Here is a 116851-nt window from a genome sequence, read left to right on the forward strand (position 1 = left end):
TGATTTATATTGTTTTTAAACATTTGTTTTTTTTAATTATTCACTCATTGGTCTGAAATTTGTTAATAAATACTTGAATATTAGTGCTCAGTATGACAATTATCTTTAATGTAACTGAAAAATCCCATGAAATTCCAATGTTAAACATCAATGTATTTTTAATAAAGTATAATGATAATTCGAATAATAATGAATAATAATGAACGTAATATGTGTTTATCTTATAATTGTAAATGTGAATATTAATATTTTCATATGTGATCGATTGCTTTCTGAAATAAACTTTGAATAGTCATATTTGTTTGTTTTCCGTTTCATCTGATTTAATTAAAAGTGCGCCGTTACAATGGGTTTTCACACTTTTATGATTGCCAATTAAAGGTTGTCATTGTAATGTTTGTTTCTTTTGTAATATACCGCCGATAATTACGGGTACAATTATAACTAATTAAGGCAACAGAAATTGCCAGTTTTAAAAATCAGTTTGCAAGAATTGCAACAAACACACATCGACCACCCGACCACATCATGCGACTGCCAACAACAGACAGTGTTCTTGAGGGTAGCCAGATGTCCGCAGCCGCCAGTATCACCCACGTGTTCTTATATGTGCTCGATTTATTTTGGTAAATAAACTGTTTTGGAACATATATCTTCTGTTGCTTTTAACTGATTTAACTGCCGATCTATTCGAACTTCACGCGATTTTTCACAGTTTTATGGAAGATATAACGTCATACTGAGCACTCATATTCAAGTATTTATTAACAAATTAAAAACTAATGAGTGAATAATTAAAAAAAATATGTTTAAATCATGGTCCGTAAGATTCCGAACATGGTCCGTAATGTCCCTAAATCTGGTCCGTAGTGTCCCTAAATCTGGTCCGTAATGTCCATGGTCCGTAGTGTCCGTAATTCCTTTTAAAAACCGTTAGTAACGGATTAAGAAAATTGCATAAAACATCAGTTTTTGAACTTAAATATAAAAATCTGCGAATTTTTTTGATCAGCAGTCTTATATAACTGGTTTTCATGCTTTTTTTCAAAAAATGGCTCGTTCCAAGACGACAAATAAAAAGTTGTAAAAACGGTACATTTGTGAGAGTGCAGCTTTAAACTTCCGTTAAAACCACATTATATTGCTAAGGATAACACAAAAAAGAGATTAAAAATCCCTTATTTCCATTGTGGTCCTTTTTATATTAATTGGTTGACATAGGAAGACATTTTAGAGCATTATAAAATGAAATATTATACCATAAAATTTGCTTTATAATGAAAAACATAAGAGTATGTACTCTGATGTGTTTACTTGGTTGATAATATGCCAATTAGCAAAGCCCGAATGAGGGGCGATGCTATTTCCCGGTCCCGGTCTCATCCGGTCCCGGTCTCCTCCGGTCCCTGTTTTCCAAATTTATAGTAGCTATTAGCCAGTTTTATTACACACGCACGGCTACTGTTCGGTTCATACCCTAAAATTATTATTTTTTATTATAAAGGCAATTTTATAGAATAAATGATTGTTATGCAAAGGCTATAATAAAGTTTAGAAATAATACGATAACAACATATAACCAAATTCAAAAATAAATAAAATAATCAGCATCAGATTTCTTAAACAGCTAGAGATTTATTGCAAAGTTCAAGTTGACAAATAAAATATATTCTGCTAAAGTTGTGTAATAATGACGAAGGTATTCAAATTTAACACGAATTGCATAAACAGTTTAGACCTATAACAATTTAAGACATACTGTTTATATATTTTATTCCATTTTGTTACATATAAAAACAAACATCGGCAACACAATCCGTTGCCCGGGGCCATAAGTTATGAACCGGGAATTATGAGACCGGATGAGACCGGATTTTACGAGGAGAGACCGGGAAATAGTATCGCCCCCGAATAAGTGCAAAATAAATTTATATAAGTTCAACGAACATGTGTTAGTTATACAGATGGTACTACTTACTGCTACTACTACCACTTCCACTACCGTGATGATGACTTACATTTTTTTTTGTAATTCCACTTCAAATACTACTGCTGTTGCTACTCTTGCGATAATCAGCTATAATCATGTTGTTGTAAATTACTGAAAATTGTAAATTATGACCAAGGAGTTATCATTAATTCACTCGGGGCCACTTATTCTCTAAAGAATAATGACCGGTCGGGGTCTTAATGGAATGGGGGTGGAATTCAATACGTATAAAATCAGCGTGCTAGTCGGCAATTCCGGGGTTTGACGTGGTGTCTTTTATACCTACATAAAAGGTTCAAGTCCATACATTTTCTCTACATGAAGTGAAAAGACACAGGTCATATCATTATCCACTGCTTGTTCCCAGTTTTTTCAATAGGACTTGCTCCAAAAAAAAAACTGCACTAGGGGAAATAATTCACGTTCAAATTAAATACTGTTGCCATTTTTCCTTAAGGTTAAAATAAAACAAAATAGTTCTTAATATGTTATGATGTGTATGGCCTTATTTTGTTGATAAGTAATACAGTTATTGGTTCTAATGTGATGAAAACATTTAAAGCATTTCAATAGGGGATAAAACACTGAGTAAAATATTGCTTAAATGAAAATATTGTAAAATATCACTGCGCGCAATGATACTTTGCGCGGAGTAAATCGGCTTACTTCCTCTTTTATCACGTTGTGAAATTTTGCAGCCATGAGGTAAAGTTTGGGTTTCAATTTAGGCTTTTGAACACTATTTAAAGATTACCTGACGCCATATTTACATTTCCCTAATGAAAGAACACGTATTGCACCCGACTGTCTTTTCAAATTCGTGTTCATTCAAGTCTAAAACGACTAATTTTCCACTTATGCGACGGCTACAACGGGCAAGCAAAAACGATGGTTGTACGGAGGTGCACTACGCACGGCATTTATTGCAATGAGCGTAAACCATGATTGTATGTTCGCTGACACGTAGATCATAATTAAAAATTTATAACAAAAGCAAATAAAACCTACCGTTTCTCTTTTATTTATGTTCTAAACAATTTTTGGACCATGTTATGTCGCAAGGAGTTTTTTTTTGGTATTTGCAGACTGCATTGCATCCATAGTAATTTGTATTACGGTGCTTTCTAGCTTACTTGTATTGGCAAAATGGTAGGAGTTGTTGTGGGACAAGAGACCTTTTCTTAGGAATGAGCACAACCCCTTAAAACAGCCATGATGGAAGTTTCAAATGGCAATTTGGCTGCTTCGAACATTTGAGAAATGGTTGGTTACTTAACTAATTAATACGGTTCAGTCAAAGCTTATTTAGAACCCTGTCACTTCAGAAGTATGTGCCACTGCGGGTCTGCATTTGTGATATCTGAAGCCTTTTCAAAGTTGATACATTTAATTTGGATACTGACTATAAAAACATGCAGACTTGAATACTACCAAATGTTCTTTCATCTGTACAACTTGTACATTGAATAGAAAAAACATGTATATATCAAGTGAATATGTGCGTACAGGCAGTACTTTTTACTACTTTTAATAAACAGCATTATTGAGTTTTTAATGCCATGTGCACACATTTACCAGAAAGTGTTAATGTTGGTGCCTTAATCCTTGTGTACATTAAGTCACATAAAGTTACTTACCAGTGTTGAGTATATGTGTGTTAACCCCAAATAAGTAGTGTATTGGCTCTTTAATAATAAACATTGCGATAATTGCCAACATTTTGATGCAAGTCCAAACCATGACCTGGATGTATGCCCATGATCAGTTCAATATATGTATATATATAATATTTTGGTCATTAACTGTTGATATTTTTGGGAATATTCCACAGAAAATGGGGCAAGATAGTCTTCAACCATGTGCTTTGAACTTTGATTTTTTAAAATCTTAAATTAGTAAGTCTTTTCATGTGTTCTGCAATTATCAATATTTATACTATTATCTAAATAAAATGGCATTTTTAAGTAATCAGTGCTCTAGCTAGCCCGTTTTTCAATGGCGCAGCGCCCGTGCCCATTCTCTTACCGCCCTGTCCCCTTTTTGAGCAGTGCCCTTTTCACAAATGCTCCATTAGCGCCAATTATCCCGTTAGTGCCCTTTTTACTATTGAAATCATTATGAAAGATCAGCAGCCGCTGTCATAATTGAGACAAATTACATAATACTTACAATAATAGGTGTCTCCATGCCCCCATTGACTGCTTAAAATTTGCCCTTTCATCTATTTTTTCGGAACAAATTTCGGTGTTATGTCGTCAATCAATTATGTGTTCTATGTTTTATTAGTGATTTTTGTGTCGCCTGAAAAGACGACATATAGGGGTTACTTTTGTCGGCGGTGGCGGCGGCGTCCGCGTCCCATTTTCGCTTGTCCGGGGTATATCTCCTAAACTATTAGCGGTATCAACTTGAAACTTCATATGTAGATAGATCTAATTGAGGGCAAGTGCAGTGCACAAGAACTGTTACTCTTGCTTCCATATTTTTAAAGTAATTGCCCTTTGTTATTTTTCATGCTTGAAGTTTTGTCCGGGGCATATCTTGTAGAATCTAAGAGTTATCAACTTGAAACTTCATATGTAGATAGATCTCATTGAGGGCAAGTGCAGTGCACAATAACAGTAACTCCTGCTTTCTTAGTTTTAAAATTATTGCCCTTTGTTAATTTTCATGCTTAAAGTTTTGTCCGGGGCATATCTTGAAGAATATAAGAGGTATCAACTTGAAACTTCATAGCTAGATAGATCTCATTGAGGGCAAGTGCAGTGCACAATAACAGTAACTCTTGCTTTCTTAGTTTTAAAGTTATTGCCCTTTGTTAATTTTCATGCTTAAAGTTTTGTCCGGGGCATATCTTGAAGAATATAAGAGGTATCAACTTGAAACTCCATAGCTAGATAGATCTCATTGAGGGCAAGTGCAGTGCACAATAACAGTAACTCTTGCTTTCTTAGTTTTAAAGTTATTGCCCTTTGTTAATTTTCATGCTTAAAGTTTTGTCCGGGGCATATCTTGAAGAATATAAGAGGTATCAACTTGAAACTTCATAGCTAGATAGATCTCATTGAGGGCAAGTGCAGTGCACAATAACAGTAACTCTTGCTTTCTTAGTTTTAAAGTTATTGCCCTTTGTTAATTTTCATGCTTAAAGTTTTGTCCGGGGCATATCTGGAAGAATATAAGAGGTATCAACTTGAAACTTCATAGCTAGATAGATCTCATTGAGGGCAAGTGCAGTGCACAAGAACTGTTACTCTTGCTGCCATATTTTTAGAGTTATTGCCCTTTGTTAATTTTCTTGCTTAGGTTTTGTCCGTGGCATATCTCGTAAACTATAGGAGGTTTCAACCTGAAACTTATTCCGAAGGTATATCTGATTGAGGGTTCAAATGCCACCTACAATTGAAAGTTAAATGGCAACATCATTGTCTATAAATGAATAAAATGCCAATCTAACAGCTATAATGTCGACAGTAAATAATTCGTCAGGCGTCACATCCGACTCGCGGAGTTCTAGTTTTAAGCAAGGGCAGTGGTTTTTATTGTCACCTTTGTTAAAACGTCACCATATTAAACATTATTTTACCAAAGACAATTGAATAACAGCCAGGCTGAATGTAACATTCGTACCCAATGCTGATCGTACCAAACTAAGATTTGTCCCTACATATTTGTTTTTTGGGTATTTATTTATTTGATTGCTTCTAATGTTTAATGGTCTTGTGGTTTTTTTTCTTAATTTTACATGATTTTTATGAGAAATATGTGACATTGCACTAATGAAGACTCCAGACAAGTACAATCATACTACCACAGACAAAAATAAATTTTTTAATTTATATTATATTATTTGAGAACACCCCCCCCACCCAATTTTGTTTAAGTCTGAAAATCATGGGAAATGTTTTAAATCGAGTATGAAAACAAAACAAATTCTTGGTGAAGACCCCCAAAAGCCCCCCTTGTGACAGGGGTGGACCCCTCCCACAACCAACCCAAATCACCCCTACACGACTCGTGTAGCTTGCCCTTTTCAAATCCTGGTTGGAGCACTGGTCATGATACAATCGCTATTGTCAACAAGAGCAAAAATCACTGTAGCCATCGTATGGGATTTTGACTGTTATTCAAACAAAATTAGTTTAAACAGAGATTCTTATCAAGTTTCTCAGAGTTAACTACTTCAAGGAATGTTGCGATAGTTATTCTTCGGTCGACTAATAAGATACCAATGGCTGAAAATCCATAACCTGCGGAAATTGGGTAGGCAAAAAAATAAAAGTTTTGGGAGAGTTTGCCGAGGGAAAGGGAAAGTGGGTCTAACTCGAGCGTACTTTAACCCGAGGTTGAGCATTACTTAAACCACTTGCCATTTCTTGTAGAATTATTATTAAATAAAGAAGCTTTGTTATGACACCGTTGATGTCACAGAAAAATGTGTAAAACACGCTGTCTGCATGCTGGAACACAAAAGAACCCGAAGCAAAGCGACTGCTTGTGGGTGTATTAAAAGCTGCAACAGCTAATAATTTTCAAGCCGAGTCGGCTAAATAATAACTAAATGGGAATGTTATGAGTATTATTAGATTTATTTATCTTTTTTATGCCCCCGAAGGTGGGCATATTAAAATCGCACCGTCCGTCCGTCCGGCTCTGTAGCTTTCCCTTGTATGGACACTTGTAAGACGACGTGTCGCGTGCAAGACCCATGTCCCTACCTCAAAGGTCAAGGTCACACTTGAGTTTATTTACAATGGAGTGCTGCATATAACGACATAGAGTAAAGGTTGTCGTGTCCGGGCTGTAACTTTCCCTTGTATGGACAGATTTTAAAATAACTTGCCACATGCGTTCCAAATACCAAGACCACGTGTCGCGTGCAAGACCCGTGTCCCTTTCTCAAAGGTCAAGGTCACACTTAGTGTTTATTCACAATGGAGTGCCGCATATAAGGACATAGAGTATAGGTTGTCGTGTCCGGGCTGTAACTTTCTCTTGTATGGACAGATTTTAAAATAACTTGCCAAATGTGTTCCACATACCAAGACGACGTGTCGCGTGCAAGACCCGTGTCCCTACCTCAAAGGTCAAGGTCACACTTAGTGTTTATTTACAATGGAGTGCTGCATATAAGGACATAGAGTATAGGTTGTCGTGTCCGGGCTGTAACTTTCCCTTGTATGGACAGATTTTAAAATAACTTGCCAAATGTGTTCCATATACCAAGACGACGTGTCGCGTGCAAAACCCGTGTCCCTACCTCAAAGGTCAAGGTCACACTTAGAGTTTATTTACAATGGAGTGCTGCATATAACGACATAGAGTATAGGTTGTCGTGTCCGGGCTGTAACTTTCCCTTGTATGGACAGATTTTAAAATAACTTGCCACATGCGTTCCAAATACCAAGACCACGTGTCGCGTGCAAGACCCGTGTCCCTTTCTCAAAGGTCAAGGTCACACTTAGTGTTTATTCACAATGGAGTGCTGCATATAAGGACATAGAGTATAGGTTGTCGTGTCCGGGCTGTAACTTTCTCTTGTATGGACAGATTTTAAAATAACTTGCCAAATGTGTTCCACATACCAAGACGACGTGTCGCGTGCAAGACCCGTGTCCCTACCTCAAAGGTCAAGGTCACACTTAGTGTTTATTTACAATGGAGTGCTGCATATAAGGACATAGAGTATAGGTTGTCGTGTCTGGGCTGTTACTTTCCGTTGTATGGACAGATTTTAAATCACTTGCTACATGTGTTCCACATACGAAGACAACGTGTCGTGTGCAAGACCCATGTCCCTACCTCTAAGGTGAAAGATACACTAAGTGTTTATTCACAAGGGAATTCTGAATATAAGGACATAACAGTGTAGGTTGTCAAGTATGGGTGGTATTTTTTTATGTTCCGAGGCAATTTAAAATAACTTGCCATATGTATTTGACACGTAAAGGCAAGATAAACTTTTCATGTACTGACCTTGTTCGTAGGTCAATGTCACATTCGGGGGCATTCGTCACATACTGTGACAGCTCTTGTTTCTAAATAAATTAAAAGAACGATAAAATAATCAAAGTTTAATAATAAGAAACCAAAAATATAACTTTACACAAAACTAAAGACGGGAACGCGACTCAATTATATACGACGACATAGCATATAACCCTTGTTAACACAGATATCTTAACATGGTTCTCAATTAAAATTTAATAATTGGTAAACAAAAGGACAATTAACAAACGGACTCGGGATCAATAAACAAAATAAAACGACACATAATTTATGTTACCAAAATCAATTAACACTTATTGTTTACTTTGCATTCATAGGTGATTATAGGGATGAAGGTCGCAATTACGACAGTGGTGTGTTTCACACATTCTCATTTTGATAAAGAATAGAAGGAGTTTGGTTAATTGCACCGTCGATCCTCACCGACACGCCTTCATGCTGTTGTCAATCCTGAATGGCTGATACAAATGCCGTAATAGTCCCCGACACGCCTTCTGGCTGTCAGTCAACCGTTGCAATCGCAACAAAACTGTATATTGTCAAAACTGATGATTGTTTTGATAAGGATTGTCGCTGCGCGGATTAAAGCATGTGGGCATAATTAACGCGTGTCGGTAATTAGCCTTGCCAGCATCAGGTCGGGGCCGACAAGCCATAAAGGCCTGGCGGAAACCCTGGACTCATTTCTACTAGACAGCCATGAAAGATCGGAATGCCAAACTTGATCACTGAGCTAGCACACTTTATTTTTGTACCTTTTAGCTAGCCTGTTTATTGAAAACAAAGTTTATGTATTGTAATAGTCTTGATAACAGTGTCTGCTTGCAAATCTTTTAACGATAAGTACTTAAAAACTCTGATATCATTTGGTGGCGTTTTAAATTTCTTACCTGTTTTATTTTAGCACTCTGAGGTTGCAGAAACGGCTAGCTGCCAACGTACTGAAGTGTGGCAAAAACAAAGTTTGGTTGGATCCCAATGAGACAAACGAGATTGCTAATGCCAACTCCAGTGAGTTTATTTTTCACTTTAAATTTAAGATTACTAAAAATCATGATACGTAATTGGACCTTTTGGTGAACAAATAAAGTTTTGTGCTTGACATAAGCCCTGCAATATAAAATGCATTTTTTGATAGACAAGTAAGAATGTACATGTACACCCCCTCCACCCCCCCCCCCCCCCCCCCTCCTATGTACATTACCAAAATTATAATGTTTTAACCAGTATCTGTAGCAGAGTGATACATCTTGTACAACGTTTAATTTGGAAAATATTTTAATCAGACCATATTTATAATTTCAAATGTTATTACAGGACAGAACATCCGAAAGCTTATCAAGGATGGTCTCATCATCCGGAAGCCAATGGCGGTCCACTCACGAGCAAGAGTGCGCAAAAACATGATCGCCCGAAGGAAGGGTCGCCATATGGGATATGGTATTTATAATCATGAATGAATATTTGAATGCTGCATGGGTAAAATTTGGAAAGAGGAGAACTTTAATTGTTGTGGTTCTATTTGAAGTAGTTTTATCAGAATTTTTATGAGCTTGTGTTCAAAATATTTTGTCCTATTTCCTGAGGCAGATTTTTTATTTTGTGCAAAATTTAATTCCTCAAATTTTTAGAAGTTTCTTGGGTTTTTATTGTGTCAAGTCTGATATTATCCGAACCCTCAGTAAAATTGGAAATCAATCACCGACCAAAACAGTTTGTCATTTTCAAAAGCCGGCCATGAAGACCTTGTACCCCTTATCTAGAACACTCTCTTGACACTTATTCTATCCCTGGTTAAGCACTAGGAAAATAACTTTGACATTTTACTGAAAAAAAAACAGCAATGCCACTGGTACTCTCATGGTATTAATTAGGGCTGCCACGATACGCCAAGACCGAATCGCGGTATATCGCGATACAAGAGCAGCGTATCGCGATACGTACCGCGATATTTTTGTGTATTAGTAATATTGTTTCGAATTGGAACATTTTATTCAAAACAGCAAAGTGCTTAAACAATTCATAGATATGATGATATCATATGTTGACTAGAACATATCTTACTAAAAACAAATGAACCAAACACAACAATAAAACCATCACGGAGTTCAAAACTTCTGTATCATTTCAGTCTTTAACTTTGGACTAGAAAGATGTCAACAATTATGAAAAGACTGATAAACTTTGAAAATTGAATTTTAATGGAAAAAACCGGTACGCTAATGTACCGCGGTACGATTTTTTTTTGCTTCGTACCGCGATATACCAGTATATCATGGCAGTCCTAGTATTAATGAAACAATACTCAATGTACAATGTTAGAGGAACCCGTACAGACAATAGTAATATTGCCTACAAAACATTTTGTTGACCAGAGTGACTCGGAAATTGTAACGAAAATTACCAAATACTTGTGAGGAATAGTGCTGATCACATTTCTATCGATTGTAATGTTAAGGTTACAAAATGATTAATTCTAATTTTTTTTTAATAGAACTGCTAGTTTCATTTACAAAATGTCAACAAGCACTTGAAAGGAGTTATACAAGCCCGATGGAATTTGTACTAGTTGTTACATTTTGAGCTTGTGCCCATTTTGTACAAGGCTTAGTGCAATACTTAAAAAATGTTTGCCTTTCCTTAAGATACTGTTTGCTGTACTCAAAGAATCTTGGTACATAATTAGATGTTTAAATGAGATGTTTCACTGGCCAAGGTAGGGTCTTTACTTAGGATTTAATAACTATGCTCTTGTTTATTCCAACTATACCTAAGTTAACTATAGTATTTATCTTACGTGTTCAGGTAAGAGGAAGGGTACAGCCAATGCCCGTATGCCACAGAAGGTGATCTGGATGAGAAGGATGAGGGTTCTCCGCCGACTCTTGAAGCGCTACAGGGAGGCTAAGAAAATCGACAAGCATCTGTACGTACCTACCCACTTAGGATTATTTCATGAAAAAAGTCTAGTGTTGTCCTAGCCTAGAAGTCTGCTGAGTGTGAAAAATAATGACTATATTAATATGGTACTTGGTACACATGTTGATAAAGACCATACAGACATGCTTAGCAGGCATAAAACTCTAGCTTTAATAATAGTTCAGTTATTATGCCCCCCTTCGAAGAAGAGGGGTTTATTGCTTTGTATATGTTGGTCGGTCCGTCTGTCGGTAGACCAAAGCTTGTCTAAGTGATAACTTAACAATTCCTTGACGTATGGTCATCAAACTTGACATGAAGGTTGGGCCTGACCAGTAGAAGACCCCTATTGATTTTAGGGGTCATCGGGACACCTTTAATGGTAAAAGGATTTTAAAGCTTGTCTGAGTAATATCTCAAACAATGCCTAGACCTTTGACAATCAAACTTGACATGGAGGCTGGGCCTGACCAGTAGATGACCCTTATTGATTTTAGGGTTAATTGGGTCAAAGGTCAAGGTCACAGATAACTCACACACAATGCCTGCACCCATGGCCCTCAAACTTGATGTTTAGGTTGGGGTTGTACAGTTGATGACCCCTATGGATTTTGAGGCCATAGAGTCAAAGGTCATGGTCATAACTCATATTCATCATTAAAATTTCATTTTCATTTTTACTTATTCCCTGCTGCTTAGAGGATACATTTTTTTTTCTCCAAATATCAGTCATCTTATGAACATGATTTAAAACTGTACCTACTGTTTTCAGACTTTGAGTGGTCATGGTCTTAAAACTGCCTCAAAGGCATCCAATGTCAGTAACAAATCTGCTTCTATTTCGGGCGATGCATATTTCATTCAATTGTCCAAATAATCCTGACAACATGGCGCTTGGGTGGTGGGGTTTGGTGTCTGCTTTGGGTGCAGTTGGGTTATAACGGGTTGTGTCTTCTGGTCAAGTAACACATCTGCTTGGGATGCACTTCCATTTCAGGGTTCGAATTTAGACTCGCATACTCGCAAAATTCGAGCGGCATTTGCAAATTGCGAGTGACTTTTATTCAAGCTCGCAAAATTTTGCGAGTGGATTTTTTCTAGACCACAAAATGTTAAAAGGAAAGTAGAATAAACATTAACTTTGCTACAAAGTCGAGTGTAAACAATCTATAAGTGGCACCACTACCAGTTAAGAGACAACAATATGGAGTCACGCTCTAGTAAGGTTTCAAAAATAGAACAAATATGGAAAAGGCCGAGTTTTATCTCGAATCTTTCCGGGGATGCTCCGAGGTGTGCATAATACAAAGTGAAAACAAATGAGTTGACATGACGTAATCACCAAGCTCAATCATTGGCTAAAATTAGCGCTTTCGCGAACTCTCGTAAAACCCCATCAACCTTTTAATATATCCGCTCAACTGTCAAAGTGAATAACCTTCCGATATATTTTATAGTCCAAAGCATCCATGCTACATTTACTGTTGCTTTTATTTATTCTAAATTTATACTGTTATTGTTTTTAATACTTACAAACTTAATCAGTTAATGAAATCTGTAGCGTTCTCACCGAATGGGAATTACCCGATGGCGAGGGTAAATATACCCCCCTCAAAGTGAACAATGTCAAATTATTGGACAGCTTTGTTATCAAAAAGCGGCCAGCATCCGATGAGTCATCTGTACCCCCCTCCCCACCCCCCCCCCCCACCCCCCCAAAAAAAGAATAAGCCAACTACAATTTATAGTAGTTGAGTCACTCAAGATGGATCCTTTTAATATTCATAATATGTCTTAGTTGTAAATATCTACTTTAATTAGACAATATTATAAGGGAATAAAGAAAATAATAAAATTCCAAGTTGATTTTTCATTTTGCGAGTTGCCTCAAAAAGCACTCGCAAAATTTTGCGAGTGCTCCTCAAAGTTAAATTCGAACCCTGCATTTGTAAATATATTGAAACATTGAAAGGGTTAAGCTTTCTGAATGGGCAACTGGTTAAGTGTTCTGATCAAATATAACATGTTGTTGTAAAAGCAGTTACATGTACTTGACTCATGTATATTAAACATCAGACTTACAGTATATTGTGATTGAAAAATATGGCTTTTGGAAGCATGTTAGCTTCTTAAGATATGAAAGTCGATAAGTCTTTCACGTATTTATTTCCCGAAACTGTTCAATGATGTTTGAGGTTTACACAGGCTGTTTTAAGTGCCTTATCAGTCAGGGATAATTAAAAAGGAGTTTATTTTTGTGATTATTAAAGCAATGTCTCCAAAATCTGTATTATTTATCTCCCTTTCCCTATAAACCTGTATCAATCTAGGATAATTAAAAAGGAGTTTATTTTTGCAATTATGAATGCAATAGTGTCTGTATTTATCTCCCTTTCCCTATAAAACTGTAATTTTCAAATATTTGTAAATATTTTTGTGAAATCATACAATGGTATCAGTCATCAACAGTGAGATTTTCTTATTCAAGCCTGAATATAACATGTACATATTCTAATTCATATTATTGTAAGATTTTCCTGAACAAGCCCTAATCATTGGTATACCGTATGTCATATATAGAATCTTCTTCAAGCCCAGGGTTGATTCAGCTTGAGACTTGTGTTAATTTTGATTAATTCAAGTAAAAAATAATTGCTTGAAGGATCTGAACAAAAATCCATTTTGTGTTACAGTTATGTTAGCTGAATATAATTTAACCCAATCATTGATGTGTGTGAAACTTTTTGATGGTATGAAACTAAAGATTTTGATTTTTGCAGGTACCATGAGCTGTACCTGAAGTCCAAGGGTAATGGCTTCAAGAACAAGCGTGTACTCATGGAGCACATTCACAAGAGGAAAGCTGAAAAGGCCCGCTCCAAGCAGCTCAGGTACTTTATTGTGCTTCTTGTAAAGATTCTCTTTTCTTGGTCAATAGTTCAATTACAAGAAAAAGTTTAAAGAATGCAAGAGTACTTATTGCTTTCAGTGATAGCTAATCACTTTCAGTGATAGATACATTGTGAATAGTTTTTTATTTCACCTATCTTTCAACTTCAGTGACCTCGCTGACGCCAGGAGAACCAAGGTCAAAGAAGCCCGCAAACGCCGCGAAGAGAGGATTGCACAGAAACGAGCAGACCTCATCAAGTCATATGCTGATGATGACTCCAAAAAATAAACTATTGTTCTGTATTTGTGCGTTATTAAATGGGATCCGAAAGAGAGTTAATGTTGTGCTGCTTATAGATACAAGCGAAAAAAGCATCTTTGTAGATGGACTTTACTGAGCTTTACAAAATTTAAAAGGCTACTGTAAGCAAATATTTCAAATAAAACTTGATTGGTGTAATAGATTGTCATACAAAGTTAATTTGGCGAATGATTATTATGAAGTCAGAGAACAATTATTATCGAATATATTTTTAACCATTTTAGTAGGATTTCTTGCATGCACAGATGCTTATGTTCTGCTAGTAAAGAACTCCCATACAATATAACTGTTGACATGGCAGATAGAAAATTTTCCCCCATCTTCTAAATGGAATAGCTACATAGAAGAGCTCTCTGTAATCTGTCTTGTAAAAGATTTGTGTCAAATCCATAAACTGCGGTCACACCTAGATTATTTTCATCTGTAGCTACTGATGCTGCTGTGCTTCATCAAGGTCACATAAATTGTAAAAAAGGTTTACCTTAAAAGGGCCCAATATTACAGGTTGATGTATTATTATGAGGGACTTAATTAACTTGTGATCATAAAACATTAAAAGCAGATTATGTGTGTACAGATGAAACAAACAGTAACGCTAATTTGGCTCTTATGAAGTTTTTGTGGTACAGTCACTATTAATTAAAGAAAGAAGACATCTACTGTGATAGCTGTAATTGATTATCATTTGCCAAATGCATGGAATTGAAAAGGAGCATTTACATTCCTTGGACGGTATTATGGAATGATAAATACATCGGTACAGCTATTGAAATAACCCCTGTAAGGATCAAAAACGTTCATCGGTAGCTTTCCTTTGAGGTCGCAGTTCACATTTAAGGACCCCTCTGAGCAACACTTGAAGAGAATGATAAATCCACTGGCACCGGATTTTCAAACCAGTGGATGAATCCTGCTATATCTTACACTACATGTGTTGATGGTGCTCGCATTTAGGGTCGATATAACACCCAGCATGTATCGTTCATCACTTCAACCAAGGCCAAGTGTTTCATACACAGTATATCGTACGCTGCATTTAGTATACCTAGGCTAAGGAATGGATTGTGTGGTTGATGTCGTTTTTGTGTCACCTGACTAGGAGATATAGATGGGTTGATTTTGCCGGCAGCGACGGTGGCGTCCCGTTTTCACATGTTCGGGACATATCTCGTAAACTGTCATTGGTATCAACTTGAAATTTTATTTGTAGATATATCTCATTAAGGGCAAGTGCAGAGGACAAGAACTGTAACTCTTGCCTCCATATTTTGAGAGTTAGTGCCCTTTGTTAATTTTCATTTTTAAAGTTTTGTCCGGGGCATATTTTGTAGAATATAAGAGTTATCAACTTGAAACTTCATATGTAGATAGATATCATAGAGGGCAAGTGCAGTGCACGATAACCGTAACTCTTGCTTCCATATTTTTTAGAGTTATTGTGCTTTGTTAATTTCCGTTGTTAATTTTTGATCGTCTTACGGTTTTGACCTTCAGTTCAAATGTCACCTACACTTGAAAGTAAAATGGCAACATCATTGTCTATAAATGAATAAAATGCCAATCGAACAGCTTTAATGTCGACAGTAAATAATTCGTCAGGCGACACATCCGACTCGCGGAGTTTTAGTGTGCAATGTATTTTGGAGACTGTTTTTTGTACACTGTATGTTGTATAATCATCACCAAATTTGGTCAGAATGTGTATGGGTACAAACTCTTGGAACAACCCCGATAACCAGTTATCTCGAGAGTAAGCACCATTTCATCATAGAAATTACTTTAATTCACATTTTCCATTTATGACAAATTTAGAAAATGTTTTAGTGATACAGTTATATGTTTTTATGGGCAGAATATCCCCGTTAGATTCGATAACCAGCCATGTCGTCTTAGTCATTCCAGAGTTACGACCCTCGAATTGCAGTGTGCACTCTGTAAATTTGGCTTGCGTACAACAATTGAAAACAAACTTGGCGTTCTAAGAAAGGACTAGCGTATTTTGTAACAGTTAGCTTTATGGCATAAAAGTTGTTTGGAAATCGTTGGTCCAATTCAATACATGTAACTCGCAAAAAAAGAAATCTTTACTTCATAACATATTGTTTCTATGAATTGTATCTCGCCAGTCGAAAAAAAAAAGAATACTGTCAACGTTGAATAGCTTATTAATTCTCCCGAATGATTGCATTTAAATTATAGTCATAGAACTATCCGTTTGTGCGACAGTGAGTCCGCCCGTCTGCTGTAACCTGCTGTAACATTGTCTCGACTTCGTTGTTATTTAAAACTACAAAGACTTGCAGAACATCTTCGCTAGTAGTGTCATGCATAACATTCACGCTCAGATAAGGTGTGTCGTGTGTGGGATTTGTGCTATCATCTTAATGATCAAGGTTACATTTTGAGGTCAATTTGCACTAAATCAATTCTAAAGTGTTTCAGCCTTATCTACTATGGAAAATCACAGAGTCGTTGGTGTGTCGTGTATGACAATTGTCCCAACTTTGCACACTGTCTATTGTTTAGCAATAGTTTGTATCTCAGCTATAACGTTTACTATCCCCACATGTATTAGGCCAAAACTAAGTCAATGTTTAGCGTCATCGGAAGGGGGGAAGTTCAACTTTTAAGCTGCACTCTCACAGAATGATCATTTTTTGTCTCAAAATCAACTGATTTTGGCATTAATGCTTTCAATTCAGTCATTTAATTTACATCACAATTTAACAGATTGTTTGGAAAGCTGCCAAAAACTTTATTGTTCTTAAAGTGTTGGTAATGCTTTTAACCATAAAGCATCAATTTTCGAGAATAAATATTTAAAACTGCGATTTGGTCTTTGATCAGCTTGTCACAGGTCAGGAATAGCATAGAGAGGGGCAGTCCTAATTGTTATGAAGAAATTGACAAATGACAATACAAGTTTTAACAAATATATTATTTACATAAATTACAATAAATAAAGAGAGATCTTCTTATGTAATAATGGTTGAATGTCACTACTGCCACACTGTTACGCTGTTACCAGTCTACCACTCCACTATCTCAATCTCCCGCTAACGTAAACGTCACACAGACGTCACCCGGATGTCGACAACGGCGTCATACAGACACCACATAGACGCATCGACGCCGACCACAGGAAATACAGTCGTCACTTAGACGTCAACACTGACGTCACTCAGATGCCAATCCCAATACACGTCCCGCCTCTCGACGTCCACGATAGGATATATCAACGCCCACCTAGGCGTATCCGTCCTCAGCATCAGCCTGCGTTCCCGGTACAAACACGAGGTCCACTGACATCCCGCCCTGTTAGCGTCCGGAAGCCCAACTACGTTGAAAACGTCCTCTGACGTCATGAGCCCCAAAACGTCAATGTAACCGTAACGTGGCAACCATAGCAAACGATGTTCTGCTGTTTACGTATAACCTGACATTCAAAATTACGACATAAGTCATACTATTTACTATATCATTGCTTACCTAAATTATATTTAACAAGCATGATTATACACTTTTACTCTCAACAATTATGCAAAGCAAAACAATAAAATGTCGGTTCATTCCCCGTCAAGGCAAAACTGTGAGAATCTAAACAATTATAGTTTAACACGAATGAAAATAGTTCTCTAGATAATTATATGAGCAAATAATGTTTACAAAGCTTACTTGCAATATAAAAACCTGACAATTGCAAAGTACATGTACAAGAGACAATATTTAACTGTATTTACAAACCTAAATTGTAATGCAAGAATGTCTATAAAACAATTATAATGTAATGGCACTTACCCTGGTATCAGGTGTTAATAATACTTAGTATTAATGCACATTCATTCCCCAACAGCTTTTCGGCTGCATAACTGCAGACGTGGCAGTTCCGTCCGTCCACCCAGAGAATGTTACACGTCTGTCTTGGTCAAAAACCTGTTCCCAACTAACTAGAGAATTACACACCCAAAACATGTACAAATTATGATGACGTAAAAATGGTCAGAGCAGTGAAAATTGGTCAAGTGTTACCGTATCGTGTCGATACAATACTACCTAATGATTGATTTTAAATCAATGTTTAAACTAGTACAAGCAAATTGTATTAAATAATAATACCATAATATAAATGTAAAATGAGATTTGTGACACAGCTGCCTTAAATATCACCGGTTTTCAGACATTCACGTACAATTTGGCTCATTCCAAGACAAGAAAATAAAAAAGTTGTCGAAACGGTCAAACTGAAAGGGTGCAGCTTTAAGATTTAAAGAAACAGAAACTCTCACCAAAATATCGAAATAACGCAAACATACAATTTTTTCAAAATCTTAATAATAAAAATAATGACTCATTACGTCAACAAACATATTAAATTTAGGCAAGTTTAATGATTAAAAGGTTTTAAAGGTGTTTTTTGAACAAATGTGCTTTAAAGTCATTTGCAAGTGTATTGAATTTATGCAAAACTAATGATATTTTTTTATCGGCACTTTTTCCTTGCTTGATAGGTAGGTTATGAAATAGGGATCTGACGATAAATATTAATTCAATTTAGTACGGTCTCATTGGAATTTTTCAGAAAAAGGCCAAGTCGGGGGTATTTGTCAGTTTTCTGTGACAGCTCTTGTCCTTCTTAATTTAAACGTTTTCAAAAGGCCACAAAGCATGTTGCGCGGGATGTCTGAAACATTCTGACATATTCATATTGTCGACACACGTTTACGCTCGCATACAAACATATGAGTGGTAGCAGATTGTCATGATATCAATGATAGAATCGTCCTTTGTAAAATGTGCTCAACTCCTCAACTCAGCAAGCAGCAATTGAAAATACTGATATACCCATGCCAGAGAATTTACCTCGATTATGCAAAGAACGCTTTCCAAAGTTAACGGATTTATATCTTCTTTTAATTCTGTAACACATTTTTGCAAATTGGTTATATTACGTATCATGTATACGTTTGTTTGTTTCATTAGTTTGTGTTTCCAAACATTACATTAACTCTTGCAAGAAATGAGACCATCGATATCTAATAACTTTATTGCAGATAATGCATACATATTAAACCAATTCTCAATTTATTTTATGATATACAAAACTCTATATTAATTTCATGAAATGCAAAAAACTAGTTTCAACATATTTTACAATTATAGTTCCTTGAATGTATCTAAATATACAAACTAAACATACAGATTAAAGAGCGATCACGTATATTACTCTTTATGGTAACTGAAAATATTGTGCACACAAAACTTTAATGTAACACAAGAACATGCATGCGCAAGATTATCAACAGAACAAAGAACAGAACATTATTGTCTTCCAGTTTAAATATTCAACCTTATTAATACATTGAATTGGGTTAAAATGACCCTTGATCATTGACTAGAAATAATACATGCTCACAAAACATGGCGATTTCAGAGTACATGAAATGAAAGAACATTTAGCATTTGAGCATAAATTATGGCATATTGAAATGAAATCATACATATGGATCAATTAGGTTCTAAACAAAATACTTGTATGTAAAACAGACTTTCATATGTCAATAGTTATTGTATTTTTTCCCACTTACATGCATGACCTCTTTAGATTTGGGATGTATTTAACATTGTAACGAGTTATGTAATTCCAATAAAATGATTCTCAAAAATGTTTTAAGCAACATAGTAAATTGTTTTCTAATTTTAAAGTGACACTTTTATTAAATATTATTACATACACATGTGTAACAAACATAACATTTGGGTGCTAAACCTTTCAATACTTATTTAATAATGCATTCATGGAAAGTAATAATTACTGATAAAAAGATTGTAAACGTGTATTTAATAGCTGAAAACGCACAAATATTAAATGATTTGTGAGTGCTAAACGATCTACAGTGATCAGCTATCATTTCAAATAGTATAAATACCGTGTTTTCTGCATAGATCTGTCTTTCAAATTAAACACAGCATCCTTCATAAGAACTATTGTTCTCGATATTTATAAATGCTTTTGGGTAAATTAAAGCTATTGTTTTACTTGTAATACATCTTGTTTGGGAGTAAGAGTGCATCTTTAAAAGCTCTGTATACAACTGTATATGCTGAATACAGCGAGTTTATTTAACTATATTAACATATCTTGGCATAAATATTCAGTGGTTTTTAACATGTTGGATGTATAAAATAGTTAGTTTATAGCGTGTGTCTTTGTACAATTTCTGAATACATGTTTTATTAAAAAAGATGACTTAAAACACATTACAAGATTGACACGTACTATTAGCAATATCTATATATTATACGAGGGTGATCGGGAAGTTCGTAGACTATTGGTAGAATGTTTTTTTATACATTACTATATACATGTAAATACCCGGAGCAAGCCAAAGTACAACAAGCGACGTCATGATAACGTCAGAGATTCAGTCACACTTTTTCAACGTAATCAACGCGGATTTGAATGCATTTTCTATGTATCTGTCACCATATAGTGTAGGTATAGCTGAACCATTCACTGTCGTATGACGAAACAACATTTTGCGTATACATACGAAGCTCACTGGCGTCCTCGCACGCTCCGTAGCACTGCATTGGTTTCCGGCTGAACTCTGAAATCCATGGGGGCCGTAGGGTGGATGCTGAAGAATTTCAAAACCAAGCAAGTTGATTTCAAGGAGGCTTGAGTTTGCTCTGTGTCCTGGAATGTTATCTTGTTGGAATATTATGCGCTTGAGGTCGAGATTTGGGCGTTTCTTCTTAAAAGTTATAAAATTAAGTCAAATTTGGAATCTTGACAGTAACGCCAAAACACTGCATTTTGATAATTTTTGTTTACATTAAATTCTAATATTTTTTAATTTCTTTGTATATTTTAATTGTTAAAATAATTTTTAAAATGTTAATCTGCTTACCTTCGAATAGTAACTAGCGGCCACTGTCTGGCCATCGGGAACCTGGTGCTTTAGGAGCATGGGGAGGGGTCCCCTGGGTTTTCCATATACAGGAATGGGCTTTCGTCTTCGGGTCGAAGTTCCATAACCAAGTTTCGTCGGTTGTAACTATGCAGTCGAGAAATTCTTCGCCTTCATGCTCATACCGGCGGACGAACTCTTACGAACAGTGAACCCTTGTTGCCCGCTCATGATCCTTAAGGAGTCTCTGCATCCAGCGCGCGAACACTTCAGACATGCCTATTTCTGTTTTCAAAATTGCATGCACTGTAGAAGTGGAAACATCTATTTCAGAAGCTAAACTTCTCAAAGTGTTTCGCCTGTCACTGTACACATTTCACCTTAGACGGCCGGCCATATCGTTGATCGTCTTCTATAGAGCATCTTCCTTCCGGAAACCGTCGGTGCGACTTAAAGACAAGCGCCCTACTGCATTTATTGGTTGTACTGGAACTCTGTGACATCTTCAACGTTTTACTTGGTGTCTTGTCTGACCCCACGCAAAATTTAATGGCTGCCATTTACACGACGTCGCCCGTTGGCGTCATGGTTTTAAAATTCGGTTAGTGACAACGCCGTTAAAAATGCTTATATCTTTCAACAGGAAACAACGACAAACGTCACAATTTCAGGAAGTAACGTCATAAACGACGTTGGACAGCAGACGATTTCGCGAAGTCGTCCGCAAAAGAAAACGCATTAAAATGCGGAAGTAATAAATTTAATCAATGTTGGAAAGTGCATAATTTTTTAGGTGCCCGGGTATGCCGAAGCGGGTTGCTATGGACACTTATAATTCAGCGAATAATACAAAATGTTTTTGTATTTCAACTCTACGCTTATGAGATGATGTTAATCATAGTTTTTTTTTTAAATTTTCATAGTAATGACACAAATAATAAGGAAGTTATACGGACATTCTACGAACATTCTACGAACTTCCCGATCACCCCTCGTACAATCTAGCATTTTAAATAACACTCCTACTTTTTCAATATCAACACGTTTTAAATAAAACTGAGGGTCAACTGATGTAGCTACAAACTTGTGTTTATTTGAATGACTTACCTAATGTACGCGAATCCCGCAGAGCGATATATTTGAGATATATTTGTAAATTGTTCGTCACTCTGTAACGCTTCTATAATGTTTGGTATCAACTTCGAAATGTTATTGTTGACAAGCACCCATGATTTCTCGAGCTTGTCCGGGACGATGATCAAATGATGGAGGCCGAGGTTCTGTAGTGTTACCACCGCGAGGTCCGTGAATGAGAACAGACCAATGCTACTGTTGTCAGGAAGTAATAATGTGCCCAACCGCAGTTGCTGTAGTTTGTCATACTGCTGTATATGAAGTGTTTCATTTAAAGTAACATTATGCAGACGGAGCTCTCGTAATTTGTGTGCAAAATGTTTCCCGTGTGCGAATGTTTCCTCCATAGGCGGTGTGTTCTCTTGCATGATCATTTTGATGGATAACCAGAAATTCTCCCGCGGGACCGTGGCGATGGTCACACGCTGGAGGCGGTGGTTATGTAGTATAAGTAAAGAGAGGTCCGTAAAGGGGGACAGGTCCAGGTGAAAGTTATCAGAAAATGTTAACGTGTCCAACTGCAGTTTTTGTAGTTGATCACACTGCTGTATATTAAGTGTTTCATTTAAAGTAACGTTGACAAGACTGAGCTTCTTTAATGTGTTTGTAAACTGTCTCCCGTGTGATAATGTCACCTCCATAGGCGGTGTGTTCTCTCGTATGTTATCTGTGATAAAGACCCAGAACTTCTCTAGCTGGGTCGGGGCGATGGTGACATGCCGAAGGCGTAGGTTTTGAAGAAGTACCTCAGAAAGGTGTGTGAATGAGGACAGGTCCAGGTGGAAGTCGTCAGAAAACGTTAATGTGTCCAACTGCAGTTTTTGTAGTTGATCACACTGCTGTATATTAAGTGTTTCATTTAAAGTAACGTTGACAAGACTGAGCTCCTTTAAAGTGTTTGTAAACTGTCTCCCGTGTGATAATGTCACCTCCATAGGCGGTGTGTTCTCTCGTATGTTATCTGTGATCAAGACCCAGAACTTCTCTAGCTGGGTCGGGGCGATGGTGACATGCCGAAGGCGTAGGTTTTGAAGAAGTACCCCAGAAAGGTGTGTGAATGAGGACAGGTCCAGGTGGAAGTCGTCAGAAAATGTGAATGTGTCCAGCCATAGTTCTTGTAGTTGATCACACTGCTGTATATTAAGTGTTTCATTTAAAGTAACGTTGTCAAGACTGAGCTTCTTTAATGTGTTTGTAAACTGTCTCCCGTGTGCGAATGTCACCTCCATAGGCGGTATGTTCTCTCGTATGTTATCCTTGAAAGCGACCCAGAACTTCTCCAGCTGGGTCGGGTCTATGGTCACCTGCCTGAGGCGGAGGTTTCGAAGATCTACCTCAGAAAGGTGCGTGAATGAGGACAGGTCCAGGTGGAAGTCGTCAGAAAACGTTAATGTGTTCAGCCATAGTTCTTGTAGTTGATCACACTGCTGTATATTAAGTGTTTCATTTAAAGTAACGTTGTCAAGACAGAGCTTCTTTAATGTGTTTGTAAACTGTCTCCCGTGTGCGAATGTCACCTCCATAGGCGGTATGTTCTCTCGTATGTTATCCTTGAAAGCGACCCAGAACTTCTCCAGCTGGGTCGGGGCGATGGTCACATGCCTGAGGCGGAGGTTTCGAAGATCTACCTCAGAAAGGTGCGTGAATGAGGACAGGTCCAGGTGGAAGTCGTCAGAAAATGTTAATGTGTTTAGCCATAGTTTTTGTAGTTGATCACACTGCTGTATATTAAGTGTTTCATTTAAAGTAACGTTGACAAGACTGAGCTCCTTTAAAGTGTTTGTAAACTGTCTCCCGTGTGATAATGTCACCTCCATAGGCGGTGTGTTCTCTCGTATGTTATCTGTGATCAAGACCCAGAACTTCTCTAGCTGGGTCGGGGCGATGGTGACATGCCGAAGGCGTAGGTTTTGAAGAAGTACCTCAGAAAGGTGTGTGAATGAGGACAGGTCCAGGTGGAAGTCGTCAGAAAATGTGAATGTGTCCAGCCATAGTTCTTGTAGTTGATCACACTGCTGTATATTAAGTGTTTCATTTAAAGTAACGTTGTCAAGACTGAGCTTCTTTAATGTGTTTGTAAACTGTCTCCCGTGTGCGAATGTCACCTCCATAGGCGGTATGTTCTCTCGTATGTTATCCTTGAAAGCGACCCAGAACTTCTCCAGCTGGGTCGGGTCTATGGTCACCTGCCTGAGGCGGAGGTTTCGAAGATCTACCTCAGAAAGGTGCGTGAATGAGGACAGGTCCAGGTGGAAGTCGTCAGAAAACGTTAATGTGTTCAGCCATAGTTCTTGTAGTTGATCACACTGCTGTATATTAAGTGTTTCATTTAAAGTAACGTTGTCAAGACAGAGCTTCTTTAATGTGTTTGTAAACTGTCTCCCGTGTGCGAATGTCACCTCCATAGGCGGTATGTTCTCTCGTATGTTATCCTTGAAAGCGACCCAGAACTTCTCCAGCTGGGTCGGGGCGATGGTCACATGCCTGAGGCGGAGGTTTCGAAGATCTACCTCAGAAAGGTGCGTGAATGAGGACAGGTCCAGGTGGAAGTCGTCAGAAAATGTTAATGTGTTTAGCCATAGTTTTTGTAGTTGATCACACTGCTGTATATTAAGTGTTTCATTTAAAGTAACGTTGACAAGACAGAGCTCCTTTAATGTGTTTGTAAACTGTCTCCCGTGTGCGAATGTCACCTCCATAGGCGGTATGTTCTCTCGTATGTTATACTTGATAAAGACAACGAACTTTTCTAGCTGAGTCGGGGCGATGGTCACATGCCTGAGGCGGAGGTTTCGAAGATCTACCTCAGAAAGGTGCGTGAATGAGGACAGGTCCAGGTGGAAGTCGTCAGAAAACGTTAATGTGTCCAGCCATAGTTTTTGTAGTTGATCACACTGCTGTATATTAAGTGTTTCATTTAAAGTAACGTTGTCAAGACTGAGAATCTTTAATGTGGTTGTAAACCGTCTCCCGTGTGCGAATGTCACCTCCATAGGCGGTGTGTTCTCTCGCATGTTATCCTTGATATAGACCCAGAACTTCTCCAGCTGGGTAGGGTCGATGGTCACATGCCTGAGGTGGAGGTTTCCAAGTACTACCGCAGAAAGGTGCGTGAATGAGGACAGGTCCAGGCGGAAGTCGTCAGAAAATGTTAACGTGTCCAGCCGTAGTTTTTGCAGTTGATCACACTGCTGTATATTAAGTGTTTCATTTAAAGTAACATAGTGAAGACTGAGCTTCTTTAATGTGTTTGTAAACCGTCTCCCGTGTGCGAATGTCACCTCCATAGGCGGTATGTTCTCTCGTATGTTATCCTTGATAGAGACCCAGAACTTCTCTAGCTGGGTCGGGGCGATGGTCACATGCCTGAGGCGGAGGTTTCGAAGATCTACCTCAGAAAGGTGCGTGAATGAGGACAGGTCCAGGTGGAAGTCGTCAGAAAATGTTAACGTGTCCAGCCATAGTTCTTGTAGTTGATCACAATGCTGTATATTAAGTGTTTCATTTAAAGTAACGTTGTCAAGACAGAGCTTCTTTAATGTGTTTGTAAACTGTCTCCCGTGTGATAATGTCACCTCCATAGGCGGTATGTTCTCTCGTATGTTATCCTTGATAGAGACCCAGAACTTCTCTAGCTGGGTCGGGGCGATGGTCACATGCCTGAGGCGGAGGTTTTGAAGAACTACCTCAGAAAGGTGCGTGAATGAGGACAGGTCCAGGTGGAAGTCGTCAGAAAATGTGAATGTGTCCAGCCATAGTTCTTGTAGTTGATCACACTGATGTATATTAAGTGTTTCATTTAAAGTAACGTTGTCAAGACTGAGCTTCTTTAATGTGTTTGTAAACTGTCTCCCGTGTGCGAATGTCACCTCCATAGGCGGTATGTTCTCTCGTATGTTATCCTTGATAGAGACCCAGAACCTCTCTAGCTGGGTCGGGGCGATGGTCACATGCCTGAGGCGGAGGTTTCTAAGACCTACCTCAGAAAGGTGCGTGAATGAGGACAGGTCCAGGTGGAAGTCGTCAGAAAATGTTAACGTGTCCAGCCATAGTTCTTGTAGTTGATCACAATGCTGTATATTAAGTGTTTCATTTAAAGTAACGTTGTCAAGACTGAGCTTCTTTAATGTGTTTGTAAACTGTCTCCCGTGTGATAATGTCACCTCCATAGGCGGTATGTTCTCTCGTATGTTATCCTTGATAGCGACCCAGAACTTCTCTAGCTGGGTCGGGGCGATGGTCACATGCCTGAGGCGGAGGTTTTGAAGAACTACCTCAGAAAGGTGCGTGAATGAGGACAGGTCCAGGTGGAAGTCGTCAGAAAATGTTAACGTGTCCAGCCATAGTTCTTGTAGTTGATCACAATGCTGTATATTAAGTGTTTCATTTAAAGTAACGTTGTCAAGACTGAGCTTCTTTAATGTGTTTGTAAACTGTTTCCCGTGTGCGAATGTCACCTCCATAGGCGGTGTGTTCTCCCGTATGTTATCCTTGATAGAGACCAAGAACTTCTCTAGCTGGGTCGGGGCGATGGTAACATGCCGAAGGCGGAGGTTTAGAAGAAATACCACAGAAAGGTGCGTGAATGAGGACAGGTCCAGGTGGAAGTCGTCAGAAAATGTTATTGTTTTCAGCCATAGTTCTTGTAGTCGATCACAATGCTGTATATTAAGTGTTTCATTTAAAGTAACGTTGACAAGACGGAGCTTCTTTAATGTGTTTGTAAACTGTTTCCCGTGTGCGAATGTCACCTCCATAGGCGGTGTGTTCTCCCGTATGTTATCCTTGATAGAGACCAAGAACTTCTCTAGCTGGGTCGGGGCGATGGTAACATGCCGAAGGCGGAGGTTTAGAAGAAATACCACAGAAAGGTGCGTGAATGAGGACAGGTCCAGGTGGAAGTCGTCAGAAAATGTTATTGTTTTCAGCCATAGTTCTTGTAGTTGATCACAATGCTGTATATTAAGTGTTTCATTTAAAGTAACGTTGTCAAGACTGAGCTTCTTTAATGTGTTTGTAAACTGTCTCCCGTGTGATAATGTCACCTCCATAGGCGGTATGTTCTCTCGTATGTTATCCTTGATAGAGACCCAGAACGTCTCTAGCTGGGTCGGGGCGATGGTCACATGCCTAAGGCGGAGGTTTCTAAGATCTACCACAGAAAGGTGCGTGAATGAGGACAGGTCCAGGTGGAAGTCGTCAGAAAATGTTAACGTGTCCAGCCATAGTTCTTGTAGTTGATCACAATGCTGTATATTAAGTGTTTCATTTAAAGTAACGTTGTCAATACTGAGCTTCTTTAATGTGTTTGTAAACTGTCTCCCGTGTGATAATGTCTCCTCCATAGGCGGTATGTTCTCTCGTATGTTATCCTTGATAGAGACCCAGAACTTCTCTAGCTGGGTCGGGGCGATGGTCACATGCCTGAGGCGGAGGTTTCTAAGATCTACCACAGAAAGGTGCGTGAATGAGGACAGGTCCAGGTGGAAGTCGTCAGAAAATGTTAACGTGTCCAGCCATAGTTCTTGTAGTTGATCACAATGCTGTATATTAAGTGTTTCATTTAAAGTAACGTTGTCAAGACGGAGCTTCTTTAATTTGTTTGTAAACCGTCTCCCGTGTGCGAATGTCACCTCCATAGGCGGTATGTTCTCTCGTATGTTATCCTCGATAGCGACCAAGAACGTCTCTAGCTGAGTCGGGGCGATCGTCACATGCCGAAGGCGGAGGTTTAGCAGAATGATTACTTTGATATTTCCACAAGAGGCCAGGTTTAGATTATCCGTTTCTATGTTCAAATCGAATAGACAAAGAAATGTTAATTTGTTAGGAAACAATGTTGGAATACTTTGACGAGAAGCATTGCCCTCTTCTTTACTCGATATGCATAATGTGTGAAGTTGTTCCATGCTTGTAATGCTTGTATTAGCAGGGTATCCTTCGGAACATTCAATAACACACGAATAAAGTCCGCTAAGGTTTTGTTGCAAGAGTGGACCGATTGACGCAGCGTTTTCCCTATTCAACTCTACATGTCTTAACGTAAGTTGCGGCTCTGACACACCATTGTTCACACATTCGTTGTACGCCAGTTGCACGGTGTCTTGGTACTCGATTATCTCATTGGCATAAAATGCGTCTTCTCTGTAAAACTCCCGCTCTATGTTGCCGAATATTTCCGAACATCGCCGGCCCTGCTCGTAATTCATCACGCACAAGAATGACATTATGTCCGGTGAAAATACAGTATTGAAGTTGTCCTCCAGCGCAAGCCAGTCTTCGCTCTTGAAATTCAGTGACGAAATATATATTGCTGCAAACATTTCCTGGTAGGTTTTGTGTAGAAAATGGTACACTTTGTTTTCAATACTGCACTTGTGTGACATATAGGCTGAAATGATTCCTGAATCTAAAAGAAATTGCCCATCTAGTAACGAATGCATGGTTTCCTCATCAAACTCGATCTTCGAGTTAACTAACATCTTAAGAGCAATCTTGCCTGTTTCATAAATCAAACAGGATTTTGCTTTACACAACTTCCGTCCCTCAAAGCATTTAGGAAGAGGTCTTTGTGTGGAAATTTTATTTTGTTGACGTTCTGAAAAGTCTTTTGTCTTTTTCATTTCTAGACTGAACATCTTTTCTAATATGGCTGCATAGATGTGTGATCTTGTTGGTCCAAGCGTCATTCTTGTTTTGTTATTTTCTGATGTTTCGTCGTCCATACGTTGGTCATACCAGAGACAGTATAGTTGCAGACCCACGAGCGTGTTGGAGGAAAGTGGCTGCAGTTTCTTAGCCTCTAAAGTTGCTAAGAAGTTCTTAACTTCAAATGTGGTTGAATTATATGCGTTTAAGAGTTTATTCACGTGTTCAAACAGGTTTTTTTGTGAACTGTTACTGAGATCGTCAATATTTATATGCGTGTACTTCGGTAATTCCATATCTGCGAGTTTCCATGGGCGACATGTAATTATAATGCTGTACTTCCGTTTGGCCATTGCTGGGACAAGCGTTGACAAGGAAGACTCGTCCATTCCATCTAAGATGACCAAACAACGTTCGTTCATGAAAACTCTTCTTAACTTGTCTCGGTCTTGCTTAAGGTATCCAATCACATTTTCTAAATGATCAAATATAAGTTTTTCAATGGAATGGGTGCGGCCTTGTGGAATACTCCTCATCGGAATGTAGAGAAGATAGGGTATTTTTTCTAAAGACTCAAAAGGAATGTCAAACCTCTCTTTGAATGTGCTGATTGTATCCGTCTCGTGGCCATGTGACGCGCACCACAAAACAGCTATAAATTTACAAAACGATGTTTTACCAACACCAGCATTCGCGGTTATGATTGTAAATTGCTTCGTTGTATCAGCAGGTGTCAACAGTTGTTCAAGGGATGTAATAGGACGTGTTTTATGTTCCCTTGGTCCATTCTCCTTGCTTATCCGTTGTTGTAAAACCTCAGACAGCGTTGGAGGAACGTAAAAATCCTTCAGACGTGAATCATCCGAAGAAAAGAACGGTCCAAGCGAAAGGAACGAGTTGTGTTTTAAATGGTATTTACGTAGAGTTTCTTTTAGGTCTGGAACAAAGAAAACATTTATGTTATATTCCATATTTGCTATTGTACAAGTATTTAAGTGACACTGCAAGGAAACAAATTATCACACGACCACAAATGAGAATGACCACGGTGATATTAACATAACACAATGCATGTTGAAGTTTTCTTTGCAAATGGTAATCGAATTTAAAAAAGCCCAGCCTACGCCACTTCATGTCTGTGATTGATTTTGAGAACATAAATAATGATTTATTGATGGTGTGTTAACATGAAAAAATTAAAGTTAGGTGCAGTATCGTTCAAAACGTTCACAATACTACAAAGTTAACGGTCAGTAAACAAATAACGGTAAACAATTATTTGGCACCATGCACGAATTATTCGAAACCCCTTCAACATTGACCTAAAATGTGTGGTAGTTCGCATTGTTAGCTACACATAAGGGTATATATTAGGCTTTTATAAATGATTTTGGTAATGAACAGTTAATATTCGTTTGTTTTTTTCTCAAGTTCTACAAAGTCAGTGGGCTTTGCCACTTTCGAATTTGTTTTTGAATGTTTTATAGAAGTACAAATTAAGAATTACAGACAATTTACCACATTTAAGCAGAAATCAAGTGGAGTACGGTGGGCTGGGTCTTTATTTGAAATCGATTACCGATGAGAGTGAAGCTATTATAAACTACATATATACATTTGCATCAATTTCACCATGGTCATTTACATTTGTGATCACGTGATTTTCTTATCCCTCACAGTGAAGTGATAAAAGATAAGCACTGAAGCTTTAAGCCTCCCTATTTATTCTTCATCATATATTTAGGATTTACATAGAGCATAACGAATTCAAACCTAGAAACATGACTCTTAAAGCTGCATTCTCACAGATATAACGTTCTTACAACTTTGTTTTATTTTTCGTCTTGGAATGAGCACATTTTTGCGTAAATATCTGCAAACCAGTGATAAAAAACTGCAGCCAAAAGGTCAGATCGCAGGTTTTCATATTTCCGTTCCAAAATTGATGTTTAATGTCTAAAAGCGTTACTAACGATTTAAGAAAAATGCATAAAACATAAAAATAAAAATCGCCGATTATTTTTTGTCAGCAGTCTTATATGACTGGTTTACATGCATTTTCGCATAAATTGGCTCGTTCAAAGACTACTATTAAAACAGTTATCAAAAGGTTCAATCTGTGAGAGTGCAGCTGTAACATGTCAATACATTCCAGTTGTAAATCAGATTCCAATTATAACTTTAACTTGCTTATTTATAGTATGGTTGTTGTCATGTTGTCTTTTGAATACCAACGGTCCAAAAGAAATGTGCGAAACACTATTTGTACTTTAGAACTTCTTTAGACGTACCATGTCATCTAGGTGCGTGTACTTTGTAGAGGGTTAAAATTGCACTTACAATTGCAGGAGGATTAATGCAAGTATTTAATGCAATTTCAGTGAACATACTAGTACGAGTTGAATGATAAATTTCGCAAATTTTAAACTCAATTGCAACTTTTATCCGCATGTGTAGCTACGCGTTTGCGTTCTTGTACAATTTGTTGTTTGCCACTTATATTATTAAAGAAATCAAACACAATTGTTTTGTAAGTAATTGCCAAGACGTGTTTTCTGTAAAATATGTTTTGAATGTTCCAAAGAGAATCAAAATGTAAAAGGTGCAAATGGTTTGGGTGTCAAATGTGTTCTTTTTAATCATTATTTAATAAACTATATACAGTTTAGCGTCTGAGAGGTTCATAGGCTTTTGACTATCCATATTACTCAAGCAAAAAAATGAAAAATATGTCAATGTAACAAAATTTCTTGCTGTAGTTTCAGTATCGCAGACTGGGGAACCATGAATTTCAACGCTCAATGAGATACAATTACATATACGTTTTTCCAAGCTCAAGGAAATACAATTATAAGTGTTTCTAAGCTCAATGGGATACAATTATACGTGTTTCTAAGCTCAAAGAGATACAATTATATGTGTTTCGAAGCTCAAGGGGATACAATTATACGTGTTTCCAAGCTCAAGGGGATACAATTATATGTGTTTCGAAGCTCAAGGGGATACAATTATATGTGTTTCCAAGCTCAAGGGGATACAATTATACGTGTTTCTAAGCTCAAGGGGATACAATTATATGTGTTTCAAAGCTCAAGGGGATACAATTATACGTGTTTCTAAGCTCAATGGGATACAATTATACGTGTTTCTAAGCTCAAGGGGATACAATTATATGTGTTTCCAAGCTCAAGGGGATACAATTAAATGTGTTTCCAAGCTCAAGGGGATACAATTACATGTGTTTCCAAGACCATGGGGATACAATTACATTTGTTTCCAAGACCAAGGGGATACAATTATACGTGTTTCAAAGCTCAAGGGGATACAATTAAATGTGTTTGCAATACCAAGGGGATACAATTACATGTGTTTCCAAGCTCAAGGGGAAACACTTTTATGTATTTCCAAGCTCAAGGGGAAACAATTACATATGCTTTCGCGCTCCATGGGAAACAGTTAAAGGTGTTTTCGCGCTCAAAGGGATGCATAGTATGCGGATATATTCCATTCTTAGTTACAATTGCACTCCAATTGTCTTAATAAAATACCTAAATATTTAAACAATGAGTGTAGAAAAATCCTCATATGTTGACGATTTATATGTTAAAAGTAAAATATCAAATTTTGATATTTTCTTATGAAGATAGTGGGTTCAGATGTGTATGTATCTACTGGTGGGTTAAAAAATCATCGCAAAACGTTTGGATACCAGATTACATTGTTTTCTATACTGTAAACATTGAACCTACCCGTTCTGAAGGCTTCATCCACCTCCTGCTGCTGCTGTAAAAGCTCGGCCTTCCTCATATTTGCTAGTAGGTCAAAGTCTCGCTTGTGTGCTTCTACGTCCTCATCGATACATTCTATTCCTCGATCCGCAGCATCTTCAATGGCTGTTGTACACACAATTGTATGTTTCTCTATCTGCGCGTGGTGTTTACTCGTCGAGGCTATAAAGATAATTAAATATGAAAGGAACACACTTTTATCTACTTTCCCTTCTAGTACAAGTGTATGTCCTACTGGTGTGTGCAAAAACACCGAAAAAAGGTTAAATACAATATAGGATTGTTTTCAATACTGTTAACTACCAGCTCTGATGGCTTCATCCTCCTGCTGCCGTTGCTGCTGATGCTGTGAAATCTCGGCCTTCTTTCTAGTAGCTAGTGCCTCAATGTCTCGTTTGTGTGCTTCTGTGTCCTCATCAATACGCTCTATTCCTCGACCCGCAGCATCTTCAATGGCTGTTGTACACACAATTGTATGTTTCTCTATCTGCGCGTGGTGTTTACTCGTCGAGGCTATAAAGATAATTAAATGTGAAAGGTACACACTTTAATCTTCTGTTGCTGTGTAATCTGTACAGCGTCAATGTCTCGTTTGTGTGCTTCTGCGCCCTCATCAATGCGTTCTAATTCTCGATCCCCAGCAACTTCAATGGCTGTTGCTAACAAATTTGTATTTGTCTCTAACTGCGCTTTGTGTTTGTTCGTCGAGTCTTTAAGATAAATAAAACTTGGAGGTACATAAGTTTCGGTCCGAAATGTGTAATCATCAGTTTTTCTGAAACGACTAGAACAAAATATAATACACATATAAGAGGCTCATTGCCAGATGTATACGATATTAATTTAAATTGCTCTCGATGTGTAGTGATTACTTATTTTACTAATTAAACAATGATTGTTGTCAACTACTGAAATGTTAAAATGTTTACTATTGAAAATAAAATGATTCAAACTTTGACATTTCCTATGTTAACAGTGGATCCTATATTTTGGTTTGTATGTCAGACGTTGTGCTGCAAAAATCACCGGGAAACTTTTAAATACCAAATTACATTGTTTTCCATACTAAACATTAAACCTACCAGCTCTTAAAGCTTCATCTGCCTGTTGCTGGTGCTGTAAATTCTCGGCCTCTCCACTAGCAGCTAGCTCGTCAAAACGTTCTTTTTTTCCTCTCGTCCTTTTCAAGGAATTTCCCATAATTACTTTGTTTTTGTATCCCTTCTCTGCAAAGAAAAGTTTTATGAAACTTGCATTGTCGTTTTAATGTCCATCTGTATATTAATTTTCTATTGTTAAGTTATTGTTTTCACCAATTCAAATCGTTAATTTAAATGTCTATTGTGAAGTTAAAATTTAATGGTGTTGAGCGAGGGTATAAGTCGACGTTTTTGCGTTTTGAATTCCTTTGTTAAAAAGTAAACATATTGGATATTGTTTGTAATATAATAACGATTAGTATAATTTTAAGACATGCACATTCATTTTGATCTATTATAACATTAACGCAGTTTATTTAAAAATTAAAGCTCAAGGTCTACATGCTGATGCATATGTGACTGCCCCCTCCCCCGCACTGATTCATGTGTGAGCACCCCCACTCATATCTCCCACCCCCAGATATGTTTTAGAGCCATCCCCCAACCCGCAAGCACACCCAATCCCCTGATTCAAATGTGGGTGAATCCAATTCCCACTGATACATACGTGAGTGCCTCGATGATACATGTTTGAGTACTCCCCTTCCCCACTAATCCATGTATGAGGGCCCTTCTTCCCCACTGATTCATGTATGAGTGCTCCCCTTCCCCACTGATACATGTATGAGTGCCCTTCTTCCTCCCTGATAGATGTATGAGTGCTCCCCTTCCCAACTGATACATGTATGAGTGCCCCCCTTCCCCACTGATACATGTGTGGGGGGCCCCCTTCCCCAATGATACATTTGTGGATGCCCCCCTTTCCCACTGATACATGTATGATGCCCCCCTTCCCCACTGATACATGTATGAGTGCCCCCCTTCCCCAATGATAAATATGTGAGTCCCTCCCACTGACACATGTGTGAATGCCCCTTTTCCCCATTGGTACATGTGTGAGTGCCCCCCTTCCCCTCTGATACCTGTGTGAGTGCCGCTTTTCCTACTGATACATGTGTATGTGCCGCCTTTCCACTGATACATGTGTAAGTGCCCCTCTTCCCACTGATACATGTGTAAGTGACCCCCTTCCCACTGATACATGTATATGCGCCCCCTTCCCCACTGATACATGTAGGAGTGCTCCCCTTTCCCATTGATGCATGTGTGAGTGCCCCCCCCCCCCTTTCCCACTAATACATGTGTAAGTGCCCCTCTTCCCACTGATACATGTATGAGCACCCCCTTCCCCACTGATACATGTATGAGCGCCCCCTTCCCCACTGATACATGTAGGAGTGCTCCCCTTTCCCATTGATACATGTGTGAGTGACCCCCACACCCGTACATCCCCTCCCCGTTTCCCTGATACATGTGGGGGAGTGCCCTTTCCAGCATCCCGTCACACACCCACTGATACATTTGAGTGTCTCCCCCACCGTATTATATCACTCTGATACATGATACATGTACGAGAGTCCCCCACGACACATGTGTGCGCGCCCCCACACACATCTAAATATTTGAAAACGATTTCTAATAAAAACGAATGCCTTTTATATACTCTTTGGTTGTAACAGGGCTTTAAAGCTAACATACAATTGTGGCGTTCTTACTGATCTCATTCTGCTGTTCATTAATGCATACACACATACACATACAACGTTCCAACCCAACATATACAAGTTGCATCAAGTGGGCGTTTACCATTAATGTAAGGTTTACCAAGTTAAAACAGTTAGCTCACTGTTAGGAATTGGCAACTTGTATCTAAATATTGGCTACCAGACAAATCGGCCCCTTACCAAATCGGCCCCTAGCTCAAACGGTTACCTTTTCGGCCCCTTACCAAATCGTCCCCATCACGTAGACGTTTCGGCCCCTGATTACCGAGACGTTTCGGCCCTTATTTTTATTTTATTTTTTTATTTCTAAGTATAAGTAAAAATCATGTAATTTCATTTTTTTATTTTAATAGACTAAATATACTGTAAATATTATACACAACTATGTTGCTAATAATATGACATGTCCATTGTCTAACATCAGTCTTGACCAAACACCTATCGGCCGCCGTAGATGGCACCAACATTTTTCAGGAACTTCTTCACAGGTGACCTCATGGGAATCGTATGAGTCCCACTCATCCATGATCCTGGCGTCGATGTCTCTGTAGCGCTCTCGACGCTGACGGCCTAGGGCTGCCTCCGGCACCAGTTGATGTGTTACCTTCACCATTTTGGATTTCCTCAGCAGCAGACTAAGCAAAATGTAAAACTGCAGGGTTGACCGACCGGCAGAAATGTTCAAACGGCGATGCCATTCTGAAATTACAGTCATAACACAATTAAAATTAAAGCATACATGATTTTCTATTTTTAGTGAATGCTATTACCGGAAATGAATTAACAGTTTTGTAAAGTAGCACAACAACGCGTTTATAATATCCAATACAATACACGAAAATTAACAGTAGCACAGCAACACGTTTAAAACAAATGGTACCCACTTTTAGAAACAATTTAATATATATACTTACGTTTTTTATATTACTCAAATCTTCTTTAATCAACTGTAAATAACATTATCAAATTAAAGACAATTATTCATTCACACGTTTTTAAATGTCATTTTCACACCCACAACACTTACAGTTTGCCTTGCAAAGAACGCGTGGTTCAAAGACAATTTTTCTTTGAAGTCTTTAATGATCAATTAATAATTAACAGTTATAACAAATAAACTTTCTTAGATTTTCTAACATTTTATATTAAAAATCATTAAAAATAGTTATTTAGATTTTAATTATACTTTTAAGACGACCTACAATGTTTTACTCTATACTCAAGATAAAAAAATAAAACAAAATTAAGGGGCCGAAATGTCTCTGTTGAAAATCACTAAGGGGCCGAAACGTCTCGAGTCATTTTAATTAAGGGGACGAAATGGCAGGGCCGAAACGTCTTAGGGGCCGATTTGGTAGTAGGCCGATTTGGTATGGGGCCGATTTGTCTTGATCCCTAAATATTAAACACATCGTTATATCCCGGAACAACCTGTTTTCAACCGCCTAAGGATTATTTACATTTCAATCATAAATAAGTGATAATAAAAGATAAATGTTTGTGTATACCCCATTTAAAGCAATCATTCATCTTTCAAAAAACAAAAAATAAAATCTGTTTCAATCGTCTACTGTTTACATTTTGAATCCCAAATGGCGGCTGTCACATGTTGTATTTGACCTATATACAACCTGTTTTCGACCATGACCTTTAACTATACTTCGCAACAAAAGTTTGTGCACAATATTTTTTATTTTAATTTGTATAACTTGTTTAAACTGTTTAATGTATTTTATTTAAAAAAAAGTAATTAAATATTTACATATTTGCAATACAGTTACTTTTTAGTTACTTATCACCACAAGAGAGGCAAAGGAAAGCATCATCCCTTCTAATGGCTTTCACCTGGGTGCAAAATGATAAATTCACCCATCATGAACCCTGGTATCACTGGTCCAACTCTGAATGAGCCTCATATGACCTGCCTAGGCTACAATATGTATATTTTTTTATAACTGAGAGCCCAATTGCAATTCAATATAAATACCTTTACCTAAAGTAGATAAATTTCATTAATTTTAGATTAGAATAAGCATACCATATTTTGATGCGTTTTCAATGTTGTGCACTAAACATAGAAAACGATAGGGCATAGGTTTTAGGCTTTGGTAGATATGTAAAATCTGGCAAACAAAAACAACAGGATTTTAAAGAAGTATTTTACATGTAAAATCATTCTAAATGAAGGGTCTAATTTGGCATTAATTAAAAATGACTTATTGGTGTTGTTTCAAATAAAACTGAAGTTATTTAACACTAGCATTCCCATTCTTTTTCAAATAAAGTTTTCTGACAGTTCTACTGCTATGGTTAACAATTGGAGCTTATTTTTACCGGAAGTGACGCAAAATAGAAGTGTTTTACCTATTTTTATGGGACTATAGTATATTAAGGAAAAGTAAAATTCAAAATGTAAGTAAAATCAGATCGAGCATAAACTTGAGGAAATAAAAGAATAAAACAAAACGAAGAGCTCGAAAATAATCGCAAAAGCTTACTTGTTTTGATAAATAAACTAAACTAAAAACCATTTCATTGGAAGCTCGGAAATTGGCGGCAAATTTTGAATTGTAATTCCTAAGAATCGACACCAACTACTACAGCTACTGCTGCTTCTGCTGCTGCTACTGCTACTGCTACTGCTTCTACTCTTACAACCTTTATTACAAATGATATTTTCTATCCTTATTCTGTTATCCCATTTTTAGGCAAAACTGTGCAATTTATCTTTATGATTCAACATTTCTTTTTAGATCTGTCACAATTTTTAAATTCATTACGTATAAATAATTTTAATCTTTTAAATGAAAGCGTCCTCTTAGATAGTCCGTTACGGATATCCCATGTGATCCCATGCAAAACAAATATCAAACAAGAGGTGCCACAGAAACAGCGCGCTCAACTATTCCACTGCTTTTCAGTTGAAGGATTGCAAAGTTTTGGTGAAACATGGAAGTACATGTAAAACCTTAACCGTAATTTCAAAGTCGATAAATAAACGGCTAAAATATGTACTTTATGCAAGAGTTATCAAACTTGATTAATAAAGTAAGGTGGATGGTTGGGAACCCTTGTACAAAGTTTGAATACAATACATGGAGTAATAACCAAGATATTGACTTATGAGCGCAAAACCTTAACAAACATTTATGTATCGAGTAATAGAGCATTGCTCTGCATAATATGCCAGTAATTTTCTTGAGTAAATAAGTAGGATGGACTTTCTAAAGAGTCATTACTTAACTTGAAGTATTTGCTAAGATATTGACTCACAAAAAGCTAAACCAGAATTACTTAGTCTTAGAATAGTGGAGTCAAAAATAAGTGATGTTCCGATTATCGGATATAATCGAAAATTGATTGGTTGGGCCTGAACTCGGTGACAATCGTTTGCATTCTAACTTATTTTTAACCAATTGTCCCCAAATCACTTGCATTCGTCTCAGAATATTATAACATTTCAGAAAATGAACAATTTTAACAACATATCCTTCTAAGCTCAAACTCGAGAAGGCCTAGACCTGTAGGCAATTCTTATCACCATTGGTATTTGTGTTTTCAACAAAAGTTCGTCAAATGAAACAAACGAGACTGTGTATAGACTAAATACAGATGTAAATTTTACTGTAAATAATAAAACTAGTTATTTTAAGGGTAACAAGAGACATTGATTGTATCGACAGCCAAACAAGAGAAAAACACGATCTATGGTAATCAATAATTAGTCCAAATGATTGACAGATTTTTAATACATGGCAAATCCTTCCATAGGGATTAGAAGAATCCCGTATAACACGTCTATTATTTTAGACTAATCAATAAAGTGTTACCAAATTCCTTTTGTAGGACAGTCTCGCAAAATTTAAAAAATGGTTATTTATAAGTAAGGGGAGTAACTGTATTGTGTCAAAAAGATGTTACATACCACTAGTTCAATCTCTACTTGTACTGTACTACGGCGTGCTCAGCATGATTTTTTTCATTCTGGTTTAGTTTATTTAAAACAACTTCATCTATAAACTTCACCATCTCTATCCATCACATGTTTTGTTTAGTTTTTCTTATTCTCAATGGCGGAAAGGATAAGACGAAGTTTTTGTTTTTTTATTGTTAGAACGAGAACACCTAAGCAATGTGCTCAACATGTACAAAAATCAATTGCTATGCGACAGACTCAGTTATCATTTTAGTTGGGATTTAGCCGGAACAGAGAGAATGGTTTGTAAAAACATACATAACACCCTCGGGCACAACTATTGTGTTCAAGGATTCAGCAAGCCAGACGTCAACCGATCTTTGAAACTTCAACCTATCGCGTATACATTATTGTGCGGGTAATGTTTACACACTATTCTATGGAAGTTACTGTAAGTAAAACGTTTTGAACGATTTAACTTCTGGATTATTCAGGTGTAAGGTATCATTTAGCACTATATATCACATGGTGTCATACACGCATCCGGTTAACCGAGTTTTACCAAATGACTGCTCTTGAGCGCCTTGCAAAGTAACCGATTTGTATTCAATTTCATTCCATGAAAGCAGTAATGGTCGACCGTGTTTTCTTTGTACCAAAATGATTTGTTTACCTTATTCGTGAATCCGAACTTTGAGTCATAAACATCTAAGTAATAATTGAATAGTAAGACATTTACTGATAGTTTTGGTTTATTATACTTTGTTATCTCTAAATAAGACTTCTAAGACATTTTTATTTTGTAAAAACACATGTATTAAACTCCTTTGCATATCAATGCATTTTAAATTAAGAAATAGCTTAATAGAACAACTCCAATTTCAATCAGTAAAGCAACTTACACATAAATATTGTATGTGTGCCACGATTCGGGTTATTTTACTACATTTTATTATCAAACACCAAACAGCCTTGGGTACAAGCTCATTTGAGGATACTTTTACAAATCTGAGCCTAATAATAATACAATTTCCAAATGCCTTACTGACTATATCTGGTAGAAAATAACATGATCAATCTTCATACTACAAGTGATCTTAGGAGAGCGGTCTTTAACAAATTATCTGAAAAGGCCAATACTATTGCTACACATGATCTTATGGTGGCAATCTTCAACAAGTGATCATAGAATGGCAATCTTCATGCTACAACTGATCTTAGAAGAGCGATCTTCGTCAAGAAATTTTAAATAGGCATTCTTCGTGCTACACAAGTGATCTAAGGAGGGCTATTGTTTTATGCCAAAAAACAAATATGCGCTCCTAGTGAGCTAATGTCAACATTTTATCAGCATGATTCTCAACCCATCTGTAGAATTACAGGCGACTCTTAAAGTGATGTCGCACCAAAGGTCGCGTATTCCTGCCGGTACTTCTTCAGGTCGTATCATTTATACAATGTGCGCTTGATGTGAGCGTTTAGACTTTTGTTACAGGCTCATATAAATGACAACGTGTTGTTTACATTTTCTTTTCATCTTTTGACATTCTAAATATATTTTAGCTGACTTCCACTGCAATTCTAGTCACATTAATCACAAGATGTCATATTTATCGGATGTAATGATTGGTCGATATTGTTTTTAATGGACATTTAGACCATATTTTCCTAAGATATAAGACTTTTTGCAAACTTTTTATTTAAAACAACTATCGACCCCCCCCCCCCCCCAAAAAAAAAAAAAAAAAAAAAAAACTATGTCACAGTAAACAGCACAGAAAGCATATATATATATATATATATATATATATATATATATATATATAATTCAATTAATCGTTCAGTATGGCTGCACTAATGGTCCAATTAAAATACTAAAACACGCGTTTGGTTTTTTTAGTACAGAAATCACGTTAAAATACTATAAAGTTCTAAATTATTTAACGTTTGTGGAAAGTATTTCGAAATTCATACAAAAACAGCTTCGTCAAAACTTCTTTTGAACTTCCATGAATTGGAAAGGCTTTCTATTTAAAAAAAAAAAGTAGCCATTTTTGTGGCGTGCACACATCCTGGTGACTTTTGGCAAAGTAACCGAATTTTCTAAAAAATATCATTCCACGAAAGCGGTTTAAATAAAAATGAAATTTTTGCGCATAATTACGCTTTTCGTGGTAATATTATCTAGTATCGTGGAGGTTTATGACGAACAATTTCGTTTTTAAATGTTAATAAAACGTGGCATTGACATTAAAATCTTACCGACAATGACCAGAATCAGTAAACAGCTTTTAAATAATTTTAACTTAAGGTTTATCGAGTTTCCTTAAAATATGCAGAACGAGGGTTGCGAAACAACAATCTCTTTTGACGGCTGTAATGCATTCCACAGAAAACGAGGGATTTGCTATCAAAGGGACGCATCCCGGATTTGATGTTGGAGGGACACAACGTAAGGGCGTAGCCTTTTGACTTGCACCCATACATCAGAACCGTTTTTTTGTTGGGTTTGAAATGCTGGCAGGGAGTTTGAGGGTACTCTTCCAAGAAATTATAACATTTCTATTCCGGTGCAGTTTGGGCGCATTTTATAACCTGTTTCTCCTATATTGATAGAAAAAACCCATTAACGATTTGAGAGGGGTGGGGGTCCGCTAGAGTGATATTGTTAAAGAATATGCCTGTTCAAAAACAAAGGTTAATTTCTATCCCGTGCGCCCTCCTCCAATGATCCTCCACTGCATCCTTTGAATCGACAAATTCCAAAAATAGTATAAATTCATAAATTGCTCTTTTGAGCACTCCTGGAAGTATAAAAATAGGCATTTACTAATATTCTTCGAAAAGTGAGAATACTACTTTGATCTACCATTGAAATCATTAATTATTTCACAATAAGATAGACGCTGGCACATCAAAAGGCTGGTGTAACCTTCGTCCTTGTATTGGGTCGTTCTGTCGTGCATTGCGATCGTTTTGTAAACGGCTTTGAAATTTCCCGTGTTTAGTGCAAAATGAATATCAAGTTGTTAGCGCACTCGCTTCTCACCTCGGCGACCCGGGTTCGATTCCCAGCCTGGGCGCATGTGAGTTTGGTTTGTGGTCACCAAGCCGGACAAGTGGATTTCCTCCAGGTACTCCGGTTTCCCCCACTAGACAAGACCACACTCTCGCGTAAAATCGTGCCAACGAGAGTGATTAATATAATGTTATAATAACTTGTCTCACAATCGTTGTAAAATAAATATGTTTAAAGTAATATCAAGAACGTTTCTTTCATTGCACCTTCTGTGTCAAGGACAAATGCTCGCCTGTTACACAACTATTTTTCACAGTTTCTGTATTTGTAAAAAATAAAGTATGGTACAAAGTGAACCATACTCAAATAAAATTTGTGAATTCGACCCATCGAATGTATCCATTGCGGAAGATAGGAAACATAAAAGGTGTACATACATCCGAGGGTTTTTTTTATTGAAAATGACAGAGGTGTTCAAAATGCACTTTCTCAGCGATTGCAAAATCAGAGGGTGTAATTTCCGTACATACCAAATCAAGTTACCCAACTCCTGTGTACTAAAGACTAACGCAATTATTTACATATTCACATAATGGCAGGGGGACCGAATGACTGATTGATGGACGATACAGGAATATAGGCCAATTATTTAAAGGTATTAAACATTAGTTGATGACTTAATTACACTGAACAAGAAATATAGAGCGTATGAACACAACAGCATAACGTGCATAATTATAGTTTATCAACAAAATGTTCGTTTTAAGACTCAATCGTTCGGTTCAATAAAATTATAAAAGTACATGAATACATTAATTTAGGACTACGCGCCATACAAGCTAAAATCTTCGGTATACTATTTAAATAATAAATACAATGCCTTGGTTTAAATATGCCTCTGGCAACGGCACTGGAACATCTAAGGCGACTGTAAATATTCATTATAAGATTCTTACTGGAAGGCTAATACATGTTTTCACAACCTTTTCAACATGTTCGATCAATGTACAGTCAACAGCGAAACTGAAAATAAAATTTGACCCACCCTGACATCAATAGACTCCATTCCCACAGCTTGCAAGACCGTCGTTAAAATAAATATGTTTCATAATCGGCACTCTATTCTACATAAACTTGCAAACTAATAGTTCAGCCTGAACAAAAGCAATTGTGCGTTCTCTATTGAAACATTGCCAGCTTTCCTTGTATAATAGCGTACAAAATGTTTTGTGCGTTTGAAAACCATTTGCCAAAAAGTGCATTCAAGTTAATTTAGATATATTCATTGTTTTCGTATATTGTAGTACATGTGCTTCCTGCGGGCTATTCCTTTTCATAATTCATAAACGGAGATTCAATTATCATATATTGGTGAGCTATTACTTCAACCCTAACAAAAGCAAGTGTGCGTTTTCCATTCAAATATACCCACGGACAGTTTTCTTTTCATAAACGGCGAACAAAAGGTTTTTTATTTTGAAAACTGATTGTCATGAAATGCCATAAGGTTAATTAAGATATGTTATTCATTGTAATCATTGTAATCGTATATTGTTGTACAAGTGCCTCCTGTGGACTTTCCCTATTCACGAGACTAAAACAGAGAAGTAATCGTCATATATTGGCGAGCTAATACTCCAACTCTAACAAAAGCAAGGGTGCGTTCTCCATTCAAATATACCCACGGACAGTTTTCCTTATATCAATGACCTATACATCGTTTATGAGGTTAAAAACCATTTGGCATGTAATGCCATAAGGTTAATTAAGATATATTATTCAGTGTAATCGTATATTGTTTTAAAATTGCCTCACATGGACTATTCCTTTTCATAAGACTAAAACAGAGATTTAATCTACATAAATTTGCGAACTAATACTTCATTCCAAACAAAAACAAGGGTGCGTCCTCCATTAAAATATTTCCACATTATAAAATATGGAAACGGAGATTCAATTTGACAAACTATTTATCATAAAACTTATTTACGTAATTTAAGATAATTATATACCTTTCATTTTATTGATTAACAAAGTCCACGCATAAATGCAAATAATGCATAAGTATTCGTGTGGAACAGAATTGATATGAATTAACTAATTCTTTTCGATGCTAGGTACTTTTCAGTAATTTTCATTGTTCGAAGTTGTATACGGTTACGTTACCATGCGACCACTCTCATGCTCTTAATGACTTTTTGCTAGCACGAATGCACATTCTATTTACCACTAGACCATTCTCACCATCTTTATGTCTCTCATCTGTCTCGAACACAAATATATACTGCAATACATTTTTGCTCTCTCAATGTCTCATTTATGGCTCGAACAGACAACGTCTATACCACAAGATCACCATCTTAAGGTTTTGATTTTTTTCTAAATTGAACACCAAACTTCAACACATCTAGACCACTCTCAGCCCCTGTGTGTCACGCTTCTGCATTGAACACACAATTTCTATCCGCTAGACCACTCTCATACTCTTAATGTCTCTTTTCCAATTCGAATACACATTTCTTTTAAACTAGACCTCTCTAAGCCGATGTATGTATGTCATCTGGCTCGAAGACACAACGTCTTTACAACTAGACCACTCTCGCCCTATCAATGATTCTCCTCTAGCTCTTACAGACACATTTTATACCACTTGGTCACTCTGAGTCTCTGTATGTCCCGCTTCTGCCTCCAGCACACAGCGTCTGTTACACTACACAACTCTGTATGTCCCGCGTCTGTCCCGAACACACAACGTCATTTCAACTAGACCACTCTCTCCCTAATACTGACACATTTTATATCACAAGACGACTCTCAGCATCTTCATGTCTCCTGTTTGGCTTGAACGAACATGGGTAGTTTAAATGTTTTCTAACAGTATTATCATACCAGTTTCTACAACACTATGTCGCGAAACGTATACAACTTGATATCTACACAGATAATTATATCACATGTAGAGTAATAACAATACTATTAACTTCATTTGATGATTATTTTTGATGAACTTTTAAACACAAGTAATAGGCATTTTATTCAAATACGTACTTTTATATTGCCATAAAAGAAGCCATTTGCACCTTTCCTGTGGGTATATCCCCAGGTGACAAATGTATCCTGGGTATTTAAAAGAAGCATTAGTTGTCACTCAATGTCATTCAATGGTCCACACATCAATTGAGCTTAAATAAGATATACAGGCACTTATCAAAGATCCATCTGTATATGTTTAGGCTAGTTTAGCAGTTATCTTTATTGTACCTTTGTTTACATTTAGACCGATAAGAACAAAGAAATTTAGGAAAATAATCTGTTTTATTCTCATGCAGTGTTATTAAATTTCTGCAAGACAAATCAATTTGATTATCGGTTTATATGTAGGATGTTCTATATAATATCTGAAAAAGCAAGGATTGTATTGTTTAAGTATCTTAAACAAGATGGCAAATGGCGACCTGTCGAGCCCGTTGGTCAAGCCTTTGACACCGACATCACATACTCTATTAATCAGTGTACTCATCTTGCTTTTGACCTTCAAGTGTGTCCTTAACCTTTGAGGTACAGCTCTGTGTATTTTGCGTGACAAGCCGCCTCATCATGGAATCTTTTCGTGGCCAGTTTTTGTCTACTCACCGTTAGAAGTATGAATGTTTAAATATACAATGTTTTATGTCAACTTTTAAATTATTCAAGATAAAAACCTTTAAAAAAATCAATGCACACTAAAGTAGTTAAGAAAGTCAATCAGATGTTTAACACCTCTTGATATCTATATTTCTATATTTCGTCCAAAGTTGAGCCTTAAATCAATTTCTAGTTAAACTTAACCATTGTACCGCCCCTTTAATTAATGTATAAAAGAAAATGCAGGGATACGTGCAGTACCCTTTAATTCAACCAAGGAGCAATGCCATTTAACAAACATACCATCAATCCTGAATTTACTTTTCTTGAACGTTATAATACTATTACCAAACCCCTATCTACTTAGACAATGTTGCAGGGTTATTAACACTAATAAAACCAATGGACCGTTCGCACCCTCGTGATGTTTATATTCTGCCTCGATCGCACAGTGTCTGTACCACTAGACCACTGGACTTAATGTCTTTGAATCTCTTCTGACTCGAACATTCAACGTTTATATCACTAGACCACTATCCATCTTTTACTGACTCTCTCCATGCTCGAACACCCAACTTCTTTGCCACTGAGCAACTGTCATCCTCTTCATATCTCTCATCTGGCTCGAACAGACAACTTCTGTACAAAGAAAACTCTCTCACCCTCTTAACTTTTTTCTTTAAGCTCTTCCACACAACTGCCTAACACTTGTTCTGGTTCCAAAACACAATGCCTCTCACAGTTTTAATACATTTCTTTTGTTTCGAACTCACTAACTTTTACCATTATACCATTGAAATTGTTAATGTCAAAGTGAGGAGACAAACTTAACGTTATAACTGATACTTTATTTGACACTGAGGGACATAAAATATAATCTTGTCTAATGTTTTATTAAGCAAAACCATGAGAGACAAACATCTTAAGTCCCTTATAAAAGAATTAAACTGAGCTCACTGTTTATCTATTGGTATATTTTGTTTTTAAATTAAAATTACCTTTAAGCTAAACACGATAAGATATTTTTATTTAGAAGGAAATAATGTTAAGTAAGATATTTAGATAAAGATAAAAGGCCACTTAAGTTGTAACGCTTAAGAAATTTCGAATAATGGAGCGGGCACTGCTTATTCGCGAACAATTCTTAACACGCCTTTGGTAATTTTATATAATAACAAATACATTACTATGCGGATTTATGAGGCAGGGAGCAGTAAAATTCGCGATAACACGGACGGTAATCATCAATCCCATTGCCTAAAATGGCACGTAGTATAACACTTGAGCATTTTCCATCGAGCATGCGCTTTTTGTTTCTTGTGCAATGAGTTATCGTGCCTATCTGCCTTTAACAGTATGAACACACGAACACATGCAAACAATTCCTATATTTACATTTAAAACAATTATTAATCACACAGAATAATAAGTACAATATCATGCAGCGTTGTATATATTAATTAAGGTAGGCTGCAAGATATGCTTGTTTAAGTGAAAAGCTGATAATTGTAACGTCGTCTACCAACGGAAATAAGAAGTCACACTTAAATACAAATACGTATACAAATTCTTATACGATATTGAATAAACAATGATGTCAAAACCCTTGCGTTTTTAACAGTATGAATCGCATTGCTTTCCTATATACATAAAGTCTAAGTCGAATGTTAAAAAAAATATTATTCATTATCAAATTTGTCTGAAACAATAATGGAGGTTCGATTAATATACAATCAACAGCAAAATGTAAAACTTACAATTTCAACAGCACACTCCCATCTCATAGCTTCCACGATCGTCTTTAAATGTATTTCTTAGGACACAAACGGATATTTATTCTACACTGATAAGAAACCAATTGACACGACGCGATTCCCAGAGTAGCTCCGCCCACTCGTCACATGACCACGCAACCAGATGACCTTCGACACGCATTAACCAAAATGGCGGCCTCACGATGTTTACATTGTTTACCGAGTGATTTTGGCGAAAGCTTTTTACCGTATCTTCCAACTCTTAGGCAACGAATTCAGGACAGAAAGTATGCAAATGAGAGCTACTTTGCATCAGTCAACCTGTTCAACCTTTAAAGAAGCCATGGGTGTGCGTTCTGCGTTCAAATATATCACAAAATCTAGGAAGGACAATTACAGTTTTCCAAAATATTCGAATGAAGATTGAAGCTTTAATATGATTTTCAAATTTGAAAACTTATTGTCTTATTGTCTTGAAATGCATTTATATTAATTTAAATGTATTCAATTTATTCGTAATTATGTTGTATAAAGGCCTTCTGCTGGCTAAACCTATTCAAAAGACATTCACGGTCAATTAATCTACACTAATTGGCGAGCTAATTTTACAAAAGGAACAAAAACAATCGTGTGGTTTCCATTCAAATATACCCACCTAGCGTGTACAGTTTCAGTTTTCCTTATTAACATATATCACAAAAGTCAACCAAAGATTGCATTTTCAAAACCTTCATTGAACTTGAAAAATAGTTTTCATAAGATAGTATGATTTATCATTTTACGCGGGTGAGAAATGTTTGCTTTACAACAAAGCGTAGCAGAAACCTTGTCCAACCAAGCGGCGGTATTGCAGTCAAGTGGCGATTCACAAAATAAACAAATCTCACGGCTAGAACACTTGTACAGATTCAGTAAACATGTAATGCTCATGACGAGTTATGTACATGATTAGATGATAGATCGGAATGTTCATTTGCACTTTGTTCATTTTATATTCGATTTACAGATATGTTTTGACTATAGTAACGCCAAATCCCGCTTCTGTCATTAGAGTTTCACAAGGCAATGGTTTCTAAAACGTGTGTTCTTTCTAAATATGTGCTGCTGAGTTTTGGACAATAATGTTGTATTTAGATTGTCTAGCATCATAGATGAGAGTATTATACCCACTACTGATCATTGAGGACAAGGTGTAGGTAATAGTGATATTTCACGATCACAAGTAACGCCTCAATGGCCGACATTGATAGGCGCGCGGAGCCCGGAAGTATCCAATCTGTTGCTCGACGCCTTAGTATAACAATATGACTCTAAAGGGAGTTACATGAGTATCTTTTTTAAGTAATTAAGGTTTTTAGGATCATATTTACCCTTTTGGTCTATCATTTTAAGGAAACGTTGTGGTAACCTTATATCCAATATTTATCATTGGGTATCAGGAGTGTGATATTTCACTAGAATGGAATAGCATCGAAATGTTTTAACCAATTTCTCTACATGCTTAGTATCCTTTCAGTGTATTACTCATATATATTATTCAAAGTTATATACGGTTACTTGTCAGTTTGAATTAGATTATAGTCATATATAGTTTAGTTCTTATACAATCACTATTTATTTAATTTGTGTCAAACTTAGTGCCAAGGACGTTGTTAAGGCCGTAGTACAGCCATTGTGCGTGAGTATTTCAGAGTGTTTAAACTATTAACAAACCAACAAAGTGCAGCAGGGATCGGTTAGCACAGTAATGATACAATACATATGACCTTGTTCCATGTCATAACGAAAATAAGTAGACATAATTAGTTGCTCTGGGTATATCTGAGCTGGTATTCCATCGTTAGAAGAAGACACGTTTTGCAGGCTAGATACTAGGCTCATTATTTTAGTGAGATATACATGCATTTCATTGACCGGTTTTCTCTTTGAATTAAATGGATGTTTTCATAAAATTGTATGCTTTGTTATGCAGCATTATTTTGACATTCACATGTTATTTGCAATATCAGATCATCATGTGCTTTACCAAAAAGCAGCAGATAACTATGGTCAGCCGTCATTTGTACATATTCATTGGATCATCATTTGCTTTACTTATAAGTAAGAGAGAGCTTTGATCAACCGCTATTTACACATATCTATTATATCATTATTTGCTTTACAAATACGAAACAGAGACTTATGGACAGCCGTTTGTCAGATAATCATCTTACAAATAATCATTTGTTTTCAAAAATAAACGACATATTACCTTGGGCAGCCGTTTATCATATTATCATTTGCTTTATAAATAAGTGACAGAGAACTATAGACATCCGTCATTTACAAACAATTTATCAGATCAGCACTTGCTTTACAAATAGGCGTCAGAGAACTAAGGACAGCCGTCATTTACAAATTCTGATCATTTCTTTATTTGCTTTACAAATAATCAACAGGGAACAGACATCCGTTAGAAAGAGAACAGTCGGTATTGCAAGATTTTACATTTACAATTAATATGCCAATTATACATACATTTGTGGAATGTGTATCAGAATCTCAAATGGAGACGTCAGACAAATGAAAAACGTCACTGATGTATAGGGAGGAGTCAAGTTACCTCTGAGTCAAATGATATTTAAGAGCAAAGAGAAACGGTACGGCCGCAATTCATATGTCGACAGTACAATACAATAGAAAAAGGTGCAATAGCTGTATCCCTAATTCTATTTTGACATAGTGCAGTGTTTCTACACAGCTATTTGCTCTTCTGAATCGAACACTCTATAGATTAAACTACTTCGCCCTCTTATTGTATATCTTCTGGCTCGAACACACAACTTCGATACCATAAGACCACACTTTCACTCTTAATGTCTCGGGCTCGAAAACTGAACTTCAATATCACACTTCAATTTTAAACTCCTAATTGATCTCTTCCGGCTCGAATAAATAACTGTTATACAAGTAAGCCGGTGGGATTATTTCAGGGATTGTTAATGGAATAACAATTACTTTTACGAACCCTTGCTCGTTATACAATATGAATCGCAGTTCTTTCTTTCAGATAGTTCAGGACGAATGTAAATGTCCATAACAACCGTACTACATGTCCAATCAATGTACATAAAACAGCAATACGTAAAACCTACCACCATTTGAACAACGGTGACACTCCGATCCCATAACGATAGCACCATCGTCTTTAAAATGTATTTTATTAGAAATAAGCGGAACGTAATACCACACTAATTACCGAGTGAATTGTTCAACCCAAACGAAAGAAATTGTGTGTTCTCGATTCTGAGTGAGACTACCAACCTAGGGAGTACATTTAATATTTTGCATACATTATAAAATATGATATTGAAAATTGTATTTTTAAAATAATTGAAAATATTAAAAAATATATCATGTGCATTAACGTTTATTCAAATATATTCCTTTCATTCGCATAGATTACAGAACTGTTCACATAAATGCAAATGGTATCTTGTGCTATGAGAAGCTGTTTGCTAAGTAAGAACCTCCCGCGATTGAATGTAAGATCAATTCCCCTAACATCCGGGACGTTACTAATACAGCTGGTTTCTGCTTTAAGTAATTGACCGGGTTTTAAACTTGGGACCTTTAAAATTCATGGTTGTGTCCTGCCTAAGTCACTCCACGTACCTCGTAGAGTTTTGGTTTGAGTCACTGAATCAGAAAACCTGGAGGGCATTGGGGACCGTTTGCAGACACCTCCAGACCACCAATGCAAAATTTGAGATTGGAGCGTATGGAGGCTTCCCCTCAATCGGGTTTCCCGCTTTTAATAGAGGTCACGTTTTTGACTCAGGCTTATTATATGTATTCATGTGTGACGATAAAAACGAATTACATATGTAGATGTTTTAGTCATGTGCCAGGTGCGCTGGTTCACATACTGCAAGGGATTGCTTAATCACTTACCGCAAGTGTAAAAACTTGTGGCGGTCCTCATCCGACTGCCTACAGGCAATATGGTTCATTTCTGAGAGCCAGGGTGGCTGCTATAATCATGGCTGTTCATGGTTATGCCTGGTATGCAGCCGGGGAAATATTCTGTGAATGTAATGCTCAGAATAGCAACAACTAATATGCAACCTCCATAACTCGAAAATGGTTCTCTGCACCTCAGGTGCTCCAAGGGAACACAAAAGTCAATGTTGACCACACCCACTAAACGCGGGGATTATAATTTCACATGTGAGGCCGATATGGTCAAATGTGCATGTCGGTGTATAGAAATAGTCTTTGCCGAGACCCTCTTTTACAAAGAAATCGATCGATTGCTTTGCGCCACATCTGTTTTTTAATTCCAAGATGGTGTAAACGATGGTCGCCACTGGGTTAAAATGTTGCTTCATTGGTTTGTCAAAACTTATCTTGATGGTATTGCGTAGAATAAAAATATTGTTTTAAGCATTTAAACAATATATCAATATATCGCCCAAGATGGTCGCCAAAATGAATCAAAATGTTGAATGTCTTTCGAAGTTGTCCATTAGCCTGATATATGGTCAAAATTCATAGTAGTGGGGTTTTATTATAAAAATTGGACAGTTATACCTAAGATTGATAGAAAAGCATTTTAGACCTTATTAATCACAATACTGCGTCAAAGATGGCCGCCAAAATTAAACAAAATGGAGTTTACTTCTAAATAGACGTATTTGTCTAGAACAGAGGAACTAATTTTGGACTTTTATTTGATAGATTGAAAGTTTCAACCTATCAAAAGTCCAAAATTAGTTCCTTTGTCCTTGAAAGCATGTAATGATTTCGAAAAGATGTCACTTTTAAAATGTATTTGAATATACTATTAGTTGCACTATGTCTGCATTTTGTATAATAATAATGGCATTTTCACAGAATTGAACAGCAAGTAGACTAGAAACAACTACATGTATTAAAAAAACTTCTTGTCCTATTGGCGCTGTTGCCAATTCGGTTGCCTTATATATCACAATTTACTTATAACGTGCTTAAACATTACGTCGGAACTATCTTTAGTGTACATTAAGAGAGCGTTAGAAACGTTATCAATAAAATGTTAAGATGGCAAAAACATATTGTCCCGGTCTTCCCGCAATTTACAAAGTCTTGGTGTAGTTAAATAAAAGTAAAAGGTACTGGTAATTTCGGATCTTTATGGATCACGCATAATTCAGGCAGATGACTCCGTGTGTCCACTATTTGCTACTTTCACTAAGATGTTGTGTTGCCCGACTAGTCACAGGATTTCTTGAGCGTTAGCCGGGAGGAATCGATGCATACATTCGGAGCTCCTCGGCCATTTTATCGAAAACAACCTCGGATGTATGCAGGTACATCAGTTGAAGTAGTTCGTAAAATTTTGAATTATATCATTAATTAAATGTAGTGTTTTAGAGTTATATTTATAGATCTAAGTTTAAGTTGATTGCCATTGAATTGAATTATTGCAAACATAATTAAGAATTCCAAGAGTTAAGTCACAAAGTTTAACTGCTAAATAAAATTACTACGCGATCTACTTGCAGCGGACTTAAACGTACCACTTTTTGAGTATGTAAACCGTCCAAATACATCCGAGGTTGTTTTTGAAAAAAATGGCCGAGGAGTTCCGAATGCGATGCATATGGCCTCTTTATTATTGGCGATTATCACTGGCCGGGAATGCAAATAGCAGCGATAAATGTAAGATTATCAAGATGTTACAAACTAATACCGCTTACGTCAACTCGATGTCAATTACTACAGAAAAATCGAAACACTGCCATACGAGAGCCGTGCTAGTTGAAATTTTTAGAATCCGTTGACATTCATACTCTCTTCGTAGAAGAATGTGGGCCAATGTCTTGGTCTTTGTTACTCTCACTATCATTATTCGGGTCACTATCGGTCCTCAATTCACAAATACTATGTGAAACGTAGCATATCGGTATTTGGATAAACTTTGGTTAAGTCTTAACCACTGCTGCATATCACACATGAACGATTAGGAAGAGTCACAAATATGTTCAATTGTTCAAATTAGTCATGGCTGTTATACGATTCTTACAAAATCAAGTTGTATACTGGCCTTGAATATTTTTTGTACCTCCATCGTATCAAAATTCGTTGTGTTTAGTCGTAATTTTGCTTGATTTTTTATCACAACACAAAATAGATAATTACGAATAAACTACGTTGTGTTACGTATTGCTATGTTTCATGCACGATGTTCTACGATTTCTTTAGGCTTAGATGTGACTCCAGTTTGATTAACTACAACACTTATCTTAAATAGACCCAACAATACATAATCAACAATGGTAACGGTTATTTTGACAATAGCTTATTATTGTTGCTTCTACGATTGTGTCCGAATCATAAATATGTCACCGGGTAAAGAAAGAGTATTGAATCGTGCAAGTTCGTGCAAGTTCTAGACTTACGTGCATACGCTACGTTACTTCTATGACAGTGCAGTAGTCTTATCTTGTGGCATTCCTTAATTTATTGATCTAAGTTTGAACGTGTGTTATTTGTGGGTAGATAAAATATATTATATAAATCAGTAATTATTGATAAAAAATTACATGTTGTGAGAGTCGACATTGCATCCAATATCACAAAACAAAATATCGTAGTTATAAAAGTCTTCAAGTAATTGTATCAATGAAAGCACGCGTATTTCGTTATGAGCACAAGTACATTTTGGTGGCTATCTTTGACGGAATGTTGAGAATCGTAAATGTAAAATGCAAACCAATGCACACATTTAAAAGAAATCCATAATAATGGTATATTTTGACAGCCGACTTTGACGCCGCCTTTGATGCCATTTTGAACGGGAATTGTCAAAATGCCGTTTGAAAATTTTAACGTATTTTTCTTTTTGGTATTCAAAAGGAAATGCTTGACAAGCCCAATTGTCTAATTTCTGACAAAACATCAACACAAAAGAAGTTCACAAATATTTAACATTTTTGTATTAAACAAGGACTATAAGGATACAAAGTAGCAGATCTAATCACGCTTACATATCTAATAGTATGTGCTTAAGCTCGCAGTTTTTACCACATACCATATTGTATCTTTCAATTAAGAACAATTGGCATATTCTCAAGTGCTATGCAATGATTGTGCACATTCTATTTACGCTACTGTTATTTGAGTGAACTTTGAAGGCCATTTTGGATATAATGTTTGTCCATATATGATCAGGATTATGTGTATTATTTGAATACACTTTAAAAGGATCTTACTATCAATCTAAAGTTAAAGTAACTTCACAAAAAGCTAACTAATTGCTCAGTTTTGTTGCTATTGGGGGCCATTTCGGAATCCATTATGGCTGAAATATGATATGAATTCCACCAAAGGCATTGTCTTATATTTAGAAATCATGAAAGTATAGGTTTGCACAAGAACGAAAGCATTTACCTATTTTCTTTTATTTGGTACAATTTGTCGGTCGTCTTGAATTAAAATATTATGGCGGCGCGAGGCCTTCAATCGGATTCTTGTATAAGAGAGTTCATTCTTCTAAATACTAGTACCAACAAAAGCGGCATATATTCTATTAACTATAACAATTACTTCAAGGCTGTGGGCACCAACTGTCATGCTCGTTTAATATACCAACCAAAACTAGCGAAAACACCAAACGACTAGGCAACACTCGCTCTATCTTTTCAGCAGAACGTTTGGCTATTAAATATTCTTGGTTTTAAGTTACAAGACCGTGAATACTGCTATCTCTCAGACTCGAAATCATCATTGGCGTCCATTTAAAATCGAGGTAGCAGCTCGAGACCAGATATTATAAACTTTATTCTGGAATTAAATAAGAAGTGCTTGAAAAAAAATCTTAGTATGGGTCCAAGCCCATGTCGGCTTGTCGAATAGCGAGATGGTTGTTGAGTTGGCCAATGACGGCCTTATGTACGCTGAGATGGATGATCCGGTGGCACACACACACACACACACACGTACGCGTTTATATATACTTGTGAGTTATATAGAGCTACACCGACGTACCGAGGTCTGCCCTTTCTGTTGAAGATAGAGCAACCATCTTTCAAATTAATATCGTAAATGGGGCATATATTGTAAATTGCTGTCGAGAATTCAAATAACATCAATAGTTTGTTCTTCAACTTTTCAACATCATTTAGAGGCATCTCCATATATGGTATGACATGTGTCTGTCATCTCCTCGTTTGCATATTACACACAACTGCCTCATAATGTTGATGATTAGTGAATACTTGTTTTAACTCATAACGTTGATGATCAGTGAATACGTGTTTACTCACCGAGGTAAAATATCGTTGTGTTAAATCATACATTAATTCTCGAGTTTACTAGCACTCATCATGAAGTTTTGACCCCTAGGAGGATTTTACCTCAAGTGTTCATCCTCCAGAGCAAACCCCAATCTATCCCACTTGGGCCTTTTGTTTCCTTCTTCTTCTTCTTATTATTATTTATTTAGCATTCGTAAGCTCCGCCCATTCTTTATCATACAGATTTTACTTCATGTCATCTAACCATAACATTTTGCGTGTGTGTACTTTGTGTGTGGCATTAACGACTTTGAACAAGTATTATGCTGCATTTGACACATTATTGTACACGGTTTTTTTCTTCCCGCTTCATTATTTTCAGAATTGTTTGATGACTCTAAAAATATCCGTGTTTTGCCCCGGAGGGTGGGTAGAGCGCACACCATGAAATTTAAACAGACTGCGTTGTTTTGTTTCCTGTCACGGAAACTTGTCAAAATTCAATCATGAGGCGGTGTAACCGCGCCAGTCAGAATCCGCTTTCTTTAGCTCTTAAAGGCCTAGTTTAAGGAATGTTTGGCATGATAATCCCCTGCTGTGCATCTCCTACTGATCACACTGGTTCCACAGTAGGGGCCAATATCATGTGCATTGGTTTATTGGCTCAGGGCCATTTAGGGTCAATTTTTATAATAAAACAATGAAAACTGCGCAACAGGATACTCAGATTGGAGATCTGATAAGCCAATTAGGCATTAAGATTAAGATCAACAGAGGTTGGGTACTTGGAGGGGGGGGGGGGGGGCACTTATAGAAGGCTTAAACTAGGCCTTTAAGGTTGTTCGGTTAACGCACTCCCGGGTTTGGTTCCCAGCCTGGGCGCATGTTGGTTTGGTTTGTGGTCACCAAGCTGGACTAGTGGTATTTCTCTTGGCACTCAGGTTTCCCGCACAACACAACACCACACTATCGCGTAACAACTTGAGTGATTAATCGTACCAACTTTGTTTCACAATCGTTGCAAACAAAAATAAGTAAATAAACTAAACTAATACTTCAAACCTGGGAACAATGCCGTGATATCGTTGATTATTGCTCTTATATCAAACGCATTTTGAGACTTAAAAGGTGCATAGCAAACATTTCTACATTAATGTATATTAATACTGACTTGAAAGTACAGATACAAGTTCAGTAGTCGAAAGTTTAAACATAATGACATAGGGTTAAAGCCAGAAACACAGAAAAACAACACAAACATGCACAAACGACACACAACATATATAATGTATAATAGTAGGGGACTGTTTATCAAGGATTGTTGGGTTAAAACTTTGGAACTTCAGCAAAATGTAATTTTACTGGGGTTTAATTAGTTTGCGTACGCACAACCTCGTAAACAAATTGTAAAAACAAGCGGCACCATTAATGTCATTTGGAATGGTAAATGATAGACGCCAGGAGTCTAAAATCGTTTTCTCTTTTGTATCGGCGGACTATCAGACTACTTTGACATCGAGACTTCGATTTAACCAACTGTTCATCTGTCCGGAGACCGGATAGACATGTAACACGTGTTCCAGTGGTGTTTCTTTCATCAACTTAATCACAATTAACAAAGACGAGCTTTGTACTTAACCCTTGATCGGCCTTTGCCTTATTCTAACCAAACACAGCCGACGGAAATAAAATTAAAACTAAAAATGATACCTGCATAGTTTTGCCTAAGTTTATGTTTCTTCCTTATTTATACCTATGTGTACCCATGGAGCTTATTTTCATCTTATTATTCACATTGCGTATAATTTGTTGGCTGTCAAATCTAAAAGCGATGATGCAAAAGAAATCGGATATAATTGTCAAGGGAAATAACTGAGTAAGAGAATTTGACATATTTGTCATTCGGAAACTCGGACTTGTAGGTTGGCTGCTAATAAGCGGTGCTAGAGTAAAAATATACTTCATAAAAAACGTCTAAATTTATTTTGGTTTTGAAATGTGTCCTCTTGTTAATGTAAATCTTCATTATTTCACACGTAACGTTTCAAACTGACCACAATATTAAACGGTTACCCGAACTGTGTTGGCCACTGGCTTATAGTATAACTTTTTGGCTACCATTTAGAGCACAAAGAGCCAATTCCCAGCAGCGGATCCCCCTTAAAGCCACTTCAGGGTTTCATCAAGATAATGACGTAGTATTTTGTTCCTCAAGTCCATTATATAGATCGCTCAATACATTGTATACATTCCATTCTGTAGGTGGAACTCCGTGAAGGAACTTTTTGTTCACCATCAGTGTAAAACAAAGCATCCTTTTAAGGCAAATTTATTTCACGTTGAAGTACATGTATTTTATACATTTCATTAAAAAATATAAGCAAAAGAATTGGGGGTCATCATTTTGCTTCAGAGCAAAAATAATCTAAAAACAAACAAACAAGAAGCGCCGTGGAGCGAGCCCTCACCTTTTTTCGAAGATTAAAACGAGTAAAATTAAATATTTTAATAATTAATAATGCCAGGGGATTGCCCCTTGATCTACACTTGAATATTGCAGAGACTGAGTCGAGTTGCCATGATTATGGAATTTTAAATAAATCATGGACATTTTATATACAAGTCATTTTTGGTTACATGCAGAGGGAAATAAAATAGTGAACGAGGTTAACAAGCACATATGTGAATACATTGTGCAATGAACAATGTTAATCTCTCACATTCATCACATACATTTGCCATCTTTACATGTCAAGAATATGTCACAAAATACAAGTGAGAAACTACAAAGTAACATGAACTGCAAACCAATGACTGACACCATGAAATTACACATTAACTGTGAATGTGTATAAAATACACTTCTCCATAAAATTCAAATGAGAAATTACTGTTTGAATAAAACAATCGGCAACTCTAAAAATCTATTTGTGACAAAAATTATTATGACATAATGTCACCACTACTGAGAACATTGTATCAGTGTTGTACATGACATACCCATTTTGTTAAATTCTATTTTTCATTTACAATGCAGTAGACCTTGGTCCCAGTTTTAGTTGTGACAAAATATAAATTCATTGTGGTCATTGTGTCAAAACTGTTTGAAAATAAAGTTAATTTATTGAAATTATTATTGTATAGAAACAATCGACAAATTCTTATCCTGGTAAACTTTCTGCAAATCAACTGAAATTATATTTATTAACCTAGATGATAAACAGTGCAAGCGAAAATAAAGTGCTTGGACAAGCCTTTTCAGCCATTTTGAAGTTTCCAAGGCCTATTACTCTGACACACAAAAATGAACTCTGAGCAACTTTTGATAAAAAGGCTGGGTCATGTAACACTCGAAATGTGCTTATGATCCCATTGGCTGTTAAAAATATGCTCTTCAAAACCTCCGGAAATCTAAAAATGATTGAATCTAATTTTTAACAATGTAGAATAGTAACGATGACTTCATCATGATGACATAATAGATACATACTAAGAATAAAGCCTTAAGCCAGAGAAAAAATATTTTAGATTCTCATCCCAGCCCGCCCGTCAAATAAAAAAAAATAAACATGCCATTCAGCCCCATTTTTCTTCTTCAAAATACGGATGAGTATCAAAACATATTTTCCTCTGGCCTTTTGCTGCAATCCACTGTAAGATATAAAATAACCTCATATGCAGTGAACCATTGGCTTACAGAGACATGCTTGGACACCTTGACACTATGTACAAGATGTACTAGCACTTTGAACACTTATTATTGTTTCAGTGTGCAATCTGTCGTTATCCAACTGTGTAATGTGCTTTTTATTTAATTCCACTTCAGAGAATTCAAACACTTGTGGCTTTTGATTGAATTAATACAGTCTATCATCTTCAGTTCCCGTCTCATAGTAATGTTGAACACTTCGACATTTTCTTAGGAGTTGGCCTTGCTCCTCTGTTAAACGCTGAAAGTTCCTGGCTGAAATGCAAGAGAGGATTTAAGCTGGACAAAAGATAAAGGTTAAATAACATGAATAAATCACCAAGCCAGGAATATCGTTACACTTTAAATCATATATATAACTACCAATGTTATGAGCAACAGAAGAGTTCGAAGATATGTGCAAACTGGTTTGAGGAAATTGGAACTAGAGCTTGAAACTCTAAATGATCATGTGAATGTTGGTCTCACCATTCCACAAGTGGATTAAAAAATCACAAAATCGGCAAAAATGTATAACATTTCATGATTGCAACATCATTTGTGAGATATAAAATATTTGCCTCATGTACACAACTTTAAGTTGTATACAAGCATTCAGAGGTAGAATTTTAACAAACAGCAACACACCAATTTTAGAAAGCTTTTTGCATACTTTAGGAGGTAAAAAAAACTCATAGAGACTTGTCTTTAGAAAGCCTTTAAAACAAATATGATTGCATTTGAGCTGTGTTGTCTAAACAATGGTCAATCTCACGATTAATACAATTATGGAAAACAAGTATCAAATTTGTCCAAGATTTTGTCAAGGAAAAAATTATGACCAGATTTATCAAGACAGTGCCAAAATGTTCTCTTGAGTATAACAGGGCTTTTTTAAGTGACCTAACAAGTTAGTTTTTCGACAAAAGATGACCCAGTGCACACTGATGTGCTTCATTTCAACACCCACATTTCATCAGTAACTGGAAGCATACTTTGTCTATATAACAGACAGCAACATTGCTGCAAATCTATTGGATCATAAATAAAACTCTTTTTTTTAAGCGAACACTTTTAATGAGAAACAAGATAAGTCTACATCTGCAAGCAACATACAAACATGAATTTACCTTCAGGCAGCCCTTCAGCATGTTCAGAGATGACAGTGGATGGGGCAACTGTACCATTGTTCCCTGTAGCATCTGAAACACACAGTTAAGTTGAATGTTAACTGCTACAGTATTATGAAAGCTTACTGGTATTCAGGTACAAAATTAACACATGCAATTATTAACTTACTGGATACATAAATTATAAATGTTACAAAAATTATATCTAAATGTATTAATCAAGAAGTGTTGTCATTTTGGGCAACAATAAATCAAGGTGAACAAACATCTGCGGTTAAACTTCAACACACACAATTCATTACACACTTTTAGCATACATCATGAGGTACTAAAGTCAATGCATGTCTAGGTGCAACATTAAAAAGTATGTACCTATTTACAGATAAAATGCTCAATTAAGCCTGCAGTTTACCAAGATAAGCATGGTCCACTTCTGATCTTCTGTTGATGCACCAAGAGCATCTTGAGATGGTTCCGAGATCTCTGTTGTTTCTGCAACTGTATAATCGTCTTAACAGCATCTGAAATGCATTGAAAGTGTTTCAAACTGCAACATTCTCGGTTCAGTCTATATTATATACCTGTGTTATAGAGGGTTGGGTTGAAGTCACGGGCAAACAGAACTGTAATAGCATTAAATAGTCATTCTAAAAAACTGGCGCCAGTTTTCTAGTAATTTTGGAAATCTCTCTCTATATATAAATATTGTTGAATAATGAACACCATATTTCCAAACAACATTATGATGCAGAATACCATAAAAAGTTAAATTACAAGTGCAGAGCTCCTGATAATTCTGTAGGGTTAATGGTACTGTTTGCTGACCATTTTGGACCAAGCATATTGTTCACTTGTGGTTGAAATTAGCACAAGCCTACAAGCGCCGCACTCGTAAAATACGTTCCGGGCTGGCTTAGATCCTGGGTTTTATACAGCAGGGCTTGTTTAAAATTGTATTGCCAGGCAGAAGTATAAGAATTCTGGTTTCCTCATTCAAAAGATAAGGTTTTAATGCAAAAAGTTATTTTACTCTACTGGTGTTTGGGTGTAAAAGATATTAAAATACAAGGAATAATAATGTGCATACTTTTTGTGTTGTTTGTTCTTTATTTTAACTTGTATTTAGGAGGGAAAATTCAAGAATGTATTTATGGCATTATACGATTAAAAAAATCAGCTTTGTCAACTCCTGGTTGTGAAAGAAATGGGAAATATGAATTTTGTTGCTCCCGCTCCTTGCTTCAACTTTTCTTGGTCACAATCGAACAAATAAACAAATATTTGGTGTGGCCTAAAGTTCATACATTACCCATAAAAGTACAGTGCATTTATTCCTGAAATTGTTTGAGCTCATAAATGCCTTACTTTTGCTTCTTCCTTCCTGCTTGAATGCAATATGTCTCTCGCAGAGAATATATCCTCCAAATATTTTCCGCAGATGCCTCTCACTCTGATCAACCATATCCTGTAGCTGCTCCTGGGTCAAATCTTGAACATTGCTGCAAAAAGAAATGTACAAAAATAGAAAAACATGTCCTGCAAACAATTGCTTAAGATTACTAAGTATGCTTACGGTACATAGCATTGTTTTATATACCGGATAGGTAAAGTTTAGCACAAGTCACCTATAGCTGATGTAGAAGTGTTTCACAACTCCATGGAAAGGTGTCTGTTGTAGCCCTTTCCATTGGCGAAGCAGTCACCAGTGTTTTTATTGTTTATAGTAGTACATGAAAGAAACTAACATTATTCATAATATGTGCACTGAACACATCCTTAATCAATAAAATGAAATGACAAAACAAGATTCCTTGAGAGCAAGGTTAATTATCTAGTCTATGTGCAGGTATCTCACTCAAACAGTTGTGGTTTCATTCTGTATCAGGGATACATGTAATGATGTATGTCTTTCTGACAAGCTTTTAAAACAGACACATTCAGGTTTGACCGGTGAAGGAAACAAGACCTTTCCGGTTACCTTATACATTTAATCTCGATCTTGAATTCCATTATTTTTTCTCCATGGTCATTTCACTTTTACAGAATCAACTTCATTATTCTCTTCAGATATTGCCTGGTTTTCATTCCCTTTGTTCATTATGAAATGATTATCAATGTTTCAACCAAGAAAATATGCTAATATGTTAACAAGAGGGCCATGATTGCCCAAAGAGTTGTATTTGAAGATTTTTCACTCCCCCGCTGACCAGGCACCATGGTGATATTTTCTTTGAAAAACAGACATGCTAAAACTGATAGGATTGTATGTACACAAACATATGTCAGATGTCCTAAAATCAATTTCAAGTTACATACAAACATTCTGAGGTACAAGTTGAACACACAACAAGTGAGCAATACACAAATCTTGAGAAGCTTTTAGCATACTTTGTGAGGTAATCAAACCGCAGTATAGCTGATGGTATTTTAAAATTTATAACATTTTGTAAGGAACACACACACACACAAACACACACATTCCGAGGTATATCTTAATAAGCATTGTGTCTACTTTATGAGGTACCTTTTGACAGAAAAAGTCTTTCAGTTATGAACATGAACAGACTGTGATCACCAGCGACAAATAATTACTCAAAGAAAGTTGGTTTCGTATTCAATTTACCTTGAGGCGGCCCTTCAGCATGTTCAGAGACAACTGTGGATGGTAAACTATCCCTCTGATTTCCACAGCATCTGAAACACAAATTTAAGTTGAATGTAAACTGTTACAAACTCATTAAAGCTTAAAACTTCACAAAAATATACTGATATTCAGGTATAAACAAGAGCTGTCACAGTATGTGACGAATGCCCCCGAATGTGATATTGACCTACGAACAAGGTCAGACAGTACATGAAAAGTTATACATATGGCAAGTAATTTTAAATTGCCTCTGAACATAAAAAAATACCACCCATACCTGACAACCTACACTGTTATGTCCTTATATTCAGAATTCCCTTGTGAATAAACACTTGTGTATCTTTCACCTTAGAGGTAGGGACACGGGTCTTGCACACGACACGTCGTCTTCGTATGTGGAACACATGTAGCAAGTGATTTTAAAATCTGTCCATACAAGGGAAAGTAACAGCCCGGACACGACAACCTATACTCTATGTCCTTATATGCAGCACTCCATTGTGAATAAACACTAAGTATGACCTTGACCTTTGAGGTAGGGACACGGGTCTTGCACGCGACACGTTGTCTTGGTATGTGGAACACATGTGGCAAGTTATTTTAAAATCTGTCCATACAAGGGAAAGTTACAGCCCGGACACGACAACCTATACTCTATGTCCTTATATGCAGCACTCCATTGTGAATAAACACTAAGTGTGACCTTGACCTTTGAGGTAGGGACACGGGTCTTGCACGCGACATGTCGTCTTGGTATGTTGAACACATGTGGCAAGTTATTTTAAAATCTGTCCATACAAGAGAAAGTTACAGCCCAGACACGGCAACCTATACTCTATGTCCTTATATGCAGCACTCCATTGTGAATAAACACTAAGTGTGACCTTGACCTTTGAGGTAGGGACACGGGTCTTGCACGTGACACGTTGTCTTGGTATGTTGAACACATGTGGCAAGTTATTTTAAAATCTGTCCATACAAGAGAAAGTTACAGCCCGAACACGACAACCTATACTCTATGTCCTTATATGCAGCACTCCATTGTGAATAAACACTAAGTGTGACCTTGACTTTTGAGGTAGGGACACGAGTCTTGCACGCCACACGTCGTCTTGGTATGTGGAACACATGTGGCAAGTTATTTTAAAATCTGTCCATACAAGGGAAAGTTACGGAGCCGGACGGACGGACAGACAGACTGACGATGCAATTTAATATGCCCACCTTCGGGGGGCATAAAAATAACACATGCAATTATAAACTAACTAGATGCTTACATCACTAAATAACAAACATACAATATCTGGATGTATAAATCAACAATTGTTTGTTGTTCTGAGAAATAATGTCCCTGAGGTGACACCAAATAAGTGACAAAATAACCCAGACTCTATGAATCTAATAATTTAAGAACAAGAATAAGTTTTACTAAATAAAGCTTAAAAAACATTCTGAGGTTTAACTTCAACACACACATTCCATTACAAACTTTTAGTATACATCATGAGGTACTTTAAAGACTGTGCTGGTCTAGGTGCAACAGAAAAAAGAATGTACCTGTTTCAGTCATATGCTCAATTAATGTCAGGATGGCTCAGAGGTAGAGTGTCCTCCTCACAACCAAGAGGTGAGCACTAGGTTTGATTCCCGCTCAGAAAATGTTCTAGTTTCCACTCATATGTACACTGTCTTAGTACTGAATTTGACTAAGGAAACCGACTGGAGTGTGTTTAAAATTAGCTGTTAGCTTTACACAATCGGGCTTAAATAAAGTAGTATAAACTAATGAGCACTCAAGTTTACCATGATAAGCATGTTCAAAGACTTCTGCTGATTCACTGAGGGCATCTTCAGATGTTTCTGTGACCTCTGTAGTATCTACAGCTGTATGACCATCTTTAACAGCATCTGAAATGTATCAAAATTCTATACCACGCGCACATCTGCCATGTCACAATGCCGTGAGATAGTATTTAAAGTATTTGTCTTATGTTCACAAACATAGGTTTCAGGAGATGTAAGTTTAGTTTTAAGTTACCATACAAGCACTCAGAGCTACAATTTTGACAAACAGTAACACACCATTAGTTTCAAGCTGTTGGCATATTCTGTGAGGTAATAAAACATAGAAATATGTCTTTTGAAAACTTTCAAATGAAGTATGATTGAATTACATCTGTATGGTTTAAACATCTGCCAATCTGATGATCAATTCAATTATGTTAAACAAGTATAAGAGTTGTCCAAGAATTTGTACAGGGAAGCAATCTCACCATGTTTAAGAAAGGTAAAAAAAATGGTTAAGACGGTATAAATAGGCTATTTCTTATGTGACCTAACAATTAAGTTTTCCGACACAAGATGACCCAATTCACACAGAGGTTCTTCATTTCAACACACACATTTCACCAATATTTTTACGCATACTTTGTCCAAATACATGTTAAAGAGTATAATAAGCCTGATTTTAATAGATGACAAGATATCTAACATTTGTAAGCAACACACACACACACACACACATATTCCATGTTCATCTTTACAAGCATTATGTCTACTTTATGAGGTACCTCATCACAGAAAAATAGTCTTAAGTAATTAACATCAACAGATTGTGGTCACCAGCGAGAAATAACTATGTAAAGAAAGTTGGTTTTTGTATTCAATTTACCTTGAGGCAGCCCTTCAGCATGTTCAGAGACAACTGTGGATGGGGCAACTGTCCCACTGTTCCCTACAGCATCTGAAACACACAGTTGAGTTGATTGTATTCTGTTACAAACTCATTAAAGCTAAAAGCTTCACACATATATACTGGTATTCAGGTACAAAAATAACACAAGCAATTATTAACTAACTAGATGCTTACATCGCCAAATTACGAACATACAAGATCTAGATGTATAAATCAGCATGTGTTTGTCATTCCGAGAAACAATGTCCCCCAAGGTGACACCCAATGAGTGATTAAATAACCCAGACTGAATAAATCTGTTGATTGAGAACAAGCATAAGTTTTACTGAATTAAGCTTAACAAACTTTCTGAGGTTTGACTCCAACACACACACACACACACACACACAATTCATTACAAACTTTTAGCATACATCATGAGGTACTTTAAAGTCGATGCTTGTCTAGATGCAACAGAAACATGTATGTACCTGTTTCAGATCATAAACACAATTAATGTAAGGATGGCTCAGAGTTATAGTGTCCGCCTCGCAGCCAAGAGGTGCTAGGTTTGATCCCCAGTGAGGAAAATGTTCTAGTTTCCTCTCATATTTACACTCAGTACTGGTGAGTTTGACCAAGGAAACCGACTGGAGTGTGTTTAAAATAAGCTGTTAGCTTTTACACAATCAGGCTTAAATCAATTAGTATGAACTAATTAGCACTCAAGTTTACCATGATAAGCATGTTCCAAGACTTCTGCTGATTCACTGAGGGCATCTTCAGATGTTTCTGTGACCTCTGTAGTATCTGCAGCTGTATGACCATCTTTAACAGCATCTGAAATGTATCAAAATTCTATACCACGCGCACATCTGCCATGTCACAATGCCATGAGAAGTATTTGTCTTATGTTCAAAGACAGGGTTTCAGGAGTTGTAAGGTCATTTTAAAATTTTAAGTTATATACAGTCATTTATCACACAGCAACACACCATTATTTAAAAACTTTTGGCATACTTTGTGAGGTAATAAAACATAGACAAGTGTGACCTGGATCTTTTACAAAGGGAAACAGGTCTTAAAGGCTGTCTTTATGTGGTTTACAGATGTGCAAAGTTATTTTAAAATCTGTCCAAACATCAAAAGGTTACAGCCTGGATATGACCACCTATACTCAATGTACGGTATGTATATTAAACAATCTATAATGATCAAACACAAAGTGTGACTTTGACCCTGGAGGTAAGAACACAAACCTTGCACGTAACACATGCCTAAAGTATACTAAACATGTGTGCCAAATATTTTCAAAATTTCCATACATGTGAAAGATAGAGTTCGGACATGAACAGATATACTCTATGTCATTAAACGCAGCATTCCATAGAAATCAAACCATAAGTGTGACCTTTGAGGTAGGGACACGGGTCCTGCAAGTGGAATGTCATCTTTGTATGCAAAACAGCAAGTTACTTTGAGAACTGTCTATACATGAAGAGGATACAGTCCGGGTTATATAGTGTAATTTTGACTTTGGAGGTAAGGACATTGGCCTTGCACACAACATAACGTCTTTGTATGCATAACACATTTGCAAAAGTATTTTAAAATCAGTCCATAGATGACTTCATAACAGTCCAGACACAACTGGGAGGGACAAAGGACACACGGATGATTTTAATTAGCCCAATTGGGATTCATAATCATTTATGAGATATCATAAAAGTATCTGTCTTCAGCACACAACCATGTATATCAAGCACCATAAAATCAGTTTACAATTTAAAATTATGACAAACCTTCTGAGGTACAATTCTAACACACTAAGGAAAAATGAGCTGGAGGTAATTTTACATAATGATGAACTGCAGTATAGATGATTGTGTGGTCTTGACAAAGGCCAATCACATAATGAATTAATTATGGAAAAAACTATTCATTTCAACAGTTTTAAGATTCCCACAAACGTTCTGATGAACAACTTTTAAACACAAAATTCTAACAAACAAAAAAACAAGACACAGACTGAAAAAGTAAAAAAACTATTGAGATTTTTTTTATTACTTTGTGGATTTTTACGGCAATAGTAGGACAGGGCTTTCCGTAATCTTGTTCAAATGGAGAACAAAATTATGAATATTCAAATGGTTGGGCGGAAAATTAAGTCATATAACTTTAAGATGAAATTGGAAAATAAAATAATGTAAGGCAAATACAGTGTACATGAAATGAGTCAGAGAACATGACATTGCCAGGCTTTTATATATCATATGTCATGTGTAAATTCGAACTACAACAGAAAAAAATTGTCTCTCTGTATTTAATAATACAAAAAGAATTGTTTGCTTTAAATTTTTTAAGGCAATATGATTGTTTTTTATTAAACATTAAATCCCATGTACATGCTTCTTAGAAACAGTAAGTACCAAATGTTTTAATAATCAATATTTTTGAACGCTAAAAGACTTTTCATGTACACTGAATATGTAGTTCTCAATTTTGCATATTCAGAAAAACCATGCAAATAACAAAAACAATTAACAAGGAACATCTCGATATTACTGAATTGTTCAAAAACCACAGGCTTGACATCATTTTTCTGCAAAATATTGTATACAAGTTTGTAAATGCAGAGACATTGATGTCAACATTATGATTCAACTTACTATCATAAAGTTGCCGATAGTTGTCTGGATTCAAGTTAAGTCCATTTGAATGAAATAGCTTTGATTGTGTGCACCTTGCTAATAAAACAATTTCATTTACAAGGAATTCAATTGATTAAGTCATGTCTGTATCTACACCATAGGCTATGTAATAAATTATAACTTACATTTCAATCAAGACAAAATAGTAGTATATATCCGTAAGTTTTTATAGGTTTTAAAGGGAATAATTCATAAAAACAAGCAATGAAAGAAATAATTCAACACTTAACGAAACTAGAGGTTGAGGTTGTATGATGGTCTATTATTAAAATTTGTGACGTCATAAAGCTCACACCAAATTGGGGTATCAATAGGGGAAATCAATAATACAAATTTTACCCAAGTGAGAAGCAATACCCGTCAGACTTTATTTAACATCCAACAGAGTTTGAGTACAATGCATTCAGTATTTTGACTTCAATTAAAAAGAAGAGAAAATTAAAACATTTTATTTACCTTTCGCTTTCTCCAAGGTACATCAGCAACACCATAATCGTACCTCAATTCAGTGTCTTTGCTGATCATTTCAGTTGCATACAGACAGAGTCTTGGTTGATGTCTGTCATCAACAACTTTAACCATTTTGCAATTAGGCTTTGTGTATCGGTCCAAGTCGTTGACCATGCGTGCCAGACACGTGTCTTTTGAGGCATCGATGCTATTAAAACAATTGAAACATAACATTACTACAAAGAAAGGAAATGTATTATGACAAATGTCCCTATGTGTTTAATGTCCCTATGTGTTTAATGTTCCTATGTGTTTTTTTCACCACTTTGGGTGTCATTAGATTTTTTTTTATTTTGTGAACAACAATGCTTCAGTTTAAAATATTGAAACCAAGAAAACTATTGACTTTGATAATGTTTTTTTTGTTTGGAGAATGCAACCGACATGGCTTAATATTTTAAACCACACATATTTTCCAGTCATGGGGAAAATGTATGTTTTTTGCACTGGGAATAGCGCTGAATTTTAACCCAAAATTACCGCCCAGACACGACAAGATATTATGTCAATGCATAGTTTTACAGAATAAAACTTAACTGTAACCATGTAATCTGAGAGAGAGTTTTGGTACGACCACAAGGACATCACACTATCCAGACTTTATCAATGGACAAAAAGACAAGCTAAAAAAGTAGTGTATAAAAGAAAATATATAGCAATTTATTACTACAAAAATTATAGCTTACACAAAAACTATATATACATACCAGTATTCCTTGTTGTTATGTCTGAAATGGTATTTGAACATTTCATCACCATCAGACTGCTGTTTACATAGTTCTCCTCTGTACTCGAGGATAAACTGCCCCTTCAAGAGCTCTTGCCTAGCAAACACTCCATTACCTGGAACCAGTAAATAGTGTTTTAGCCAGGAATTAAAAAGGGCAGGGTGGGCCAAAAACATGGTGCTTTCTTAAATGGGAAAACAATGCATTGTATTGATATCAAAGTACATGCATGTTCATGCACACATTGTAGTAATATCCCAGACAATGCGAATGTCCGTCGGACAGTCGGACATGTCCGGTATATTTCCATTTTGACCGACGGAACTTTTGTTTTGGTCGGTCACAATGTCCGGTGAAAAATTACAGTCAGCACCGTTTAATTTTCCGAAAATTTACTTTCAGTTTCTAAATAAATGGTCAGAGTTATTTGTAACTATTATATCATGACTATTCAGCCTGTTAATCCGTGTATCACTATTTGTAAACCCCGTTTTGCACATGTTTCCGTAAAAGCCGAAAAAACACGTAAGGTTACGATTTCAGTTCGTACTCTACTACTTTTTAATAGACGGAATTTTACGGAAATGTTCGGACCTTGCTAAATTCCGTATGTATTTTTTTCGGCAAAGTGGTTCCCGGCAATCGTGTTAATTTAAATATGATGAATATACCGAGCTGACACTCTTTCCGCTCTGTTTAACATTGCCAATAACAAGAACTCTACTTTTGTTGTGTCTGAGTTTGAATTGTAGTAAAATTCGTTATATTTTTTAACTGTACTGTATCTTTAATTTAAAGATGAATTAAAAGAGTAAGATCTGGCTGCTCCATGGGTAGACGAACCGGATATGAGTTTTTTGGGGAGGAAAAAATAATGACTTAAGATCCGAAATATTGATTTTTTTGACCTGATGTTTAGCTTCTTTTTTGTAATTTATAATAGTACACATCTAACCAAGTAGATCTAAACCTGCTATAATGGGGAGTTACAAAACTTATTTAAAAAGAGGCTTAAAATCAAGGTTTAGGCTGATGTAACTGAATACTGTTTGTAACATTGCGACAGGTAAAAATTTGGTGCGACAGGTAAACTTTCAGTGTTTACCTGTCGCAATGTCCTGTGAAGAAAAAAAGTTTTCGCGTTGTCTGATATCCCGACCGATTGCTCTTAATTCTTCTTTCTTGTTCATTTTCACTTCAGACACTTTCTTTACCATCTCGGGTTGTTATCACCAGGGCTCTCACAAGGCTGAATTTTTGGGGAGAAGTCACTTCTCCCACCAGTCAAATTAGGGAGAAGTGGGGGGACTTTAAGGAGAAGAGATACTTATCGTAAAACCTGAGATAAATATTGTGCCATGCCACCAAATTTTAAATTCACATTTACTTTGATTGCTTTTTCTAGATGGAATGTTAAAAAAGTGTTCTTTTTTGGCCTATCAAAAGTGTACTTGTCTAGAGTCTCCTTTTTGCAATGTATAGTTTACCTCCAAAAAAAAACAAAGACAAAAAAAATTGACAGCAAAAAACAACAAATAAAGGGCAATATTTATATATCCAGTAGTTTTTAAGTTATACTCCAGACAAGGTAAATTGCAACGGACCGACCGACAAACCGACCACAGGGTGACTCCAATATACCCCCTTCAAACTTCGTTTGTCGGGGGTATAAAAATGCGAGTGAAAACTCTTGAAAAAGAGCAACTTTCAATTTGTTTACTTTCCATTTCTTGTAAACACACAAAATGATGACGTATACACAACTCACACGTTGTAGACTGTTATTTCGTGCTCAGATTCTAGACGGCAGTATTTGACTTATATCAATTTTGAGGCACAGTCCATCATCATGAAAAGCAATAATATTTTTAAAGTTTTTTATGCATTGATATTTAATATCTACGAAGGCCGATGGTGATGATCAAACTAATCCGACATAGCAGCCAAAATTAACAAACTGTCCAAAGAAACTGTTACTCAATGGGAGACGAAACTCCACCTAGAATTAGACTTCAATACAGACAATGATGAGAACATCGGCAAGATATTTTGTGCAGACTGCATATCAGACCTACTCAAAACATTTTTTGTTTTTACAAACCTTATGCTTTGATTATGACACAGAAAACATTGTTGTTGTTTTTAAGTACATACATTTTTCTAACAAACACAAAGGAGTGAGCAGTATTTTTTTCTAAATTCAATTCCCTGACTAAGTCCACAAATATGCTGCTAATGTATCACGACAAAATCATACCTATGTATTGATCGATATACTGCATATAGCACAAATTCAGCCGTGTTTGTCTGAAGGTAGTTTTGGTTGGCTTTTTTCTGCAAGGGCGTTGATTCTGGCCAAAAACATCTGCAATTGCAATAAAATGAGGCTGGAACAATGACAACATATCAACAACAGTCTGATGTAAACAGCCACCAGTCTGCGAAATAACTTTTCAGATGAACTTGCCCTTTCGGGCATCTCCCTGGCAATTTTAACTTGCCCGGACCAATTTTCACTTGCCCGAATAAATTTCAAATAAAATATAAGCAAAGATCACATCAGAGTTGTCTTTGAAACGCTTGCATCGGACTGGTTTAAATCAAGCGTCCAATCGGCTTTCAATTTTATACGCATAGTTATAAGCGTCTATTGATTCGGACTGCGGAGTAAGTGTACCAGTCGATACAGACCGCGTAAAACGTCATCAAATTTAGCGACTTTTACAAAGTCGAGTAATACGTCATCAAATTTAGAGTATTTACTTTGTTTGTTGATTTTCGGATAAACAATTTCGTTCTCTTTTTTCACTTGCCCGATCGGGCAAGCAAATACGATTTTTTACTTGCCCGGCGGGATTTTTACTTGCCCCGGGCATCGGGCACATGGGTTATTTCGCAGACTGAGCCACTATTCAATCCACTTACTTCTCGCGCCAGTTAATGACATAACCATCTGGGTTTACACAAATGACATGCTTAATCAATGCTGTGTATCAAAGTGTTTCATCTAGGCTTTTTAGCATAGCTCCCAATACTGCCCTGTGTGATTGGTGCTTTATGAGCAGACAATGTGTTTGCATAATTAGACCCTAGCTTATCTCATTATCAAATAAGTAAGTCATAATGAATCAATGTAGTCTAAATAATTTCGTGAATCTACTTTTCCCATAAACATATTAACTAGATGTTGTCAAAACAGCATGCATTTAAAAAAAACGGGCAAAAGTTACTAATGAAGGTTTTCTGAAGTCAGTCTGTGAAATAGCATTTTTAACCAAAGGCCACTTGGACAAAATCCATATATCATAAGGCCTGAAAGTTCCAAAAGAAATGAGGAGTACATGGATGTGTACTGAGTCCTATCTCGATCTGCTATTACTGTGGCAGTCATTGAAATTAGACTTTCGGATGAACAAGTCCGAATTCTTATACTATTGCATGGAATCATGTTTTTGAACAAGCCCTGCTATATAAAATTCAGAATTTGAGCAAGCCTGGAAGACATTTTACCAGTGCAGGGCTTGCGGGCTTGTGCTAATTTCGACCACTGCTGTGGAAAATATGAAAAAGAAACACATGCTCTCATTCTTCCGATATTTCGACATCTTCTGAAATGGATGGGTCTTTTTACAATCAATAATAGGATCGTTTTTATTTGAAAATAAACAATTGTGTTACAGCCATTTAAATTTCAAAGATTAACAGAAAGACAAATTTGAAAACATGGTTTGGCAGCCTTTTAACATCTTACTTTTGCTTTCACATTACGATAAAGATCGGTGAAAGCTTATAGTTTCCATTTAACTGTATTAGTATTATGCAATAATATACTTATATTCTATATTTCACACCTGAATTCATCCTTTTTAAAACAAAGGCAATAAATTTAATCAGATCAGTTATGCAATAAAACTTTAATACTCCAACAATGACTGTAAAAATGACTTCTGACTTAAACAACATGCACATGTTGCCGCACATTTAAGACCATGATTTAGGAAATAAATTGATATTAATTTTTGTTTTACTCAAATCTGGGGCATTTATTCTGTTGATGTTTGTGTTGTCAATGTATATATATACAAATCATACTGCATCGATTGTGGCTGCACATGCAGATTCTTGCCTAGTCTAAAATAATAGACATGTTATATGGGATTCTTCCGATCCATAACTTATATACGGGTTTGTGCAAAAACAGGGGGGTTTTGAAAAATATTGAAATTGTATTTAGAGAAGCATTTTAGGTTTGAAATAGATAATAAAGGTTTATATTCATATTTTACAGTGCAAGTGCAAAGATATTTTGCACAAAACAAGCATTAGATGCATTAAAACAAAGGATTTACCTTTCCAACAAAACGAAACTTGACCGACACAGACAACAATTGTACCAAGCTTAAAACTTGACCATCTTCGGCAAGCTTCGAGAAAGACCTCTTATATACAATCGTTACAACTCGGCCATGGCTGAAGTGTTCCAATTGTTGTTAAACTGTGAACCGCAGCCTTGCAGGTGTCATTCATGTATTGTATATTGTTATGTTTTGACAGTATGAAATGAAGAAACATGCATCAAACTCATAATAATTTGTTGGATATTTGTTTTTTTTGTGTACGGAACTATTATTTAAGTAACATTATCTGGTAATATTTCTTGTTTTTAAGATATTTTATAGATGCAATCGGAATAACTACCCACATTCGATACAAAATAACTTGTACGTGAATGATTTGCCATATCAAAAATCGTAAAATATATCACTGTCAATGTATAATTATAGTGGTCAATATTAAATATTGACCACTATAATTATACATTGACAGATACTGTCAATGTATAATTATAGTGGTCAATATAAGCACAAGCCCTGCAGCCCTGCAGCCCTGCACTGGTAAAATGTCTTTCGGGCTAGTCTAAAATAATAGACGTGTCATAAGGGATTCTTCCAATCCCTAACGTCTAAATGGGAATGTGCCAAAAACGGGGGTGTTTTAAAAATATTGAAATTGTTTTAAGTAAAGAATTTTATGGTTGAAATTGATCATAAAGAGTTAAATTCATATTTTGCCATGTAAGTGAAATATTATTTTGCACTAAACAAGCATTTAATGCATTAAAACAAGTTGTTTACCTTTCCAATAAAGTGAAAGTTGACTGACACAGATAACAATTATGCGAAGGGGAACAACTTGATACAATCGTAATAACTCTGCCTCCTACGACAAAACTTCGAGATAGACCTCGTTATACAATCGTAACAAGTTGGCCATGGCCGAAATGTTCCGAGCGATTTAAAACTGTGCCCTGAAGCCTTGCAGGTGCCCTTCATGTATATATCGTTATGTTTTGAGAGAATGAAATGAAGAAAAGCCGTCAAACTCATAATTACAAGTTGGATATTTTTTTTGTATGCGTACGGAACTAATATAAAATAACATTATCTGGTAATATTTCTTGTTATTATATTGTATAGACGCTATATGCTTTAACCCGGAATCCTGATCGGAACAACTACCCACTTTTGATACTAAACAATTTGTACGTGAAGGATTTGCCATATCAAAAATCTAAAAAAAATCTGTCAACGTACAATTATTTGGACTACTTTCGGGCTTGCTCAAATTCTGAATTTTAAATAGCAGTGCTTGTTAAAAAATTTGATGCCAAGCAAAACTATAAGAATTCAAAAGTATAATTTTCACGACTGCTAATTCTTGCCTACTGGTAAACCACAAAATGTCAGTTCTTGAGTTCTAACTGCATGATCAGGCACCTCGCATCTGTTGCATGTTTTCGATATTGAGAGAGCCAGTTTTCACACACTATTATCTCCTTTAACCACCACATAAGCACGTACTAAACACCGTTAAAAACCTTACTATAAAGTGTATATATATATGATATATCATTATACAGTACAGGTATGTGCCATGTGTAGTCATTCTAAAATGACTAATGTCATGTGCTGTGTTACGAAACAGTCTTAAAACAATGGTACAGAACGATGTTGAAGTGTTCTCCGACATCCATTACTTTCCATAAAAAGGTATTACAATAGAATTGATACGTACACACTTCAAAATCCAACCAATTTGCAAAAATCCTACAGCAGAAAAACTGTCCGCCATCATTAGAATCGATAATACACAACTTACCTCGGCAAGCCGCCATGTTGTTCCCACACCACGTGAGGTGTCGATGGTAATGCGCATGCCCAATGCGCGAATTAAACAGGTGCCCGCGGGGGCGGACTAGGCATGCGCAGCGAAACGGAGAGCCAATGCGCATGCCCGACTTTAAACTTTTTCCGCGCCCTGTTTTCGTATGTCAATGTGTGCAAGCACACTCAAACACACGACACACTATACAACGTTATTTAGAGGTAATCTTCATATTTAACCAGGAGAGTCTGGTGCACATTATAACGCTGTTCAGAGGTTTAAACTTCCGAGGTAACGGGACAATTAACCTCGGAAGTAAATTGTGCCTCGGAAGGTTGCTGTGTACTCATATGATTAACCTCCAAAGGATATAAGCGCAAACGCACACACACACACACACATACACACACACACACACACACACACACACACACACACACACAACAACAACAACAACAACAACAACAACAAAGGTCTAATGCGTGGCGCGTCGGCACGTGCTCAATTAGTAGAGGTCCAGAAGTGTGTCTACATCATGTGTTAACACACACAAGCGATAGGGTCTCTATGAGTCTCAAGCTTCCTGACAAATATTCTGATTCACTTTGAATTCACAAATTCGTGACGAGGCTAAGACTGATGAGATCCCTTTTACCAGGGAGTGCTGGGAACTACATCATTTAGATTGATCCCAGCTGTGTCTGGTGTGGGGTGACCTGTGACAAGTCTCGTGTTCTGCTTTTTTCTGTGATGTTCCATTTCGTGTTGATAATATTACCTTAATTTTATGTGGCTAGATGAGTCTTTCTATGTATATTAGTTATTTAGAATTTCCACTACTTTCCAAATTTCGTTAGGTTTCATTTTTATCATTCTTTAATACTAATTGCTCATCTATTTTAGTTCTTAATCTGAGATATTGAAAATATGCATCAAGATAATAAAGATAATCGCCTTTCATTACATATTTTGTTGAGTTAATATAAAATTCATAAAGATGATTAAAACAATCAGATATATATTACTGTAGGCATGCTTTTTTGGACAATTCGAAATAGGTTCTTCATGTTTGTATATTGTATATTCATTGATGTCAATGCAATCAAGATGTTTAATTCCTTCCATAGCTGTTCGTTTCCTTTTCAAAATTAAAAATGTTCAGTTGATTCTACATTTGAATTACAAATTGCACATAAACTCCAATTGGCTAATTTGAATTTAGACAGAAATTCGTTGGTCGGTAGTACTCTCATCAGGACTTTGTAGTTGAATCTACCCAATGATGTATTCATGGAATTGTAAATGCTACCATTTTTTCCATTCTAATGTTTTTTTAAGAGTTTCTGTTCATTTCGTTCAGAAGTTGGGTGAAGACTATTTGGAATAAAAAAAATGTTGAATATTTGGTTAAATATTCGGCTGTGTTGTAATATGTAATGGAATTGGTCGAACACATGTTTGCAATTTATAAATTCTCAGAAACTACTTCAAATACATGTACTAGTATCACTACCGTTAAACACTTTAATTTCCCCTATCATAATCAGAAGTGTGTGCGAGGGAGTGGATGAGGTAAGAGCTCATACTTTCCTCTGTGTTAGGAGAGTATACCGTGTGTGAGGGGGTTGGGAAGGGGACGGAGAAGTTGGAGGTGGAAGGTTGGGGCAAGAAAACGGCCTTAAATGCTACAGCTATATAAGAATCGGAAACACTTTCCTTTTCCGTATCATTTATAAATAATTGTGCGATTGTGGGTTCGGGAGGCTAAGGCTATTCTATATAATGAGGTTATGCTGTATGCCAGGGGTGGGGAAAGCCTATTTGGACGAAGGGGTTATAAAAAGGGTTCAAATGCTACAGCTAATTACCGGGATTTTTTCCTATCATATACAGTTTTTCGCACGCGAGGAGTAAGGGATTTTAAGGTCCATACTCCTCTGTATGAGGTGGGTGTTGTGTTTACAACAAGAAATAACAACAGTTTTACGGTTTATTACTAGTACTTGAGAACAGTCATTGAGAACTAAACTACTGTGATAGCATGCAGCATGTAGTAGTACAGAGGCGTGGCTTATCAGCAAGAGGTGTCGCTATTGGCTGAAGTTAAATACACAACAGTGGGTATCCCGTGCGTGAGGGGTGGGAAGGTGGCAAAGTTCGGAAGCAGGAGGGGTCGGTCGGGGCTATAAAAAAGTGAGTGTATTGTCAGCCACCCCACCCCCTCGCGCACAACACTGTACACGGTTAGGAAAAATGAAAGTGTTTTCCGGTAATATGCCGAAGCATTTGAGACCTATTTAAAGCCCCCCCCCCCCCCAACACACACACGCACGCACGCACGCACGCACGCACGCACGCACGCACACACACACACACACACACCCATAGGATATACATCCCTCCCACACATAATAGTAAGGGCCCAAGCCTCCCCATCCCTTACTACATAATTATGTTAGGACAGGGAAATTGAATGGGTTTACGGTAATTTAAAATGTAGTATTTAAGTGCATTTCAGTCTAGCCCCTCCCCCGGGCCTCTTAACCGCCTAACCACCCCTCTCACACGGCATACCCTCCTAACAGAAGCCACCAGCCTTCACTACTTCTTCTGCGCACAAGTATGCATATGATTGGGAATATAATAAATGTTTTCCATTAATTAGATGTAGCATATGTAGGCATTTTCTAGCCCCTCCCCCTCCATTCCGCTTTCCAATCCCCTAACCAATAGGCCAAACACACGACATACACCCCTCCCACACTTTACAGTACTAGCCCACGCATTCCCCACAATATCGCAGACAATACTGTATATGGGAAAATGAAAGTATTCCCTAGTAATTAACTAGTATTTGTGACCTTTTTATAGCTTTTCAAAACTCTGACATCCCCTCCCTTCCCCAGCCACCCCACACACGAAATACACACCGCACACTCAAAACAGTATGAATCCCTGCCGCACCCCTCCCCACTCGCACACTTATTGTTTATATACTTATGAAAATTAAAGTAATTAAAGTGTTTTCCGGATTTTGGGTTTTCTGTTTTCCGGTTATTCCACCATGACATGCTATTTGCACTGGATTAATTTCTGCCAGTGAAACCGATATTGTCCTGACAACATTAACGTGCGGCGATGTCATTCCCCCCATATTAAGGTATGTGTTTATGGGTATGCGAAACATGTATATAGATTTCTAAGGCAGTGTATATATATCCTTCACGATATTAACCATCATCATCATCTTAATGGTTGTTCGTAACCAACATAAAGGGAGAGTACTCTGTTTGACTAATCTTGTGGAGAATCGTTTGTCGTTTTTTTCTGTAAAGCTGGACTTTCTTTTCTCATTTATCACCACTGTTACATTTTGTTGACATACACATCAACACCTTTAGATTAAGACGTGTTCGTACAAAGGATTCTCTGAAGTATTAACTACATACGTAATAGCGCATCTTCGGACGTGTATATATTTCGGATGGCTTCATCAGTGTTAAAGAGTGTAGGTATATATATATATATATATATATATATATATATATATATATATATATATATATATATATATATATATATACATATATATATATGACATAATACAAGGGGCGTAACAAGACTAATTATTTTTGATGTATGTAATAATCAGTTATCTTTCTTTCTACAAAGCAAGGTGCACTCATGGATCAAATCTCTGATATAAATATAACAGGAGCGGTACCAGGAATTGACGTTAGAGGGGGCATTACCCATAACACTTATGGCTGCAACTAATTGACATTCGCACCTCTTCAGAACCGAAAGCATATGGCATAAACTATTTGCATGGGGGTTTAAAATTACTCCCTTTGTTAACAATTTGTAGTCAGAAATTTGAAGCATATTTTATTACTTTTTTCTCCCATGTTCAAATATAAAGTAAGCTTGAAAGATTAAAGTGGGGGCGCACAGGTCCCCCCCCGTCTTATTTTAAAAATGTCAGGGCGTACTGCGCTGTCACAGCTATTGAGTTACAATATTCATTAATTCATACTATCAATCATTCATATATATATATATATATATATATATATATATATATATATATATATATATATATGTATATATATATATATATATATATATACATATGCATTTATTCAATCATTTATGCAGTTTATACATTGAAACACTTTCAGAAACAGTCAGATCCAGTACAAACACTTGTCTTTAAATAGCATCCCGGTATGTTACATCAGTGTATGAAAACATGGGGCTCATATTCCACTCTTAAATTATACTGGTCTTTGACATTTGACATTGGGACTGAATAGATTTGGGGCATCTGTAAATAATTCATAACATTGTACCTGGATCTGATACACCAAATAAAACCAAAACTCAATAGATCTAGGTAAAACCGTCAAGTGAAGCAGTTGGAAATGTTAATGATATTTTACTGTGCTTGAACAAAGGTTGATTGATTGCTCAGGCCTAAAAAAAGAAATGGTTTGTTTCTGGTTACATGCCCAAAAAATATTGGGTCAGTAGGTAGGTTTTTTTTTTTTTTTTTTTTTTTTTTTTTTTTTCCTGGCAGTCAACTTCAACATCTTCTTATCTGCCATGTAACTCATCGAAAAGGTATTTTATAGGTTGTCCTTGTTCTACACACTTTATTTCTTTGAATCCCAATGCACAATGAGTGCAAGGGTATACATTTACTGCAATCAGGCATGTTAATTTCGTCGCCATTCCGGTCTACTCAAGGGGCATTTTGTTGTCAGGAAAAAAGAACTAATGCACCGGTTGGTGCTGGAAAAATGGTTAAGTCTAAAGAACATCCAGTATCTGGCGAAGGCGGGTCGTAGGCGTGGCTTATTATTTACGTCACTCGGGTAACTAAGAGTGAGTTCCCTTGATAACTCTTCAAATGGCAGAAAACTCAACTCGTGGGTTTGTAAGAACTGGCGTGAATGGTTACTTTGAGGGCACAGATGCTATCCAAAGAGCCGAAAACTACATCAATGACTTCGAAGCAAATTCATATGACAAATTTACTGTTGTAAAATCTGATAATTTCAAATTGTTCGGTAATATTTTAATTTACCCCTCCCGCTATTAAAAGAATAGAATGATTTGTTGCCCGCGGTTTTTTACTCTGAATTTTTAGATACATTCCTTAGATTAAAATCGTGTTGCTTTCTGTATGAAGAATGTATTGACAAATTTGACCACTTGGACTGTCTGCTCTTTATTAGAGTGTAAGAGATTCAGATGTACCTCTTAATAAAACAATCCTGTATGTGTTTTTATGCACCACACAATTGTAACCACCGGCACAGCCCTCCCAAGGTACAGGGACAGTGGAAAAATGGGCATTGTTTTTACCTTCCAGGTGGCCCCACAGTGCTGGGTGAATGTGATCTTAAATAATGCACCAGTCAATTGTAACCATGGCCCCACAGGTCCGGGGAATAGCCGGGACTTTGACTTTCGGTCCAGCCAACCTCATCAATCTCTAGAAAAGCTTTGTTGAAACATGTATAAATTCACTGAAAAGATATTTCCTGGCACAAAGCCATGGGGCATTTTTCGCTTTATTTTGGTTCGAAATTAAACCACCGCATTTACTTGGCACTTTTAAAAACAAAGCATATTTACCCCGGTTTATCCTGGATCTGTTTTGGACATGGTTACAATTGACTGCAACATTTTGCATGCCATGGTGTACTAGATCTGTTACGACATAAATTGTAATAGGTAAATGGCCATATTTGGAAGTAAAAAAATGATTATTCACCCATCCATCCAGAATGAAAATAGGGTTGTAGGATATGCTTACAGGGTCCAAATTGCTGACAGTTTTTACTTTTGTTATTTAGCTGGATCCATCAAGCATTCATTTTTTTGGAGGGAGCATTCTTGTGACTCGAACCCAATTTCCTACGATGGAGTTCCTTTTATAATTGTTGGGAAGCAGCGACGTGAATGTTTTCATGTGCCAGATAGAAATCGGGGTAAAAAGAAAAAGAATGAAGACAGAAAAAAGGTAGGTGTTGACGATTTTATGACTATGGCAAAGAGATAACAAAATAATAAAAAGTAACCCTGAATACTCAATTAAATGAAGCTAAAGTTAACCGATAAACCTGTATACATGTCTGTGTTGGATAGAAGGGGTATTGTGTCACAAAACAGATTAAGTAACACTTACCATGGGAAGAAATACAATAATGAATTTAACTGATAACATTGCCTATTTGGTCAATCCAATATTAAAAATGTCACGCAATATCTCAATATTTATAGTTAAACTAAGTGAATATTTGTGTTAAGCTGTTTTTTTGTTGTTTTTTTTGTAAATATCGGAATAATACAAAGATTTCAATACCAATATCAATCAGGTTTACTTGTGCTTTATTATTTAAACAATTTTGCCCCTCCTTGATTTCCAAAACAAGTTGAAAACCTAGTTTCACGATAGGCCATGCTTCCAGTGTAAATTGAAATTTATATGATTTATATCATTGTGAACAACTATCACATTTTTTCTGTCAGGGCATAGGTAAGACTGACATGCATATGATCAGTGTTTTGGAGGCTGATTAAAAGTTGATAAAGTAACAACTGTTTTCATCTTTAAGGTTGATCACCCTTACGAAGAAAAGGGAAGGAAGCTTGTCCAGCCTAGCCACAAACGGAATTGCCCTGCGTTCATCATGCTGCGATATATCGTCAGGTTTCCTGTGTATAAGGTGAATACCTCTCTAGAGTATGTGAAATTGTTGCCAAAAAGAGCATTTACAACTGGGTTTTGTAGCTCTCTGAAAAAAATCACTGTCAACTGGTGCTCTATATGAAATGTTAAGCATTGGTCCAGATCTCTTCCATTGTGATGTCAAGTAGATCTGCTAAATGCACTTCTATGTATTCCAATCTTCTTTTTAAAAGTGAGGGTTTTTAGCTTGACTATTTGAAGAGTACTCGCCCCAGCGTCGGCGTCTGGTTAAAATTTTAGGGCAAGTTGGGATTTTCATTTATAAGTCCAATACCCTACATTCAATTGACTTAATAATTCACGCAGTTGTTTAGGGCCATCACATGATGGGGTTAGATAACTCCATATTATTCTTAACTCAGATTATTGCCCCTGATTGACTATGGAACTTCGGTTAAAGTTTTAGGGCAAGTTGGAATATTTATTAATAACTTCTATATTCTTTGTTCAATTGACTTAATACTTCACACAGTTGTTCAGGACCATCACACAATGAGGTTATAGTTTTATAGTTTAATAGTTTATTTATCTTTTCCCAGAAGGTCATAGACCCATGTGGTACAATTTGCAAAATATATAATATGGCAAACGTGCATCAATATTAAGTTGACATGATCTCATACATGCATTACAGTAGCACATTTTACATAGGAAATGAAGACTTATATTCACCTATTACATGATGTACATGTTTATAGTAATACACATTTTCGTCGTATGTGTCAAAAGTATATATGCAACATAAGACTTAAAAGAATAAAAAGTGTGACAAAAATCCAGTTGTACTGACATTACATATTAGATTAGACCTATCACTAGTGCTGTAGATAATTTGACAAATTAAAACCTTTCTCATATTGAATTTAAATCACATTGATAACGAAAGTGTGAATTTTACATACATTTTTACATATTGCATACACCATTTTCGACAATAGTAATATTTAAAGAAATTATTTAACAAATTTGATTTGATTATGCACGGGAGATAATTGCTATGGTCTTAACACTCTACCTGTATATCGAGTTATGTAACATCCGCCGCACTATACCTTTAACAATATATTGACATAGTTACAATATAATTTCTTAACATAATTAACTGCAGTTATCTAATAAAATGGAACAAATTTGTATATAAATGTGTATTGTCCAAACAATTTTGGTTACTGATAGCGAACATTACGTATTGTGCGATTTTTTGGGAGATAATCAATATGGTCATATCACCTGACCTATATATCATGTTGTTTAACGTTTAATATACAGTATAGAAATAGACACCGCTATACCAATATGATGGAATATAATATATTTCTTAAATTGATTAGCTGTGATATCCTAATGAAATAGATTAAACTGCTATATTTATGTGCATTATCCAAACAAATGTATATAGCGTTACTGAACTACTTTATATGAAGAATAGATTGAAAACTTAAGGGACATAATCTTGTCAAAAAGCGAAATACAAGATTAGCCACCCGGTAAATCTAAAGATGTACGTTTACTTATGTATTTCCTCTATCCCAGATCTTGCCATCAATGACAAGATATGAGGAGGAACAATTAGATAACAGCAGTTTCGCTTGTAAAATAAACATCTAGATATACATATATTTGAGCTGTAAAAAATATTATATTATATAGGATGTATCACACATTTACATGGCTGAATTGAAGAAATATCACATATTCATATGACTAACATATATTGAACAACATGTCAATTGGAACAATGATATAATAAGAGAAAACATACACTGTAGTACTATAAGTATTGCTTTAACAAAAGTATAGACACACATGAAAATCAATAACATACTAATCAGCTCCATATAAAATATCTGAGCGCATCACGAATGCTTTTGAAATATATATACTCAGTTTTCTAATTAACAATTGATTTTCAGTATTCATTAATTCTATAAATTTACACATATTTGGAGATCTCCAGTAACAAATTGGGATATATTGTGTTCTTAATTGAGAGTACATTCTACATTGTAATACAAAATGGAATTCATCTTCTAACACATTGCAGAATGTGAATTTGCGTTCATTTATAGGTACACTGGCAGGTCTTGCCCATCTTCCTGTTTCAATACATAATCTATGCGAGGAGCATCGCAGTTTTGTCATACTAGTACAGAATTTTCTAACACCTATACATTTTAAATATGGCTGTAGTTGAAATTGTGCAATACATCTGTAAAATAAAGCTCTGGATGAATCATTTAGTCTACCAGTCAAATTTTGAATAAATTGATCTTTAATTCTTTGTTTAACTAAACTAAGAAATACATTTGCATTTCCGACATTTTGATAAAACCATGCATCGTTAAGGCCAAGGTTACATAATAAATCTCTTACCAACGAACACCAGTTTTTCTTATTAGGGAATTGATCTAAATCATTTTTCAACATTAGATAAGATATACCTTTGCTACATATTTATTTTCATTTGTACATACAATTTTTGTCCAATATTTTACAATGTTGTAAAAACGTAATGACTGAAGTGAAAGTCTGCCCAGTTCACCGTATATGAAATCATTTTGTGTTGATTTTTTAACTCCAAGTAACTGTTTACAAAATGACAAATGAGTCCTTTCTATAGCATTACCGTGTATAAAACCACACACTTCGCTGCTATAATTCAAGATTGGTAATACTAATTTATCAAATAGTTCTAATCTATGTTGCACAGAGATATTTGTAAATTTATATAAGTACTTGTTCATTTTAAATATAGCCTTTTGCGCTTGACCCGAAAGTGTGTTTTGTGCTTCAGAAAAAGAACATCCAGTAGTGAATACAATACCTAGGTATGTAAATTTGTTTACAACTTCAACAGGACAGTTATTATAATAAAACATAGTATCGACATTCAAACGGCCACCTTTGCGAAAAATCATAATTTTAGTTTTATCAACTAATTTCCACTTATTACAATATTCATATAACATATCTAGACTAATCTGTAATTCATTTTCAGTGTTTGCAAATAAAACAATATCATCCGCGTATAAAATAAGAAATATTTTAAACATATTGACATCTATACCGTGCATACCACTATGTATATACATGTCTTCAATATCATTTAGAAACATAGCAAATAAAAATGGTGATAAGCATTCACCCTGACGTACCCCTAAAATATAATTAAATGGTTAACTTAAAGAGTTACAATATTTTACTCTTGATTTTACTGAGTTGTACATAGATCTTATGATATTCAATATTTTGCCACGGACGCCTAATTGTATTAATTTCAGCCACAAGTTGTCTCTAACAACATAATCAAAGGCTTTGCTAAAATCAATAAAAGCGCAATATAATTTTTTACCGTTATTAATCATATGAGAAATCAAACCATGCAAAACAAATATATTATCTACCGTGCCCATTTTTTGCCTGAAGCCTGACTGGGCCTCAATATATACACCATAATTTTCTGCCCATTCTACCAGTCTATTATTTAAAACACGTGAAAATAATTTACCTAATGTACTCAATAATGTAATTCCTCTATAATTGTTTTCATCATTGATATTGCCTTTTTTATGTAGGGGTATTACAAATCCTTCAGACCAACTTTCTGGGAAGTATCCTACTTCAAAAAAATTGTTAAACAGGTTTAACAAAAATGGCATTAAAACATGTTTACCATTAATAAAGAATTCGTTAAGGTATTTATCCGGACCACTACTTCTATTTGTCTGTAGTTGACGAATTGCTTTTAGTAAGCACTGTTCAGTAATAGGGACATTCAATTCATGAAACATTATATTAAAATCATTTTGTTCATACCTCTCTATAAAATACAAAACATCTTCATCAGGCCTAAAAAAGTGATCATCTGGGTTATTCACAGACTCAAAATATTTCTTAAATACATCAATTTGAATATTAGACTGTTTTACACCAGCACAAGTTTTAAGCATTTTCCAATACAACTTAACGTTTTTATGTTTTGCCTCGGTTAATTTTGCCGTTTCATTGCGGTCATAATCCATTTTACATTTGCGTATACATGATTTATATTTCGTACGTGCATGAACCATATTTTGTCTATTAAAATCAGATCTATTATTTCGATAGACATTTAACATTTTGTGAAAAATAGTTCTAAGTTCAAAACATTCTTGCGTATACCATTTACAATCAACAATAGGAGTGGCTGAAGTATCGCTATCAGCGTTTAATGTGTGTTTAATATCCTTTTTAAACAAAGGGGACGCAACCCCGTCAATAATATTAGAAAAATCAGTAATACATTCATCAATATCAGAAGAAGACTTAACATTATTCACCTTGACATTGAAATAATTAAGTTTACTCATCGTATTTTCTGAAGATAGGTTTTCAGCAAACATGCTTTTTACCGTTATTCCACACATATTTGAAGCTATCTCTAGTTTCACATGACTTGGCATTTTCAACATGTACAGATACAGGTTTATTAAAAACAAGAGATATATCCACAAGGCAGTGATCACTTAATATATTTGGATCTTGTACCTCAAAAACGTCAATATATTGAAACAAATTTTGTGTACTTATTACGTAATCAACTAAACTACTACCTCTACTCCCAACAAATGTGTTGCGACCTATATATTTATCTTTGCCAAACCTTGAATTCAGAATTCTTAGGCCAGTATGTTTACAAATATCTAACAATGTTAAACCATAACTATTTACACGGCATTTATCTTGTGAATAACGATTCATAACTGGGTCAATATCATAATCAACAGGTAAAACATTCATATGAGTACAATAATTATCATCAGTGACAAAATCAGGATAATTACTTGTGTGAGCATTCATGTCACCAAATAACATAAAATTTGGATTTTCTTCACATGTAGACCCTATGCTAGTAATAAAGTCCGTAAGACGATCAAACATACTTGTTTCTATCATTGATTGTCTACTACTGTTCTCGGGAACTGCATAACATAAGTTATATAACTCCATATTATCCTAAATACAAGTTATGGCCCCTGATTGACTTTGGTTAAAGTTTTAGGGCAGGTTAAAGTTTTAGGTCAAGTTGGGATTTTCACTTAAAACTCCAATACCATTCAATACTTCAGACAGATGTTCAGAGTGATCACATAATGAGGTTAGATAACGCCATATTATCTTTTATACAAATTATGGCCCCTGATTGACTATGGAACTTAGGTTAAAGTTTTAGGGCAGGTTAGGATATTGTATAATAACTTCTATTCCCTTCATTCAATTAACTTAATACTTTACACAATTGTTCAAGACCATCACCCAATGAGGTTACATAACTCCATATCCTTAATACAAGTTATGGCCCCTGATTGACTTAGGTTTTAAGCAAGTATAAGTTAAGGGCAAGTTGGGATTTTAATAAAAAAAACTTCTATACCGTTCATTTAATGCACTTGATAAAATTCAAAAAATTATTACGACCATCTTACAACAAGAAACATAACTCCATTTTAAGCCTAAATATAAATTATGGCCCTTGATTTTTTTTTGATTTTTTAAAATTTCATTTGAAAGGCATATATGTATATTCTTAACAACATTTTCATAATGGGAAATCAAGTTATTTGAATGACTTGTCTCATTGTTTGGGCGGGCTGGTGGGAGGGCAGCATCAAAGTCACCTTATGTATCGAATAAGTGTAGTTAGGTTTGACATAAAGAGACCAAACTTGGTATTATTTCAACCTTATTGTATTATAAGTCAAAGCGGCGTAGTCGAGCGCGCTGTCTTACGACGGCTCTTGTTTTGTTAAATGACCTGGGAGGCATTTATTTCATTTTTCATCTTAAAATTTTGTCGCTACACAAAAGCTTGTCTGCATATATATATATTTATAACCAATAGTAGTGCACACAGGCTCATGAACCTTTTTGTTGAGCTGAGCATGCACATACTTTTTTGTCACATTCCACTTTGTCTTTCAAGAGTTATGGTGATAATTGTTGAAATTTTACTACTCCTGTGTCCAGGCCTTGTCTGGGGAATTCATCACTTCTGTGATAACTTAAGTTTACGGAATGATTTCAGATACACTCTGATTCCAACTACCAACGTAGAACACAAATTGATCGGCTGAAAATTGATCTACAGAACAAAGTCATGCCTGTGTTGGAACATCGGGTGTATTGCTCTACCCCAGAAAGTGCTGAACACAAATACCATGTGAGAGGAGAGGTATGATCATTTTAAAAAAAAGTTTTTTTCAATTAGTTGACAATTTTTATTTAACTTGAGACTAAGAAAAAACACTAGGAACAGAATGAAAATACTGTTACTTCTTTTATTAAAAATGATTTTTTTTTTCACACATACCCTTTTTTCCTTGTTTTTGATAGGAAATACAGCTAGTGTTAAGATAATCCACCTTCTGTTATTTTTAAGCTTGTTTTCTCTGAAGTCATCATCTGATGTCTTACCTGAGAAGGTTTAAAAGTCATTGATAATAATTAACAGTTTGATGATGGTTTGAGCCATTATAGGAATCACCTTAAAGCAGTGTACATAAATTTAAAAACAAGGTTATTTTGTCATTGATCAGTTTTAGATATTTAAATCATTATATTGACCAAATAAGTATTGTTTGGTAATTTTTAACTAGTTTTTTTTAATCTCTGTTGACATGTTGTAATGATGGTGACATTCATTCAGTGGAGCCAAAGGAATTACATGATGTACTCTGAAATGACTTTTTCCTTTTGATTCCTTCTTTTTTCAGTTTGGATCAACATTTCAGCCACTGGACAAAGTCATCATCAACAGGATCAAAGCTCTTGTTGCAGAAGGAATTCGAAGCGTGTCAGAGATGAAGAGACATCTTCGAATTTTCGCCAAGCAAAATTTTCCTGGGGTATCAGAGCTGAGCAATCGTTATTTCCCTTCAAACAAGGACATCAGGAACCATATGTCAGCAACTTTGAGACTTGACAAGTAAGTAACAGGTTATACCAATTTATCAGATATTATAATAAGCATAGCAACTTGAATGATGCTTTATTTTTAGCTCGACCATTCGAAGAATAAGGAGAGATGTTCTACTCACCGAAGACTCTAGTTTGCATTTAATGCCAAAAATTGCCCTTTATATTATTCGACTTAGAAATTCTGGTAAAGGTTTTGCATCTAAGCACACATAGGTTAATATCTCAGCAACTACTTGATTTATTGCATTGAGACTTAATACAATGATACTCAACCATCCAACTTACTTAACCAAGTTAGAAAACCCAAGTTTGCGTTTAATACAAAATTATTGCCCTTTATTATTTGACTTTAAGATTCGGGTAAAGGTTTTGCAGGTTACCACATTAAAGTGAATATCTCAGCAAAAACATGTATTGCATTGAAACATTAGATATGTCTTTCAAACTATCTGACCTACTTAATTAATAAAGTTAGATAACACTTTTTTGTAAATATAATGCAAACACATTTATGTTACTATCTCAGCAAAAACATAATGTTATGTATTGCATTGAAATGAAATCTAATTTAACAGTGATCCATGCATTTTTCGCCAAAACTGTTGAATCCTTACAGTGAAAAGTGGTGGAATAGTTTACATGCTGTCTCTGTGACAGCTCTTGTTAATGTTGTTCTTTTATGAGATAAATTTGATAACCATACTGCTGTGGTGTGTCCATGTCATGAAAGAACGTGCCCAGTTTTTGAAATGACATGTGTATATAAAACAAATCACAATGGCCTGTAAAATCGTGATTTTCTCTAGATATTCTGATGAAGACCAAGAGAATCTAAGGTTGCAGATCAACCAGTGGCAGACTGAAAATCCCCAGGACAATTTTCACTATATCCCTAGGTAAGTTTATATCGCACCTAACAATGGAAGTTCATACAGAAGTTCCAAATTGCAATACCCCAGATAAGCTGCATATTTGTTTATTCCACTTGATAGAAATTGCCAAATACGCTATTAATTTCATCTATAGGATGCAGTGATTGAAAATTTGCCCTATTAGATTACAATTTATGCGTAAAAACAGACTTTTGACACTTACACTTAATATATTTTTTTCTCCGCAATTTTACAGTGCACATGCAGGCAGTTCTTCACAATCAGATGGGCTAGGAGATCATATAGAAGAATTTATTTTTGTGCACCAAAACAGCGACCAAAAACGCTTGCTGGCCAAATATGGTCATGAAATCTGTCTTTTGGATGCAACATATAAAACAACCAAATATGACCTCCCATTGTTTTTTGTTAGTGTCAACACAAATGTGGGGTATATGGTTGTTGGAAGTTTTATAGTGCCGTCAGAGTCTTCCTACAACATTGGGCGAGGTCTTCAGGTACTCAAGGCTTGGAACCCTTCCTGGAACCCAACATACTTCATGACAGATTATGATCGTAATGAAATCAATGCCATAGAAAATACTTTTCCAGGTATGTAACATTCCTCAATGATTTTTACACTTAACTCAAAATTTACTGAGACTGTATACTTTGTATACTTAAGATAAAATTGATTTTACTTGTCATTTGTTTACGAATAAAAAAAAATGAATTAGGATTACAAACTGGTTTAAACAATTTTCTGATGTAACAAGATGTCATAAATCTCTACTTCTCTGAAAATTCTTAAGAGTTACATGTCATTAATTTCAGATAGAAACTTTACAGTTGTTCAGGTAAAACTGGGATTGGATCTTAATATATGTATACCTAAAATATGAGCTGTGCTTTGACAAGACTAAGTTTAACTTAATATCAATGTATTCTTAAACATCATGAGATGCCTTTATTCTCCTTTGTCATATGTAATATCAGACAATGATTGTCAGAGCAGGGCTTATATAATGTAGTGATATGTAGTGGCATTCTATGCTTCAATGGGAGATGCACTAATCAGTTCATGTTTGGTCTAAAAGTATAAATTTTGCAGTGACTAGAAACAACTTGTAGATGATAATTTGGCAATGAAGTCTGAGCAAAAACATTCAATTAAATTTTAAATAAATGTACTCATATTTATGTTCTTTATTGATGGGTTGATGTGCTATGTGTGAAAAAGATTACAAACCTTCGTTCTTTTACTGTGTGCATCTCCTTGTTAATAGCTGTTTAATCTGTTTCAAGTCTGATATGAGGTGTAAATCAGTCACCATAATCCCTAACCCTTACCCTAGTGACATAGTCAATGTCTTCTTTTTATATTTGTTTGGTGATAGCACTCGCTTTTCTTACATCTAAACAGAATTGATATTATTTTGTTTTCTATTGTACTCTCTTGTGTTTCTTTAAATTTTGCTAGCACATACACATAATACAGCTTAACCTTTTTTAGGCTTTGGGCAGCTAAGCACAAAGTCAGGTCTATAGATATCACCTAAATGCATATAAGGGTTTTATTTAAATTCAATTTAAATACCATTGGCCTGGTTTTATTTAAATTCAATTAAAATACCTTTAGGCTGATTTTCTTTCTTAACATTTTCCGAAAATTTATATGCCAATTGTGCAAGCTGAAGAACAATATCATAAATCCGAGCCCTTTTTTCCCCTCTCAATGCTTTAAAAAATCCAACATTTTTATGAAACATTTAGCCAAAAGCCCTAACAAAGATGCTCAATGCACATAAACCATGGGTCATGCAGTCTAAAGGTCATTGTTGCATAAAAAAGTAAATAAATGGAGCCTGATGTTCAGTGCTTATTTTATTCATATAAAAAAGACAGAGGTGATATCTGTTTAGCTGTGTGTTAACCGCAGATATAGAATAGTTTTGATTATTTCTAACTAAAGCAGGAGTCAAGTTTTCAATATGTTGAATGGAATTCTGCTTTTGTGCAATATTCTTTGTTTCTTCCTGTATAACCCTTCAGCAGTACAGTTATTTAATGTATTATCCTTTTCACCCCAAAGCAAGCAGTACGCATATTTTGCAAAAGTAAATACTTCTTGAATTAGAATTTTATTATTGCATTAACATAATACCAGGTAAGGGAGATGTGGACTGCAGATATTGAGGTAAATTTATTGCAGAAAATGTTGAGTATATTTAATATAATTATGTTCTTGGCTTAATGAAATGAAATTATGCTTGACTATTGGATACTTCTGATCAATATGGTGAAAATTCATGATTTTGTAACTTAGTTATCATTAAAACTGAAAGCTTATAAAGGCTTGTGAGGTATGATTAAAGCTCTCCTAGCTAATTCTATCATGCGTCTAATCAATATTTTAAATTACACAATTATATTTATTAAAAATTGAATTTCTTGTGACAAGTCAAGATACAAATGATTTGTTTTGCAAATGTTTTGTTTGTTAAAAGAAAATAATTCAAATTAAAAAGGGCAAAAGCTGTTTCCTCTTGTTTGCTTAAATCAGCATTATTTTGTAAGATCTTTATAAAACAGCGGGTCAAGTATGAATCTAGGTCACATTGAGTAATTAAAAACAACACCAGATAAATTCTTAGAATTACTTTGTTAAAGATGCACTCTTACTCCCAAATAAGATTAAACACAATACAAATGTTTTAATATACCAAAAATGATGAATAAATGTCAAAAACAATGGTTTCTATGAAGGATGCTAAGTTTAACTTGGAAGAAGGGTGCAGAAAACACGGTATTTCTGCCTTATGAGACGATAGTGGAATACAGTAAATCTTTGAGCATTCACTTCACATGTCACTAAACTATATAGTGGCCACATTTTCTGTTTGATTGAAACTTGTTTTAGGAATTGCATGTGACTTTCGTAAGAATCTTAATTAATGATATACACATTTGTAATATCTGTACCTTATTGCAGGTTGTTTTACATACTTGTGCGACTTCCATCGGGAACAAGCTTGGCAGCGCTGGGTTGGACCGTCCAATGGTATTACAGAATCCGCTGACCTTCTAAAAGTGTTAGTATTATGTTCAGCTGAACAAAAGCATAAGCTTAACAATTAATTTAGTTGTTTTTTTCTATTTGAAGTTGGGTGTATTTTATACTTGGTTGTTGTATTTCAATTTATTTACTATAAGTGGGCAAATAAAACCTACTTTATTCAGTACACCAAAGAAACATGTCAAATATCAACTACTACAGCAATATTTTGAAACCTTTCTTCGCCTGAGGTTCTTGTCTCATTTGTCAGCTTGTTGTTCAATTTTGTAAGTAATGTGCAGGTTCTTAAAATGTAGCTTTATCTGCTACTATTGTAGTCTTCAATCATACAATTCAAGTATGTCCTATGGAGGTGCAACAATTCGCTCCGATGCATTGAAAATCTGGTTTTAAAATCACTGATTCGAATCAAAACAGACACCCCAAAATTTGATTTGATTATTAAACGTATGCTAAGGACCTGTTGTATTTGCATTCTAATCCTGATGTTTTTTGTTTGCTATTATTGTAAACATCAAAATCCTTAAACTAAAAATCATTATTCAAATGTACAACTGCTTCAGAATGAGGAGGATTGCCAACTCTCAGTCAGAGGAAGAATTCATTGTAGCTGTTGAAACGCTTAAGGACTCTGTAGATTGGAAAGAAAATCACAAGTTTCGCACATGGTTTCAGAGATACTGGCTATCTGTGTCAGAGGTGATATAAAGGCACAAGTGTCTATGTTAATAGAGAATCACTTTATCAAGTGAATAAATCATAATTATTTACAAGTGATATGTCAGAATTTGAGAGTTCTTCTTATGAGATTTTATGACATTTTAAGAAATCATTTATATGTATGTTGTATGTTGCTGATAAGTGGTTAAGACCAGATACATATCTTATATTTTACACATGAAATACATACAGATTATTTCATAAATAAATGTTCTTAAATATACTCTTTTTAGTGATTCTACGAGAGCATATGACCCTTTCGATTTAATATTTAACAGAAGAAAATACTTCAATTAAAAACATGAATGTGGTTTTGACAGTTTGCCTTTTGACTAGGTGATTAACATTATTTTATATTTTAAAACAGAACACAGTTATCTGTTCATCAAAATGGTTGATTATGCTTGCTTCAGACCAGTGTTTTATACCTAACTTCATTATGGATGTACCATGATGAAACACTTGACCTTCAATTGACCTTAATAAGCACACGGCATTGTATTTGTCACTCTCAGGTCATCTATTTACATTTCAGAATAAGAGTTTTCAATATTTTGTTTACATTGCATAAGGGCTATTCCATTTAAACATATAACCCCCGGGGGAAGGCACTTTAAAATTATGCCACCCCCCTACAGAAGCAAATTTACCCTAGATGGGTCCAAATTAGGGAAAAAGGGCACCCGCCTAAATACCATTTAAAAATTGTCTTCCCCCCGTGGGTTATATGTTTTACTGGAATAGCCCTAAGAATGATTTGAAGAATTTTTTTTTACTATTGTTTGAAGAGATGGGTACAATACCACCGTCAGACATATTTGATTGTGCGGGTGAACACTACAAATGGCCTGGAAAGGCAGCACAAGGAGTTTAAAGAGAACTACTTGGCCAACTATACGATGGGGTCATTGAGCAGTATGGTCACTACTTTGGTAAAAAAGTTTCTTCCAGAGCGCTACATTAGGTAAATGTATACTTTATGATAATCATTGTCCAATCTTCACCAAATGTTATCAGAATGCATGTGTATGGTCATAATAGCTTCCAGCATGTTTGATAACCAGACATATTGCTTCAGACATTCGAAAGGTATGCTGTTGCGTTAAAGATCCTACCTAAATTCATTATTGTTCGATGAATAACCTCAGGAGCTTTTGTCCGATCATCAGCTAATTTGGTCAAAATGATCATGGAAAGAATATATCAGTTGGGATTGATTACCAGCCACGTTGTCTCAGTCATTATTCCAGATAAACAAACTTTGATTTACTGTTACTACACTTTCAATTTGGTTGTAACCTACAACCACTTGTCACTACATTTGATTACTATAAATAGGATGGGCATATTTTGTGACAGTGGGAGCTCTTGTCACAATTGTGTGCGATTTTGGAAGTTCAACTCCTCCATAATGTTGGCATGTATGTCTCTCAAACTATACATGTTGAGACTTATGAAATGGTCGTGTAGAAATACAGGGGAGATTGCCCTTAATTATTAAAGGATCCATTAAATCTGAAATGGATTAATCTACATTTAAAGTAGAACTTCGTATGTTAGTTAACTTCATTTTAACTAAACTGTTTGCCAACAAAAATATTGAAATTGCATGACATTGTAGCTCTATGCTTTACCAATATTCACAAAGACACCATCCAGCAATTTGTGTACACTTAAAAACACTACTAGGCCAATTTTTGTTTGTCATAGCTTGTATTATTTCTTATTCTAGGTATGTTCAATACAACATCAAAAGCATACACAAGAAATATACCAGTGAGGTTCCAAGATTTCTGCACTGCAAACCCAAAGTGTTTGTTGACCACTGTCTTGGACGACTGCCTACACCAGGCCATCCAACTTCCATAAGTGCCGAGGTAGTAGGACCAAGAAAGTTCAAGGTCACCAGCTATGATTCTGACAGTGTTTATACTGTTGACTTGGGACAAGCTCTGCCTTGCTGCAGCTGTAAAGACTGGCTAAATACACACTGGCCTTTGAAGCACATGTTGCATGTCATGATCAACATTCCTGGCAACAGTTGGCACACACTGTCAGAGGATTTTATTAATTCCCCACATTTGTGTTGTGACAGTGATATGTTCATGAATATCTGAATTTGAGCCCTTGATTTGTTTAAATATTGACCCTTACACTGTTTGCAGGAGGGCCAAGTGTTGTTATACCTTTAGAAGAAAGACACAATGAATTTGCAGCTGGTGAAGATGAGAATAGTCGTGAGTAAAGAATGTTTTGAGTTGAAGATTTAATCACTTAAGTACAAGTTCATTGTGAGCTTTAAGGACTGTTTGATACATATATATGTGTCATGAGTTATGCATCATTTTTTCATACAACGATGGCAAGGTATTCTTTATTTAAGGAATGAATTGCGGGCTTGATGTCATTATCGGGATTTGAACGCAATTGGGCTGGTGAAAGTGTTTGGGGTCGAAGTACTTATATTTACACAAATAGTTCATTATTTCATTCAATAATTGTTTAAAAAATACTACATTTCATTTAAGAAAACCTTTCAGTAACTTTTTCATTCCCATTCTGTAAATATAATGCCCTGACTGTAACCAGAAGTATTTTTTTTCAAATGACGTAACAATAATGCAGGAAAATATCAGCCACTTAAAATCACTTTTAAACGTAAAATTCAAACACTTAAGGCAACTATTCATTTAAAATTTAAAAAAATACTTTCTAAAATGTTGATTTATATTTTATGGGACCTGCTGTCACAATTCAAACAATAATAGTATCAGTATTTTTCATGTATATTGTTTTGCAATGAATTGCAATCCGAACATATCCAAAGATGTTGCGTTCATCGATTGATAAACGCAATTGCCGAAAGGCAGTTCATTTAAGGAATGGAAGTTGAGTTGTAAATATTGAGACTTAGAGGACAAACATAATTTTAATTTGATATTTATTGGTAGTTGTGATACCATGTTGAAGCTCAAAACTGTGTTGAACTGACACAATTTCGGTTATAACTTTGATACTATTTATATCAGATGCTGTGCAACTCCTCTGGGATCTTCCTCGTAACTTTGACATCCCTGTGGCAAAGGTGAATGGAACGACTGTTACTGATACCGACATTCGTTCACTCCAAAGTCCAGAATGGCTGACTGACAATGTGAGATATTACATTACTTAACAATGAGTTGGTGTATGTATATTTGTCAGCTGCTGTCTGAGAAATACTGTCTAAATAACATAATAGAGAGTTGTTTGCATTCTAAATTTAGAAAATTTCATGATATTTAACATGTTAAAAGATATTGCCATGGAGATGTGAGCTTCAAAAAGAAAAGGTTGACAGAAAACAAAACCTCTTAAGCAAAATATTTCAAGACAAAGTTGAAAACCAGAATTTAAATAGTAAGCATGTCTCTTGTGCTATGTATAAACCTGATCAGTGTCAACCTGTACATTCATGTAATAATATTTTGTTCAACAATGAGTTGTAGAGGTACTTAATTAGTCTAAGTTGATTGGATTATCTTATCCTGATTTACTAACACCACAGTCTTTTTACAGATAATTGATGCATACTTGCATATGCTGTGTGTGGAGCTGACTGAGGGCAAAGTAGGCGGAATGCTGAACATCGACAGAATTTCCATGAACGCGATCATGAACAAGACATTCCGCCCAAGGAACCCACCAAATGTAAGCATTTTTCTGTTTCTATGAGAATTTATGGCATTTGAACTGCACTTACTCATCACTGTAAACCTCTTTCATTAAACCGTTCAGGTGTAGAAGCTCTCTATACATTTATCAAAATTTATAAAAAAATAACCCATTTACAACTAATGACAAGTTGCGGATGGATGAACTTTACTGAATCTTGAGACATTTTGTCTCAACTTAAAATAATGTCTTATTTCGTTTTAGATATATGAGTACATGTTCGTGGTAGGTGCCTACTGTAGAGCAGCTCATTGGACGCTTGTGGTGAGTTTAATCAGGAAAGATGGAGTTTTCGTGTTGTCTTCAACAACAAGTTTTCTGGAAGGCTTAAACATTAATATATACCAGATTTGTATTCAAGTATGTAACCATACATTAAGTTACTGTTATGGACTACTGTACATTTACAGATTTTGGATGTGGAGGAGAAGAAAGTGTTCTTCTACATCCCATACAGGCGGTGGAGGTGCTTGAATGTGGAACCATCAAGAAAGCAATGTGGTAAATATCTCAACCTGATTTGCACTTATATTTGCACCTTGTAATTATTGCTTAATGTATTTCATAGGCTAATGTTTATAGTTTTACATATATATAGCATACATAATCCATTATGAAAATTATTCTAGGAGCTATTCCAACAACCATAGTTCTTAGACTTTTATGGGATTGACTTTGGGGCCCCTATGGTCAAGGTTATGGTCACTGTAACCGTTGGTTCTGAATAACTTTATTTAGGGTTGACATACTGTGACCAAACTTGCTGAATAGGAAGAATTAATGGAGGACTTCGATGGGATTCTGTTTGGGTCAATATCAATGATGCTGTTACTAAAAGTTGAAATAAAAACAGTAGGAATTGAATCAAACAATGAATGCTGTAGTTCTTCTGTCAATCATTGAATTCCTGGTTTTGTCGCATTGCAACTTAACTTTTACATAGAACTTTTCTTCATGCCTCGTTTCAGTGGTTACATTGCTTTATGTGCTGGTAAGCCAGAACATGTCATACAGAGGGAATGGAGATCATCCTTTGTGAGACATGCATCACAAACAGACAGTTTTAACTGTGGCATCTTCTGTTTGATTGTAAGATGTTTGTCAACTATGGTTTAATACTAACTAGGATTTTAATGACATAATTTAATATAACTTAAAACAATTCTCAAACTCTCTTATATCAGTGAGCCATCTAAGCTGACAACATTTTTATTAATTTGTTTTAAAAGGTTATAGTTATATTCCTATAATTATGCTGTATTGTGACTCCTGGATTTAATATTGTAGTCAGTAAAAGATTTTTTAAAAGTTATCCCATGGAACAACCATTGGTTTTTCATAGGAATTGATAATTAAGCAACAGGTTTTGTATTACAAAAAGGAAAAGCTAAGGTGATCAAACCAGGGTCATTATTATTGTAGTTGAAGTTCTATCTTGTGTAATAACATGTTGGTTTCTTGATTTGTTTAAAATATTCTATATTAAGTATAATGTTCTGTACATTTGATATTTAATTTGCTGGAAATTTACATTGTTTAGTTTGCTGAGAAACACATGACTGGTGCTGCTGACAGCCTTGTACATATTACCCTGGCTGATCTCAACATAATGAGGCGGAAAGTGGCGAAGAAGGTTATGGTATTTGAAGGTATTTTAATGATTTGTTGAGGTTCAATTTCTATTGAGAGATTCCAAATTACTATAGGCACTATACTTTGTAGTTGATTTGTATGTACACACCCTATAATATGCAGGTGATCAAAACACTTTCTAACTTCCTTTAGGAACTGGTTGTATTTATGCCTCTTCTTTAAATGAAATGGAGATGTATCGTTTTTATCATTATTCTTATGATTCCTATTATTTATATATTTTTCTTTAGTCTGGAGCAAACTCTAAAAGCCCTTGAATGAATTGATTTTAACTTGAAACTTTGCAACTTGTAAGAACTGTGGTACTTTTTTTTGCAGAATTACCTTTTTTATAATGCAAACTTAGTGTTATAGATATGCATTTAAATTGTATGTTAGAATTTGCCAGATTAAACCTAAAACTTGCTTTGTCATATTATTTTTAGTGTTCCTTACTGGTTGCTGCCCAAAGTGTGGAATGACTGTGGATGATGGTCTTGAAACGGTAATCATATACAACTCGAATAATGTACCTATGTACCAAATTGTCCTTTTGTGTAAGTAATTTTTGCTGAAGAATATTTGTACCTTCACTAATTTCTTCTTTTTTCCTAAGTTTCCTAGTAAAAAGCTATCTGTTGCAGATTCCATGTGCTGATTGTGGTAGGTCCTATCATTTCACCAATTACTGTGTTGAAGCAGATGTTGAGGGACTGGGAGATGGGGAGAGATTTCGCTGCACTCTGTGCAGAATCAACTACTGGGTATTTATAAAATGTTACAATATGTAATTTCCAATGTTCAGATTGATGGTGCATTGTTTTGCCTTTATGTAGCTTATGAGGCTGGACATATTAAGCAAATATGAATATATTGTTAATATTCAGGTGAAAGATATCCTTACACTAAACCCAGATCATATATGATCAATAATGTGTATTAAACATTATAAAGACATATCTTGTTACGATTTTTTGTAATACCCAATTCATTCTTCTTGTAGAAGTGGAAAGGCTTGTTGGAAAACTGATACCTTCACTAATTATTATTTGTAAACATTTAAGCCCCGGGTACTAAGGCAACAACAGAGGGCTACCAACACAAACCAATCCAACTTTCAAGATTATGTAAGGTTTAGTGTTTTGTAGTGTTTAACAGTTTGTCAAAACTATATCTTGTTATTAATTTGTGTTTCATATGTCACATTGTTATGTGATTTCTCGCACAGAAGTTTGCAGAGAACTTCTTTCCTCAGTCTTACAGTTTAAGTTAATAATAGAATTATTTTTAAATCCAATTACCATCTGACTACCTTTTCAAATACAGAAATGTTATACAAAGCAGAAATTTTAGTTCATGTTAAAGGCTACATTGTATGTCAACATTGTATGTTGAAATAAAAGTATTCCAATCTGACAGGAATCAGTCAGTAGAGGACCTAAGAAGCCAGTAGGCCCAAAACTGCTGGCAGAAAAGACGCCAACATGTTGTTTATGCACAGAACCTCATGATGAAAGGTACAAACATAACAATATCAGCAATGAAACAGAAAACATCAGAACATTGCCCTCAATTGGTTAAAACAACTGACCTTTGAATTTTGCTTTTGAATACTGATTTAGGATTTATATAATTGTATTTCAATTACAGTATGATATTATTTACAGACAATACTGGGAGTGTGATAAATGTGGTTCAAGGTTACATCCTGGGTGCATTGGCCGTGATCCAGATGAAACACCTGCAGATAGCTCCACCGCCTTCTGGTGTGAGGCATGTCTGGTAATAATACACGGTGGAATTATTTGTGTTTCAGCTTTGAATTTAAAATAAGTTCATAAATCACTTAGTGTTGCATCTTCACACAGGTTGATAGTTCTATTTTTAGAGGAATTACTGTTCTTCTTCAGACTGCAGTCGTCAAGGTCTGGCCTGTGGATAACTGTAAGGAGTTTATCGAATCAGGTGGACTCAGTGATGATGTAAGTACTATATCTTTGACTATTACTGAATTGTTGAGCACATATAAGTGTATATTGTCTGTAAAGTCTTTTGAAAAAGATGTTGCGAATTTGAGAACTGAGAGTTGTCAGTGGTAAGGGTGTTTGCCTCTCACTAAAAGGGTGGTGGGTTTGAGCCCTTACCATTGTAACTTTCCTAACTCACAGCTGCCTGAGAAACATACCGTAGTAGATTTATATCAGCTTTGAGCGGTCTTTTAAATGAAGCAATAATGAATTAATAAAAACCAAAAAAACATAATATTGGTTTCTGTTTAATGCTGTCTTAACAATTAAGAAAAATAACAAGTATTAACCAACACTGCTTCAATGTTGAAGAAATTCAGGCAGATGTTTGTTTAATTGCCAGGCTTTTAATAAGTTAATGTCTATGGTGTGTATCTTTCACTGTTAAATTACTCTTTGTACACTTGTACAATATTGTTTTTAACAATGTATCCACTGTGTAAAGTGCAACCTGAATATTTCTACAAAGGAGAAGTTGCCTCTAAGTAGAGCCATATTGGACCATCTTAGCCCTAGTTTTATCTTTCAGGAGGGGTACATCATAGATCGAGTGTTGTTCTGTCACTGGTAAGGTTTTTTTTGGTAATACAGTAAAAGAAGTGGAAATAATGTTGGAGTGATTGGGTGTTTTATGATGGGCCTGATGATTGTCTTTATAAACCATGAGTATGTATTATAAGTAAACAACTACCAAAATGACTCACCAATTAACTTTTGTTAATTTATTATTTTTAAGAGTAATATGCATATGTTAAAAAGTGTGTTTTGTTTCACTAATATTTCACGGAAATGTTGTGCAGGGAGACAACATGAGGTTTGCGCTGTATATAACAACATATATTTATAAAGTATTATACCAGTAGAGTATATATGTACATGTTTGCATATGTAATGCTCAATCACTTGTTATGTTTCAGATGCATGCTGGGTACAGTCGTTGTTGGCTGATAATCCATGCACAGGGAACAAAAAGGTTAATTTAAACAATTGAGTAGCAGTAGCTTTGGTATTGCAAATAGTTTGTAAAAGGATAGATCAGTAAAATACAAGGATCAATGGTTGTCTGTAATTATATAAAAAATGTTTTTATAATAAGACTAATAGGCAGCTTAAGAGTCATTGTAATAATGGAGAATGCGTCAACAAAATTATTGAGATTAATGGTAGTTAGCCATGATTATCTTACAAAATAAGGCAAGTTTTACTAATTGGTTTTTATCTTTACAGTTCATAAGTAATATAAGTTTTAACACATTTGTATCATATGAATATAATAATATTGTGGTGCAGAGTTTGCATACAGTCTGACCATCAATGCTACAATGTTTTTTTATCACATAGCAGTAGCTGTCAATTTTCTATATAATCAGTCATGGATATGCAGACATATTTTTTACCTTTCTTAATACATAGATATTTCATTTATAGTCAAACTTGATGGCTGCAGAGACACGAGGCATTCCTGAGATGTAGAAATCTGCCTTACAGTCGGTATTATGGAGCAAATGTGTTCTCAGGTGATGTAAGTATTAAACATGTTTTTTCCTCAAATGGTGCACACAAAACAATTTCATTGTACGTCGCTTCTTTAAATCTTGCAGTCATGTCTTCAGAAATGATTCACATTTTGAGCACATGTGCAAAAGAAGAAAAATTATTTACTAAATATTTGTCCTTTTGATTCTTCTGTGTTTTTGTATTTAACAATTGTATAACATATTATACAAAGTTGATTATAGTAACAGTATTATTATACCAAGATTTAAAGTTGAAGGTCACTATGACAATGAACAATTGACAAGTCAAAAGTCAGAACAGGATATAATTATGTTTTGCAAAGGTTTTCTTATGAACCAGAGACTATGTTATAAGTTTCAATCTCTGAATTATATATGTCCGATAAATCTGTGTCAACTTCTTTACAGGCACAGATAATTTTAAGAAGAAACCTTGACAGAATTTTCCTGAAGAAAAAGTAGTAAGCAAGAATTTTTTTTCAAACAGCTTAGTAGTAAAGTCAATGTTAGCCATCCTATTTTTAGTTTGACTATTCGAAAAATATGAAGAGCTATACTACCCACCCCAAGCGTCGGCATCACACCTTGATTAAGGTTTTGCTCACACACAAAGGTTAATATCTCAGCAACTACTTGAGGTATTGCATTGAGACTTGATACAATGTAACTCAACAACCCAACCTACTGAATTAACCAAGAAAGATAACTCTAATTAACATTAAATGTTAATAATTGCCCTTGAGTATATAGTCAACTAAGATATTCTGGTTAAGGTTTTGCGTGTAGGCACACAAAGGTTAATATCTCAGCAACTACTTGAGGTATTGCATTGAGACTTGATACAATGTAACTCAACAACCCAACCTACTGAATTAACCAAGAAAGATAACTCTAATTAACATTAAATGTTAATAATTGCCCTTGAGTATATAGTCAACTAAGATATTCTGGTTAAGGTTTTGCGTGTAGGCACACAAAGGTTAATATCTCAACAATTACTTGAGGTATTGCATTAGGACTTTATACAATGGTGTTCAACCACCCAACTTAAAACTAGACTAAAATATTCTGGTTACAATATTCCATGTAAATACATTTATGTAAATATCTCAGCACATCATGTATTGCATTGAAACCTCATGTGACAGTGATCCATGCATGTTTCACCAAAACTTTTCAATCATTACACTGAAAAGCTGCGGAATAGTCGAGCCCGCTGTCTCTGTGACAGCTCTTGTTAATGTATATAATTATTTCATAATATTTATATATGTTATAAGTGAAATTATCACAGTAATAAAGTTGGGGAAAAGTTAATACTGTAATCATTTAGAATTGTTCCTATTAGTAATATGGCATGATTATATCTGATTGACTGACAATACACTTTTAAAAGTATGAAATTACTTTTATCAAACCTTATCCAGTGACTGATGGTTTTGTCTATTAAACGCATCAATTTATATCACTGTTATTTTCAGTCCAGAGGAAATCTACAGTAAACACCACATTATTGATGGCATTGAGAACAAGGAGTTTGCAAACTTGTTTAATGAAGAGTTTGGGTAAGAAATACTCAAATATGATATACTTTTGTAAATGAGTGGTTAATTAAGCTCATAGAAACTTGGTTTGAGATGGGAGATAAACAAATTGTGAAATCGGCTATAAGATCAAATGATCAAAAATGCAAGGCCTCCTCTTTCAAATGATTTGTCTGGCTGAAATTAATGTTGATTACACTTCCTGACAGATTGGCAGAGTGTTACGTGTCAAAAGTGTTGCAGAAGGAAGCAATGATTGCCATTCTGCAAATGGTAAGAGTAATGTTGTTTAGTTATTCAAAAACTGCATAGGAATTACCATAATGATTTGTTGCTTGGAGCGTTTGTGATGTGTTCTGGGATCACAAATGATGGTCAGAATAAAAAGTAGTTTTTGCATGTTTATTGACAGCATAATTCAGTTAAGATTAATAACCAGCCAAATTGCAACATGCACCTTTTTACTTCATTCGCTTTGTCTTCAATCCAACTCAAATACTCATTAATTTCTTAAAAATGTCTTTGGTTATAAATGATCCAAAGGAATGATCTCTATGAATATTCTAGATCATTAAGGTCTGACCTATGTTAAATGTTATAGTATGGTTGTGTCTATATAACATCCAATATGATATGTCATAGTATTGGCGTGAAGAAGTCAGACATTTCCAGTCATCAATGTTAAGCACTTCTCAATTTCAGCACTCTGCTGTCGGTTATCAGGAGGCGGATTCAAGACTGAAGGAGGCAGAGAGTAACAGTAACAGGGCAATGTTGGCTGGGTTATTGTAAATGAGGCCATGGAGTGTGATGGCAATACTTAATATTTTATCACAATCTTAAGTGATTATATTGTTGATAACAGACAGCCATTAAGATATAATTCACTGTAATTGTGCACAACTATGTACCAAGTATTTTATATCAGGATCAACACCGGGGAAATACCGGATTAAATTTTAGCATTTGAACACATACATGTGTCATAGTGAAACTTTTCAGTTTTATCGCATTTTCTGTTTTGTCATTGTATAGTTGATGAGACCATAAGTAATAAATACACTATTAAATTTCACACTGAAAGTAAGGTATGAGTGTGTATATTAATGTGTCACCAGTAAAACTTGCTTTGTAGACATCCACATCACCGGTGATGGTTTGTTCACTTATGACTCATGCGATACATTGATATTTAAGAAAACGTTTATTTACATGTATTTATAAGGATAACTCTTGTGAAGAATATATTGAACTCGTTAAGGTTGTGAATTATTTCCTCTTCATAAGAGTGCATATTTCAACATGGATGTCTAAGAATATATTTTATTGTAATATGAATGTATGTAAATGGTAATTCAGTATGTGTATCAAAAAAAAGAATGAACTATTTTATATTCTATACTTGGTTCTAAACGTTATAGAAATGCTTCTTGGTAAATAAACATGTTCACTCGTTTTTATTTCTTTCTGATACAAGTAGGAGACTTGATTGGGTCACTTTCTGTATATTTATCTTACGACGAAAGTTGCTTAGAACTAATCACCAACGCTCTAGTACTTGTCGGTAAGCAAGCGCAGCTGTGCTCTTGATAGGGGTTGAGGGATCCCTATGTGCTATGTATACAGTTTGACAGAGCACCGTGGAGGTTTCTAAGGAACATCCGGTATATTGCGATCCTTATATGCCTAGTGTATGGGAGTGTTGTTAGGGAACATCCGGTATATTGCTATTCCTATATGCCTAGTATATGGGTTGACTGAGAGATGCGGGGAGCATTCTTAAGGAACATCCGATATATTGCGATTCCTTTATGCCTAGTATATGGGTTGACTGAGAGATGCGGGGAGTATTCTTAAGGAACATCCGGTATATTGCGATCCTTATATGCCTATTTTATGGGTTGACTGAGAGATGTGGGAAGTGTTGTTAGGGAACATCCGGTATATTGCGATTTCTATATGCCTAGTATATGGGTTGACTGAGAGATGCGGGGAATATTCTTAAGGAACATCCGATATATTGCGATTCCTTTATGCCTAGTATATGGGTTTACCGAGAGACGCGGGGAGTATTATTAGGGAACATCCGATATATTGCGATCCTTATATGCCTAGTATATGGGTTGACAGAGAGACGTCACTGTTACCACTATATTGACTCTGGGTGTGATTAATATAAGTTTTAGAACGGACATCCGGTAATCGGTGATGATATAAATGTGTTCGCACTCGTCACTGTTACCACTATATTGACTCTGGACATGATTAATATAAGTTTCAGAACGGACATCCGGTTATTGGTGATGATATAGATGTGTTCGCACTCGTCACTGTTACCACTATATTGACTCTGGACATGATTAATATAAGTTTCAGAACGGACATCCGGTTATCGGTGATGATATAGATGTGTTCGCACTCGTCACTGTTACCACTATATTGACTCTGGACATGATTAATATAAGTTTCAGAACGGACATCCGGTAATCGGTGATGATATAGATGTGTTCGCACTCGTCACTGTTACCACTATATTGACTCTGGGTATGATTAATACAAGTTTTAAAACGGACATCCGGTAATCGGTGATAAAATAGACGTGTTCGCACTCGTCACTGTTACCACTTTATTGACTCTGGACATGATTATATGAAGTATTAGAACGGACATCCGGTAATCGGTGATGATATAGACGTGTTCGCAATTGTCACTGTTACCACTATATTGACTCTGGACATGATTAATATAAGTTTTAGAACGGACATCCGGTAATCGGTGATGATATAGATGTGTTCGCACTCGTCACTGTTACCACTATATTGACTCTGGACATGATTAATACAAGTTTTAGAACGGACATCCGGTAATCGGTGATGATATAGATGTGTTCGCACTCGTCACTGTTACCACTATATTGACTCTGGGTGTGATTAATATAAGTTTCAGAACGGACATCCGGTAATCGGTGATGATATAGATCTGTTCGCACTCGTCACTTTTACCACTTTATTGACTCTGGACATGATTAATATAAGTTTCAGAACGGACATCCGGTAATCGGTGATGATATAGACGTGTTCGCACTCGTCACTGTTACCACTATATTGACTCTGGACATGATTAATATAAGTTTCAGAACGGACATCCGGTAATCGGTGATGATATAGATGTGTTCGCACTCGTCACTGTTACCACTATATTGACTCTGGACATGATTAATACAAGTTTAAGAACGGACATCCGGTAATCGGTGATGATATAGATGTGTTCGCACTCGTCACTGTTACCACTATGTTGACTCTGGGTATGATTAATACAAGTTTTAAAACGGACATCCGGTAATCGGTGATAAAATAGATGTGTTCGCACTCGTCACTGTTACCACTTTATTGACTCTGGACATGATTATATGAAGTTTTAGAACGGACATCCGGTAATCGGTGATGATATAGACGTGTTCGCACTCGTCACTGTTACCACTATATTGACTCTGGGTGTGATTAATATAAGTTTCAGAACGGACATCCGGTAATCGGTGATGATATAGACGTGTTCGCACTCGTCACTGTTACCACTATATTGACTCTGGGTGTGATTAATATAAGTTTCAGAACGGACATCCGGTTATCGGTGATGATATAGACGTGTTCGCACTCGTCACTGTTACCACTATATTGACTCTGGGTGTGATTAATATAAGTTTTAGAACGGACATCCGGTAATCGGTGATGATATAGATGTGTTCGCACTCGTCACTGTTACCACTATATTGACTCTGGACATGATTAATATAAGTTTCAGAACGGACATCCGGTAATCGGTGATGATATAGACGTGTTCGCAATTGTCACTGTTACCACTATATTGACTCTGGACATGATTAATATAAGTTTTAGAACGGACATCCGGTAATCGGTGATGATATAGATGTGTTCGCACTCGTCACTGTTACCACTATATTGACTCTGGACATGATTAATACAAGTTTTAGAACGGACATCCGGTAATCGGTGATGATATAGATGTGTTCGCACTCGTCACTGTTACCACTATATTGACTCTGGGTGTGATTAATATAAGTTTTAGAACGGACATCCGGTAATCGGTGATGATATAGATCTGTTCGCACTCGTCACTGTTACCACTATATTGACTCTGGGTATGATTAATATGTTTCAGAACGGACATCCGGTAATCGGTGATGATATAGATCTGTTCGCACTCGTCACTTTTACCACTTTATTGACTCTGGACATGATTAATATAAGTTTCAGAACGGACATCCGGTAATCGGTGATGATATAGACGTGTTCGCACTCGTCACTGTTACCACTATATTGACTCTGGACATGATTAATATAAGTTTCAGAACGGACATCCGGTAATCGGTGATGATATAGATGTGTTCGCACTCGTCACTGTTACCACTATATTGACTCTGGACATGATTAATATAAGTTTTAGAACGGACATCCGGTAATCGGTGATGATATAGATGTGTTCGCACTCGTCACTGTTACCACTATGTTGACTCTGGGTATGATTAATACAAGTTTTAAAACGGACATCCGGTAATCGGTGATAAAATAGATGTGTTCGCACTCGTCACTGTTACCACTTTATTGACTCTGGACATGATTATATGAAGTTTTAGAACGGACATCCGGTAATCGGTGATGATATAGACGTGTTCGCACTCGTCACTGTTACCACTATATTGACTCTGGGTGTGATTAATATAAGTTTCAGAACGGACATCCGGTAATCGGTGATGATATAGACGTGTTCGCACTCGTCACTGTTACCACTATATTGACTCTGGGTGTGATTAATATAAGTTTTAGAACGGACATCCGGTAATCGGTGATGATATAGATGTGTTCGCACTCGTCACTGTTACCACTATATTGACTCTGGACATGATTAATATAAGTTTCAGAACGGACATCCGGTAATCGGTGATGATATAGACGTGTTCGCAATTGTCACTGTTACCACTATATTGACTCTGGACATGATTAATATAAGTTTTAGAACGGACATCCGGTAATCGGTGATGGTCTAGATGTTTTCGCACTCGTCACTGTTACCACTATATTGACTCTGGACATGATTAATATAAAGATTGAGAACGGACATCCGGTAATCGGTGATGATATAGACGTGTTCGCACTCGTCACTGTTACCACTATATTGACTCTGGACATGATTAATACAAGTTTTAGAACGGACATCCGGTAATCGGTGATGATATAGATGTGTTCGCACTCGTCACTGTTACCACTATATTGACTCTGGGTATGATTAATATGTTTCAGAACGGACATCCGGTAATCGGTGATGATATAGATGTGTTCGCACTCGTCACTGTTACCACTATGTTGACTATGGGTATGATTAATATAAGTTTCAGAACGGACATCCGGTAATCGGTGATAAAATAGACGTGTTCGCACTCGTCACTGTTACCACTTTATTGACTCTGGACATGATTATATGAAGTTTTAGAACGGACATCCGGTAATCGGTGATGATATAAATGTGTTCGCAATTGTCACTGTTACCACTATATTGACTCTGGGTATGATTAATACAAGTTTTAAAACGGACTTCCGGTAATCGGTGATAAAATAGACGTGTTCGCACTCGTCACTGTTACCACTTTATTGACTCTGGACATGATTATATGAAGTTTTAGAACGGACATCCGGTAATCGGTGATGATATAGATGTGTTCGCACTCGTCACTGTTACCACTATATTGACTCTGGGTATGATTAATATAAGTTTCAGAACGGACATCCGGTAATCGGTGATGGTCTAGATGTGTTCGCAATTGTCACTGTTACCACAATATTGACTCTGGGTATGATTAATATAAGTTTCAGAACGGACATCCGGTAATCGGTGATGGTCTAGATGTGTTCGCACTCGTCACTGTTACCACTATATTGACTCTGGGTATGATTAATATAAGTTTCAGAACGGACATCCGGTAATCGGTGATGATATAGACGTGTTCGCAATTGTCACTGTTACCACTATATTGACTCTGGGTATGATTAATATAAGTTTTAGAACGGACATCCGGTAATCGGTGATGGTCTAGATGTGTTCGCACTCGTCACTGTTACCACATATTGACTCTGGACATGATTAATATAGATGTTAGAATGCTATATATATCCACTCCATTCGTTTTGCACAACAAGTATTATATTCAAATTTTGAACAACAATTAGAAACAGTTTTCTGTTTTATTATGTTACATCACACTAACAGTGAAAACAAGTTGTAGTATTACAGGCAGCAAACAGAATAAGAAAAAGAAGTAGCGAAAACAGTTGTCGAATTTACATCTGTAGTGGCAGCTGCAGTAGTTAAAACGGCAGCAGAAATAGTAGTAGTGGTAGCAGTTGTAGTATAGTAGTAGAAAAGTAAGTTGCAGAAGTAGAATTTGTCACTGTTGTTGCTTTATTAATTTAAGTCATTGTTGTAGTTATATTTATTAGAAGCAGCTGTTGCAACAACAGCAGCAGCAGAATTAGTAGTTTTAGTATCAATTATTGTTGTTGTTGTCATTTTAAGTAGAAATGTAAGCTGTATATTTAGTCACAGATAGTTTTCGTGTCTGTAGTTATAATAGTAGCAGAAACAGCAATAGCAACATTATTTTCATTTGAAAAAGTAGTAGAAATAGTAGCTGTTGTTGCTGTTTCTAGAAATGTTTCTTGTATCACAGATGCATTAGAAGTAAACTTAGTAGAAGTTGTTGTTGCAGAAATATGAGTATTAGTAGTAGAAGTAGTAGTAGTAATAGTGGCAATATAAGAAGATACATTAATAGAAGCAGCAGCAGCAATAGTTGTAGCCATTGTTACAGTAGGAATAGCAAGTAATGAGATCTTGTTATATAATTAGTAGTAATGTGAAGTAGTATACTATTATTTTCAGGAGAATTATTATTAGTAGTAGCAGTTGTTGTGTTAATTTTAGATGAAGCATAAGTAGAAGTATAAGTTAAAAAGGCAGAAAAAGCAGCAAAAGCAGTTGTTCTTGGCATCATTAAAGTAATACTATTAGTAGCAGCAGCATAGAATTAGTAGAAGTATTAGGTTTCCCTGCTGTAACTACATAAATAACAGTAATCATAGCATCAACAGAATTAGTAGCCATAGTATTAGTTATATCAGTAGAAGATGCAGTAGAAGTAGTTGTTTTTATGTTGTAGTCGTTTAAGTATCAATATTAGTAGAAGTAGCAGAATTACTTTAAGTAGTAGTAGTTGTCATCATCATTGTTGAGGCAAGGCAGCAAATGACCAAGAAGCGCTAGTGCACTTTATTGAATTTGTTTGCATATTGAATTTGTTTGCATGTCATACTGCATTAACGCAAGAAAAATGTCACCAATCCTTTAATACATCTTAACTATGTAATGTTGCATTAAGTTAATGCACAGACTAAACGATATAGAGATTTAAGAAAATAAAAAGAAGTTGGGTACCTAGTGCATCCGAAAAAGGCTGACCATAATATCTTATAATTAAAAGAACATCTGCCATTTTCCTTGCATTACTGTGCTGCAACATGACCATATGTTACACATTTTTTTTTGATGTCACTTATGTAAGCATGAAAGTTACACAATTAGTACACAATCTAACTCAAAAATTGACGTTTTGTTGTCTCTGTCTTTCTACATTCCTGGTCGACTATGTCATAGTTAAGGGTGAGGATGTTGGAAAGCAGGAGAGCACAGGCCTCTTTTGCAAGGAGATTGAAGACATATTCCAGGTAGATTCTGAAAGAAAACAATGGTTTAGAATCGATGCTATTCTTTTCACAGAAAATATAGTTTTAAAATATATATGATAACAGCAATTGTCTTTTTCCTACATTTTGTCACCTTATTTTACTAGAGGTCCAATAAATATTTTAAAGGTTAGGCTTAAACCATAACCATGCAAAACTATTCAAAACCTGAAAAAAAAATGAAATTGTATTTCTGTAGAACTTGACTAAAAAAAAGAATAGACCCCACAAGTTTTTCCAAAGGAATATTATTCTGGGTATGTAAGTGCAAAATAAACGTTCCTATACTTCAATGATAAGCTCACTTACACTCTGTACTCTGTAAAGATTTGTTCCAATGTGCTGCCATCCCGTTCCCCAAACGTTGGTCTTTTCATACTGCAGACCTTACTAAAGTGAAATAAAGTAGAAATTACATTAAGAACCAGTCTAAAAAAGGTACAACTTTACAGATGATAACCCCCGAATTAATTGTTTCATAAAACACAATGTACTTACTCTTCTTGTACTAAAACGTCATCTGAAATTCTTTTGATAATTTCATCCATGACCTGAAATTCAATAAAAATGAATCAAAATCTTGAAAGATTTAGTAAACGACAAAACAAATAGTGATGAAAAGTTCGGATAATTTAGTTTGTTATGTATTTTGTGTTTTATTGATAGCAATTACACAATTATTGAATTAGGACTCTGGTTGCTGAGAAGAAACTCACAATGCTAGCATCACAAACAAACGTGATGATTTAAATTGAAGTAAATTGAAAAACCTCCCATCTACATGATTGTATTTTTTTCAAACATGTAATGATATACACAAGTGTATAGTAACACAGATTAGCCATTGCAACAAAATACCTCAGATCTCAGGAATGTTTCAGCATAACCATACACAGGCCTGTACTTTCCTGTGTATTGGCATTGGGTTTGCTACAAATTGATGGTGTCGCCGATGACTAGGTATGCTACTGTTTGCAAATCAGAAAAGGATAACATATTAAATTAATGGAAAAACCGTATAAAAAGGTGAACAATTGTCACAGAATGTGTCATGTATATTTTCTGTATCTAATGTTTACATAAATTGGTAAAGTATTCAATTTTTGTTTAATGAAATGAAAGCACATTTCTTACTACATTAATAGATTAACTTAGTCACAATATTCACATTTTCATGTTTTCAGACTGTTGGTAACAAGGGTGCTAAGATAGGTTTGGACTGCTCAACTAAGTCATAAGAAGTTAAATAGACAAAGACATGAAATACTTTTATCAAGCTCCAGTCTTGGCGTGTTGATAAGAATTAGAGCTATTATTTGACCTTCATACTGTTTCACAAGTTCAAATGTTTAAAAGAATGAATGGTTAAGGCTTCCATTTACGCCTTATTCAATAAGACTATTTATTGTAAAATAAATTGGACAGTTAGAAATTAGAACATGTCAAAAGCAAAATGTAATCTGAATACCAGCATGCCAGACAAAGGTCGATCACAAAATCAACTTAAACAGAATTTGCTCAGATGAGACTATAAAAAATAAGTACATACCAGACTGACTTCTCGCACTTCACAATGTCTTGTAAATGTTTCATCACCTTTTGCAGCTGTAAAATAGTAACAAGACAGCATTTATTATACATCCAAAGATTGAAATCCAAAGGAAATATGAGCATCCTACTTAACATATAAGTTTTCCTGAAAAATTAATAACCTGTGTAGAAAATGCTTGACATTATAAGTAATGCTAGATGATCAAGAAGGTCAAGTGTATAATAAACATTTTCACCTCTTTGTCACAATTTGGACAAATTGATACATCAACATCTGTGTGGACTGCATCTTTCTTAAAGCACCCATGATGGAACTGTTGCTTACAGATATCACAATGCCAGTTATTTCTGAAGTAGAATATGTCAATAAAACAACACAACAAATAAAAATTTAAACAAACCATTTTCACCAGTGAGTTGTTCTATTCTTCCTTGTGAATACCATTTTACTTTACTTTTGTTATATTGTAAGATCCTAGATCTTTACCACATATTCAATGTTGTTCCATACTTAAATTTTTATGTCTGTCTGACAATATTATCTATGTAGCTCACAAACTAAAAACATAAATAAACATATTTTACCCTTCATTTGGATTTTCACACACACAGAGGACATCTGTTTTGGTTTTCTTTAAAGGCCTATCTTGGGGATAGTAAAAGGAGGACATCCTCTAAATTAAACAAAATACAAACTTTGCATTAGGACTCTTGATTTAAGAATCTGCAATAATATTTTTTTTAATAATCATTTAAAAATTAATGAGCATTTATCTTCAAGCCATTAATCACGAAATACACCTTGAGCAAGTACCGCTCAGGTGAGCTATAACAGCAGTGTTATAGCATCCTATATTAGCTGTTATATTTTTGTCTTATATTAACAAAGATAAGAAAGATAAGAAATGTAGATTTTTATGAAAACATATAAAAATCAAGTCATCAAAAGCCTAAGCTATCAACTTAATGGTTCACCTTCCGTGTTTTCACTCTGCTTGTGGATTATGAGGAGCCTAAAAATTTAACAATATATAACATTAATGAGTACATCGAATGCTGTATAATTCTAAGGGCTATTCCAGGCATAATTAAGAAGTGCCCCCCCACGGGTTATATGTTTAAATGGAATAGCCCTAAGGATTTCAGCCCACAATATAAACAAATTTGTATTGCAGTAGACTTATTATTCAATTGAAATACATATTCCAGTTAAATAAACAATAGCTCTTAAAATAATTGAATACATATATCAAAGTTTTTAAATACCTCAACTCCTTCATTATTGCTGTTTGTATCTTCTTCAGGTCAGATTATTTCTTGACCGTTATCTGCAAGAACAAACACACACACACACACATGTATATTATTATTTTATTATTTATATGGATATACAGTTACGAAACGGAATTGTGACTCCTCTTAAAACTTAGGAGTATAAAAGTTGTAAAACTTATCACCATTTTTGTGTTGCCCAAATGACCCAATCTATACCCAGAAACTAACAAATTTAGATGCACAATCAACATTAATAGTACTTCACTGTGACAACTAAGACATGCCAAATGCAAATGGGCTGAAGTAAATATTTTTAAGTTTCATTGCTGTTCTAAATGATTATTGGTTCCTGTTCATTACTATAAGGAAGTTTAAATGCTCATCTTATACTTTTATACTTATAATTTCAACAAAACAATAACACATTCCACTCCATTATCGAAAAATGCATAAGACAACTCCTTAATGACAGTCAAAGAAATGAATACCAGCATTGTCTCTCTGCCAATCTCCAACTTGCTCATCCGTGGAATTCAAATCCGTCACACTTCTCAAACAAAGATTATATATGAAATTGACAGAATTGTGTCTATGAATTGTAGGAAATTGAGTTTGGTTGTTTTATGACTTCCACCCCAGTTCTATAAGAATACATTTATTTTCTTATTTTATGACGCCTATTAAGAAATTCAACCCAACTGTCGCAATTTTTATACACAGTATCTACATAATTGAAACACTTACAGCAGCTAGAAGACTCCCAATGTACTTTCTCTTCTCGGCCACATCCTTTTTGGTCCAGGTAAACTTCAAGGACTTCCCAGCTAAGTAATTCTCGACAAACTGAAGTCAGAACTTTGCTCATAATACCCCTATCCATTTCAAGGTTGATGATAATAAAATGATGTCTCCTTAAACCTTATAACGCTCCCCTTAGCTGCTTGGTCCCTCAGTCCATCTTTCTATCTTGTTCTGAGAATAACTTCAAAACTACTGATAGCATTGAAATGAAACCTGGTATATAGATGGCACTGAGTAGAAACTGATGAATGTTGAACATTTTATAAAGGACTTAAATAACAAATACAAAACTCAAATTAGTCATAGTAATAAAAGCTGCACTATCACAGCTTTTTCTTTTTTTGGTCTCAGAATCAGCCGTTTTTGGCATTAAATTTTTTTGAACGCAAATAT

At 35.7% G+C, this 116851-nt stretch overlaps 4 protein-coding genes and 1 long non-coding RNA gene across 10 annotated transcripts; 3 read left to right on the plus strand and 2 right to left on the minus strand.

Annotated features, from left to right (window-relative positions):
- The first annotated feature begins 2568 nt into the window (after nucleotides 1-2568).
- On the plus strand, nucleotides 2569-14145 carry LOC128206457 (60S ribosomal protein L19-like). Its single transcript, XM_052908887.1, has 6 exons — nucleotides 2569-2695; nucleotides 8904-9010; nucleotides 9317-9439; nucleotides 10805-10925; nucleotides 13699-13809; nucleotides 13979-14145. The coding sequence occupies exons 1-6, from the start codon at nucleotides 2691-2693 to the stop codon at nucleotides 14097-14099; spliced, it is 588 nt and encodes a 195-aa protein (XP_052764847.1). The 5' UTR covers nucleotides 2569-2690; the 3' UTR covers nucleotides 14100-14145.
- A 2906-nt stretch (nucleotides 14146-17051) lies between these two features.
- On the minus strand, nucleotides 17052-47825 carry LOC128205548 (uncharacterized). 5 transcript variants are annotated; one of them, XR_008256270.1, is made up of 7 exons: nucleotides 47694-47825; nucleotides 33696-33839; nucleotides 32917-33126; nucleotides 32575-32775; nucleotides 22151-29762; nucleotides 17931-18065; nucleotides 17052-17568 (listed from the first exon to the last, which is right to left on the minus strand). XR_008256270.1 is itself a non-coding variant. In XM_052907279.1 (6 exons), the coding sequence occupies exons 2-6, from the start codon at nucleotides 33811-33813 to the stop codon at nucleotides 18943-18945; spliced, it is 8247 nt and encodes a 2748-aa protein (XP_052763239.1). In that variant the 5' UTR covers nucleotides 33814-33839; nucleotides 47694-47825; the 3' UTR covers nucleotides 17933-18942. The 5 variants fall into 5 exon arrangements, 2 of the variants coding, with proteins under 2 accessions (XP_052763239.1, XP_052763240.1); XM_052907279.1 differs by lacking the exon at nucleotides 17052-17568 and having other exon boundaries at nucleotides 17933-19048; XR_008256272.1 differs by lacking the exons at nucleotides 17052-17568; nucleotides 17931-18065 and adding an exon at nucleotides 19161-20770 and having other exon boundaries at nucleotides 21044-29762.
- A 10436-nt stretch (nucleotides 47826-58261) lies between these two features.
- On the minus strand, nucleotides 58262-76245 carry LOC128205549 (histone-lysine N-methyltransferase set-1-like). 2 transcript variants are annotated; one of them, XM_052907281.1, is made up of 10 exons: nucleotides 76193-76245; nucleotides 72291-72398; nucleotides 70013-70148; nucleotides 69252-69453; nucleotides 66820-66924; nucleotides 63390-63460; nucleotides 62132-62265; nucleotides 61179-61287; nucleotides 60767-60838; nucleotides 58262-59912 (listed from the first exon to the last, which is right to left on the minus strand). In XM_052907281.1, the coding sequence occupies exons 1-6, from the start codon at nucleotides 76206-76208 to the stop codon at nucleotides 63437-63439; spliced, it is 591 nt and encodes a 196-aa protein (XP_052763241.1). In that variant the 5' UTR covers nucleotides 76209-76245; the 3' UTR covers nucleotides 58262-59912; nucleotides 60767-60838; nucleotides 61179-61287; nucleotides 62132-62265; nucleotides 63390-63436. The 2 variants fall into 2 exon arrangements, with proteins under 2 accessions (XP_052763241.1, XP_052763242.1); XM_052907282.1 differs by having other exon boundaries at nucleotides 61139-61287.
- Nucleotides 76246-81110: 4865 nt separating this feature from the next.
- On the plus strand, nucleotides 81111-98795 carry LOC128204448 (uncharacterized). Its single transcript, XM_052905864.1, has 16 exons — nucleotides 81111-81270; nucleotides 82063-82229; nucleotides 82825-82935; nucleotides 89023-89169; nucleotides 89711-89922; nucleotides 90722-90811; nucleotides 91044-91399; nucleotides 91622-91672; nucleotides 93780-93879; nucleotides 94427-94562; nucleotides 95372-95547; nucleotides 96316-96820; nucleotides 97613-97737; nucleotides 98142-98273; nucleotides 98502-98561; nucleotides 98708-98795. Exons 1-12 carry the CDS (start codon nucleotides 81111-81113, stop codon nucleotides 96698-96700), a joined length of 2091 nt encoding a protein of 696 aa, XP_052761824.1. The 3' UTR covers nucleotides 96701-96820; nucleotides 97613-97737; nucleotides 98142-98273; nucleotides 98502-98561; nucleotides 98708-98795.
- A 550-nt stretch (nucleotides 98796-99345) lies between these two features.
- LOC128205551 (uncharacterized) lies at nucleotides 99346-100418 on the plus strand. The gene is made up of 3 exons (XR_008256273.1): nucleotides 99346-99386; nucleotides 99838-99936; nucleotides 100376-100418. It is a non-coding gene; the product is annotated as an uncharacterized LOC128205551 (long non-coding RNA).
- The last annotated feature ends 16433 nt before the right edge of the window (nucleotides 100419-116851 follow it).

The sequence above is a fragment of the Mya arenaria genome, chromosome 10, assembly GCF_026914265.1.
Source record: "Mya arenaria isolate MELC-2E11 chromosome 10, ASM2691426v1".
Classification (NCBI taxonomy): Eukaryota; Metazoa; Mollusca; class Bivalvia; order Myida; family Myidae; genus Mya; species Mya arenaria.

Bases quoted from the DNA above. Each gene is read 5' to 3' on its own strand.
- LOC128204448 (XM_052905864.1), top strand. From the start codon at position 81,111: ATGGCAGAAAACTCAACTCGTGGGTTTGTAAGAACTGGCGTGAATGGT. The intron at 81,271-82,062 runs GTAATATTTTAA...TTTGTTATTTAG, and splicing joins TGATAATTTCAAATTGTTCG to CTGGATCCATCAAGCATTCA. The intron at 95,548-96,315 runs GTAAATGTATAC...TTCTTATTCTAG, and splicing joins CTTCCAGAGCGCTACATTAG to GTATGTTCAATACAACATCA.
- LOC128206457 (XM_052908887.1), top strand. The intron at 10,926-13,698 runs GTACGTACCTAC...TGATTTTTGCAG, and splicing joins AAGAAAATCGACAAGCATCT to GTACCATGAGCTGTACCTGA. The intron at 13,810-13,978 runs GTACTTTATTGT...TTTCAACTTCAG, and splicing joins GCCCGCTCCAAGCAGCTCAG to TGACCTCGCTGACGCCAGGA.
- LOC128205549 (XM_052907281.1), bottom strand. The intron at 66,925-69,251 runs GTAAATAAAATG...GATACATTTCAG, and splicing joins TACCTTGGAGAAAGCGAAAG to ATGCTGTTAAAGATGGTCAT. The intron at 63,461-66,819 runs GTAAACTTGAGT...TTTGTGTTTCAG, and splicing joins CTTGGAACATGCTTATCATG to ATGCTGTGGAAATCAGAGGG.
- LOC128205548 (XM_052907279.1), bottom strand. From the start codon at position 33,813: ATGGGAAATTCCTTGAAAAGGACGAGAGGAAAAAAAGAACGTTTTGAC. The intron at 32,776-32,916 runs GTAGTTAACAGT...TTATCTTTATAG, and splicing joins GGATGAAGCCATCAGAGCTG to CCTCGACGAGTAAACACCAC. The intron at 29,763-32,574 runs GTAGGTTCAATG...TCTTTGTTCCAG, and splicing joins GGATGAAGCCTTCAGAACGG to ACCTAAAAGAAACTCTACGT.